Source organism: Monodon monoceros, unplaced genomic scaffold (assembly GCF_005190385.1).
Source record: "Monodon monoceros isolate NGI ecotype Baffin Bay Population unplaced genomic scaffold, NGI_Narwhal_1 Super_Scaffold_16, whole genome shotgun sequence".
NCBI lineage: Eukaryota > Metazoa > Chordata > Mammalia > Artiodactyla > Monodontidae > Monodon > Monodon monoceros.
This window is the reverse complement of record NW_021703772.1, coordinates 53,059,707-53,192,545: the sequence shown is the minus strand read 5'-3', so window position 1 is coordinate 53,192,545 and position 132,839 is coordinate 53,059,707. Positions and strand designations below refer to the sequence as shown.

General features: G+C 37.1%; 1 protein-coding gene across 1 annotated transcript; it reads right to left on the bottom strand.

Annotated features, from left to right (window-relative positions):
* Nucleotides 1-11,296: 11,296 nt before the first annotated feature.
* Nucleotides 11,297-73,801, bottom strand: CWC22 (CWC22 spliceosome associated protein homolog). The gene is made up of 20 exons (XM_029225766.1): nucleotides 73,758-73,801; nucleotides 53,161-53,300; nucleotides 48,222-48,289; nucleotides 46,766-46,876; nucleotides 43,940-44,179; nucleotides 39,833-39,961; nucleotides 38,125-38,293; nucleotides 37,687-37,740; nucleotides 35,346-35,481; nucleotides 35,049-35,255; nucleotides 34,896-34,958; nucleotides 30,617-30,721; nucleotides 29,265-29,346; nucleotides 25,631-25,691; nucleotides 21,815-21,892; nucleotides 21,034-21,186; nucleotides 18,745-18,872; nucleotides 16,706-16,807; nucleotides 16,392-16,612; nucleotides 11,297-12,121 (listed from the first exon to the last, which is right to left on the bottom strand). The coding sequence occupies exons 2-20, from the start codon at nucleotides 53,185-53,187 to the stop codon at nucleotides 11,550-11,552; spliced, it is 2,706 nt and encodes a 901-aa protein (XP_029081599.1). The 5' UTR covers nucleotides 53,188-53,300; nucleotides 73,758-73,801; the 3' UTR covers nucleotides 11,297-11,549.
* Nucleotides 73,802-132,839: the final 59,038 nt, after the last annotated feature.

Sequence of the window (132,839 nt, the reverse complement as noted above, 5' to 3'; positions counted from 1 at the left end):
CTTTCTTTCTTTCTTTCTTTCTTTCTTTCTTTCTTTCTTTCTTTCTTCTACTAATTCTTTCTTTCTACTTTTTCTCCCTCTTATTCTGAGCCGTGTGGATGAAAGGCTCTTGGTGCTGCAGCCAGGAGTCAGTGCTGTGCCTCTGAGGTGGGAGAGCCAACTTCAGGACACTGGTCCACAAGAGACCTCCCAGCTCCACGTAATATCAAACGGCGAAAATCTCCCAGAGATCTCCATCTCAACATCAACACCCAGCTTCACTCAACGACCAGCAAGCTACAGTGCTAGACACCCTATGCCAAACAAATAGCAAGGCAGGAACACAACCCCACCCATTAGAAGAGAGGCTGCCTAAAATCATAATAAGTCCACAGACACCCCAAAACACACCACCAGACGTGGACCTGCCCACCAGAAAGACAAGATCCAGCCTCATCCACCAGAACACAGGCACTAGTCCCCTCCACCAGGAAGCCTACACAACCCACTGAACTAACCTTAGCCACTGGAGACAGACACCAAAAACAACGGGAACTACGAGCCTGCAGCCTGCAAAAAGGAGACCCCAAACACAATAAGAGAAGCAAAATGAGAAGACAGAAAAACACACAGCAGATGAAGGAGCAAGATAAAAACCCACCAGACCTAACAAATGAAGAGGAAGTAGGCAGTCTACCTGAAAAAGAATTCAGAATAATGATAGTAAAGATGATCCAAAATCTTGGAAATAGAATGGACAAAATGCAAGAAACATTTAAAAAGGGCCTAGAAGAACTAAAGATGAAATAAACAACGATGAACAACACAATGAATGAAATGAAAAATACTCTAGAAGGGATCAATAGCTGAATAACTGAGGCAGAAGAACGGATAAGTGACCTGGAAGATAAAATAGTGGAAATAACTACTGCAGAGCAGAATAAAGAAAAAAGAATGAAAATAACTGAGGACAGTCTCAGAGACCTCTGGGACAACATTAAATGCACCAACATTCGAATTATAGGGGTTCCAGAAGAAGAAGAGAAAAAGAAAGGGACTGAGAAGATATTTGAAGAGATTATAGTTGAAAACTTCCCTAATATGGGAAGGGAAATAGTTAATCAAGTCCAGGAAGCACAGAGAGTCCCATACAGGATAAATCCAAGGAGAAATATGCCAAGACACATATTAATCAAACTGTCAAAAATTAAATACAAAGAAAACATGTTAAAAGCAGCAAGGGAATAACAACAAATAACACACAAGGGAATCCCCATAAGGTTAACAGCTGATCTTTCAGCAGAAACTCTGCAAGCCAGAAGGGACTGGCAGGACATATCTAAAGTGATGAAGGAGAAAAACCTACAACCAAGATTACTCTACCCAGCAAGGATCTCATTCAGATTTGATGGAGAAATTAAAACCTTTACAGACAAGCAAAAGCTGAGAGAGTTCAGCACCACCAAACCAGCTTTACAACAAATGCTAAAGGATCTTCTCTAGGCAAGAAACACAAGAGAAGGAAAAGACCTACAATAACAAACACAAAACAATTAAGAAAATGGGAATAGGAACATACATGTTGATAATTACCTTAAATGTAAATGGATTAAGTGCTCCTACCAAAAGACACAGACTGGCTGAATGGATACAAAAACAAGATCCATATATATGCTGTCTACAAGAGACCCACTTCAGACCTAGGGACACATACAGACTGAAAGTGTGGGGATGGAAAAAGATATTCCATGCAAATGGAAACCAAAAGAAAGCTGGAGTAGCAGTTCTCATATCAGACAAAATAGACATTAAAAAAAGACTATTAGAAGAGGCAAAGAAGGACACTACATAATGATCAAGGGATCGATCCAAGAAGAAGATATAACAATTGTAAATATTTATGCACCCAACATAGGAGCACCTCAATACATAAGGCAAATACAGCCATAAAAGGGGAAATCGACAGTAACACAATCATAGTAGGGGACTTTAACACCCCACTTTCACCAATGGACAAATCATCCAAAATGAAAATAAATAAGGAAACACAAGCTTTAAATGATACATTAAACAAGATGGACTTAATTGATATTTATAGGACATTCCATCCAAAAACAACAGAATACACATTTTTCTCAAGTGCTCATGGAACATTCTCCAGGATAGATCATATATTGGGTCACAAATCAAGCCTTGGTAAATTTAAGAAAATTGAAATTGTTTCAAGTATCTTTTCCGACCACAACGCTATGAGACTAGATATCAATTACAGGAAAAGATCTGTAAAAAATACAAACACATGGAGGATAAACAATACACTACTTAATAATGAAGTGATCACTGATGAAATCAAAGAGGAAATCAAAAATATGTAGAAACAAATGACAATGGAGACACGACGACCCAAAATCTATGGGATGCAGCAAAAGCAGTTCTAAGAGGGAAGTTTATAGCAACACAATCCTACCTTAAGAAACAGGAAACATCTCGAGTAAACAACCTAGCCTTGCACCTAAAGCAATTAGAGATAGAAGAACAAAGAAACCCCAAAGTTAGCAGAGGCAAGAAATCATAAAAATCAGATCAGAAATAAATGAAAAAGAAATGAAGGAAACAATAGCAAAGATCAATAAAACTAAAAGCTGGTTCTTTGAAAGGATAAACAAAATTGATAAACCATTAGCCAGACTCATCAAGAAAATAAGGGAGAAGACTCAAATCAATAGAATTAGAAATGAAAACGGAGAAGTAACAACTGACACTGCAGAAATACAAAAGATCATGAGAGATTACTACAAGCAACTCTATGCCAATAAAATGGACAACCTGGAAGAAATGGACAAATTCTTAGAAATGCACAACCTGCCAAGACTGAATCAGGAAGAAATAGAAAATAGGAACAGAGCAATCACAAGCACTGAAAGTGAAACTGTGATTAAAAATCTTCCAACAAACAAAAGCCCAGGACCAGATAGCTTCACAGGCGAATTCTATCAAACATTTAGAGAAGAGCTAACACCTATCCTTCTCAAACTCTTCCAAAATATAGCAGAGGGAGAAACACTCCCAAACTCATTCTACGAGGCCACCATCACCCTGATACCAAAACCAGACAAGGATGTCACAAAGAAAGAAAACTACAGGCCAATATCACTGATGAACATAGATGCAAAAATCCGCAACAAAATACTGGCAAACAGAATCCAACAGCACATTAAAAGGATCATACACCATGATCAAGTGGGGTTTATTCCAGGAATGCAAGGATTCTTCAATATACGCAAAACAATGTGATACACCATATTAACAAATTGAAGGAGAAAAACCATACGATCATCTCAATAGATGCAGAGAAAGCTTTCAACAAAATTCAACACCCATTTATGATAAAAGCCCTTCAGAAAGTAGGCATAGAGGGAACTTTCCTCAACATAATAAAGGCCATATATGACAAACCCACAGCCAACATCGTCCTCAATGGTGAAAAACTGAAAGCATTTCCACTAAGATCAGGAACAAGACAAGGTTGCCCACTCTCACCACTCTTATTCAACATAGTTTTGGAAGTTTTAGCCACAGCAATCAGGGAAGAAAAGGAAATAAAAGGAATCCAAATCGGAAAAGAAGAAGTAAAGCTGTCACTGTTTGCAGATGACATGATAGTATACATAGAGAATCCTAAAGATGATACCAGAAAACTACTAGATCTAATCAATGAATTTGCTAAAGTAGCAGGATACAAAATTAATGCACAGAAATCTCTGGCATTCCTATACACTAATGATGAAAAATCTGAAAATGAAATCAAGAAAACACTCCCATTTACCACTGCAACAAAAAGAATAAAATATCTAGGAATAAACCTACTTATGGAGACAAAAGACCTGTATGCAGAAAATTATAAGACACTGATGAAAGAAATTAAAGATGATACAAATAGATGGAGAGATATACCATCTTCTTGGATTGGAAGAATCAACATTCTGAAAATGACTCTACTACCCAAAGCAATCTACAGATTCAATGCAATCCCTATCAAACTACCACTGGTATTTTTCACAGGACTAGAACAAAAAATTTCACAATTTGTATGGAAACACAAAAGACCCCGAATAGCCAAAGCAATCTCGAGAAAGAAAAACGGAGCTGGAGGAGTCAGGCTTCCTGACTTCAGACTATACCACAAAGCTACAGTAATCAAGACAGTATGGTACTGGCACAAAAACAGAAAGATAGATCAATGGAACAGGATAGAAAGCCCGAGATAAACCCACGCACATATGGTCACCTTATCTTTGATAAAGGAGGCAGGAATGTACAGTGGAGAAAGGACAGCCTCTTCAATAAGTGGTGCTGGGAAAACTGGACAGGTACATGTAAAAGTATGAGATTAGATCACTCCCTGACACCACACACAAAAATAAGCTCAAAATGGATTAAAGACCTAAATGTAAGGCCAGAAACTATCAAACTCTTAGAGGAAAACATAGGCAGAACACTCTAGGACATAAATCACACCAAGATCCTTTTTGACCCACCTCATAGAGAAATGGAAATAAAAACAAACAAATGGGACCTAATGAAACTTCAAAGCTTTTGCACAGCAAAGGAATCCGTAAACAAGACCAAAAGACAACCCTCAGAATGGGAGAAAATATTTGTAAATGAAGCAACTGACAAAGGATTAATCTCCAAAATTTATAAGCAGCTTATGCAGCTCAATAACAAAAAAAACAAACAACCCAATCCAAAAATGGGCAGAAGACCTAAATAGACATTTCTCCAAAGAAGATATACAGACTGCCAACAAACACATGAAAGAATGCTCAACTTCATTAATCATTAGAGAAATGCAAATCAAAACTACAATGAGGTATCATCTCACACCAGTCAGAATGGCCATCATCAAAAAATCTAGAAACAATAAATGCTGGAGAGGGTGTGGAGAAAAGGGAACCCTATTGCACTGTTGGTGGGAATGTAAATTGATACAGCCACTGTGGAGAACAGTATGGAGGTTCCTTAAAAAACTACAAATAGAACTACCATATGACCCAGCAATCCCACTACTGGGCATATACCCTGAGAAAACCATAATTCTAAAAGAGTCATGTACCAAAATATTCATTGCGGCTCTATTTACAATAGCCCGGAGATAGAAACAACCCAAGTGTCCATCATCGGATGAATGGTAAAGAAGATGTGGCACATACATACAATGGAATATTACTCAGCCATAAAAAGAAACGAAATTGAGGTATTTGTAATGAGGTGGATAGACCTAGAGTCTGTCATACAGAGTGAAGTAAGTCAGAAAGAGAAAGACAAATACCGTATGCTAACACATATATATGGAATTTAAGAAAAAACAATGTCATGAAGATCCTAGGGGTAAGAAAGGAATAAAGACACAGACCTACTAGAGAATGGACTTGAGGATATGGGGAGGGGGAAGGGTAAGATGTGACAAAGCGAGAGAGAGGCATGGACATATATACACTACCAAACGCAAGGTAGATAGCTAGTGGGAAGCAGGTGCATAGCACAGGGAGATCAGCTCGGTGCTTTGTGACCGCCTGGAGGGGTGGGATAGGGAGGGTGGGAGGGAGGGAGACGCAAGAGGGAAGAGATATGGGACATATGTATGTGTATAAATGATTCACTTTGTTATAAAGCAGAAACTAACACACCATTGTAAAGCAAGTATACTCCAATAAAGATGTAAAAAAAAAAAAAGCTAGTCACTGGACTTCAGTGGATAAGGACGAAAATAATGCTTTAGATTAACCTGAATCTAGGTAGATGGTATATAGGTGGTCACTGCGCTGATTTTTCTGGATAGCTAACATTTTTCAAAGTATAAGTTTTTATTTTTTAAACTTGATCTTGTTTTCCCACAAAAATTTAGGCTGAAGTGAAAACAGGTCCCCTGTTTGTGTGTCCTCTTTGCTATATTCTCAGAACAGTACCTGGCACACAGTAGATGACCAATAAACTATTGTCCAAGTCCAGCCATATGTAAAAAGGGCCAAGACTATGGTGGTTTCAGAGTGGGAAGATAGGGATATTCGCAGACTTCCAAAAGCAATATTGATAGAATTTGTCAATTTGAGGATAGGGGAACAGCTCTGAACATGCAAAAGTGACAGGAGATTGGTGGAATCATTTCACAGTTAAGTTGGAAAAGATGCAGATCTGAGGAAAAATGAATTGTATTTTGGATCCATGACATTATGGGGAATAGGCCAGTGAAATGCAGAACTGAAACTTGACACAAATTTTGGAGTAATTTAGCTAGAGGGGATTGCTGAGATTAGCAAAGTAAATGAGGTTTCTCAAGAAAGATGAAGGGCCTATTTTCCCACTATTATGAGAGCAGAAACTAAAGCTAAGATCTTCTTTGTATAATAATGAAAGTGTTATTTCAAAATTAAGTGAAAGATCGTTTTTGAGGATTTAGAGTGGAATCACAAACCAGCTACTCGAAAGCTAATTTACCTGTAGAGACTGCTTTCTTTGGACCTTCAATAAACTTTGGGCTGTTTTAAACTTACTCAAAGTCATTGTCAACATTAAACAATCAAAACCTACATACAAATTCTTATTCTTTAATCCTCTTGAAAACCAGGCAGATTTGTCAACCTCAGCCTACGGCACAATTGGGTGGAGCTGGGAACCTACTGCTGCCTTTAAATGACTCCAGTTTACCGCTGCATTTGATTGTTTCAGCTGTTTGATCCACCTGGCCCCTATAGGTGTTTGGGTTTGCAGTTCTTGGTCTAGTGGTACCATGTCAGTACACTGATAGTACAAACTGTAACGATGAGCACTTAGTGCCAGGCAATGTTTTAAGCATGCCACAGAGATCATTTACTATTTGAGGGAGTTACAATTATTAAACCATATTACAGATGAGAAAACTGAGACAGAGGTTATAGGACCTGTCTGAAAAGTTAAAAAAAAAAAGGACTGCCTGAATGAAGGTCAGCAACCAGCAAGTGGTAAAAAGTTAGACTTACATGTGCAGTTAGCCAAATAGTATTCAATTTAAATGGTCATAAATTACTCTATATGAACCTGAGTCTTTTTCTAAAAGAAAGCCTGTGCTCTTCTGTACGTACACACAGACATGCACACCCTATGTGACTTTGGCTAGCTGAGTATCTCCGTTCTTCTTCTACCTGTGCAAATTTGGCCTAAGGTGAACTCAACAGTTTCATCCCTCCCCACAAAGCATGGTCTTGCGCAGTGAGGAGGGTGAGTCATATTGGTAAGATGTCCATACATTTATCTCTAGAAAACATACAATGCATAGATAGGACAAGAAACTTATGTTCTAGCTGGAGATATGTAACGTGCTCAAAAGTTTTTAAGGACATTTAAAAAGAAACATGTGGGTGGGTATAAATAGAAGTTGTGGAACATATCCAAGGCCGAAAGGCTGAGGGGACACAAGAGATCAGAATAAGGAGAGCCGGGAAAACCACGTGGAAGTGTTTCAGTTAGGGTTTGGAAGTGTGCACACGGAGATGTCCACAGGAAGGGAACAGAGGTTTCCTAAAGGTCACACCAGGCACTCTGGGTTCCCTCCTAAAATATCAGCGGGCATTCAAGTTTGCTTGACTGAAGAAACATCCAGTGGAATAAACATGGAACAGAATGAAAGAATGTGAAAGGTCAGAAAGGACATCTGACTACATTGGAAAAAGTGAGAAAAGGATTAGGAAAAAAGGATCAGGGTTCTAAAAGATCTTGATGAATGAAAGCATATAATTATAAAGTAGACATGAATTAGGGGGGAAAAAAACCCACACCAGTAGAGTCAAAATGACAGTGGAATAAACAAAGTATTAAAATCAAGAACAAAAAATTCCCTCATAAAAAAAAATTCACTCATAACTATCAGAGATAACGAAAACTTTTTTTCCCTTTCTGACAACACATTTGGGAAATGTGAAATCAGGGGTATAAGAAGCTGGCCGCTTAAATTAAAAGAATACATGCATCTGGAAAAGAAGCACTATAATAGGAGAGAAATGATAGAGAATTACTCTTTGTCACACACTGACTCTAGAAAAATCCATTAATTTTCTGTGTAGCTATTTTAACACAATCCTTTTTTAACACTCTATCACAGATGACATAGAACAATCATGAGTCAGTCAATGAACCTCAATTTTCTCCTAAGTCTTTGCTAGATGCTGGGGAAAAAGAAAACCGGTATTTGTTAAATGCCCACTTTGTGCTATGTATTACTACAGGACTTTGACTGCTTTATTTCATTTAATCATCACTATAACTGTGTAAGGTGGGCACCATAAACTTAAAAAAAAATTTTTTTGAGGTATAGTTGATTTACAGTGCTGTGTTATCTCTGCTGTACAGCAAAGTGACTCAGTTTTACACATATATACATTCTTTTTTATATTCTTTTTCATTATGGTTTATCCCAGGATATTGAATATAGTTCCCTGTGGGCACAATAAACATTTTAAATTTTAAAAATGAATGTGAAGGTTGGAGAGATGAAATAATTTGCCCAAGTCCACAAAGCTGGTAGGTGGCAGAGCTGGTACTCAAATATTACTCCTCTCAAGCTGGAATAAAGCTTATCTGGGTTAAAATCTGGTCCTGCTACATACCAGTTTTGTGGCCTGACCTAATTAACCTCTGGATTTCACTCTTTTCTTCTGCAATACAGGAAGACAAAACCACTTCTCAAAGGGTTATTTTGTGGAAATTAGTTTATTCATTTGTTCATCTATCAAATGATGGACCACAGAACAAGGAAGTGAAGAAATGAGGGAGGGGGTAACATTAGAACAAAGTCAATAGCTCTAAAGTTGTGATGGAAGTAAAAAAAGGTTGCTAGAATAGCAGCATTAAAGCAGATGAGCTGGATGGGCAGGGGTCAAAGTATAGTGCTTAAAGGAGAGTTTTTAGAGGTGGTATGGATTTTGATGTCAACATGAAGGAGATGACCACAGGAGGGGGTGGCTAAGGATGTGAAAGGTAGGGATGGGGGAAGAGAACCTTGGAGGCAAGGAAGTTGCGAAACTGAAAAACAATGAGCAACGCATGCAAAGTATCTAGAACTCAGGTGATCCTTACAAAATGCTAATCCTGAAAAGTAAAAAAATTAGACATAGCAAACATATTTCTTGTCTGCATATTAAAAAGGATGAAAGTGAGAAACCTGCCTGAGTGGCAGGCAGTGGACGGGAACACATATTTGACGCTATAGAAATGCATCAAGAAGGCAAATAGTGCAATTCCCCACCCAGGCTCTTATGTATTATGTCCTGATATGACTCCCTTACACTTTAAATACTTCTGCTTGAAGGTACTTAAGTGTTCCGTTAACTGCTTTTGTAAGAGTAAATAAAATCGTGAAGAGTAAAAAAAGCTGAATTAAGTACAACAGGAAACAGTTAACAGTATGCAACAATGGTATGTTATTTTAAGAATATTAAACATCCTCCTTACAACTTTATTTATATTATTAATTCACTTAGCAGTTCCTTTCCTGTTTTAAAATACAGGAACATATCCAATCCATGTTGAATGGTATCTATTATCATCTGTTGATAATGATTATCTGTTATCAGGTTATTGGGATTCCAATTAAAGAGACTTAACTATACTTATAGAGAAAAAACATAATTTTAGCAGTTAAAAAATAAAAGTACAACAGGAAATGTTAACAAAACTTTCCAGGCAATATTTATTATAAATAAATATCTATGCCTCAGCAGCTCCTTCTGCCTTGGTTCTTCCCACAGCAAACATCACCTTGTGAGCTATCTTCTCTGTCCTTCCTACGTAAAATCATCCCCCCCCGCCCCCCTCCATTATCACACTCTCTTCTTCACATCATTTATTACCACTGGGCACACTTACATTTCTTGTTCATTGTCTTTCACCATTCTCTCTCCCAACTATAAGAGTTGAGACTTTGTTTCTTTCATTGTTTTACCTCTAATTCCTAGAACAGACTTGGGCACATAGAAGCTCATAAAAGTTACATTAAAAAAAATAATCTACTTTAATAACTCTTTAAGGTCTTAAGTACTCAATAAAAAGAATGGTTTCCCATTTTTACATTTAGAAAAGAAATTATGAACTAAGGTTAAAGTGAAGAAAATAAAATTTCTAGTCCACTGTTTTTTCCTTGATACCACCTCTAAAGATCAATGTTTAGTTAAAAAAAAAATTAATGCTTATTTATTTCCTTTAGGGCTTACAGCCTATGTGTTCCTTAAATCCAATTTGCTGAGCTTCACAGTTCTGTGAAATGTACTATGTCTGTGTCGGTCCATTGTAATCACAACTCACCACCTTCCAACCACCACAGATGGAGAAAGTGTTGAAAAGAATTTTTCCAAGCTGCCATATTCGATTTAATACTTTGGGGGACACAGGGAGAGGAGGAGGAGAGCATAATATTTCTTTACTGACATGGACTTTATTGTTACTTATACTCAAGTTTTTAAATAACAAAAATAGAAGACATTTTGAATCAGAGTACGTCTCAAAGAGAAACATTAAAATGGTGGTCCCATTACTCTTGAACCTGGATACTGGCTAAAATGGATTTTATGTACTTTTAAGGTGAACAAGTACAAGTAGTCTATTTAGTAAATAAGGTTAAATGTCTGTCAGCAGATCTAAAATTTCAGAGGCAATATTTTATTTCAAAAGTAAAAATAATACGGTCACATATTAACTGGTGAGAGTTACAATGATAGAAACCCTTAAAATTCTTATAAAAAAAACTAGAATTATTTCACAGTTAGTCTTGCCCACATTTCTCATGACTGTATGTTTTCTGGTTATCTATTAATCCAAATTAAAAATTAAATACATATTAACTTACCAACAATGATATAACTTCAAGGCTGAGAAAAAGCACTAATCACAAAGAATTTCAATTAAACGTTCATCTAACAGTCCAGAAAGAGATGTTATTGAGAGAAGTCCTAATTATAAATCAGATAGCTGTGTATCTGTTTAAAGACTAACATACACCTAGCTTCACCAAAACACTTCTGAAAAAAACTACACATACCTATTTTGTTCAAGACATAATATGAAAATTAAAATAATTCCTCTACTTTAAAAAAAAGCGTGACTCCTAAGAAAGGTTCATAGCATCTCATTAACAAAGCAAAAATGTTAACCTGAAATGGTTCATCTATTTTGGTTTTCAGTTACAAATAAAAAGTCACTAACAATTTATTATAATAATTCTATAAACAATTGGAAACATTATTATCAGAAAAAAAATTTTGTCAGTGGAAAACAATCACTGATTCAATGAGCATTTGATCATTTTATTAACAAAATATGGGCAAGAATTACATCCCTCTCTGGTGAAACTTTTCAAATAATTTTATGTGGAGGGCCTTGAGACGTATCAATTACAAAACATTTTTTTAAACGAAAACATTTTTTAAATGTACAAATACAAACCAGTACTTTATACAAGCTACAAAGTTTGTCAATCAATGTAAAAAATAATTTGTTTCAACTGAATATAAGGCATGTTCAGTTTCTGTAATTTTGCAGAATTATTTTTTTTGCTTTGTTGGAGACTTTTCTCTTCGCCGGTCCTGATTTTTCTTTGATTCTCTGGATTGTTCAGAGTATCGGCTAGATTTTTCCCATCGTCTCTCAGCACCATTCTGATACCTATCTTCATCACTTCTAGAGGCTGAATGTTTTTTATCCTTTTCTCTTGACTTGGACCTATCCTTTCTTCTAAAATTCTCACTGTCCTTATTTCTGTATTTGTGCTCATTTTCAGAGAAAGAATTTCTTCTCTCTCCTCTTTTCTTTCTGGGGTCCCCAAGATTATGTTCCAAATCCATGTACATTTCTTGGTCTCTGTCCTTCATGGCTCTGCTGTAGCTGTTTCGCTCAGAAGGAAGCCCTCTGTCTGAAGTGTACTTTGTTACGGGATCTTTTGAATCTCTGTCTCTGGGTTTCTCTGCCCTCCTTTCTCTCTCGGTCCTCGTTTCCTGGTGCCGTTGCTCTGGTCTCCTTTCTTCTTGTTTCCTATCATTCATGTGTTGTTTCCTCATCAATTTATTTACTTCTTTCCTTCTGTGTTTCCCTTGCCCCTTCTTTCTTACATCTTTATCTGCATGTGTAAAATGAAATATAGTTAGCTTTCATTTTAGTCTTAATTTCACAACTGAAAAATCACACTTATTGATGCATTATAGGTTTACTAATTCAGACAAACTGGATGCAGAGCCAAATCGATTGAATGCAAAGTCTGATGACAGGACATTATACAAATAGTGTAATTTTTAAGAATATACAATATATTAACTGAAGTACTGCTTTGACCCTTAACTCAAAAGAGTAAACAGGAACTTTAAGTAAACTATAGCAAATGTAAAAGTTTTAATGAAATGACTAAAGTGGTACATTTCCACTCACAAATTTTATCCAAAACATAAATTCTAGCCCACATGCATTATGTCATATGAAATATTATGTCAGATCTCGTACATAATTAAAATGCAATGATCATACATGCCAGCAACATCACTTCCTAAGAGGTGGGCTGAGCGGGATGACTGGGTTTGTGTAATGATATGAATATGTATTTTTCAAATGAAAACCTCTGCCTACAGAAATGATAGTTCTGCTATCAGAGAAGTACTAACTGTACTAGCAAAGAGAAGCTATATTGAGATATAATCACAGGCTTTATGAGAGCCACAAAGGCTTGATTTCTGAGAAAACTCTTCTAAGAAGGCCTTGAAACTTTTAATTTTATTGATATGATCACAAATATAAGTATTAATTACAATGAAATATCTTACCATTTTAAGCTATAAAACACATTCAATCACAATATCTGTGTTATTTAGTTTGGGTACATAATCAAGGGTACTGAGATGACCACAGTTTCTGTCAAGTTCATATGAATACATACAAAAAGAAGGAAATATGGTGGAAAGTTGCCTACCCTTGTCCTACCTCCACCCAAACGTCAGTGTACCAGCCTCTGTTTCTCCTGCCAAATGCCTACGCCGGCACAGTCAGTTGGTTTGCCACTAAGGACCTATTTCTCTGGTTCCTATCAAGCAGCTCAGCTGAGCTGCAGCTACCCAAGCAGAAACCATCTGGCTCCGTGCAGAATCGACGTCTCTCTGACCCTGGCGTATGCCACTCTTGGTGCTTCTTGACACTAAAACCTGAGCCCTATAATAATATGCACTCTTCTCTCTCTTTGGTGTTTGCTTTAAAATTTTCTAATTTGGGGTAAGTTCATATTGCTTTTATGCTATTTAATATTTTACTGATAAAACTGAAAGCTCTCTACTGAAACAGTATGATGAGGCAAATTAATTCTGAATCAGCAAGCTTCCTTATTGCAGCAGTTCATGCTGTGTTATCATCTGTTCTCAAAACAGATACCATGAAATAACAAATTCTTTAGAGGTGAATGGTAAATGAACAATGTTAGTGTATTTCAGTTCAAGAATAAAATTTCCTGTGAGCAAATGGAATCTTGCTCTAATAATATAAAACACTGAAAGTCCCCTAATTCTGCATGCCACTTAGTATGTAAAACACTTTGAAGTGAAACAAGCATGTAAAGACTAGCCTTCCAACCTACTAATAAGGCTGTGGGGAAAAGTGCTGCCTCTCTGAAATACGCATTAAAAGATACAAGAAATGACATGCATTTTGGACAATCAGAGTATCTCTTATTCAAACTAAGATACTATGATGAAAGAAGCAGAATTGGCCCTGGGGAAAACAACATAGACCTTTTCAGAAAATGGCATATTTGAAAAAATCCTTTACTATAGCACTTCCCCTTCCCAAGGAGGACAGAGAAAATTGTGAAAGACTAGTAATGCTGCTGAAAACAACTAGAAATGCCAGATAAAATTTTAACATCTTCTCTTGAAAGGAACTAAAGATCTGGAGCAACTTAAGATGCTATAAGGAAGTGCTCAAAAAAAGGGATGGGAGTATGTCAAAAGAACACTGGAGTCAACTTGAAGGAACTCCTAATTGCCAAAGTTGAAATGATCGGAACAAGAAAATAAATGATAGCATTGGACTTTAACCCATAGAATAAGATAAATATTCATGAGTCCACATTGATATAAATATATAGTTGAATTAATAAATAAATGGAGGAGGGCACAACTCTTTCTTACAGGAGAAATTCAATTACCAAATGTGGAAAAAAAGAGACAAACAAGAAAACCACCATTTGGCAAACACTACAGTAGTAAGTGTTGCAGATAAGATCCACAGATGGATGTGAAAATAGAAGACCGAAAGTTAGAGGAGAAAGAGGAGATTTGCATAGTACTGAATTATCTCCCTACAAGATATTAATTTATAAAGAAAAACAGTTTCCATGAAAAAACCCAATAGATACCACCTTAACCAAGTGGTCAAACTTAATGTCACCAATATCAGTATTATCAACTCCTCAATAAGGCACAGTAAGAACAACATATCGTTTCTATGGTATTCTGGCCAAAAATGAATAACCTCATTCTAATCATGAGAAAACATCAGACAGATCTCCATACTGCGGGACATTCTGCAGAATAAGTGACCAGAGGACTTAAAAAGGGTCAAAGCCATTCAAAACAAGGAAAGCCTGAGAAGAACTACCACAGGTTGTAGAAGATTAAAGAGAAATACAATTAAAGGCAAGGAGGGCCCTGGAAAAAGAAAAAGAACATTAGTGGGAAAACTAGTGAAATTCAAATAAGACCTGTTGTTTGGTGAATAGTATTTTCCTGATGTTAATCTCCTGGTTTTGATAAGTGAACTACAGTTATGGAAGATGCTAACATTAGGGGAAGTTGGGTGAAGACTATATGGAAATTCTCTGTACTATTTTTGCAACTTTCTTATAAGTCAAAAATTAGTTCAAGATAAAAACTAAAAAATAAAGACACCAGAGAGCTGGCAAAAAAAAATGAGGACTAGAAGGGCCAAGACTCAAGAGAAGGCAGAACCACAGAGAGGTAAGGTAATGTCACTTTCTCCCTGCGAGTATCTGCTGATTCAGGGCTGCTGCTGAGGGACATAGACCAGCAGAGCTCTGGCAGCCTTGCAGGGCTCGAGAGATAAGAACAGGACTAGTTACTTGCAATACATACATGTGACAAAAGATACATATCTGAAATACATAAAGGCACTTACAAATCAACAGAAAAGCCAACTTAATGAAAAGGGGGGGAGGAGGCAAAAATTCTGAACAGCCACTTAACAAAAAGAAAATATCCAAATGGCAGATAATACAGAAAACGATGCTCAACTTCACTACTGATCAAGGAAATGAAAATTAAAGCCGCAATGCAGTACCATTACACACCCACCAAAATGGCTAAAATGAAAAAGACAGTCAGTTAAAGCGTTAGTGAAGATGGGAGCTATGGGAACTCTCATACATGGCTGGTGGGAGTGTAAACTAGAATAACCACTTGGAAGGCTGTTTGGGAGTATCTACACACACCCTACAGCCCAGTGATTTCCACCTCTAGGTACATATCCAACAGAAATGTGCATATATATATATATATATATGTATGTCGCCAAAAGATATGTACGAGAGCATTCATGGCAACACTACTTATAAATTTAAATTTCCGCTGAGTAAAAAGGACAAATGTTAAATATACTGTGGAATATCTGCATAGTGAAAAACTATACAGCAATGAGAATGAATGAACTATAATTAAATGCAATAGTATGGACGTACCTCACAAACATAAAGTTGAAAGATAAACCAAACATAAAGAAGTTCATAATATATAATTCTAAAGTTTAAAGCAGGCAAAACTAATTTACAGAATTACAAATCAGAACAGGAGCTGCCATGAGGCAGTGGATGGGAGGAGTGGTAGTAAGTACAAGAGGGAAAAAGGAAGATTTCTGGGGTACTGGTCGTCCTTGTTCTGGGTCCTGGCTACACGGATGTGGTCTGTTTATGAAAATTTATACAGCTGTTCACTTAAAATGTGTGCACTGAATGTGTGGTATGTGTCAATTACTAATATAAAGCTTCACTATTAAAAGTAAAAAATTAAATTTTCTTTAAAATATAACCATCAGGAAAGCTCCTGTAAAGCAGATTACAGACATTATGAATGGCATTTCAGTCAGCACTCAAATAAATATTTGCCAATGGAATATCTTCATTTCGTTGAAGAGGATTCCAAAAGATAATCTTAGCATTATAAATGCTGAATTCAGTATAGACTGCAACAGTGATAGATGATCATTTATATTAACTGTGGTTTTTAAACAACTGAACTCTAAAATAAATAAGCAATCAAATTATTCTCTTCCCTTGTAAACACCACCAGCAATACACTTGTTAGAAAAGAGCACGATCAACTATACATCAGTTTCAGTACCTGAGGCTGAGCTCTGACTACTGGCGGATGAAGAAGCGCTTTCTCCACTAGAAGACTCTGAACTGCTGTCGCTGCTGTCCGAATCAGAGGCAGAGGAGTCAGACTCAGAGGAGGAGGGCTCAGGGGAGGAAGAGGAGGCGGAGGATTTATTTGGCTCAACATCTGGTTTTTGTGCCACGATGACCTTTGGTATATTTTTGAGATGCTCACGCAATTCATCCCTAATAAGAAACATAATCTCTGTTAGATTCTGCCTTGAAGGCAACTGTGAAATAATTCTGTAAATTGAATAAAATTCTGATAATAATTCTTACGTTAAACCTCCAAGACCTATAGAAGTAAAGAAGTTGATGGCAAATCGAGTGTTTCTTGGGTTATCTCGGGGTAATAATCCTTCAAAGAATGGCTGCAGAGTTCTAAAAAGGAAAAAGAAAAATGAACAAAAGAGGACAGATTGCTTAAATATAAAAAGGCAAAATCCTTATATAGTCATTTTTCAGATTTTCTATATATTAAATTAGTAAATGAAATACAAGCAAGTGATTTAAAAATCATTTATCTGGTCAGGCTGCATGCTATCTAAATGAGTAGGGTCAAGTCATAATTTACTAAAATTAATTTCTAGGGATTTCCCTGGCAGTCCAGTGGTTAGCAGTCAGTGCTTTCACTGTCATGGGCCCTGGTTGGGGAACTAAGATCCCACAAGCCATGAGGAGCAGTCAAAAAAAAAAAATTAAATTGATTTCTAGAATTATACAAGAGGAGGTTTTTAAAAAACTTTCTTATACACACACAACACTCAGAATAGATATACGTATATAACACATATAAACCTACATATACATATGTATATTTATTATATGTGAGTGTATGTACAGAAAAGTAAAAAACAAAACCAAACAAGCCTCCTCTGTTGTACATGCAAACACGCCTGTATACACAGCACTGTGGAAGGTGCTGGAGGAGGGGAAGAGCAGTCAACAAAAGAGAAATCAAGGATGAAGACTGTAGGAATCACTGTTTCTAGGCAGGGGGAAAAATAGAGAAACATTAACAATATAATGTGGTTTCGGACATGTGTTTTTTTTTTTTTTTTTTTTTGCGTTACGCGGGCCTCTCACTGTTGTGGCCTCTCCCGTTGCAGGGCACAGGCTCTGGACGCGCAGGCTCAGCGGCCATGGCTCACAGGCCCAGCCACTCCGCGGCATGTGGGATCTTCCCGGACGGGGGAACGAACCCGCGTCCCCTGCATCGGCAGGCAGACTCTCAACCACTGCGCCACCAGGGAAGCCCGGGACATGTGGTTTTGAGTGCTACATTCAATGCACTAAGCTGCAGAGTTAGGAAAAACCATTCTTCATAGGAAAAGGTAACTTAAAGTAAGAGGAACGATTAATACGAGTTTGCTGGATAGAACAAGAGAAGGAATTCCCAGCTCTGGAAACAGAGGTAAGGAGGCATGAATGAGCCGGACTTGCTTAACCAGCTGCGCAGCGTTGGTGCAGTGCAGCCGCAGTGCGGCTTGCTGGGGAGGGAGTACGTGAGCCTGGCAAAGTAGGTAAGGACCAATAAGTAAGTATACGAAGCTAAGAGAAGTGGATGGATCCGCCCAGAGCATGCAGAATCCAGGACAGACCTTTAGTGAAGACCGGAGAGGCAGGCTGAAGAGGAGAGAGAGGTTGGGGGGAGCAAGGCAGAATAAGAAAGTGAGCTCATGAGCAAGTGGTCAACGGTGTAAGTGAGACCACGAGGTCATGAGGCATGAGGACTGAGAAAGACTGCGGGACTCGGCAGGTGGTCACTGAAAAAAATCTGAAAGGATTTCAGGAGTGTGAATGGAGTAGAAGCCAATGTGCATGGCAATGGGCAATCAGAATACTAGGAAGTAAGGAAGCTGGGACAGGGATTCCATAATAGTCCTGGAACAAAGCCCTAGTTCAGTGTAATAATTTCAACAGTTACAGGACTGATATTCACTGGTATATGTTCACAATCATCCACTGATAATAAAAAAATTATCATTCTTTGGCTCAATATTAGGGTAAAAATGAAAATAAAACTACAAATACTCATTACTGGGAAACTCCAGTGAGCATGCAAAAAAAATTTTGTATGTTCTAACTAAACTAAAAGAGGCGTTAATTCTGCATTTTCTCTACCTGAACTAATCGATCGTTAAAAGTTTCACGTTGTCCTGTGCCACACAGAGCATCAGTCAGAACAGTGTAACGGATAGAGAATGTCCTAAGGACTTAACTTGTATTTTTACAACTAAAGGTGAACTTACGGCTGCTAAAGTAGGGGAAAATCTCCGAGGGCAGTAAGAATAAAGAGTGCTTAATAATAAACTTACTCATCCTTTAATCTTCCATTAAGTTTAGGAAGACCCATATATTCACACAGTTCTTGGAAAAATATTTTCACAAAAATTCTACTGGATGATGTAGTGGTTTCTTCACTCAGTTTTATGCATTCAAGAACCTGAAAATTAAAATTAGAAAACGACAATTTTATCTTGGTGTTCAAAAGATGAGACAAAGTGACCAATATCTGTAACTTATAGTGTCCCTTGAAATCAATGATTTGCTCTCATCTGCAGTTAGAATTATCTCTAAATATCTTCCCTTATGCTGATACGCATTATTACTTGGGAAAGTTTAAGACTGCTTCTCTATACAAATTTCCAAAATGTTAAGATGCTACAGAAAGAGAGTTCATTCTCTTTCCTGAGTAATGTGCTTTTTATAGCAGGAAGGAATATTGTCTTGAGCATATAATGCTAAGATTATTAGCTCCTAAAACTCACTCATCAAAATATGGGTGTAGGAGGGTTTGGGGCAAAATGCCACTTAAAGCATCAAGCTACAGTTTTGTCCAGGACTAGAGTACACAAGACGAGTAAAGACGAAGAGTGATGGCTTGTTCTGAATAGTTAAGATTGGGCTTACTGAAGCTCACAGAGAGAAATTTTAGGGTAAATAAAAATAAAAAGCCACCTCCAGTTTTTTAGGGATGTGTTCCAGGAGCTCACTTATTTCAATTGTTTAAAACTTTGATTTCATTTTCCCAGAGAAGGGAGTAAAAACAAAGTAAAAGTTATGATTAGCCTGCTGGGTTAGCTTATAAATGCCTATTAAAGTAGCTGGACACACTTAGTACTTAAAATATTACAAAACTCTATCCAACATTTATAAGCTCAATGATGCTGCTTCATTCCACCACTGGGTTGTGGTATTCTACAATATGATTCTCTTTTTTCTTCCATCTTGGATATAATTTCTTTCCGATTTTTCAGTTCCTTCAGCCTAACCTACTACTTTGTATTTTGCATTATTACCTTGGGCATCTTACCTCTTCTGTTTTATGGTACTAAGCTTCTTGAAAGCAGGGACCATATACAATTCATTTTGGATGCCCAGTGTCTCTTTCTGGGCACAGAGTTGGTGACTAAACAAATGGCTGTTGAATGAACAGTAATTGTACAATTAAGTGCCAGCTTAATGAATGCAGTTCAAATTCCAACCCAGTGTACATTTCCCCATCGAGAGTATCTTTCCTTGTTCTAACTATGACTACAGAACTTCCTCCCTATCACTTACCCAACTTCAATGCCTGCTAAGAAAAATACATCTTGCCAGAACAGTCATTTCTCTTATGTCCTTACCAGAGGAACTATTGACAGTTACTCCGTCAGGAAACAGGCAGTAACTCAGAGGCTCATATGCCACCAGACTATTGGTGTATGTGAATATGAGTGTGCACACACGTGTGTACACAGAGAAGATGAAAATCTACATTTTCTCTGAAAACACTCCTAGCCATCACTATCAGAAAGAACTGTAATGTTTGGACTGTTAATATCATCCAGGATGGTATTTCTTACACTCACACATTATTTACTTAGCTTTTCTTTTTTTAATTAATTAATCAATTGATTTATTTTTGGCTGCATTGGGTCTTCGTTCTTGTGTGCGGGCTTTCTCTAGTTGTGGCGAGCGGGGGCTACTCTTCATTGCGGTGCGCGGGCTTCTCACTGAGGTGGCTTCTTTTGTTGCGGAGCATGGACTCTAGGCGTGCGGGCTTCAGCAGTTGTGGCGTGTGGGCTCAATAGCTGTGGAGCACAGGCTTGATTGCTCAGCAGCATGTGGGACCTTCCTAGACCAGGGATCGAACCTGTGTCCCCTGCATTGGCAGGCGGATTCTTAACCACTGCAACACCAGGGGAGTCCCTATTTAGTTTTTTGATCCCATGTTATATGAACACAACCTCAAAGACTGCCATTATAGTAAAAGTTTGCTCCACATTTCTTTTTTTTTTTTTTTTTGCGGTACGCGGGCCTCTCACTGTTGTGGCCTCTCCCGTTGCGGAGCACAGGCTCCGGACGCGCAGGCTCAGCGGCCATGGCTCATGGGCTTAGCCGCTCTGCGGCATGTGGGATCTTCCTGGACCGGGGCACGAAGAACCCGTGTCCCCTGCATCGGCAGGCGGACTCTCAACCACTGCGCCACCAGGGAAGCCCTCAACATTTCATTTTAAAGTACATTTCCTACATAGGAAAAGTATGGCTATGCTATACTTAATATCTATTTCATAATAACAGGGGATTAGGCAACAAGTACAAATATTGACCTATCTACTTACGCTCCATGGAAGTGAATCGGTGTATAAGAGGTGAGCAAACATCTTAGCAACATTTCTCAATTTGTTTGTTTCCAAGCGATGGATGGTATCATATTGTTCTTTGAATATACTTTCAAAGGATTCCATGTATTCTTTTTTTAGCATGCAAAATCGCTAATAAATTAAAAATAAAAATGTCAATACCATTATGAGCATATTAAATACTAATTTTATTCAATCAAAAGTTAATAAATATTTGTATATCATATCACTCAATCTTCTTGTGCTGTATAATGGGATGCTCAAAAAAGAAGTTAATATATATCACCCCTATCTACCTGGGATTTATATGCTAAAACAAAGTTATACATGTAGCTGACCACAGACACACACATTTGTATAAGATAAATATACTTCTCTGTGGGTTGAGTTTGGACTCAAAAAATTATTTTAGCTCATGCTTTATTTGTGCTGCCTGAGCATGTACTTGACTTCAGAAACTGCTGTGAAATTTTGAAAAGACAGCATTTAACTGTCCTCTTTGGGAAATTTTACAAAGCATGTGGAATTTCTCAAAGTTCTGGAAGAGTAATACGTAATATTAAGGCACTACAAAAATGAAGTGGGAAAGGAGGAAGCTGCAGAGTGGGAAACCTGTGGAAGGGAAGAACAATTTGCTTTCAGCAAAGATATGTTATTAGGCCAGGCAACAAAGCAGACACATTAATTCGCAATACTCATGTTAAGAATTACCCTTGTGATTTCATCAAAATCCAACAAGAAAAATGAGGTTGGAACTCACCCCAGCTAATAAGCCAAAAAATTTCTCATATGTCCTTTGTTGGGCACAGCAGTCAAGTATCATGTTGCACAGTTCTTTCTATTTGGAGAACAATTACATTAATGATTCAAAACACAGTGAATCCATGCTATATGATAATTTATCAATATGATAGAGACAGCCTGAATTTTTAAATAAGGTTTTAAAAACACAAAACTCTGTGAACTTTAGTTGTGAAGACAAAACAAAAAATTCAATCTATTCAAGCCTATAGGTTTTTAAAGTCTTCTGTTTGCCTGACAGAAATTCCATAGTCATTTATGCTAATTAGATTGATTATAAAATTCTAAATTCATATAAGTATGAACCACTTCATGAAAACCTAGTATAGGAAACAGATACATCAAAAAGAGACTGAATATACTGTATTCTAAAAAGATTCTACACAGAAGTCTTTTAAATATAGATCACCAATATGACATATAACAATTCAGTTATACATCTTCCAAAGATTTAAACCCAATTATGAAGGAATATATTTTGTTAGTATGGAGAAGGCAGAACATGGTGAGTCTTTACAGAAGCTACATGGGCACAGCTTCAATGTTAATGTAAATGACCCTCTGGCTGATAAAGAAGAAAATATATTTAAAAGAGCAACAACAAAAAAAGACCTTTGTGGCTAAGTTTTTTAGCCTCAAAATAAATGTTATACATATAGATCTGTCAATAGATGAATCTCTATAAATAGATGGAATCATTTCATAACTGCTATAATAACACACTGTCCAATCAGTTATTTATGGGCCTTGAAAACTCCTTTGTGAAAATTCTGTTGAACTAAGAAATGCAAGAATAAATCCAGGATCAGGAAATACCATCATCACAAATGACTTATAACAAATAAATATTATTTACTAATTCCTGAAATAACCTTAATGAAATATGTGTTGATTATAGAAATTTCATAAGGAAGAAACTCAGGAAATGTGGACAAATCAATGGAGACAAAATGAAAAAAGGCATAACCCTACCCCTAACCCTGAGCACTGCTGTAGAATTAACTAAATATATTTCTCAACAAAACATTTCTTATCAGAAAGTTTAAAATTAGTTTTTTTAAATACAGTAACTGCAATGTGTTTGCTTTCCATAAACAGAAACCAAGCCTATAAAATATAATATATACATTTCAGTTCATTTTTACTTTTATTTAATTTTACCTTTATATCTTCAATTAAGAATTTTGACACTTTTTCACTTGATAACATTTTGTAACATTTTGTCACTTGATATAATAATTACTAAGATACAACCTAAGCAATTATTGTAAATTATTTTAAAAATGAGGTTAATATGCATTTACTGCAAATATCTATGTGCAAGAGGAAGCAAGGGGACCCTGAAGAAGCACAGAACAGACACTCTAAAACTGTGCTGTCCAGTATGGTAGGCCCTAGCAACACATAGCTATTTAAATTTAAATTGCTTAACATTACATCAAATTTTAGTTTCTCAGTCACACTTTAAGTACTCAAAAGCGACACGTGACGAGTATAGTGGCCACTGTACTAAACAGTGCAGAATATGAATATTTTCATCACTGCAGAAAGTTCTATTGGACAGTGCTGTTCTAGAAGCTGATAATTCACTTATAAAACTATCTACTCAAAGGCCTCCCTTCACAATATAAGATTATTTTTAGATGTAATTATATAACTAGATTATTATAATTTTTTAAAAAATTAGTCACGAGTTGCGTCAATTAAAATGTTTATAAATGTCTAAGTTCTGAAGAGATGTACTTGTCAAAATTTAATATAGTACTAAAAACTTAAATGAGGCTTTTCTGAGTTCTGCCATATAATGTTAATTTGATATATTAAAATACATTTTCAACTTCTTCTACCAACACTGTATTTTACAATAACCTAACAGGTAATCAGGTTTTAAACAATATAACATGGTAATATGCTGATAGCATTGCTAATAAAGTCAGCACTACCTGAAAAACAAATTACTTTCTTCCTTAGACTAAGTGCAATTACAACAGTTATTCCCTGTGGCATAAAATAATTAAATATTTTAACATTTTAATTAAATATCATAGTGATTTTAGAAGAGTCTTTTGAGTGCACGAAAATAGATGCACTAAGACACTCTTCCAAATGTTATCAAAATATGTTGAAGTTAAGTTCTAGAACAACTATCCTCTGGATTAATATTAATAAAATTTATAATGACTTAATTGTATTCCTCAAATAATGTGACAAGATCATACTATAACTTCAGTTTCAATTATAATTTTAAAGGTTAATTCACTAATTTATTCCCTTCCAATGACAACACATCAAGTGAACCATAATACAAATAGGTACACTATTATTAATATACCAATAAACTATAAGAGGGAAAAAATAATTTTTTAAATTTGAAAAGAATAATCTCGTTTCAAAATTCCATACCATGGCATTTCAAGAACTAATCTATATTCTTGAACAAAGGCTGGGAAACTTTTTCTGTAAAAAGCCAGACAGTAGGGCTTCTCTGGTGGTGCAGTGGTTGAGAGTCCGCCTGCCGATGCAGGGGACATGGGTTCGTGCCCCGGTCCGGGAAAATCCCACATGCCGCGGAGCGGCTAGGCCCGTGAGCCATGGCCGCTGAGCCTGCATGTCCAGAGCCTGTGCTCTGCAACGGGAGAGGCCACAACAGTGAGAGGACCGCGTACCGCCAAAAAAAAAAAAAGGCCAGACAGTAAATATTTTAGGCTTTAGTGGCCATATAGTCTCTGTTGCAACTAGTCAATTCTGCTGCTATAGGGCAAAAGCAGCCATACACAATACATCAACCAATGGGCACAGCTGCACTCCAATAAAACTTTATTTACAAAAATGGGCAGTGAGCTTGGGCCACAGTGTGCCCATCCCTGTAACAGAACATATTTAAAGCCTTAAGACAAAGGACTTCCACTTAACGTTAACTTAGCTCAGATAGTCAAGAAGATCTTTTAGAAGAACTAGAAACCAAACAGCCTAGTAGAGCTGATACATTCACTCTGCACCTGTCTACTACATGTAAAGGAAGGTGTGAAAAACAAAACCTTGAAAGCCTTGGCTCAGGTTCCAAGGATCTAAAATCCAGATGGACAGGGAATAATATACATAAGAATACAACTAGAAAACAACACCCATCTAGTCTTTATTATCCTTGGTATTAGGGTTCTATGATGCTTTGAATACTGACGTTTACTAACTAGTTATAAGACTAATGGGCTAAGAGGGGGCTAAAATGTACTTTATGGCCAGCTGAATCCCTGACACCTTGCAGAGTGCCTGACATACAATATATGCTGAATACATTTTGTTAAATGAATTAATGCATGAAAAAAATGGTACAGGTTCTTCTGTATGCAATTAAAGTAATGTAACAACATGTATGGTGATCTTCACAACTTCTATGACAAAAGAATGTTTTAGTGCATAAAGTAGACGAACCAGGTAATTCATTAGAGAACAAACTTCCTATTGTATTTAAGCCACCATTTGATTTATAGGCAACCACTCAGAAATTTGTGTAAAGTGTGGTGGTTCAGAGAGACTTCCTCCTTTTCCCAAAGCCAAATCAAACAGCCAATTTAAGTCACTGGAATGAGTAGCATATATGAAGCACCTCGGAACTCCTAAGTTTTGAGTTACTTTAAAATTTTAGAAAACCTACATTTAAAAAAATGAGTATTCAGTACTGAGTTACTGTTTCAATTCATGAAACCTATTAACTGTCTTAACCATTTTTATAACCAGTATATATTTCCTAATAGAAAAAAAAGTATTAACTTACTGTTTGACCCTCAGGAAACTCCATTTTCAGCAATTTGTGAGCACACTCTTCAAAATCTAAACTGTAGAGATAAAATGGTCACAATAATTAGGTTAAAAACCTGCAGCATATTTAAACTGTAGCACTCTTTCATATATAAAAATCTTACTTTAATAATTGTTTTAAATATTTTTTTACTATAATTTCATATTACTGTATTGTATATATAAAAAAGACATAGTTCTTAACTCTGCAAGGAATGAAGCACTGATACATACTACAGTATAAAATGGATGGACTTTGACGTATGCTAAGTGAAAGAAGTCAGACATAAAGACCACGTACAGTATAATTCCATTTATATACAATGTCCAGAATGTGCAAATCCATAGACACAGAAAGCAAGCAAATTTTTATTACACTGCTAAATATTTCCACTTCTCCTGATCCAAGTCAGGAAGAGGTAAAAGATGTTCCAGGAGCCCAGCATGACATCCAGTGCTTAATCACCACCTTTACAAGTTATCTTGATTCATACCCAAACACAGGGCTTCTATTGTACATTATATAAAAACTAAGTATAAAAACAGTATATAGCCAAAATCATTTACAAAGAAAAAACTGTTTTTATACAACACATATAAATTACATGAAAAATATCTTCAATATGCTTCACTTAAGAGAATTATCAAACTCAGTGTGAACTTGATTCAGGAATAATGCTAATATCTTTTGATAACAGCAGTGTAAAATAATCACCCACTGAAATATAATTATGAATTTAGTTTTATACTTCATCTCTATTCCTCAGCTTCTGTTACTGATTGGGTTTCATAACCACAAAAGGGGTAATAATTCAAGATGGTAGAATGGAATTTCAAAAAAACTAAAAAGAAAAAAAGAAAGCTATCAAGAAAGAGCTTTCACAACAGATAATATTAAACAATATCTAGCCCTAAGATTAAAATAGTTGACTGGAGTTGATAAATTTCAATAATATAGCAATACCAAAAAGTATTTTAAAAGATGTGATATTTTCTAGCTTTTATTCAAAAAAAAAAAAAAAAGAATTAGTACTCAGGAAGAAAATCCTGTAATTTCTGAAAAACAAGTCAAGTAGGTCATGGAAATTTTTACAACTTTCCTTTTATCTAGTAAGTGAAGAATAAGGGAGAAGGTATGACAGTCTATTTCCCTTGTTCCTGTTTTACTTTAGAAGTATTTGGTGACTACTTACCATGACTGTTTTGAAGCTGCACTAAATGTAAATATTAAATGAATTAAATTTGCTTGATATTTTAAACCAAATGAATTCCAGGTTTAACACAAATTAATAGTGACTGAGGGAAGGGGAAAGAAAAAAGACTTTACATGATGCCAGTTTTCAAGCCGTGCTTACAAATGGTTTGTTGATGTCTCCAATTTAAGAAACTTCAAATTGTTGAGGACATTAAAGTCCCACCTCCCTCTGATGCTACAGCTTCAACATCACTTAAAAGCAAGAACAACCAGGAAAGTCTAATTTTTAATAGCAAAGCTAGTTGTGTTGTTTTATGTTTCCATAAATAAAAGAAGACTGCTTAAGGAGCCAGAACATTAAGATCAGAGTACTGTTGAGGTCAGTCAACAAGTCTAAAAGGAAAGAAAGTAAAAAAATAAAATCCCCAAAGAGTTCAGTTGCCAGAACTTGGTTTTGTTCAGAAGATTTCCAAAAGTGAACAGTTTATATAAATAATCCAACCTCCTCTCAAGATAACCACTGGTGTTATGTTAATGTATTATTTCTAGAATCTGCCTTCCTATTTGTATACTTAAGATAATGCTACCAGCATGGTATTATATAGTCTATATTATTAGTTTTTATCCCCACCTAACAATAAATCAGACCACTTGCCTACATCAGTACCAATGCTCCATTAACCTAATTTTCAATGGTGGTATAAATTGAACATTTTGATTATTCATACTGGGCAATAAGATTCTCTCTCTCTCTCTCCCCCTCTCTTTTTGCTTTGAACAATTCTGTGTATAATTCTCTATCAATATGTATTTCTTTAAGAAACAATGAAAAAGAAGGGTCAAATGGCAATCAAACTAAGCCACTGATTCATACTGCCAAAAGGCTTTCTATAAAGAATGCACCAATTTAAATTTCCACCAGTAATCTTTCTGTGTATCTAACTGAACTCATCATTACTACTAAGTACTGTTGCTTTAAAAAGATAAAGTAAACCACTTTAGCTGTTTTAATGACCAACATTACTTATTCATCTAGAATAATATTTGTTTCATAACTTTTTTACATTTTATAATCCCATTACATGAGTCTCCCAACCAAGTCCTTTAAACACCTTTTTATCAAAGTTGTGTTTACTTCCTAAAATTATTTTTACTAGGCATTTAGGGGCTGAGACTCTTAACAAATAACACATAAGACAGTACTTATTGTACTGTTACTAGAATTGGTGCCGCTATATAATAGTGGCTGTCACTTGTCTAATGTTTTAGTTTTTCAAATCTTTTTGTGTGGTTCAGAGGTTATCAAGGTTAGATCGCTTAAAAAACAAAGTTTCTTTTAAATAATAATTCAAAGAGCTCCACTGTGACTCTTCAAAGTTAGTGTTAATAGCAATATTAAAGCAGTGAATCTGCTCTTTACAACTGATTACTATTGAATTTCTAAAAAAAAGGACAAACAAATAAAAGGTCAAACTCTAAGAATAGCTACTTAAAACAAAAATTTCTCACTTTTAAGTTTGTATAAAAAAACATTTAATAGGTTTTCCTTTCATGTGAAAGGCAAAGAAACATGTAAGGGTAAAGCAAAAAAATTTCTTAGCAATGTTTTGCTGTTTAACATTTCTCTTTTTGAAGACGAATCTAAGCCAAAAAGTTTTCAGACAGACTGAAAACAAGACGACTCCTACTTATGAATCATTTTTGCTATTACATCATACTAAATGGAAATATACAAAACCTAGTAACAAAACAAAACAGAGAAAATATTCCTTCTCCGCTGTAAAATATACACGGTGCCCACTAAATCAATAGGCTGATTACCATTCGAAACAACAGATGTACTAAGCATTTAATATTTTCATTTATTTCTCTTTAAAACCAAAGTCACTGCCTTCAAAGGGAATAGGTTGTTTTCATGACATCATAGTAGTTCTTGCTTAACATTACTTCAAAGGGTCCTTAAAACCTTCCTAATTCCTACTTCCGTTCATATTCATTTCAATTTGCACAACAAGTGTCCAAACGTCATCATAACAGTGTTTCTCTGCTTAGAGCCAGAGTTAGAAACCAAATAAAAAAAAATAAAACATTAAACTTCCACTACACAATTAAACACTGTGCTAACTCTGTAATGTAGAATTGTTTTCAGGTTATTAGTGATATTTAAACATAAGAAATGACATAGCTTTAAAAAGAAAAACATTTAATTACGCAACAGGTAAGTAAAGGCAATTTGCTCTTGAAGTGAAGAACCAACAGTAGGAATCTATTAACTGGGGCTTGGGATGGGGGTAGAGGCAAGTAGTTTGAGACTCCCTGCAACAGTATCTAGTTTTCTGTTAACAGATTCTATAAATCCCATCTGCTTGCCCATCCCCTGTCAAAAATAAGGATGAACTGATCTACAGTACCTTACCTTGACTGAATAGCAAGATAAATTGTACGACGAAATGAGACTAGATTAATTTCTGTTTTGTCATGAATAGTCACCGTTTGTCCTGAAATTAAACATAACAAAATTATAAAACTACACAAATGTGAACTGAAAATGTATCCCTGTATAATATTTTCATAATCTATTTAGAATCTATGAGTTTAATAATAATAACACTCTCTTCTACAGTATAAGTTAGTATTTACAGAATTCAAAGTAACTATTTCTAGTCTTTTGCCATATCTTAGAGTATTTTAATAAGTTTATTCACCTCAAAGAAGTCCAGAACCAAGCCAGGAAAACTATTTTTGTTTCTGTGTCACCTGCTCATTTAGACATTATAGAGGCTGCACTCATGCTGTTGTTTGGTAAAACATTATTTCCATATTTACAAACCATTACCTTGATAATTTGAAAGAACTGTAACTTATGGGTAGAAATTCAGTTTCAGAGAACACTGGATCATCATGACAGGTTTAATGGGTCCAACAGTAATATGAATATTTGTTAAAATTTTCTCTTACCTAATGCATGAAAACTTTCCTTATAAACATTTAATAGTTTTTATTTGAATAGTATTTTCACATTAAAACAAAGAAATGCTAAAGTTAAATAAATGTAGTACATGGTTAGGAGATGTTTTAAATGAGGAAGACATTGGAAAAAATCAAACTCATTTTTATAAACTATGTTGTAGAAGAGCTACTATACTCTAAGACAGAACATTACGCCCTAAAAGGGAAAGATATACTTTTAATATTTTCAAATATGTAACGTAAGTAAATATTGACCAGTGTATGTTCTGATGTTTTAACTGAGACTTAACCAAAGTAAAGTTCTGAGCTTATTTTCCTGTGAAATAATATAATCAAAGCTGAAGAGGAAGAACATCATGCCTGCTTCTGTTCAAATATAGCTTTGGGCCTCTCCACTCTATTTTTCCAACATAAAGAGCAAATATCTAGTCACTCTCATCTGTTACATTCATGTCAGGGTAACATAAATCACATGCCCTCAACATGAATGTACCCTTTTCAGAGTTTATAATCAAAGTCATAAAATGTCAAGTTAAAATTATGTTGATATTAAAAAATGAATTTCCTTGTTTAATACTTTCCGAGCAGGGTCTTCCAACCTTGCCAATACTGATACTTTGCTGTGGGGGGCAGTCTTATGACTCACAGGATGTTTCACAGCATCTCCACCCTTCACCCATTAGATGCCAGCAGCATCGCTTGCAACCCTCCACAGGTTAAGAGCCACTGTTTTAGAGGAGTACAGCAGATTACCTTGGGAGTATTTTACAGTTTCATTTGAATAAGCTATACTTTTACCTTCTTCATCTTCTTCTCCCTCTTCCTCCTCTTCTTCCTCCTCCTCTTCACTACTCCCAGCATCTTGGTCTGTGTTTGAGTCACTATCTCCTTCATCAAGAATTTCTAAAAGAAAAAAGTAGGTTTAGAAAATATGAATGAGCAAGGGATATAAATGCATCTCATTCCAAGAAGATAATTCTCAGTTCACTGCAACCCACAGTGGTGTAACAGTTTATCAACCAGTGAAAATGATCACACAGGCCGTATGTTATTGCTTGAGTGTTCAGAGAGCATTGTAACTAATTTGACTAGAGAAAGCCATATGTGTAATTCTTCTGCCAGATAGAAAGTGGCCATAAAACAAGCAAGGGATGAGAAGAACAAAGAAAAAGCAGATGAAGGTTTTCCAAAAGAGCAAGAGCACTGGAACAATAAATTAGGAAGAGAAGTTAGCATATCGGAGTCAAAATATTATTAGTTCATCATCAGAAAGAAGATAATTTATCATAAGAAGCTAAGGCTAGCTATAGAAAACAAGAATTTAGGCTAAGAATGTTTTTTGAAAGACAAAGAAGGGAGAAGAAAAAATTGTGTAATTTAGCATTCACTTTACATAAATAGTGGTGAGATTTTTATTAAAATATATACTTATTAAATAGAACATTACAATCCATAGACTTTGCATATGTACAATAGAAATGGAAGTTTAAAGGCCTTTAAGAAAAACTGGTAAGATGAGCACTTCATTGGAATATCATTTCTTAAAATACATGTCACATTAAGAACTGGGCGAAAACAGTGATGTAAATAAGAGACTACATAAGGCCTGTCATCATGTTAATAGTAATAAAATGACAAAAACGAGAATCGTATTTTGCCCAATGGTATGTGCTCTATCTGTCTGACAAAGATTTTACAAACCTAGACAACAATTCACTTTTGCATTTTTATTATAATCAGATAGGACTTAATATAGTTTGGGGGTCAACTAAGTTTTAGGAAAATTCTAATTTCCTTTTATTTAACCAAGTAATATATATCAGGAGCCACGTGTAATACTTAATGTTAGCAGAGAACTTCCTGCTGTGAGAAACAAATCATTTTACAAAAATGGAGAGTTGTCATTCAGCCCTTAGCTGGCACACAAGTCTCCTTGAGAATACTTCTAACAAATTGTGACTTCAAGAAATGATCTTAAGTGTCTAGTTTATTATGACATAATGTGGCTTAGACAGACCTTTAAAAGAGGAAACTGTTTAGTATTCAATAGTAGGAAGACAGGCACTCCTGCTGTTTTCCCAAATGCTGTAAGACCTAAAACACAAGTACACCTGGGTCACTCTAAGGTGCTAATTACTAAAGCTGTGCCCACTTCCTGCTGCAGCCAATTTTTAATGCCAACTCTAGAACATTTTCTGAAAGAATTAAGGTCAAATGGATTGTCTAGTCATTAACATCATCCTCTCCTTATCTCTTCACTTTAAGATCTACTTACTGAAATCACTTAGGCCATGACAACTGGATTTTATTAACTGAATAAAGCAGTGGTTTCCAAGCATGGTCTGTGAGTCCTGGGGGGAATCACTGAGACTTGTCAGGTAGTCTGTGAGGTCAAACTATTTTCATAATAATACCAAGATATTATCTGCCTTTTCACTGTGCTGACATCTGAAATGATGATGCAAAAGCAAGAAGGGTTAAAACTTGCTGCATCTTGAGCAAAATCAAGGTATTGAACTGCACTAGCAGTCATTGTACTCTTTACTGCCACACTATTGAGGTAGGGGGAAAAACACACACACACACACACACAGTTTCATTTAAGAATGCCCTTGAAGAAAAAATATAAAATTATTAATTTTGTTAAATCTTAGCCCTTGAGTCTTGGCATTTATAATAGTCTGAGTAAGAAAATATGGAGTTTATATATAGCACTTCTGTTAAAGACAAATGTACAACGGTGGTGGCTATCTCAAGGAAAAGCACTTGTGTGACTGAGTTGCAAGATGAATTAGCCATATTTTTCATTTTTACTTGAAAGAATGGCAGACAAACTAGAGTTGTTAGGTATTTACCAGACATTTTCTCAAATATAAACAAAGTGAGACTATCATTTCAAGGCAAATGAACACAGGTATTGTCAGGTATCTGCCACCATGATCAAATTAAGAATTTTCAAGAGGAAATTAGAATTTTGGAAAACTTGTATCCATCCCTGTGAGCTTGACAGCTTCCCAATACTTAGACTTTTCTGATAAGATAGGTGGTAATATGAATAAATGTGATTTCTTGACATTGTATTAATGTGTCAATTTAATTTTGAAAATGTTAACAAGTTAATACTTGGAAGATGTGAATAATTCAGTGAATCAGTATTTTCCAAATGACCAATGCAACATGTTATGAAATCACGCATGAGTAAAAGATCCATTCAAAGTGACAGGCCAATGGATTTTAATGTTAACAAAGTATGAAAATTTGTGGATATTGTTTCAGGTTTCACAATGCAATTAAATCATTAAGAAGCTACTAAATATTAATTGGAATAGTATTAAACAGAAATATACACAATTATAATTCTGAAAAGGCTATTAAAATACTCCTCCCTTTCCAACGACGTATCTGTGGTTAGGCTAAATTTCCATCATATATTTCAATCAAAACAACCTACTGCAACAGACTGAAATCAGAAACAATACGAGAATCCAACTGTTTCCTATTAGGCCAAACATTAAACTGCACAAAATATATAAAACATGCTATTCTTTTTCTTAAATTTCTTTTTGTAGTTATTTCCATAAAAACATGTAACATGCAAATATGTACTATGTTTATTATTATTTCGAAATCATCTAATATTTTTTATGTTATCAGTTTTAATTTCTAATAAGTAAATGTCAATAGATACAACTCACATAAACAAAAGCTCTTTGGAGTCCTCAACAATTTTGAAGAGTGTAAAGGGATCTTGAGACCACAGAGTTTAAGAAATGTAATAAAGAAAAGTACAACTTTCTTGGCCAACTGCCAAGAGCCCAAAGAAATGGATGGGGAATTTCCAAGTTCAAAAAAAAAAAAAATAATAAACAAAACCATACCAGGTATAATAAGAATTCCACAAAATCATTTGCCGTCTTTTAGGGAGACAGTAGAAAAAGAAGTTCATAAGAAAAGAAGAAAATGGGTTTAAGGGGTTTCTCCATGTTTGAAAACTAAATTTATTAGAGAAAAAGGAATCTGGCTGTTGCAGTGAAACCCCCCCTATGAAAACAGCAACTAAAGAGAGAAACATATTTGCTGTACCAGATTTTTAGGATAACGTATAAAATTGGAAGCTTCTTACACCTTTACCCTTCATCATTTCACTTCTAAGCATGACTAAAGCATAGAACGCAGCAATGACAAGACTTCTACGTCTCTGCTCTCTCTTCCTAGGAGCTTTCAGAGCTGCAAGTATTTGTCAGGTAAAATCACAACTCAAGGTAAAAAAACCGATGAAATTATTATATAATTATAATATATAAAATAATATATATAATTATGTAACAGAATATAATAGAATGATATAAGTAGCTCTGGATATTAGCTTTAGAAGAAAAATAATGACACACATGAAAAAAAAAACAAAAAAAACCCCCAGTACCAGTGTCTAAATACATGCTCTGTGGCAATATAAAACACTGTGTTTTATTTATCCTTACACAAACAAGTAACATTACATCAAACAAGCAATTTGTTCTAGGTGACTAAGCTAGTAATGGCAAAAACAAAATACAAACCAGTATCTGTACAAAGTTAGTGCTTATAATATACTAATGATGTACAAATGATAAAATAATCAATTTATCCATTTATTAAGTATATTAAATACCAATACCATATCTAGGACTGTGACTGATTTTATCAGAAAAATATCAACCTGCCCTCAACAAATAATGAAGTATAGAACTTTATAATAAAGTACAGCACTGAATTGAATATTAAATTGGGTGGCAATTTAAGTTAAATAAAGGCCATTGGTAATACATGAATATTTCTTAAGAGGGATGAAGCTTAAGAGCTGCATAATTAAATAGAAAGAGGAAAGGGAAAATTAAATAATTTAGAATGAACTAATACCATGGATAAGCACTAGAGAGAAAAATAATGCATGGGCAAACAGTGAAGAGAATGGCTTCACAGAGCAAATATTTCAAAAGGTGGCGGTCAGTGATCTATACCATTCTATCAGTACTATATAATTACATAAATTGCTTCTACTCATCCAAAGGAAATTATTTTGTAAAATTCTACATACCCTTCTTAATAGCTTTGTACTTCTCTTCATTCTCCATAAAATTAGGATCCATCTTGAAAACATCTCAAAAAAAAATTAAAAGTTAAGTTAGTGTTTATTTTCTGTATTTACATTTGTTTGTACTCCACTTCCCAACGCCCACCCCTGACTTACTAAGAACATCTTCTGGATTATAGTCATCTTCCAGAGGGAGCATATGGGTGAACTGATCATCTTCTTCCACTAAGTCAAGTCCTTCTAGAACAACAGGGTGGTCCTTGAATCCATCCTTCCTTACAGCAAACATCACTTCAATCATATACTGAACTCTTTTGTCAATTTCAGACTCATGGAGAATGTTTCGAAGACGTTCAAATATAGCTAAAGTTAAGCCGAAAGAAAATAAACTAAGCAATACATATTACAATACTCAAATAAAAGCTCAATATCAAACCAAGGATATATACTTACCATTGATTCCTCTTGGTGACACTTGTGTTAATTTGAGACCACATTCCTTAAGAAAACCAATAGCTACTTCAACACTATCATCTGTTGGTCTTTCCAGGAGCAAAGTGAGCATTTCTAAGCATAAAACTTCATGAGCCTTGAACAGAATGAAGACACATAGAATAGAGAAAATGCTTTTACATATATTAATCTACTACTGACGGTCATTTTAAAAATTAGTAAATCTAGCTTTTGCAGTGATAATATTGTACAGATGATGAGCAAAGATTTATAATGTACATAAACGTACTCCAAATATGGGATACAATTTTTCTTTCACTTCCATTATGCATCTGTTAAGAATTTTCTGAAGATTTTTCCAAAAGTCTTAATTTACTACACTGAATACAATTATATGATTTATCTCCAGAAGAAATATTCTTCTTATACTCTCTATATAGGAAATATATATTAGCTATAGGAAATGCCATAATTAACCTCAAAATATAAGTTAAAAAGTCATTTACTAATTTTTAATCTGAGATATTTTCATAATTACTATATGAAGAACAGTAACATGATTCTTTTTATATCCTTCTCCATGACCACAACTCTATATCCATTTCCCAATTCATTCTCTCAGCAACTGTTAGCAAATAGTTCTTAAGTTACATGAATACTAATTTTCTCAGAAAATGTCTTTCCAGTAATTTATAGCATACAACAACAGTTTTGAATACTTCTATTTTTAATTAAATCAAACTCTACACTGGCCATGGTCAAAATTTAGAATTTTATAAACAATGCCAGGTAGAGAGGGAATAAAGGTCTACTGACAAGCTTTGTTGTAAAAGAAAATGGACTTAGGAAGCATGTTCAAAAGACCATATATATGCCTTTTTAAAACTAGACACTTATTTGAGATGGAGAGAAATAAAATCCAAATCTCAACACAGGAAAATATCCTCTTACATTTAGCACAACATCAAAATTACATACTGCTTTTATTTTGGAAAGGCAGGCGAGGTTGAAGTCTTACGTTAGGGACAGGAAAACATTGCCCAGTACCACAGTTTGGAAGATTTAAAATATTTATCATTTTAACTGGTTTATGTCAATGCCAAAAATATCTCCAATATAAGTGTAATATACATTCAAAAACTGAAACATAATATCTGTGCTGTTACAGATTATGAAATTAGGTTTACAGACATGTGAAATTAAGTTTCCATGGTCTTAAGTAGAAAATTATCACTGTAATAATATGACTAGGTTAAAATCTAAAAGGTTTCTTAAAGTGAATAGTGGAAAGAATTTCATATAGGAAAAAATTAAAATATTATTAAATGTTAGAGAAATAAGATTAAGTGTGACTTCAAAATTCTTCCTTATGTATAGATATAATTTTAAAAACAACAGTATATATCTGAAGGAAAACTGTGAGTATGAACAAGAGCAATTTTACTACTTTCACGTTTAAAATGGAGCTAAATCAAAACTCTCAAACAGTGAAAGAATACAAAATAAACACAAAAACTAAATAATAAAATGATAAATTTCTGCATTTAAAATAGATTAAAATTATTTAATCTACAATATTTTATAAACTGATTCTAAGAATATATGAATATATGCATATACTATGTAGTTTTATATATGAATATACACATATACTATGCAGTTGTGGGAAACAGCATTCTTTTTAAAGAATATCAGCTATTAGGTTTTCATGAACACTTAGGTACAGGGAAAAGAAGAAATAGCAACTTTTTAAATAAAAACACATTACACAGGCTTCCCTGGTGGCACAGTGGACAAGAATCCGCCTGCCAATGCAGGGGACACAGGTTCAATCCCTGGTCTGGGAAGATCCCACATGCCACGGAGCAACTAAGCCAGTGCACCACAACTACTGAGCCTGCGCTCTAGAGCCCGCGAGCCACAACTACTGAAGCCCGTGCTCCACAACAAGGCACTGCAGTTGAGAAGCCCACGCACCACAACGAAGAGTAGCCTGCACTTGCTGCAACTAGAGAAAGCCCCCATGCAGCAACAAAGACCCAATGCAGCCAAAAATAAATAAGTAAAAAAAAAAAAAAAAGAAAAACCCAACACATTACACTCTTTGAAGGAAAAATATGTAGTAACCATGTACAGTATTAAGAGTTAGATAAATTTGATAAAACACTTGTTCTGGGTTCCTCTTTATATTAAAAAATGCACTTATTATAGTTCTAAAATTAAAATATTCAACATACTTTTCCAAAGGACTATAAATCAAAACAAAGATGTCACTGAAGTGGCATCAAGCCTGTGGTCTAATGCCACTGAATGGAACCAAATTTTGAAATTAATTACGTACCACATTTTGGTTAATAAGATGTGCCACAAATTTTGAAGCTGTCAGACAAAGTGGCTGAAAAGAGAAAGTAGGGACAAAGTTAATCTATAAACTAAAACCAATTTTCATTTGTCTACAGAGTCTACAGTTCACTTACATACTCTCCTTAAAATATGTAACATGCAAGGTAATTTTAACTTGTAAGAAAGTTATAAAATAAAAACCAATACATATGAAAAGGTGCCATTTCTGGATCAACAGTTATAATTCAACAGTTAAAAGCCATCATTTTTGCTGCTCATTATCAGAGGCCAGGAATATTTACTAGAAAAAAGTTCTCATGAAACATGCAATTTTAAAAAGAATTTCTACATAGAAATCAACATTGCTCACTACAGTTGATACTGGTTTATTAGTCTGCCATGTGTAGCAGTCTACTTACAAGTCCATTATATATACCTTATCATTTCTCCGATAGCCTTTTCGAAAATTAAGAATTAACCTTTTGAGGATTAATTCTCCAATTTGTGGAAATTTTGAGTTGATAATTGCCACTAATGCTGCATAAACATGGGTGAAGATTGGAGAAGCACTCTGTGCTTGCAAAACAGATCTGGATAGCAGGCCTCTGATTAAAAGAGAAAAGAAAGGGAGTCAATAATAATCACCAGTTTAATTAGAAGGAAAAAAAACTCAGTTAAAATCCAGCTATACTACTCCTCTGTAAATCATCATAAAAGCTAAATCAGAACTAAATTTTCACCGCTCTTATTTAGGGGAAGAGTTTATCTTACTAATCAATAAAAACTGGTTTTGAGGAAACAATTTTCAATTTGTATATATATAAAATAGACAGATTTAATACAATATTGCTTTCAAAAATTTTTCTAAGTATAATTTCTCTTTTCTAGCTCCTGTTCATTACACCTAATCATGAATTTGAGTTTTTAACTTCTTATATTAATTTGCTTAACTTTATCAAAAAAATAAAGGGAGAAAAACCTGCTTCAAAAGTACTGAACTTAAAGTAAAATTTCCACTATGGGCCCATCATTCGTATAAGTTAATTCTGGGATTAAAGACAAATCTGGGCGGTTTCCATCTTTAAAGATAGGTGTAAGTCTATTGTTCTTGAAAATAAAAGTGGAAATATGGAATTCTCCTAAGAGAGATAAAGACATAATCAAAGCACTGCAAAAATAACACTAAATCAAGGACAGGAAAATAAAAGGTTCTACCTTCTAACTCATTTTGAAATGGGCATGTTTCTACATATATTTGATAAGAGGAGAGATACAAAGTGGGCTAAATGAAGAGTTATTTTTAGAAATGTAATGACAAATAATTATTGGATTGTCAAAAGGCACAAAAACAATGTCTTTATAGTTATCAGGTTTAGGTATGACATCTGAATCACTAGAGTAGAAAATGAGAAAAGAGAATTCAGCTTATAAACTGTAAGATCTTAATCTACCCTTCTCTGAGTCTGTTCTTTCTGAGTAAAATGTGAGAGCTCTTCCCTACCTCGGAGGACAGTGGCTGCCTCCTGGTCACCTTACTAACTCCCACAACCTGCTACACCTTACTTTATATCCCCAATGTTTTGAGATGATGAATCAAGGTCCTATGAAATGACATGGGAAAACAGCCCTCAGATTTTAAAATAATAAATACAGAATATGTCTATTTCCTGACCCTTTAAAATATCACAACTACTTAAAAACCACACAGAAAATGGTTGTTATTCCCTTCTGCTTTTCTAAAATTTATTACTAATCTTTCTCATTTCGTTCACATTCCCACTTTGCTTTCATCAGAAATTAAACCGGTCTGAGGTAGCACTTTACGTATATATAAAAAAATTAAATGTTTATTATTACTCATGAGTTTAAAATTATTGGAAGTATTCAGTAAACAAATATACGTGTAAAAATCATTATGTGACATCAAAGCTTCTTAAAAAGTAAAAATTCCACATAATCTCTAACAGTGGAGTATGTTATCTGTTAGTAGCTTACATTTTTACAGGAACTACATTTTAAATATTCCTTGAAGCTTCCTTTGAAATGAAGTAGCATAAAAAAATCAATGATTATTATTCATGTAGATATTATGTTCCTTTGAAAAAGTGCTATGAAATACTACAAATAAAATAGCTGATGCTTACCTTCCTCTAACTATATTTTCTTGAAGAAGTTCTTGAATAATAATACCAATATTGGAAATGTTGACTTTGTTGATCAGACCATTGATGGACTTCTTTAGGGCTTCCCAGCTCATCCTCTGGTATGCTAAGCTAAAAAGAATTGATTTTAATAAAGAGGAAAACTTACTCAACAATTACAATACCAAGAGGTTATAATAACATAAAAAACTTAGCGTTCCTTTACTTTCAACATTTTCACAAAGTGACCCCAAAGTGCAGTAAAATATATGACCATGTAGATACACAGATTATATCCTAAACCATATTTTACTCTCTGTACATGTGATACTCAGGTACAGACTAATTCCTTTTAATAACATAATAAAGTAATACAAGGATATGTAAGGATAACATTTTGTTCTTATGTCCATGAATATTGTAGTTTATAATACTTATTAGTTAGATTCAGTACATGCTTATTTTACATTATAACAATTTACTTAAACTTGTCTTCAAAGGAAATGTTTTAAAATAAAAGCAACTATTTCTTATTTTAAATTACAATATGAAATACCTAAATATAAGCCATGAAAAAGAAATTATTATTATGTCCCTTATCAAGAGCATGACAAGAAAACAAAATTAAGTGTTGTAAACCATAAAGAAATAGTATTAATTACAGAAAAAGGGAGAGTCATAAGAAAGCATGGGGCTGCAAGACTGTTCAAAGTATCTTAAAGAACATCTCTATATTTAGGCAGTACCCACAGGTTTATCAGCTGAATCTTAGATGGCTACACTGTTTTTTAACTTAGAGCTTAGGTAAATTATTTAGTCTAACTGGATTTCTTTACAATGAACTTGGTAATATCTAAGGTCTTTCAAAGCTCTAAAATTCTATGGTTTTTATAATTATTTCTCTGTGGAATATGATTTGAACTGAAGAAAGTCTTAACTTTTCTTTTTCCTTATACTTCTCTGGCAGTCTGGTGAAGGGAATGAACTTCTTAGAATAATATATATAAATACATAGGATTACAAAGGATACCAATCATATTGAAACAGAGTTTTCAAAGCATGAAAAGAACAGAAGTTTGATATAGTATTCTATGTGCTTCTTAACACATTAATAACAAGAAGTGGTGGTAGGCATGATAACTTCTTTAATTTGCAAGTAGCATAAACAGTATTTTGAGGTATTTGCAACAAATAGTCTATTAATATTATGGTCTGTTGCCTACATTCATGATAGAAAGAAATGCTAAATTAGATCAATTTTAAAAGATGCAATTTTCTTCCCATTCACATTCATGGACTATCTGAATTCTATCCATGGACCTCTTGAAAGTTTGTAGGTTAAGAATCCCTGTTCTGAACCTTCCTACATGCTGATGGGAATGTAAACTGGTACAGCCACTATGGAGAACAGTATGGAGGTTCCTTAAAAAACTAAAAACGGAGTTACCACATGATCCAGCAATCCCACTCCTGGACATATATATAAAAAAGATGAAAACTCTAATTCGAAAAGATACATGCACCCCAATGTTCATAGCAGCACTATTTACAATAGTCAAGACATGGAAGCAACCTAAGTGTCCATCCACAGATTAATGTATAAAAAAGATGTAGTATATCTATACCGTGGAATATTACTCAGCCATAAAAAAGAATGAAACATTGCCATTTGCAGCAACATGGATGGACCTAGAGATTATTATACTAAGTGAAGTAAGTCAGACTGAGGACAAATAAGATATTATTATCATAGTATCATAATATTATGATATCACTTATATGTGGAATCTAAAAAATAATGCAAATAAACTTATCTACAAAACAGAAACAGATTCACAGACATAGAAAACACACTTATGGTTACCAAGGGGAAGGCGGGAAACAGATAAATTAGGATTATGGGATTAACAGATACATACTACTGTATATTAAATAGATAACAAGGATTTACTGTATAGCACAGGGAACTATATTCACTAATTTGTAATATATAATGGAGAAGAATCTGAAAAAGAATATATAACTGAATCACTTTGCTGTATACCTGAAACTAACATAATTTATATTTAATCAACCATACTTCAATGGAAAAAAAGAAAAAAAAGAAAAAAAAGAGAAAAAAGAAAGAATCCCTGTTCTGGCGTGGTATACCAGGTATACCAAGGAGGGGTGGTGAGGAAGAGTATTTTATCACTGACATTGTCCTCAGCAGACACTGAAGATAAAAAGCAGACTGACTTGCATTTAATTTCATTACTGTTGCTAAATTCTCTATAGATTACAGACTCCTTTACTGCCTGCATCCAAGGTGGAAGACTCCTCCGGCCCCCTAACCCCAACCGTTTAGTATGCTGCTGTCTAGAGTAATAAGATCTATGGCTTAACAATTAGCCTGATCAATAAGATATTGCTGATACATAATCACAAACTCTCCTATTAAACTTTGGTCAACAGATGATAATCAAGTACACTTGTATTTCTTAATTAGGAAACCTACACTTAACCTGATTTAGTATCTACTGAAAGCAAAGACTACACTTCTACTTCTCCTGTCCCTTTTATAGCCTATAAGCAGAGTTCAACTGTATATAAAATTATCTTCCAAGAATCTGTTTAAAATTGCATATACTGTGGACTCTTCTCTGCCCACTTTATAAGGAAGCCAGACTTGGGGATTAACAACAATGCACCCGGTCTTTTACAATTAGGATTGCTTTGGACTGGATTTGGACTGGATTTGCACTTCTCACTAATGCCGTCACTACTGCCTCCAGTAAGAGCAGAATTCTGACATGATCATGAAGCTCCCACAAACCACAGAAGGCATTTCCCAATCCCTTCTCAACATACCACTCCAGGCATCACTACCAAGTGCCAGAATATGACGCATAGAGAAAAACTTACTTATTAGTTTTAAATTTAATGTCATTTAAATGTCTCCCTTCTAGCTCATAAATTTTTTAAACTTTATTTCAAATATTTATACTTTATTTTATATAAATGACATTTCTACTTCAAGCTAATTCTTGCAACAAATTTAGATTTCATTTATATAAGGTTCTCAAGTACTTTCAAGTTGCCATGAAAATACCCAAGAAAGATGTGGGAAGATTTTCTTGACTCACCTGGAATCTGTTTTTCTTAAAGCATAGCTATCTTCTATCCCAATCTTTTTCCTGACTACCTGGCAATTGAGTGATCACTTCAATCTTGGACCACAGTTTTCCTGGTTATCTCATTCCACCAGAGAAAAAGACCTTGAAAACTCAGCTGCACTTTCCTACATAGTTCCTCTTCATCCCAATTATTTTGCAAAGGGAAGAAAAGGTACTTAAAGGGTGAATGGTCATATATGAATTTTGATTTTTTGCCTTAGTGTAGCAAAAAACTATAGTCTAAGATGTTATGGTCTAAGAAAAGGAGGGAAAAGAGAAAACTGTCAACTGTTTCAGAGTTTAGTACAGGGGTTGGCAAACTACACCCATGAGCCAAATTTAGCCTACAGCCTGTTTTTTGCAAATAAAGCTTTATTGGAACAAAGCCATTCTCAATTGTTTACATATTTTATCTATGACTGTATTCATTACAATGGTGAAGGGGAGTAGCTATAACAGACAGAATAATGCACAAAGCCTAAAATATTTACTATCTGGCCTTATACACAAAGCCTAAAATACTTATTGATATTATCTGGCCTTTTATGGAAAAGTCTGCTGACTCCTGGTTTGGTACAACTGGAAAGATCCATTTTAGTTCTGAAATATCAATATTACTCTTGATTATCGACGAAGAATGGACATTACTAATAGGCATGCATGCAACTACAAAAGGAATAGCTTGAAACCAGGAAAGAAAAAAAAGATAAGTGATCTTTCCTCAAACTTTTCCATTCATTCATGCAAAAAGTAAAAAGCTTATGAGCTAATGTCAGGGAAAATAGTAAGCAGAGCTCCAGTGGAGCTTCTGAAGGTAGGAAGGAAAGAAGTCTAATTTGAAGTCTCTATCATTGTGGACTCATGCAAATTCTCAGCAGCCAAGGTTAATTAGAGCACGGATGATTTTTTAAAATGAGGGTATCACTTCCTTGTATACTTAGTGATATTGACATGCCTGTTTTTATCTGTAATCTGTTCTTGCATCATCCTGAGCTTTGCAGGAGGAATATATGCTCCACCAGTGCGAGTAAGAAGAGGATCCAGCTCCTCTTTCTTCTTCTTTGCAGTAGGTTCATCCTGAGCAGAGGAACTCTGGGTTACCAATGGTTCTGGGCTTCTTCTCCCAGGAGATGGAGATTTCCGGGACCTTTTCCGATCCACATCTCTTTCTCTGCGTTTTTCTCGGTCTCTACTTCTGTAATATATTTTTTTTAATGGAGAAAAGACAATACAAATTACATTCTTAAATGAACTGCATACCAAATGAGTGAGACTATTTGGGGGCCACAAATTCAGACAAGGAAAAGTGGTTAAGGAAGTGCCTCACAGAGAAAATGTAACAAACTAGGTCATCAAGGCTTAACAGGATTTACATTGGGGGCAAGGTAGGAAGGTGGGAGGGGGAATGGAGGATGGCATTCTGCAACTAGTAGAAGACAGAATAACTACTGAAAAGCTGAGCAAGGGTATTTGGGCCAGAATAAGTAGAAACAATAACGAATCATATATAACAGTAGTTGGAAAGGTAAGTTCAAGTCAGACTATGAAATCTTAAAAGACAAGCAAAGACTTTAGGTTGTTTATCCTGGAACTGATGAGGAGTCTTTAACATTAGTTTCTGAGTGGAAGAGTGACGTGAAAATAGTGTTTTAAGATGACAAATTGGCCTGTGATGTACATGATAAGTTGTATAAAGGAGAAACCAGAGTTTATCTCCAATAATGGCAATTTAGGAGTAAGAATGTTATAATAAACTGTAACATTTGAAATTGTTTCTTGATAGAACTCGTAATTTATTATAAATCTCAAAATATCAGAAGCTTCTGGTTGAGACAATGTGAAAACATAAACCATTTTCTAGCACAATAACTTTTCCCTATTAATGCAGGTGACTATCCCTTTTTAAGTTAGCACTTTTAAAATGATTAGGGTATTTAATGTTCCCAAACTATCAAGAATGAGCAAGAAATAATGCTTTGCCTTGCTTTTTGCTATCTTTCTCCAGAGAAGAGTTTGTCCACTTGGCTGTTTTTTTACTTATACTGCCAGGAAACTCAGATTATTCTGCTCATGCTTTGTGCAACCATGAGTTATATGAATACAATAAATAAAAACAAGTTTCATATTATCACTGCATTACCAGGAAACCACTCAATAGATTTTAGCTAAATCTAGAGGGTATATTTGAGATAATATGTCTTAATAAATGGAGAGACAGAAGCAGTCACCTACCCAGGCAGCTGTGGAGGAACTCTTTAAAACCGAAGTATAAAGAGACCTGAGTGACTGCCCCATGAAGGCAGAGTCTGTACCTACTAAGACAACGTGAACAGTGAGGGAAAAAAGTGGTTCCAAACAGAAACCCCAATTAGTCAAAGGCAGGTCCTCTGAAATCTAGCCAGAGATTTGTAATTGAATTGCTTCTTACTGTAGATGTAAAATGTTCCAAGAGAATAGCAACAGAAGGGATTTACTGACACTGGTTATGATTCTTCTGAGAAACGCCAGGTAAGACTCTCACTGGCTGGTAAAATCATGTCCTTACATGATTATAGTGTTTGTTCCTTTAGAGTGCAGAAGTAATATTCTTCTGAGTCTAAACAGAAGTATTTCTCTTCAAGTGTTTTTGTACTACAGCCTTTATATTCTGCATAATACACAACCTGCTTTCTTCACAGTGTGACTGTGTGGATCAAGTGAGACTTTATATACATACAGTGGACCAAACACAGAGTTAGAGTGAAGTAATACAGTTAGGGCACATGGAAATAAACATGGGTTTTGGAGCCAGAATTGAGCTCAAATCTCAGTTTCATCATCTACTAGATGGGTAATGGCAACCTCAGGTTAGTTAATCAGTTCAGACCCCAATCCCTTACATGTTAAATTGTGAGATACAGTACCTAGTGTGTAAGAGTTTTGACAGTATTTGAGAAGGTATAGGAATGCCTAGCTCACCAATTATGGTGGTAGTAGCTGCTCTTATTAAGGTGTCATTAGGGTAACAGCAGAAGAACCTGGCTTTTGAGGTTAATCTGACATTTAAGGATTGGTTACATATTAGAAAGTAAGTAGTGAGAAGGAAATTTGGCTGCAGATATCAAATAATGTGTTTGATATGTCCAAACTGGAGATATTATTTCTCTACTCCAAACTGCAGAGAAATTTGATCAAAAATTCTAGTGGGTTATAGTCTCAGTAGTCATGGAGTGGATAATGTGAGAGAGACATCAAAAAGGATATAGAACTAGGTGAACAATAAAACATGGTAGGCAAGTTTTTCAAACTGGATGACTAATAAGGTGGGAAATCAAGTTCTTCAAGACTCAAGTAAGAATAATTTACACTTAGATAAAAACTGCAGACTGGTAACTTCATTCTCAATGTCCCTCTGCCATTATGTAGGAAAGTAAATTAAGATCACTCTATGTCATATAATACAAATGGCTTTCATTCAGTAAACAATCTCAAAAACTCACATAAGCCAATTCCTCATGTAGTACAGTATAATGAATAAAAGCTTGGGCTCTAGTCAGACAGACCAGGACTTGCCACTGATACACTTCTAAAACACAAACAAATGACTTAACTTCTCTAAGTCTCATTTTCTTCATCTATAAGAGACATATATTTACTGCAATTAGGGGTTAATTCACATTAAGTCCTTGTTAGAAAGCTTAGCTCCTAAAAACATCCATTTAATACTAGCCGCGATTATTATTAAGCATAAAGAAAATTTAAACAAATATATGTTTCTATAGTTAAAATATCCAATACTAACCGTGACTCCATGCTATCATCATAAGAACGTCCTCTTCTTGAATGCTCGTAGTCTGACCTGCTGTAATCAAAGTAATCTCTATCCCGAGGGGATCTTTCTTGTTCCGTGTATCTAACACATAAAAGAAGAAAACCAAAGTTTTAAGTTGAAAATAATGATGTTATACTTAGGAAAGTCATATATTGGTAATGGCAATATAACTCTATGACTGAACAAAGTCTTATCAAGTGGATTTTAACAAACAGCTTATTTTGTTGACACCTATTCATTTAGTCATGATTATAAAAGCTTTCAAGGTGGTGTGCAACAAAACAACTCCTGGAATTCACTTAACCAAACTTGATACCCTGATTCGTACTGTCCTTAGTAAAAGATATATATCTGCATATCATAAAGTTTAACATGAAAAAGGCTATCCTCCAAATGATTCCTTTTGCTGAGTCAGTTCATTTTACCAAAGTACTGAACAAATGACATTAGTGTCATTGGTTGGCCTCCATAAAGACCAGTTTAACTCTACTCCAAAACACTATTTTTATCAGCTGCTATTCTTGAAATTATATTATTAGATATCTGTGAGAATGGATTGAAATTATTAGCAAACAGGGATAGACAGTATAAATCTGCTATTTGAATCTTAGAAGTAATAAAATCAGAGAACCTTAAGAGAAGTTAAATACATACACACACGATAAATAGACACAGTAACATAATCCATGTTTTATATACATATCTACAATTAGTTTATACATACACACGTACATGTGTGTATGTCTGTAGAGAGATTTAAAAATATATATATATAGGGAGGAGGTGATCGTAGATGCATACCACAGTGATTAACGTGATGCCCGTAAAGCAAAGGTTTTTAGAGACAGCAGAGTGGAATATGAACAAAGTACATAGGGAATAAGAAATTAGACAAATGAAACAAAGGTTAGAGGATGCTTCTCCTTTCACAAGTTATTTTTAATGGTTATAGCTTACTAAGTGAAATAACTAAAGTCCTACTATGAATGCATGATGAACATTAATAGTAATATTTCTGGATCTTTGATCTTAACATAATTATGGTAAGATATATATAAAAACATTTTGAAAACTTACATAAAGAGCTATGTAAATATAAAGGATAGTATTAACAGTAAAAGCACTTCAAAATAATGTGATTTCAACTCACCTTTCCATTTTATAAACTTTCATTCTATTTAGTATCTGAGATATTAAAATTATTCCCTTTCACCTAAAAAATTTCATAAAATCTAGAATTATTTACTAGAAATTCCTAGAACAGCCATTCAAGGATGATCTGTTCTCAAGCTCACTCAATAATATTGCCTGTAAAACCATCAAAAAGAAGTTGCTTACCCTAAAATTAGAAATCTAAGAGCTAGATAATTTCTTAAACTCATTATAAAAAATTTAAATGGTATTTGGAACACATAAAACTGTTTACCTGTCTTCTGGAGAGGAGGTCCTCTGATATGAATTATAGTTTTCCCTTCTGTCATGACTAGAAGAATGCTTTCAAAGGAACAAAAGAGGGGAAGGGGGCATTTAAAAATTCTGTTAAAAAACATATAGACAATGACAAATGTATCTTGGAAAGTTGGAAGCGCTTTAAAAAATTATTTCAAAATATTTTTTTAACCATAAGAATAATTTGTATTACCTAAATAGTATACAAGATAAAACAAAATTTTCAGGTCATCCAAGGTAAATGTTTGTGGTTTTCACTATAGATCAAATACTGTTTTTAACAAAAAAACTCAAGGTAGAAGAAAATTCTCTAATTTTTGATGGCACTTAGTTAATATTTTATTCCTATGTAATAATATATAAATTTACAGAACATAATTTTTTTTTATTAATTTATTTTATTTATTTTTGGCTGCGTTGGGTCTTCGTTGCTATGCATGGGGCTTTTCTCTAGTTGCGGCGAGAGGGGGCTACTCTGTTGCAGTGCGCAGTCTTCTCACTGTGGTGGCTTCTCTTGTTGCGGAGCACAGGCTCTAGGTGCGCGGGCTTCAGTAGCTGTGGCTCACAGGCTCTAGAATGCAGGCTCAGTAGTTGTGGCACACGGGCTTAGTTGCTCCATGGCATGTGGGATCTTCGCGGACCAGGGCTTGAACCCGTGTCCCCTGCATTGGCAGGCGGATTCTTAACCACTGCGCCACCAGGGAAGCCCCTAGAACATCATTTTTATAAAGGCCTTTCCTGGTGAAAACCAAGACCAAAGCTTTCCTTTGGTGAAAAACATGACCAAGGGCCAGAGATTTTCTAGCAAGAGCTCACTTCTGTAGTTATGCCCAAGTCTTTTATAACACTGAACTTACTTTCTTATCTCCATTAGCTTACAGAAACCACAACATTAGTCCAGGTTACTAACTCTGGATAAAATAAATAGCTAGAAGAAACTGACTCCAATGTATTTATGAAAATTCATTTTTGTTTTCAGCAAACAATATTTGAGTATCTGATATGGCATGTATGGTAATATGGTAGGCTGTAAGGATTTAAAAAATATGACTTGTAAAATATAGCTCCTAAGCCAAATCCTTTGAATAATAACAGACATACAAATAAGTAACTTCAGTGTAACATGAGATTGAAGATATGTCACACTGAGACAGAGATATGAACCATCCAGTTTAAGAACATACCCTAATTTAAAAGTCCAAATATAGTTAAGAAGCCAAAATATTTATCTCTATAAATAGGTAAATTTTTTAAACCACTGGTATAAAAACATTCATATTGACAAGCTTATTTTTAAGAATTAAAGTAATTTTAATTAACTGAACTGTAAGAAAGGAAAAACAGTATGTTTTCAAAGTATCTTAATCTTGAAATCTAAGAAAAAATAATTCAAATAATGACTAACTTGTTCCACATACTTACATGCTTCCCTCCTTAATGGCAAAAAAATACATTTAAAAATTGAAAATTATACTGCAAAGAAACGTAAACAAGCTCCAACTACCTCTTATGTTATGACTATCTAATTACCAGCAGTGTGAGTATAACATTATCACAAGTAAATTGCCAATACAATCTTCTTAAGTATTGAATTTTTTGAATAGCATACACTAATTAGACTAATGCATGTTGGTGAATAAACATGTGATCAAATTTATAATTTAAAGAAGCCAGTCTGGCTGTATTTCACACTGAATGCAAACATCTTAAAATCCTGTTTCCAATGTGTATAACTTTTAAAAATTATTTCACTGGGCAGCATTAAATTAAATAGAACTGTTCAATATATATGATATAGGTTTTCATAACACTTGACATCTAGATTCTAAACCAAATATAGAGCACAAGATTCATTCAATTCATGGTAATGCTAAACACAATATTTACTTATTTATTATAAGACACAGCCCTTCCTGTCTAGACACTCTGGGGGATACAAAAGATAGGAAAAACCTTCAAGGAACTTAAGATCTTATGGGAGAGAGATGGTTATAAAGATTTCTACAATTAAACACATCAGAGTATATATGAGAGAGACAGAGAAGTGGGAGGAGAAGGGGAAGGAGGGAAGGGAGGGGAGAGAGAAAGAACAATAAAATTGCACTGTCTACTTTTTCTTTTACAAGGTATGACAATTATTTTGACTACATTAGGGAGCAGGTCTCAATTCTGTGCTAATGATTTTTAACACGTCTACACAATATCTGTTGTGGGTAAGAGGGAGAAACCAAAAATACTGAGATCGTGAATCAGGATTTTGTAAATATGATCAAGTTAACAAATGACTGGCACACTAGTCAGTGCTAACAGGAGATCTTGAGTAGGAACAAGCACTGTGGTACAGAGTACTGAGGGTGACAGTGAGTAAAGGGGAACCTGAACTGGGCTTCGGTAGGTTTTACTAAGTGCAAAACAATTTCAAAGTGTGATCCAAATAATAATAACCTAATTTCCCTATTTCCCTTGTCATAGAGTTTAGATTCTAAGAGCAGTAGTTGAAAGTAACATATTGTTGAAATTACCTTTAAAAATTCTCTAAATTGTTCATTCAGCGAAGCAAATATGGTACACAGTGCAGTCACCTGTAGTCTCTGACGATGTAGAGAGCAACATGAGGAGGTGAGTGGAGCAGACAGCCTGTGTTCAGAGGCTCTGAGCATCCATTAGGCTCAGGGAACAAGTCTTCAAGAGCCAGAGGGAGGAGGGGCTGGAAGAGTTAGGGAGCTTGCTTCCAGCTGGCGAAGGAAGCTACGGGAAGGCTCAATAGAAAAATAAGGGATCCTCAGCTAAAGCCTCCTGAACCTTAGAGATGAGGTCTCAGAATATCAAGAGAGGATCTGAGCTTCACCTGAGGTAAGATTGGGCCCAAACCAGCTAGTGGACCTGCTTATAGCCAACAAGATGGAGAGAAGGAGACAAACTAAACTGAGAACTGGCTGGAGGGCTGAGCCACTAAGTGTGAAGGGCTTGCTGATTGAGGACATCCCTTCCTAAGCTGGGGGAATGCCCCAGAGGACCACAAGAGGGAAACGTGGAGAAGCACAGTCTAAGAGAAACAGGACAAGGATTCTGAGAAAGACCAAACACTTCTCCTTTCGTGTAAATGGTACAGAGTCTAAATCTCTGTGCTCTTACCTAACACGGCTCAGTCAAGAGCCAGTTTCCCACAAGGTCTCCTTTCTCCTTATGTCCCCAGCTCCTAACACAGAGTCTGCCACCTACTCGGCCCACAATTAATTGTTTAATTAACTGTCATTGGACCAATCAGTACAAGTCCCAAAGAGGCAAATTTCAGAACACTATATGAAAGTATCTACTGACAGATGGGGCCAGCTTCAGGGACAGTGAACCCCTGCCAAAGGAGCGATGCAAGCACAGCCTGGATATCTACCTAGGAGGGAGGCTGGAGAGTGTCTTCTCACACTCAAAAGAAGTTCAAAGAGATGGCAGCAGAGCCTGCCTTGGCCTGTAAGCATATCAATTCAGTTTATTAAGCATTTACCACATCCCAGGCCTGGTACCTGGTGCCTGCTGTTAAGGAGCTCCCATCTACTCACACTCTTTAAAGTAGGTTTAGGGGTGCAGAGGTGGTGGAGGAGGGCAAGGGACAAGTGCCGGTCTTTACAATCAAATAAAAATCCACCTTTCCCTTTACTGACTCCAAGATCCAGGAAGTGATGTGCCTGCTTGTATCAACAGATCTGTGGACTACACAGATTGGCTAGCAGATCTGTGCAGCTGAAAAGAAAAGGAAGTAGAGTGGCTTGCTCTCCTGCCAAGTCCGCTCACAGGCAGAGGAACAGTTCTGAAGCAGATGGAGTTACTGGTTCCTGTGACTGCTCTGACCTCCTCTACTACTCTACTTTTCTCAGAGCCTGCTCCAGCCACACTAGACTCTTCACCTTTGCCTCTGTTGTTCCCTCTGCTTGGCACACTCTTCTCCCAGACATCTATGTGGCTCACTCCCTCATCTCCTTCAAGTGTGTGCTCAAAAAGGCCCCTTTTCACTGGGCCCTCCCTATGAAAAATTACATCATTCCAATGCTACTCATCAACCTTACCCTACTTCTTTTCTCCATAGCGCAAGTCTAGCATTTGACACCCTAATATACTATATAATTCACTTATGTATTAAGTTTATGATTTTTCTTTCTCCCCCACTAGAATGCAAACTCTGCAAGACCAAGGATTCCTGTTTTATTCACCATTTTACCCAAAGTACTGGGACATAGTAAGAATTCAGAGAATATCTGCTGAATAAATGAATGTATAATGTCTAAAGTACAACACAGAATAAGGAGCTCATTTATGCATATGCAACAAGAGGTTCACTTGTAGACAGACATGTAGGAACTGTGACCAACTGAGGAAGAAGATACTCATCTTCCATTTCATGCTCACGCAGGTGAGTGGAGCAGACAGCCTATGTTCAGTGGCTCTGAGCATCCATTAGGCTCAGGGAACAAGTCTTCAAGAGCCAGAGGGAGGAGGGGCTGGAAGAGTTAGGGAGCTTGCTTCCAGCTGGCAAAGGAAGCTACAGGAAGGCTCAATAGAAAAATAAGGGATCCTCAGCTAAAGCCTCCTGAACCTTAGAGATGAGGTCTCAGAATATCAAGAGAGGATCTGAGCCTTTGAGAAGAATGGTGGAATTTCTCACTGTTTATTTTTCTTTTGCATGTGTTCACTCACATGCACTTTCTTGATTAACACACACACACACACCCTGTATGTTCTCTCAACTGCCCACCTGCACATCTGGCCAAGTATCTACATTTGAAATTGTGTTAAGTTAAATGTGCGTATGACGCAATTCTACTGTCTGGTTCTAATGTCCTAATTATATAAATGCATTTTGGTTTAAGGGTAGATAATTGACTACAAGTTTATGTTCTTTATTATAAGTTTCAAACACTTACCTTTATTTGTGCCACGCTACTTTTCATTTTCTGTTGCCAGTTGATCTGATAGGTCAAAGACTCCTTAAGCTGGTCCAAATAACAAGTACCGAACGGTATGAATTCCTTGACAGTTTAGTTTTGCTGTCTGCAAATGACACCTATAAAATATGCCAAAGAAACCTTTGTTAACACTTATAAAATGTGTGTAAAATAACAACATATTATTTCCACACAATGGACATTTGACTACCTTATTTTTCTTAATAGGCAAAGATATAATCAATAATTAAATGTAAGTTCAAAAACTCTTTAAATAGTTCCATATAACAATGTATAAGAAACATGTATTAGTAGAAAAGACTCGGAACAAAAGAGCAATAATAACAAAGGCTTATTAAACACCATAAAGTATTCTAATACAAAACATCCAATGTTTCGATTTAAACTAAGAATGAAATAGCCAGTGTTCTTGTAGTAATGATCATTCAGAAATATACACCACATGGAAATATAAGGTGCTAAACCAGAATTAAAGGCACAGGGCCTCAGATACGTGCACATATGAGAACTAATATTTGGTCACAATAAACCTAGTCATCAATGTTAGATGCTAAATAAAATGCCTTTCAGTAGCCATCTATTAAGTAAAATTTAGTAATTTTGAAAAATGCTGAACTGATAGTTATGTTCGCACACAACTGCCATTCAAGTATTTTACTGGAATTGCATATCTAAATAGTTTATAGTTTATGGTATGGTATAAGGTAACGAAATCACAAAAGTAAAATGAAACATAAAAAAATTTAAAAATTAAAAGAAGTAGAGAATATAGAGAAAAAACTGTGCTCAGTACCAAAATAACCAAATACAATTAAGAAAATTTCTAATTTGAATGTGAGAAAGGATGTTACAGATTATCTGGTCCAATTCCTTCTTTTTAAGAACACTGACGGTCAGATAAATCATTTCAATGTCCTAAGCTATAATAATGTCCTAAGCTATAAAACAAGCTAGTGGTGGACTAGAAACCTAGCTTAAGTGACACCCAATTAAGTATTCTTTTCACTGGACCACAAACACAAATAATCTAGATACTATAAAGTGATACAGAGTTGCTATCATTTAATGCAGATGGGGATGTACACAAATCACTAAGTCAAGAAAAATTTCCATTACAATGGTTAGCATGCTATCTAGGTTAGTAAAAATAATATACACCAGATTAATTCGTCAATCTATAAAATATAACTGCAATCTAAAGCACATCATTGCTCAGCGGCTCCCAAAGTGGAGAGAGCCAAAGAAAGGAAGCCCCACGGGCTAGATATACTCTCCCAAATCTCTGACCACCGCTGAACCAATACATGTACTAAACAGTGTCCTACTCAGGATCACAGGACTGAACTGAGATGTGAACAACTGCTTAAGAGACAGAATTTGCAATTTAAGCCTAATCAAATTAATTGCCTGAAGGGTCACTATTCCTCAGAGGAATGCACCAGAATCCAAAGCCTTAACATAATAGTAAAATGTCCAGGATACAATTAAAAAATAACTCAACTTATCAGAAAACTGTGGCCCAATCTTAAGAAAAAAGACAATCAAAGGAAACCAATACTGAGACACCAACCCAAATGCTGAAACTAGTATACGAGGTTTTTAAAGCATACTCAAAAGTGCAAAGGAAAACATGCTTGCAAGGAATAAAAATATAGAAAATTTCAGGAAGAGAAAAAAAACCAAAAACCCAAAACAAAAAATGAACCAAACTGAAATCCTAGAACTAAAAAATATATGAAGCAAAAAATTCAAAATGGAGACAAAGGAAAGCCAGTAAGCTTGATGTAAGATCATTAGAAATTATCCAATCTAAAGAACAGATAAAGAAATTTAATGAACAGCATCAGGGACATATGGGACAATTACCAAAAGGCCTAGTGCATGTGTAATTAAAGTCCAAGAAGGAAAGAGAGAAAGAATGGGATAGAAAAAATATTTCAGGAAATTACAGCCAAAATTTCTCCAAATTTGGTGAAAGGCACAAATTTACAGATTCACAAAGCTTGGAGAATCCCCGGCAGGATACACATAAAGAAAACCACACTTATACACATAGTCATATATAGTAGTCAGTAGTTAACCACAATGCAAATTTGCAACAGGGGAGAAAAAAGAACCAAAACTTCCAAGGCCCTGACTTTTTTCTTAAAGTACTTAAAAAGGAAAATTTGTATTTTTTATTTACATTTTATATTTTTGTACATATTGTTGGGGGTCAGCCATTTTTAATGATCTCAGATGACCAAACCAGCCTTCAGAGCATTCTCTGTCCTACTTCTGACTTTACTTGTGGTGTGATCATGTTCATTATAATCTCAAAGGAGAAAAAAAACCTTGTAAAAAAAACAAAAACCACCACAACAAAAATCTTATTCCGAGCATTCCAGTAACCTTTTTGTGTATGTACTTAGCTGTACTGTAAGAAGTTGGTTTGTATGAGACGGTTAAAAAGGCCAAAGATAAAAGGTTTCTTTTTTTTCCTTTCTTCCCATCTATGAAGTTGCTATTTATTTTTTTTTGGCCTGTTTGATATATGTGTGAAACAATGCTGCTGAAAATCAAAGATAAAGAGAAAATCCTGAAAGCAGCAAGAGGAAAAAAACAACACATTATGTAAAAGGAAATAATTCAAATTACTGATGACTTCTTATCAGGAACTAAGGCGACCAGAAGACAGCAGAATAATTTTTAAAGTGCTGAAAGAGTAAGAAACTGAATTAACCTAGAATTCCAGCAAAAATAATCTTAAGAATGAAGATGAAATAAAAACATTTACTGATTGAACAAAGCAAACAAAAACAACGAAGAGAAACCAAGAGAATGTATCACCAGCAGACCTGCACTATAAGAAATGCTAAAGGAAGTTCCTCAGGCTTATTGGAAATGATAGGAGATGGAAGTCTGGATTTTCAAAAAGGAATGAATAACACTGGAAATGGTAACTTTCTCGAGAAATATAAATGACAACTTTTTCCTTTATCTAAAATACACAGGTTTGTTTTAAAGCAAAAACTACAATGTCTTGAGAGGCATAGTGTATGCAGATGGGATATATATGGACTAAAATGGACCTACATGAGGCAAGGTTTCTGCATTTTTTTCTGAAGCAGAACAATATGAACTCTAAGAGGCCTGTGAAAAGTTAAGGCTATACAGTGTGTTCTCTAGAGCAATGACCAAAAAAATAACATAAATAAATATAGCTAAAAACTCTACAGACAAGTTAAAATGGAATTAAAAAATATTTAACTTATAAAGGCAGGAGAGAAGGAACAGAAGAACAAAAAACAAAGGGGACAAAATGAAATAAAATAAGATGGCAAACCTAAATCTAACTCTATTAATTATATCAAATATTAATGCACAAACATTTTTAATTAAAAAACAGAAGCTACTCCTCCCTCACCTCAGGTGATACAACCCTGAAGGCACCTTGTCTTGGATGGATTTTATGTCCCAGTTGCCTCAAGATGACTTACACAATGTGTATGTGCCATACACAAATCACATGATTCTTTTCAAAGATCCTGTTTTTATGGCTATAAATGTATAGAGCTATAAAACTCAAAATTTTACTCAACTAACTTTTGCTCAAAGGGAATGGTATTTTTGTTTTTTACTTCTACTAGCACAATTGTTATAGTCTAGCATATCCTTATCACCTAGTATTATTTATACATATACTTGTTCAACAACAACAAATATTTATTGCACTTGTATTATTTTGTCAGGCATTTTTCTAGGAACTGGGTAGACAGCAATGAACGACCATAACAAAATCCCCTGCCCACATGGAGCTTATGTTCTGCTTATAAAAAGTAAATCTATAATGATAAGCAAAGCACTAAGCTACTAATAAAGCAAAGTGGCTGGTTGGGCTTTTTTCACACACACCAGTTTCAGATCATTACTTAATATTGTAAAACCAGATCCCTAAGTCACTATGTTAAAAATAATTTGAAGTAAGAAAACTTGCATGATCAGAAAATTACGTATACATCTACTGGGGCCCACCTGACTTACCACAGCAGAAGATACGTATGTGGGGGTGGGGGGAATACCTAGGCACGCTGGTTTTATGAAAGCATCCCCAAGGTAATTCCGACATTCAACTCTTCCTCAGGACTGCTCAGCTTTCCAATTCTGGATGAGAAACTGGTTCTCAATTTGTCTTAAACCATGAGTCACTTAAGGTAAAACAGAGACTCCACAGCTTACCTACTTTATAATGAAGAACTTAGTCATAAATCATTTGGAAAGGGAAACATAAATTCCAAATATTAATCCTTAACTCACTGGTAAGAAGCACATACATGCATGTAAAAAAAAAAATCAGTATCAGCGCTTTTTAAATCTGAGAAATTCTGGGCACAATTTATAGGGAGAAAATTCTCACTCATAATGCACTGACAACCACAGTGCAGGTTTTCTGGAGCTTAAGATATCAGTCATGGGACTTGCCTGGTGGCGCAGTGGTTAAGAATCTGCCTGCCAACGCAGGGGACATGCGTTAGATCCCTGTTCTGGGAAGATCCCACATGCCTCAGAGCTACTAAGCCCGTGTGCCACAACTACTGAGCCTGTGCTCTAGAGCCCATGAGCCACAACTACTGAGCCCACGTGCTGCAACTACTGAGCCTGTGTGCCTAGAGCCCGTGCTCCGCAACAAGAGAAGCCACTGCAATGAGAAGCCTGTGCACCGCAACAAAGAGTAGCCCCCGCTGGCCACAACTAGAGAAAGCTTCGCCACAACTAGAGAAAGCCGGCGCGCAGCAACAAAGACCTAATGCAGCCCTTAAAAAAAAAAAAAATCAGCCATGATAATTAAAGTAACACTATCTACTATAACATGATCACAAACACAAATTTAAGCACTGAAATGCAGTCATCCAGATGATTAAATATGTTCATAAAACACTTTTATTATCCTTAAAATGAAAAGAAAACATGAAAAATTGAGAGAGGAAAAAAACCTGCATTGAGTTCAGTCTTCCTATATATACGAGATATGTATCTGATAACAATAAATGTTTCAATGAACTTCTCAAGTTAAAAAAAATTCATATACATAGACTGAAACAAATTCTATAAATTTTATTTTGCCTGTAGGCTTAAATATGCTTATTAATTGGTGAGATGTGGAACATACTTTATGTAAAAATTAAAAGTCTAGGGAACTCTCAATGTCCTTACTATCCATAATTTGTTCTAACTCCCAGGATGATACTGTATTATACCTCAATAAAGGATTCCACTCTCCTCTAATAATGTTGTTATATAAATTAATAGTTTTTGCTCATTCCTTACATTCACTCCTCTATGAATGAGCCTCAGGAATTGAATCGTCCAGAAGGAACCTCAAAAGAATCCAAGTAAAAGCCTCTACCTAGTACTCTTTACTTTTTTCAGGGAATATGCTGATGGATACTGCTGCCATCATCACCTGTGACTGATTTCCAGGACTTTTCTGATCCTGAAGGAGAAAACACTGAAGACAGAACAAGGGCCTCCTTCCCCTGATGCTAGACAGCAGTGACTGTCATGCACTTCTTTGCATATTTTTGTCCTTGATCCTCTTGGTTATTTTTTTCCCTCTCTGCTGGCTAACACTTCTAAATCAGCACTGTATAACAGAACTTTCTGCACTGATGGAAAGGTTCATATTCTGCCCTGTCAGTAGCCACCATACCAATACAATAGTCACGTGTGGCTACTGAGCACTTCAAATGTACCTAGTGGGACTGAGAAAATTAATTTTATTTGATTTTAATTAAGTTTATATTTAAACATGAATAGCCACATGTGGCTACTGGTTACCATACTGAACAACACAATTCTAAATGATTAGCAGACACTGGGGCCTTTTAGTCATGGTACTCCCAAGATCCTTGTTTTTTGACAATCTCCAGATATGATACTAATTAATTCTTCAGATACTGGCAAAGTTAAAAAAAAAACCTCATATCCAAATTAATGGGAAGAGTTGTTTGGTTATTTTCCATGGCAGATTCAGATTATGGAAAATAAGGGATAATATAATAATGCTCATCTTAGAGTTTGTCTATGTTGCAATCATCAATGTGTGATCTCCAGAGTCTTAAATGCTGCTCTGCAGCTACTATGATGCCAAATGATCATTTTACATAAACAACAAGAAAAACCTGGCACTAGAGATACTACTACCATCACAAACTTGATATACAATCATGACCCACTGAATAACAGTGCAGATAGGGATTGATCACATCTCCAGAAGATAATGGTCTATCCTTCAGCTTAGATTGAGTAACCAGAAGGGGTATTAATAAAATGAAAAAAACAAAACAAAAAAACTGCCTTGATGACAGCCAAGAATTGACAACTGACAACTGACAACAGAAACCACAATTTGTAAAATGGATTTCCACTCATTTGCAAAAGAGAAAAATTAAACCAATCTAAGTCATGATATACAACATGGATTATTTAGGGTCAAATTCTTATTTCTAGTTAGTCCAGACCCATCTAACCCACACAAAATGGTGTCCGCATGGACTCGCGCGTTCTAAAGATACGACCACTTACTGTTCCAGCAACTCTTTAGCTTACAAATTTTCTCTAGTCTACAAATTCCTGCCAAGACCATCTGATGACTACTAGGTACGTTACTGGGGATTTTTCATTGATGGGCTTTAACATACAAGACAACTGAAGCACTTTCTCCAACAATTCAATAGCATGGGGGACAAAAAAAGAAACGAATGGCACAGCTGTTGAAGAATAAAAGAGGCCTAACAGACTTAACATATGTCATATGTAGACCCTGCTTAGATCCGAAGTTGAACAATTTGCCCTACTCTAAAATGGGATTTGTTTATATAGCAGGACTCATGCTAACTTGAATTCAGCACTAACTCCTCTATGGAGCCTTTCTTCTAAAAAAGGAGATGGACTGAAGGTCTTTTCTCTTCATGGGAGACAAAATAATGGAAGAAAACACTTTCTAGTCCACTAAGACTGTGAACTTGCTGACAATTATTATATTCACATCATGGTTTTCTGGGTAGAAGAATGAGAAAAGGGTGGGATCTGGACTCTCAGAATTACTTAAATCCTTAGATACATATTTTCTACCCAAGAGAACTTATCTTAGCATGTACCCGAAATAAGACTCATTTCAAAATCAGCTGTTACCTATATAGTGTGCCCAAATTGATAATAAAGGAGATAGTTTAAGCTTTAGTGCCAATAATATACAAACTTTAAAATAGCATTTTCCTCAACTATATTACAGTTCTCCAATGAGACAAGTCATTTTAAAATAATACGATGATGGGACTGCCCTGGTGGTCCAGCGGTTAAGACTCCGTGTTCCCGATGCAGAGGGCCTGGGTTCAATCCCTGGTTGGGGAACTAGATCCCACATGCCACAACTAAGAGCCTGCATGCCGCAACTGAAAAAAGATCTCGCATGTCGCAATGAAGATCCCGCGTGCTGCAACTAAGACCCGGTGCAGCCAAATAAATAAATAAATATTTAAAATAATACAATGATCAGTGTCCCAAAGCTGATAGGAATAGTGCAATGGTGTACGCAGGCGGCCCAACACCGTTCAAAACCAGCCAATGGAAGAAATGCCAATGTATACAGTAGCTCCCAACAAACTAATTTGCCATCCACACTAACAGACTCTATAGCACATTACAATGATGTTTCTGAGATATCCAGAGATGAACTAATTACATTTCCTGTGTTAGAAGTCAGAAACATGTAATTTAGAGTAAGATAACAATAGCAACAATAATAATAATACATTATTATAGCCACGAAGACACTATGCCAGGCACTTCATTTATATATTCTTAATTCAACCTTCATGATTACCCTGCTTTCGTGATTTTTTAAGTCTTATTTTTCAGTGAGAGAATTGAGGTACAGAGTTGAAGCAATGTGTACAAGTAAATCACAGCTAGTAAACAGCATTAAAATTCAAAAAAGTTTATCTGATGCTAAAACCATCTGATATTGCATCCCAATGAAAATGCCAACATTAATAAATTGATGCCAAATTGGTAAATTATAAAATGTAAACAGATATGATCTCTATTATCCGGAAAATTTTTCTTTTCTAAACTGATCCATTCTTCTTAAGTTCCAGATAGTAAAGGTTTTGATGTTAATATAATGAGGCACTACTTCTTTCTAAACATGAATAATTTTAAGGATTCCCCTTGTTTAATTTGCATACCTAGAATTCACTGTGACCAGGTAGGTACAATATGAAAAAATAAATCACTTGACTCTATTGTGCAAGACCTAGTATTTTCCTTGACTATCCCTCTTGGGTCTTAAACCTGGTTTCTCTCCTCAACCTACCTACACACAGACACAGGGCAATTTTTAATGCCTTTTATTTCAAATTATCTCATCCATTTAAATTTAATGACTTTTCTGATCAGTGTCATCTTTCACCTTTCTTCCATTTAACCATCATCACCAAACATTTTTCTGGCAATCAAGTACAACCTGTTACATTTCTACCTCCCAAAAGGTAAGTGTGAAATTGACAATACTGCAGACTGCTACTGCAGTTCTAACAAAAAATGCATGAAGTACTATCATCATCCACATTTATATAGAATATGCCTGTTGGGAAATAATGAGAGTTCAACATGTGCATGCTTGATACTTAGACTAATTGGAAATTCCTGCAATGAGAGCAATTTATCTAGAGTTTATAGCTCTCACTGCTCTTCTTAGCATCACTGTGTGGATTTTATGATGAATTATTAAATTTCTCTCTCCTTGTCACAAGTAAGCAACTCAGCAAAACCACACCTGCTCTCCTGAGCAAGGAGGATATTTTATAATAAGATGTAGTTTCAGCAAGCATCAGAGAGCAAAATATTCAATAAGATTTGTAAGAAATGCTTTAGACTGTTAACTGGAAACTCTGAAATTATAAATTCCACAGTTATCTCAAATATTCAGAAAATGAGAAAATATTCAAGTAATGGCTGAAATGCAATGCTTTCTCAATCATTTCAGTATAACACATCTATCATTGTCCCTTAGGTGTCCTCAACCTATGTTGGAGGAACTTGTGGAAGCATACTGTCCTAAAATTGTTAAAAGAAGTCAAAGAAGGACTTCCCTGGTGGTGCAGTGGTTAAGAATCTGTCTGCCAGTGCAGGGACACGGGTTTGAGCCCTGGTCCAGGAAGATCCCACATGCCTCGTAGCAACTAAGCCCGTGTGCCACAACTACTAAGCCTGCGCTTTAGAGCCCGTGAGCCACAACTACTGAAGCCTGTGCACCTAGAGCCCGTGTTCCATAACAAGAGAAGCCACTGCAATGAGAAGCCCACGCACCACAACAAAGAGTAGCCCCCACTCGCCACAACTGGAGAAAGCCTGCGCGCAGTAAGGAAGACCTACTGCAGCCAAAAATAAATTAAATTTAAAAAAAAAAACAGTCAAAGAAGTGGATTTCCTTTAGTTTGCTCTTCTGCATTCTAAATAGTAACAGTAGGTGTGGCAAACTCCAAACATTATAACAGAGTTAAAAACAAACTTTAGTTGCCCAGTGGGGAAGATAGAATATTAAATAGTATTCAAAATAAAAGCTAGTTTAAATCTGTTCTTAATAAAAAAAGGCGATGGTATCCTCGGGAAGACCTACTAATAGGACCCAAGCTCCTGACCCTTCCAAATAGTGATTTTCCTGTTCAGGGAACAGATAGGAGTAACAGATGGGCCACAGTTCTTTGTTTTTGTTTTTTTTTGGCCGCACAGCATAGCTTGTGGGATATTAGTTTCCCGACCAGGGATTGAACCCACGCCCTCCACAGTGAAAGTGCAGAGTCCTAACCACTGGACCACCAGGGAATTCCCTGGCCACAGTTCTTAAGCATTAATGACAAAATTGATATGGCTTTTCCCTATCTGTACTGAAGGAAAACTCCATTGTTTAAGAAAAGTGATTCCTTAGTTTTTCTTGCTGTTTCTTTGGATATATACATATTAGTGAGAAATTTGCCCCATGATATGCCACATAAGAAAAAAATGATACTGTAATTTGAATTCAGCACAGGTTCACAATTTCAAGAAAATAAAAGGGCCAAAACTTTTTAGGAAAAGTCACCAGTGTGACAATCCCTTATCTGCAATTCTGAAATCTGAAAAGCCTTGAAATTCAGATTTTTCTTTAGCTTGTGCCAAACTCATTTGGCAGCAAAATTTGACATGCACTAACTTGAGACTTAATGTGATTCTTCACTTGATGCACTGTGGAAATATTACATGTATTTGATTACAGGATGTTGCCCTGGATCCCCAAAGGGGAACTACTTAATAAATATATCTGCACTGTATTTCTTCTCTACAATCTGAACAAAATTCTGAACGTCAAATCAGAATTACAAATAAAGAACTGCAGACCTGTCCTCCCTGTTTGCTTCCTGGTACACCACTGTACATCAGGTATGCGCTCTGATGCATAACCATTTGAATAACTGAAGGTTACCATGTTGAAGTACAGGGTTAAAAACTGTGCAGATAGTATTGGATATTGTTTGGGTTTTTAAGTGATGAGGAATAAACAATATAAAAACCTTTGACTGGTCTCCGACCCTATGTAGGGGAGATAGGACCAACTTGGGGACATCTTAAGACAGTGAGACTCAGATGAGTTAAAAAAATGACAAAAATCTAAAAGTTCTTATCATTTTAAGGAATCAGTAATACCAATATTCATATTGAAAATTACTCATTATAAACTGGGAGGAGGTATTACCCCCCCATTCATTTCCTACACGATGAAACCAGTCCAAATTAGTCTGTGTTTAAGTTACCAAAGAAATTAAAGTGATATGATCATTTGGATATGCTACTTAAACATTTTTTAAGTAGCATTCTTCTGTTGGTACATAGGAAGATCCATCCTGTAATGTGCTGCTTTTCACCAGAATGCAGGCTCTATGACAGCAGGGAAGTTGTCAATTTTTGTTTGTTTCCAAATTTCTATCAGCTATTTCTTGATTTATAGTATTGATTTCCACATGAATTGGTTTTAAAGAAAAATTCTATATGTTGAACTTCTTTACTGATTCATTTAAATATAAATTATGTCATTTATGGGGCAAATGCCCTGGATCCTACCCCCTTTCTACTTCCAGTCTCTTTCTCTACACAACCAGGTTTTTTTTGGTAGATGAGTCCACACTGGCTGCCTCTAATTCTTAATCTCCCGTTAAGCTCTCTTACGCACCACAATCTGGTTTTCCACTCCCACTATTACATAGTACTTGTCAAGGTTACATAATGACCTCCTTGTTGCTAAATCCAGGGGCCACTTCCTTATTTTATGACGTTGTTTCTAGCACTTGGTACTGCTAACCCCCTTCTTGAAGTTCTCACTTCTCAACTTACGGGGGTGCCAAGTTCATCTGGTGTTGCTCTTGTCTCTTCTTCTGTCCACCCCTCTAACATTTTACTATCTCATAGAGTTTAATCTTTGCTCATGGATTTTTATCTGTTTTGTTCATTGCTGTAATCCCAAAATAGAAGTCTCAATATTTGTTAAATGAACAAATGAATAGTGCTTATTTTTTCTTTCTCCATATTCTTTCTGGAAGACCATCTCCACCCTCACATCTTCAACTCATATTCATAAGAATGACTTTATTCCAGCTCAATCTTTTCTACAGTGTTCCAAATCTTTATCGCCAAATGCCTATAGAAACCTCCATGTGGATGTCCCAAAGGCCCTCTGAACTAGGGGAGTCCAAACTGGAACTCATTTCCTCCTCTCCTCAAACCAGCCCTTCCTCTAAGATATTACCTGTAAAGCTAGCCAAGTGACAGTTTCCTTTTCCTCACTACCAGTCAGTCATCAAATCCCACTGATTTTGCTTTCTCAGTTAATAGGAGATAAAATCAAATCTCCCCATTCTCTCTGCCACTGTATACAAGAGAAAGTTAGGGGGAAGGCTCCATTTAGGGAAGATCCCATAATAAGATAATCCTCATTTCATTTTAGAAGGAGGCAAGTCGGTTTTGACCTAACAAGATTTCTCACAAGGTCTTCATCTCTTGGCTATAAGAACTTGCCCAACTTGCCTCTAAAAAATATATGCATACTACTAACCTGTGGGGTTCCACTGCATTCTACCCAAGCAGGGTAAAAAGATCATTTAAATATCTGCAAAGCTACCCACAGAGAAATCAGGCCTTAAATTAAAAGCACATCTCACTATGATAAAAACTGTAAAAAATACAAACACATGAGGGCTAAACAATACACTACTAAATAACCAAGAGCTCACTGAAGAAATCAAAGAGGAAATCAAAATATACCTACAAATGACAATGAAAATATGATGACATAAAACCTATGGGATGTAGCAAAAGCAGTTCTAAGAGGTAAGATTATAGCAATACAATCCTATGTCAAGAAACAAGAAACATCTCAAATAAACAACCTATCCTTACACCTAAAGCAATTAGAGAAAGAAGAACAAAAAAACCCCAAAGTTAGCAGAAGGAAAGAAATCATAAAGATCAGATCAGAAATAGAAAAAGATATGAAAGAAACAATAGCAAGATCAATAAAACTAAAAGCTGGTATTTTGAGAAGATAAACAAAATTGATAAATCATTAGTCAGACTCATCAAGAAAAAAAGGGAGAAGACTCAAATCAATAGAATTAGAAATGAAAAAGGAGAAGTAACAACGGACACTGCAGAAATACAAAGGATCGTGAGAGATTACTACAAGCAACTATATGCCAACAAAATGGACAACCTGGAAGAAATGGACAAATTCTTAGAAAAGCACAATCTTCCCAGACTGAACCAGGAAGAAACAGAAAATATAAATAGACCAATCACAAGCACTGAAATTGAAACTGTGATTAAAAATCTTCCAGCAAACCAAAGCCCAGGACCAGATGGCTTCACAGACAAATACTATCAAACATTTAGAGAAGAGCTAACACCTATCCTTCTCAAACTCTTCCAAAATATAGCAGAAGGAGGAACACTCCCTAACTCATTCTACGAGGCCACCATCACCTCGATACCGAAACGAAACAAAGATGTCACAAAAAAGGAAAACTATAGGCCAATATCTCTGATAAACATAGATGCAAAAATCCTCAACAAAATACTAGTAAACAGAATCCAACAGCACATTAAAAGGATCATACACCATGACGAAGTGGGGTTTATCCCAGGAATGCAAGGATTCTTCAATATACGCAAATCAATCAACGTGATACACCATATTAACAAACTGAAGGAGAAAAACCATATGATAATCTCAACAGATGCAGAAAAAGCTTTTGACAAACTTCAACACCCATTTATGATAAAAACTCTCTCAGAAAGTTGGCATAGAGGGAATCTACCTCAACATAATATGAAAAACCCACAGCCAACATCATTCTCAATGGTGAAAAACTGAAACCATTTCCCCTCAGATCATGAACAAGGTTGCCCACTCTCACCACTCTTATTCAACATAGTTTTGTAAGTTTTAGCCATGGCAATCAGAGAAGAAAAAGAAATAAAAGGAATCTAAATCTGAAAAGAAGAAGTAAAGCTGTCACTGTTTGCAGATGACATGATACCATATATAGAGAATCCTAAAGATGCTACCAGAAAACTACCAGAGCTAATCAATGAATTTGGTAAAGTAGCAGGATACAAAATTAATGCACAGAAATCTCTTGCATTCCTATACTCTAATGATGAAAAATCCGACAGAGAAATTAAGGAAACACTCCCATTTACCACTGCAACAAAAAGAATAAAATACCTAGGAATAAACCTACCTAAGGAGACAAAAGACCTATATGCAGAAAACTATAAGACACTGATGAAAGAAATTAAAGATGATACAAACAGATGGAGAGATATACTATGTTCTTGGACTGGAAGAATCAACTTTGTGAAAGTGACTATACTACCCAAAGCAATCTACAGATTCAGTGCAATCCCTATCAAACTACCAACGGCATTTTTCACAGAACTAGAAAAAAAAAATTGCACAATTTGTATGGAAACACAAAAAAATCCCAAATAGCCAAAGCAATCTCGAGAAAGAAAACCAGAACTGTAGGAATCAGGCTCCCAGACGTCAGACTATACTACAAAGCTACAGTAATCAAGACAGTATGGTACTGGCACAAAAACAGAAATATAGATCAATGGAACAGGACAGAAAGCCCAGAGATAAACCCACGCACATATGGTCACCTTATCTTTGATAAAGGAGGCAAAAGTATACAATGGAGAAAAGACAGCCTCTTCAATAAGTGGTGCTGGGAAAACTGGACAGCTACATGTAAAAGAATGAAATTAGAACACTCCCTAACATAATACACAAAAATAAACTCAAAATGGATTAAAGACCTAAATGTAAGGCCAGACACTATAAGACTCTTAGAAGAAAACACAGGCAGAACACTCTATGACATAAATCACAGCAAGGTCCTTTTTGACCCACCTCCTAGAGAAATGGAAGTAAAAACAAAAATAAACAAATGGGGCCTAATGAAACTTAGAAGTTTTTGCACAGCAAAGGAAACCATAAACAAGTCGAAAGGACAACCCTCAGAATGGGAGAAAATATTTGCAAATGAAGCAATGGACAAGGGATTAATCTCCAAAATATACAAGCAGCTCATACAGCTCAATATCAGAAAAACAAACAGCCCAATCCAAAAATGGGCAGAAGACCTAAACAGATATTTCTCCAAAGAAGATATACAGATTGCCAACAAACACATGAAAAGATGCTCAACATCACCAATCACTAGAGAAATGCAAATCAAAACTACAATGAGGTATCACCTCAAACTGGTCAGAATGGCCATCATCCAAAAATCTACAAACAATAAATGATGGAGAGGGTGTGGAGAAAAGGGAACCCTCTTGCCCTGTTGGTGGGAATGTAAATTGATACAGCCACTATGGAGAACAGTATGGAGGGTCTTTAAAAGACTAAAAATAGAACTACCATATGACCCAGCAATCCCACTACTGGGCATATACCCTAAGAAAACCATAATGCAAAAAGAGTCATGTATCACAATGTTCACTGCAGCTCTCTTTACAACAGCCAGGACATGGAAGCAACCTAAGTTTCCATCGACAGATGAATGGATAAAGAAGATGTGGCACATATATACAATGGAATATTACTCAGCCATCAAAAGAAACGAAATTGAGTTATTTGTAGTGAGGTGGATGGACCTAGAGTCTGTCATACAGAGTGAAGTAAGTCAGAAAGAGAAAAACAAATACTGTAGGGTAACACATATATATGGAATCTAAAAAAAAAAAAGCGTCTGATGAACCTGGGGCAGGACAGGAATAAAGACACAGACGTAGAGAATGGACTTGAGGACACGGGGAGGGGGAAGGGTAAGCTGGGATGAAGTAAGAGAGTAGCACTGACATATATACACTACCAAAGGTCAAATAGATAGCTAGTGGGAAGCAGCTGCATAGCACAGGGAGATCAGTTTGGTGCTTTTTGACCACCTAGCGGGGTGGCATAGGGAGGGTGGGAGGGAGACGCAAGAGGGAGGGGATATGGCGATATACGTATGCATATAGCTGATTCACTTTGTTATACAGCAGAAACTAATACAACACTTTAAAGCAATTATACTCTAATCAAGATGTTAAAAAAAGGGCTTCAGTGGTGCAGTGGTTGAGAGTCTGCCTGCCAATGCAGGGGACACGGGTTCTTCGTGCCCCGGTCCAGGAAGATCCCACATGCCGCGGAGCAGCTAGGCCCGTGAGCCATGGCTGCTGAGCCTGCGCGTCCGGAGCCTGTGCTCCACAACGGGAGAGGCCACAACAGTGAGAGGCCTGCGTACCACAAAAAAAAAAAAGATGTTAAAAAAAAAAAAACTCACTACGATATATTCAATCATTCCACACTTTCTAAATTTCCTTCTAAATTTCAAAAATGAAAATTCTGTCTCAATGTATCAACAATCTATATACTTAAATTACTCTTTGACAGAAAAGAGTTCTTGGGGTAGCAGTCCCTCTAATTGCTGAATAAAATAAACCTTAAGGGACATCGTTACTGCTCCTGTACCCTCAATCACTTGTACTTGACCCCACCTCCCACAAGCCCACCTCGTCTCGCCTCAGTTTCCCCACACTTCACTTGGTTCACAGCTCAACTGGCTGGCAACAGAATTTAACTTTCCTCATTAACCCCAGCACCTCATTCACTGGACAAATATTACCATTATGGGTTTTACTGGTCTGCGATTAAGCTCAATTTATACCCATTTTCAAGATAACAAAGAGACAAAACCTTACATTTCAAACCTATATCACAACCCTCACCACTTTACTTAATATATATCTTATGGCAAAGAAGTAGCTCTAGTGCTTCTAAACACCCACTGAATAGCTCCTTTTTCATTTTGTCTTAAAGTTTGTATTTGTGCAGGGGAGTCTCCTTTGTGAGGTCATAAAAACAGAAAAATTTTGTACAGATGAGAAAACAGAACTAAAAAAATAATAATAATGAGGCTGGTGCCATAATTGATAATTATATTAAAAAGTGGTTCACTCTGTAATGACCTATATGGGAACAGAATCTAAAAAGAGTGGATATATGTACAACTAATTCACTTTGCTGTACAGCAGAAACTAACACAACACTGTAAATCAACTATACTCCAATAAAAGTTAAAAAAGACAAAAAGCTTACAAACTCCTAAAAAAAAAAAAAAGTGGTTCAGAAAAGCACTTGCTGAGAAAATGAGGAAGTATAAGGTTAAGAGAAAAAGCCAGATGGTCTTTTTCTACTTTCTTACCTTACCCCCTATTCTTTGGAAACAAATTAAGAATAGAGGGTTAAAGGCATTGTCTGTTGTATAGTGAGGGGAGATATATGTTAAGCTGCACAGAAGGCATTGAGGTCTGAGAGATGAGAGTTCCTATCATCAAGTAGAGCAGAGAAGTGCTATAGCAAGGTTATAAACTCAATACTACTGGAAAAAAGGAAGTGCAATTAGGTGGATCTGGGGCATATACAAAGAAATGGGTTTAGAAGCTGAATTTTGAAGGACAAGTAGCAAAGGGAGAAAAGGTCATTCCAGCAATGAGACAGCATCAGTAAGGACTCAGAGAGATGAAAGACCTTGTAGAAGAACACTGGATCCTTGAAGTTCTTGGTCACTGTTATATATCCAGAACTTAGGACAGTGCCTGCTACTTAACAGGTTCCAATTCTAATATCAAATATAAAAAGAGGTGTGTGGACTTTTGATTATTGCTCCTGTTTCTTAACTCCCTATAATGATATTTTGACAACTTCTTTACCAAGGAATACCACAGCAGCCTTGTCCCACATATCAACCCCTATTTCTAGGAACAGCCAAGCTATATGTCATCAACTGCATCATGACAGTCCTATCAGGTGCCATTCCTTATCTGTCTTCATCCCACATTAACCTGGAGAGCAGCTTGAATATACCTCCCTATTGCCATGAAAAAAAGAAACAAGAACAAAAAAAAAACAAAACAAAAAAACCCAGTTCCTTTGAAGGCACTGCAAGAGGAAATCTGATCCTGGAGGTGCAGTTACTTCAACTTACCAAAACAAGTCTAATTATTGAGGATGCTGCATGCTTTCAAACATTCATACCACTTTGTCTCCCCTCACCCCAAATCTGTTCATCAGCTTGCCTAACTAAGTATATGGGCCCGATATGTTCACCAACTCTCACTGCACAGCTTTATAAGTGGGCTTGCTGAAGATTTAATGAAAGCGCCATTTAGTAAATCACATTCTAAGTTTTAAAGAAAACTTGGATGCCGTGTCCTCCACAGAGAAGTTTATGAACTATCCCCTAGACACACAGCACTACATTCTACTCCAGAGGCTCCTGTCCCCAGGTTTAGAAGAAAGCTGTCCTGGTAAACTAATTCAGGAAAGGACTCAGAGAGTAGCTTTTGAGATGGAAGTACTGAATTCTAGTCTGATCCATTTATGAGTTAGGATCAAAGTCAAGTTAAACATGAACCTCCACTGGGTCTCTCCCTCCCATTAGCCAAACTATTCGATAATTCCAGGAGCCCTTATGTCCCCAGGCCAAGGCAGCCCACACCATCTTTTTGGTATCTGTTCACTGGGAAAGATTTATTAACTTAACTACAAATAGCAAAGGCTTGCTTTAATCATTGCTTCCTCTCCAGATATATTATTTCTGAAGAAAATGCTATGAAAGTTTGTATTCTGTTGTACGCCTTGAAATGTCTCTTCCAATGTCCACTTGGGAAATGTATATATTGAGATAAAATATTCAGGCTACAGGTTTATTACGTCTGGAAGTTTGCTAAAGCTAATACGCCAGAGGCCTTTTTGTTCCGTTATCCTCCCACGCTAGGATTCTCAGATTTAAACAGAGAAGTAGAGAACTGCAGCAAGGAAGCCCTCCAAGTCATTAGTGGGATCAGCTATATTACCAATAGCCACTTCTTTCTTGAACTAGCTCTAGGCCAGTCATGACTTATATCAAGTTAAGGATATACCAGGTAGTATAAGATTCAGTCCAAATACAAGTGAACCATAAACAGAAAATAATGTTCAAGTTAAGGCATGGGCATTATAAATACACAATGTATCACTCTGTACACTCTTAGGTGGTCTCAGATACAAGGAGCCACTGCAGAACTCTTGGCAATGCACAATCATCAGGGAGGAGACTTAACCTCTAACAATGCAGCAGCTGGGAAAAAGGACAGAGCTAAGAAGACTGGTTTAGGAAAGACAGATGAGCAATCTAGGAAGTGTAAGAACTCCAGAAGTGATTGGAACTAAGCTATGCAACATGAGGAAGGATGTGGCGGCATAATAAGGAAAATACTGGCTGGCCACAGATCAAACACTTTGGAGCAAAGAAGGCAGCAAACCTGATTCTGGGAGTAGGGGTGAACCACAGCCGATACCTAGGAGATGGGCTAGAACAGTGGCTCTCAAACTAACTGGCATGAGAATCTCGGGAATGCTCTGGCAAAAAAGAGAGTGAAGGGTCCCTCATTCCCCAGCTTCTGATTCAACAGGATTGGGGTGAAGCTCAGTAATTTACATTTCTAACAAGTTCCATGGAGATACTGACGCTACTAATTCTCCTGATTCAGGACACCACATTTTCAGAACCACTGGGTCAGGCAGGATATTAAAGGTTCTTGGCCTCTGAAGTCTCAGTGCCTTACATGCATTATTTTTCTTCAACTTCAAAACAACCTGTAATTTTTAGACGAGGAAGCTGAGACTAGAGATGTTAGGTAATTTGCCCCAAGTGACAGGCCTAATAAGTTCTGAAACAAGACTGGAGTCTTTGGTTTACTAGTCTTTCATCCAGTACCAATTCAAGTAGGCCTCCTCCTCCTACAGATACTAGACGCTTCTTGTAATCAAGATCACACTTTTAATGCCAATTCTAAATCCACTTTTCCACAGTAGGATGTTAACTGAGGTGAACTGGCAATCCTAAAACAAGTTTAAATACAGATAAGGAGGAGGCCAGTTAACTGGTTTTCTGAAGCCCAAGTTTGCTTGTTTCTCTATCTGCTATTCCTAGTCTGTGGAAACCTTAAAAAGCAAACTCTTACCACACTTTCAATCACTTAATTCTTGCATCTGGAATAGGCTTTCCCCATTTTTTTCGTTCTCCATTTATCTCAAAGAATTGTTTTAAGAATTAAGCGAAAATCGGTAAACTGATGATTGCAGTTGGAGTCAGTAAAATTAACTATGATATTATATTACCGTTACGTGCAAATGTACTTACTATAGGATTGGAGCTCGACAGAGATGTGGAGACTGGAGACCCAAGTTTGGGAGTTATCACCTTATTGGTGGTAGTTCAGGTTATGGAAGGATAAAGGATGACAGAGGAAGAACACATGTAATGAGGACCGAACAGTCTCCAGTAATAAATACTAGTAAGCGTCAAAAATTACGCGGCAAATGAATGAAAAAGAAACGACTAATGAAATTTTAAACAATCAGTCACATTACGCCGCAAAGAGGAATGAGAGTGAAACTTCCACTGTTCTTTAATTAACTACCATTCATGGATACCACAACCGTGGCCCGAGGCCGTGGCACTAAGAAAAGGGCCTTGGGAAGCCCAAACGACTCGGGAGGCTCTAAGTGATCCGCGCCCAAAACACACGCACACGAAAGGCGAGAGTACCAGCACTGTGCTGGATTCCACAATAAAGCCACTGCGGAGAGACAGGCCCAGGAACCTCTCGAGGAAGCTACTCTGTTCGCGCAGGCGGGGCGGGAGTTCACCGCTGCCCCCTCCCCACCCCACCCGCTGAGACTCCTCGGCCCGACAGACACTCACAGCCCAACCTCACGGGCCAGCGCGCGGCGGGAGACCCAAGCGCACCCCAGAGTCGCCCACGGCCGTACCAGCGAGTCCGCACCCACTCCTGGTTCCCCTTCACTTCCCACCCGGTCTGGCAACCCACCACCCCCACTTCAGTTCGCTGCCTGTAGCTAGTCTACGGAGTTCGGTAATTACCTGGCGCTCCACCGCGCCGCCATTACACCGGACGTACGTCACTTCCCCTTCCCGGCCCGGCGGTAAGACGAAGGCGGAACGTGAAATACATAAAAACCTGACGCTAAACTGACTTTGATACCTTATCCTATTAATTTGTTTAAAGTACCACCTTGTAATACCAGATACAGAGCCGTCGATCCGGCCACATTTTTCCCTTCCCAAGACGCCGAAAAAAGAGAAGTTGACACAAACTACAAAAATCCAGAACCCACCGCCAATGAGGACGGAAATTACGTGTGCAATTGTAGGCTGAGAAGGCAGCAAAGCACGACGGGAATTGTAGTTCTTCCGGAAAAGCGCCAGAGAGCGTGCTGGAGGCCCGCGAGAAACCAGGTTGTGTTTAAGAGTTTTTAAAATTTACTTTAATCTATAATTATTTCTCTGCAGTTGGCAGGAAAGTAGACCTTAGTGTAGTCACTTTTCCGTGAAAATCTTAAGGAGAGCAGACACCTTCTTCAGACTTTTTACAATAGTTAAACCAGGAATCAAAAAAAACAAAAATGTTACCAAATGTTAAGTGCCTACTAAATTCCAAGATTTCCAGCCCAAGTGAATGGGAGAATATTGGACCACAGAGTGAAGTAATGAGGAGAAACTAATTCTGTAGAGAAGATGGTGCCTCTATTTTAGGTTAAGGTACCAGCTGGCGAGATATGCTGAGGAGAAGGAGATTGCCTGACCGACTTGGAAACAGCAGTCTGTACGCAAATCAGAGGTAATCCGTCGAAGTATTTTCTTAAACATTACTTTTCAACAGTAACAAAACCTAAAAGTTAACTGCTTGTTACTGTTTTGGAAACTCTTTTCCTAAAACAGCTGTATTTTTATGTTCCTCAAAACAAGTGTATAAACCAGTCCTGGTTTCTCCAAACACTGATTTATTACAATGTTAGGGTACTGCTAAACCCTTCCTAGAGTCAGAAGAGTAAAGTGATTACGGATAAAGACACTGGAGCACAACTTATGTTTAAATCATGAATCTATTGATATACTCATGGATGATTGACCTTAGGCAGGTTACTTCACACTGTGTGCCCATTTCCTGATTCGTTAGATAGGACTGATAATAGTACCCACCCCACAGAATAGTTTTAAGACTGAATTAGTTTTGATACGCTTGATGCATTTGTGATATATCCTACCATATGATAGTATTATCTATCCTTTTTCATATGTAAGATATTTGGCCATAGCTTAAGGTGCATTTTGGTGTCTTAAAATATTTAAGTGGATAGATTTTAGTTGTAATAATAGGAGATGAATCTGGTAAGCATTTGTATCCACACCTGAAAAAAGCACAATACCACCTCTACAATTGTCAACAGAAATAGGAAAGTTGGAGTTGAACCTAGCGGGGCTGGGTGGAACTGGGAGAGACTAGGTTTGTCTTTTGGGTCCTCAAGGAAGTAAACAGTGATAAAATTAAGAATGTAAAAAAGATGAAAGGAAAAGGGAGAAAACGAGATGGGGTAGGGGTAGCTCCAGAGCAAAGATGAAGTCCCTCCCTGGGATACAATGGCGAGGCCTTTACAACACTGTCTTGCTTGGTCATTAGCCAGAGCCTCCCTGAGAAGCGTGTGACCTCAACTCAAAACCTGAGGTGAACTTGAAAGTGGTAACAGTTAAAGGCTGTCACCTAACCACACTCCTTGTAATCAGGCAAAAAGCCATTTATTGAAGAGGTATCTGAGCAGCACATCTCTGTGTCTGTCACAGTCCACCCATTGCACCATGTAGATTCACTCTCCCTACACATTCAGGGAACTGTTGTCTTCCTGAAGAGAAACTTCAAAGACAGAAGTTAGTGGGACAAACTACAGTCCCCATATTTGCAGTTGGTCTTGAGCCACAACTGAACTCATTGACTCTCTCCTCCACTATTCATCCTAAATTTTCCTCTCTCTCTCAGCTACCACTTCTGCTGGTCTCAGTAATTAAACTTGTGGTGTGAAAACCCTGATTCCTGAGAAATTTGAGCCCCTGGTAACAATCCCCTTCTCAGGCAGGTGTTGCTGCACTTGTCCATTTACAGTCACTATTGGAGAAGGTAGAGGTGTACAAGTGGATCACCTGAGTACCAAGTGTATTCCTACTTGCCTCCGTCGAATAACATCAAGCCTGCCTCCTCCTGGTGATGAGTTAGCTTCCCTGACAGGGTGTTGACTCCTTGCCTACTTGTCCCTGAACTCAAGAATTCCAAAGTTCCTAGGCAGCAGATTAAGCTTAGTTCAGTGGGACCCTTCCTGTGTCCCCTAGCAAGAATATACCACCTTTGGGGACTAGAACCTCTAATTTACAAAGTTCAGAGTTGCAGGAATGGGAAGTACTATGTGCCTTAGTGGGTCATTGGGAATGATGGTAAATGGGGCTATTCCTGTTTGAAGCCATTGTTTATGGCCCCACTTATGTTTCTATCTGGGATCCTGAGCCATATCGAGGTCTACTACATCCTGGGGAACAGTACCTCATTCTTGCAGAGTATTGTCTTTTAGAAAGTACTTGAACTTCACCCTGAGCAGACCATTCCAGTGTTATACTAGGCCACCAGATTCTGGGACGTGCAGCATGTGTTGCAACCAGTGGAACCCATGGCCACAGGCACCTTCCTGCACCTGAAAACTGTAAATCAGTTCCTGTAAACTGATTTCCCTGTTTGGATGCTATATTGTATTGTATTCCGTCCCTGTGGATCAGGCATTGGGTAAGTCCCCAGATGGTTGTGCTTGGTGAAGATTGGTGGGCTGCAAATGCATACCCCAAATAAGTAATCTATTTCTATGCTGCACCTCCCAGGATGGAATGACCTCAATGTAGTCAACTTGCTGCCAAGGGCTACTTGAGTAGGAGTGATGACATATTAGGAGCTCAGCATTGGTCTCCCTGCTGGCAGGTTGAATTTTCAGATGAGGCAGTAGGCAGCTCAGCTCTGGTAAGTGGTCTCCATGCTGATAGGCCCATTTCATAGACTCCATTCTTGTCACCGTGGCCATTTCATTCATGTGTCCATTATGCCAGCACTGGGGTGGCCGCTAACAAAGACAGGCTAACATCAACTAGCTGAGTGATTTTGTCTACTTGGCTGTTTAGTTCTTCTGCTATAATGTATACTTTCTGGTGGACATTGACATGCGACAAAAAGATCTTCACACTTTTTGCCCACACCAGTATTTATATCCATATATCTCTAAGCCTCTAAGACCTCCTTGTCTGCAACCTTCTAAATCTCTTTCTTTTCAGACCTCTGACCAGCCAGCCAGGCTATTTGCCATTGCCTATTAGATAATATTCGAAAGTCAGGCCACTTTTTCCTCCATACCATGTGTACCACCCAAAGATCTGCCCATTAGGAAGATTTTCCCTCTCCTCTGTCTTCAGGGCTCTTCCTGACTAAGGCTTTAATGTAGCTGTTGTCCAGTTTAAGCCTTCATCCACATACTTAGCCAACCCACCTGTGAACTACGTTTGGCCCTTTTTTCTTCCTTCAGCTTGTTGTTCAAGACCCCACCTCCTACCCCACATGGCCATCAATATGAGCTGAGAGAAGAGTATCGATAAAACTGTGATGGGTGATGTCAAGGTCTGCACTATGTCTGGTCTTCTTCATGCTTTATCCCAAATATAATGCTTTCATCTTGTGACTGGGCCCCCAGAATTTATGACATGGTGGGTTCAGTAAGACACGTTTCATTTTGTACCACTAAGTGTCTCGTGATCAATCGTTCCCTTTTTAGCAGTAGCATGCCGAGAGCTATTTTTCAAAAGTTGTACAACCTTGATCCAGAACTCTATGAACCTGAACTGTGATCCTCCTACTAAGATTTCCATAAACTCCATACTGCATCTTTTCCCAAAACTGACAACTCTAACACCATAGGATCTGCCAGATCCTTTAGCCCAAGTATCAAGGCTGCTTGCACTATAGCTCATACCTGGTGCAGAGCCCTTTCTTGTGCCAGGTTGCACCTGGTATTATAGGCCAGATATATTCCTAGGTCTGGAGTACGTTGTTTACAGAACCCAAAGCATCCTCTTGGCCGTGTGCTTTCTTCCTTCTTGTAGGGGATGCAAGAGGCAGCAATTTGTCTTTTACTTTGAAGAGGATGTTCTATCACTTCCCAGAACACTGCACTCTAAAACCTTTAACGAGGGGACAGGTCCCTGATCTTTCATAAGGTTCATTTCCTCCAGCATGCTATCCACCTCTTGCTCAACCTGTTTGATCAGCATGATATCATTGTTATAATGGATCTATATGACCTTCGACAAAATTTCCAGATGAACTAGATCTCTCTGGACTGTATTATGAAAGAGGAGAGTTAACATAGCCCTGGGGCTAGAGTGTCAGTGCATGTTGTTGTCAGTTTATTTCATATGGACATTAACTATTTCTAATTGTCTTTCTTGACTGGGATAGAAAAGAATGCTTACTCCAAATTAATGGCTGCATACCATGTACCTGAGGTCCTATTATCCTGCTTTAGCCATGATACTATGCTTGGCATGGCAGCTGCAACTGGGGCTGCTTCTTGGTTGAACTTGCAGTAGTCTACAGTCATTCTGCTAATTCATCTGGTTTCTGCAGGTGCCAGACTGTCAAATTAAATGGAGATATGCTGGGAACTATTACTCCTGTATCCTTTATCTCCACCATACCCCAGGCATTGCGATTTAATGCTTTAGATTTGCTCTCTTGTCTGGGAGAGACAGGTTCAAAGACTTCTGCTTGACTTTCCCCCACTATGATGCCTCTCACTCCACAGGCCAAGGGCAATATATGGAAATGGCTCCAACTGTGAAGTCTGTCAATCCCAATTATACACTTGAGACTGGGTAAAGGACTACCAAATTAATCTGTGAATCCAGGGGACCATTGTGGGCCAGACTCTGGCCATAACTCCATTTATTATCTGGCCTCCATATACCTCTCTTCTGATAGCAGAGCCATGATATTGCTTCAGATCTTCAGGTATCAATGTCAACTCTGACTTGCATCTAATAGTGCTCAAATATGTGGATACTCCCCTTTCCCTGTGTACAGTCATTCAACTAAGTACAAGTGGGTCCCTTTGGGAAAGGGTCAGGGGAATCTCTACAATATATACTTGATATGGTGTTGCAGGGTGCTTCTTCCTGAGACCCAGCTAAGTCTTCAGCCAATGGTTTGAAAACTGGTCCAGGTTCAGGCACTGGGCAAGAGATGGTGACTTTTTATTGGGGCAACCACCTTCAGCCTCCTGCTTATCCATTCCTTCTTCTTTTAATCATGTATAGTGAGCAACAGTCTCATTGGCTGCCCATATATTTTGCCCCTAGTGACACCCTATTCTGTCAGCCATCTTCACAACTCCCTCTGGGCTGCTGCTCCTATATTCTGGTCACTATAATTATGACCTCCTAGCTTCTGGGGGTTAAGTGTTGCTCATCCTCTATTGCTTCAGGGCCCCATTATCCTCACTGCTACTAATAAACCAAGCTCCATGGCAGGCTCTCCTGTAGGCAGCCCTTGAGGAGTCAGCATCGGATGTCTTTCTTTGTGATGCTGGTGCCCCTCTTACTAGCACATTCCTGTTGGCCTTGAGGAATGATATGTCCTCTGGTCCTCCTGTGCAAAATAAATTTGTGGTAGGTTTTCTGGCCTCACATAATATATTTACTCCAGCATGTCCACTTTCCTGAGCTTTTTGTGTCTTTTCTCCAGGGTCAGCTATGGCAATTCAGGCATTTCATTTCTCTCGCCATGAGCCATTACTTTCTCCAGATGTCTGGGAATCACCCTAGCAGCACATTCGCTCTGCCCACTCAGATTCTTTCCAGAGTGTTTAATTCTATATTCCAAGAGAGTGCCCCAAGGTCAATAAACTCTACCTATCTAGTATTATATGCCAGCGCTCTCTATCAGTGAAAAGTTTTAGCAATCACACTCCCATATTGTGCCACGTACTAATTGTTCCCCATATACCACCTGAGATGGGCTTTTCTTTGCCAGTCAGGAAGTGAGGGATCCAGTTTCACGCTCCCAACTTATCACTTGCTTTATTGGGTCTTTCCTGGAACCACTGTGTCAGTTGGGTCCTCTGAGAAGTGGCCTTTGAGATGGAGACAGGAGAATAAAGGTTTGTTGGGGAGTAACACCTGTGAAAGGAAAGGGCAGGAAAAAAGATTGAGCAGAAAGAGTCAACAGACCATAATGCAGATCTGACAAAGTACCTGAAAGCCCAACAGAGAGGCCCAGAGTGAGGATTAGCTCTTAGAAGAGTCTTGCATTGGATGAAAGTCTAGACCCTTGTAGCACATCTTGCTTGGTCTTTGGCTGAGGCCACCTCAAGAAGAGCATGACCTGGACTCAGAAGCTGAGGCCAGTTGGACCTGAAAGACTTAATAGCTGGAGGCCACAAGTCCTTTCTTGAAGAAGGATCTGAACATCTGAAGGTTGCATTTCTGTATCTGCCACAATAGGTACTAGCACTAGAAATAATTAGGTTTGTTTGGTATGTTCTGTATTTCTTAATTAGCTCACTGCTATTATAAGAATTGCATTGGAGGAACTGACAAATCAGAAGAGATCTCAGCCTTCCCTGAGTTAAGTTCATGTAAGCATTTCAGAGATTGTAGGTTTTAAGGGAAAGACCTGGAAATTTGCCCTCACTGTCCATAGTAGGTTCTTAGTTCATGGGAAACATTGATTAAAACCTTACAAAATAGCTAATAGAGAATTTTACTCTCCTTCATTTTGATATTACTGGTACTGTACTAAATTGACCACAGCAATTCAGTCTCATTATTAAACAGGTTTCTGCTTCTCTCTGAAGCTTGCCTGAGACTCTAGTTCAGGCAACAGGCTAGTGATTGTGTCATTAACAAAAAAAACTGTCTCAGAGCCCTCAAGATTGCACTAGGTACTCTGAACTATGGTTATTCCAAAGAATAGAGTCTTGGGTACAATCTTCCAAGGTAAAATTGCTTAGGAAACTTTTAGACTGTACAGCGTACCAAGTCAGGATTCCCAGGACTCTTTTCTGTCCAAAAGCAGACATACTTCAACAAAACTAACTACTTGATCCAAGGCCCAATGAAATACGAATTAATTTCAGTGGAGTTAAGAAACTATTAAGGGAAATTTTAATGTGGTAGTTTATTCAGAATATTTTTGGTATTATTTTAATGTTCTATTTTTTGTAGATATATGAAAAAGCCTTTTCCTTTTCTTCTGAAGCTATTTCAAATCTTCAATTTAATAAACTCTGCCTTTGGGATTTGATTCTTACTGATACATAAACATTGAGAAACAGATATTTTCACTGAGGCTCCTTACTTTCATAACTTTTTTTCAGTAAGAATATTTTCTCCTTTTTACCAGGGTGTAATTGGACAAATCAGTGGTGCAAAAGTCACACCTGAAGTGTCACATTTGAGAATAAGTCTCATTTAATTGTGTATCAACCAGGTTAATTTTATATGTCAAGATCAGCTCATGAATGGCACCAGCTGTTGACTTTAGCTGTGAAGGCCAGCCAGCTGAGTAATGACCATTGTCTTGGAGACCAGAGAACCTGGGAACATTGCACTAATCTAAGGATCCTCACTAATCCTTTTTCCTATAAAGACCAGATGCCACCTTGGAGAGGAGGTGGGGGAGGGATGGATCTGGCATGCTAAAAGATTTACCTAAATACACGAGCATTACTTAGGTTTCTTTGTTTCTTTTCTTTCTTTTTTTTTCTTTTTAGGGACGTGGGCCATACTTACCTGCAAGGGGCTGTTTGGAAATGTGTAAGGGTGGTGAAGTTTGTCATCGTGCCAGGAAAGGCTGCTTTGGCATTTTGTAGAAGAAGGAAGTAGGGATGAAGAGGGGCAGGGGTGCTAAATGTTTGCAGAGCTCTAGGAAGAACTGTCTCCCCAGCATACCACTTGAGTTATCATGAGAAACACAGAGAGGGGGAGGTTAAATCATACTATCCGTTTGGGTTTAGAGGAGTGGCTTAACAGTTTGGTTTGGTTTGGTTTCTGCACACAATCCAGTGGGGAGAGCTCTTGAGGAAGGTAGGATTAGTTTGAAGCAAATAAAGAATTACTTTTCCTTCCCATATTTATAACGTGATTGGTCCTGTTACAGCTCTACTTAAAACAGAGTTAATCCAAATGCAAAGTAATTATAGCCATATTTTTAAAAGGTGGGAGTATAGATTCGTGGAAGGAACAAAAGATATTCTTTAACTGATTTTCTTTAAGATATGTTTTTGTCCAGAGTGCCTCATTCTCAGATGATCATGTTAGTCACACTAAAAAGCCAAAGCTTTGAACCACTGTTGTGTGACTCAGTTCATATCATATTCTGAAAGTTTTAATAAGCCTCTTGTGCTTATGTAACCCACATGTAATAACTTAAAAGTGCTCTTGGAACTATTTCTGACAGTTTCTACAAAAACACTTTAATTGGGGTGACCAACAGCTTTTAACTGCCACAGGGGATGTTTTGATATGGGAAGTGGGTGGGAACAAAAATCCACTAAAGAAGAGGGTTCCCTTGCCCACACCCCCCCACCTGTGTTTTTCTTTCTGATGATGTTTCCAGAAAGCTGTCCTTTTTAGACAAATGTTAAAGTTTCCAGAAGGCAAATTGTGCCTTTTTCTGTAAGTGAAAGCAGAGGCAGGAGAAAACTGTTTACAGGAGAAAGTGGAGATGCAGAGGAAAATTGGTTCTAAGAGTAAAGAAGAACAAAAAGTAGCATAGAAGCAGTGAAAAAAGAGAAAGTAGAGAAATGCAGAGAAATTCATGAAATGGTAATAAGAGTGGGTATTTTTGAGTCATAATCCAACAGGACTGATCGATAATGACTTTGTGGTGCAAGCGAGAGGACACAGACTCTTCTTTAGTGTAAGAGAAGGAGTTGATTATGGCCTGTGCTTTGTGCTGGAATCTCAGCACTACCTGGGGGCCATTGGGCAGCAGGAAGGAGCACACTGAGCCTGGCTGCAAATGCTGGCCTCTGAGAAGGATGCTGAGAGAACCAATCCCAAATACCAGGGAGCAGTAGAGCATACTGGCTAAAACATGATGTCCAGAGCCAGATCGGCCAAGTTTAAATTTACCAGATGTATTATTTATTGTCACATGACAAATTACTCTAAAGCTTAGTGCTTAAAAAGTACACTTATTATCTCACATTTTCTGGGAGTTAGGAATCAAGGGCAGCTTAGCCTAGTCCTGGGGTTCAGGGTCCCTCACAAGGTTTCAGTCAAGGTGCTGGTCAGGGCTTCAGTCATCTCAGAGGCCAACTGGGAGAGGATCCACTTCCATGCTCACTCACATAGCTGTTGGTGGCCTCATGTCCTTGCTGTCCATTGGCTGGAGACATCAGTTCCTTGCCACTGATGTGGACCTCTCCATAGGGCAGCTCACAATATGGCACCTGGCTTCCATCAGAGCGAACAAGTGAGAAGGCATCAGAGAGGGCACAGTCTAATCTTGAAAGTGACATCTCATCATTTTGTCTATTCCTTTTGTTAGAATCAAGGCACTAGGATCATTCCACACTCAGGGGGAGGGGATGACCCAAGGACATGAAGACCAGGAGGTCACCTGAGAGGCTGGTTTATCATACTGCTAAGTAACCCAACCTACCTTCAGTTTCCTTCACTCTAAAATGAGGATGAATAATAGCATTTACAGCATTAAACAATACAATAAAGAACATATATTTGGCCTACGTTATTTGAGAATGGACTAAGATAATGTACGTAAAATGCCAAAGGTGGTGCCTTACACACTTACTTTTGAAATAGTGACCATCTTTCCTCCTAGGGATTTCCTTTTCCTTTCTCCCATGCAAGTAATTGGTTTCCTTTGCTCATTCCTCCAGAGGGAGATACGGCCACATGGGAAGCTGAGGTCTGCTGGTCTTCCCAATTTGGTTTCCAAAAGCCTAGAACCTTATGGAAACAGAAAGTTTGGGATGGAGACCAAATAACTGGGAAAATCATTAGGGAAAGAGCAGGTCCCGGGAAGGAAGAATGGAGCGAGTGCTGAGCTTTCTCTTTCTTCAATCAGGCATCACATGTTATCGATAGAAAGGTCTTTGTTTTCTAATTCTCTGAATAAGCAATTTGGTGAAAATTATGGACATTTGAATAAGCAATTCAGTGAAGGAAAATGACCAGACTATTTTATGCAGAGGGAAGGTCTCTACAATCTTATTGAATCCTGCAGCATGTGTTCTGTAATCCTTGGATTAAATAAAATGACAGTACCCTGAAAAAGCAATAATGGGGATTTCACTGCCTGGAGTTTAGGTTTAGACTGAGTTAGTATTTAATACCACTTGGCAGTATTTTAAAAGTTGCATATCTGTAGTCAGCAAATTAGTTAACACTATTTTTGAATGCTATAAATATTCTATCATACAATCAAACCTGTGCTAAGGAAAATGCTGACTGGATGGCTGAAAAGTCAGTGTTCAATATATTGAGACATTTAGGGATAAAAAGAAATAAAGGACATTTCTCATATTGGTATGTTTGATCAATAAATAGGAATTATTACCAAGCACAGGTTACAGTAAGAGGTACTGTGAGAAATATGAAGTTTGTGAAATATTTTCTCTACTTTCAAATTTTCTATCTCGTTGAGAGCTTTTGTCAAAGCTGAGTTTTTAAAAGCTAGTTGAGAACCTCTGCAAGAGGCCTGACATACAGTGTCTTTTATCAGGTTTCCCATCTGACTTTCGGAAATCCCCAGAGAATAGGTCCTTGTTCCATAAACCTGTCACAAGGGACAGGATATCATAGTTGTTAAGGTGACTGGCCCTGAAGCAAAGGTGACTGCCAGAATTTGTACCTTGGCTCTGCCACTTGGTAGCTGTTGGATCTCAATCAAGTTACTTAAGCATCTCTGTACCTCAGTTTTCCTACCTATAAAGCAGTAATAATGTGACTCATGTCATATGGTTATCGTGAGAACAAAATGATATAATCTGTGGAAACACTTAGAACGTGTTAGTCCAAGTGTGTCTGGCTCAATAAACATGAGCATGTTCTTACTAGGTGGTGGTTGTTCACTTTTCTCCATGAAATGACTGCTTCAGGCTTTTCTGCTCACTGGCTATTGCCATCTTATAAGCACTTCATCTAGTTGCTATTTTCTTCCCATTCTAGTTATGCCCCAAAGACAGACATGGCTCCTAATCCTTAATTGTTCAAAGCACAGCTGTGGCATTTTGTAAAACTTCACTGACGCATATATGGGTAGATAATACAATTAGAAAAGGAAAGCCTAAGACAAAGCATTGAGTGCCATTTCTCCTGGAATCTGTTAGTCATGCCCTTCCAAAGGGGCTCCTTGGCAAGCTGTCTCTGTCCTTTACTCTGCCTTGCTACCATGATCTGGGGCTAGACTCATTTTCTCCAGGTGGATATCCCCTCAATCTTGCCCTTCTCCTCAGAGTCCGGGGCCTACACCCACTCTATCTCTAACTTTCTCAAGAGAAAGCAAAAACCAGCCAACACATCATAATCTCTGGAGAGAAAACAACATGCCCACAAAGAAAACAGAGCACTTCCTTTCTCGTTGTTTCAAGTATCTCCGTTTCCACTTTCTCCTTTGCTTTGTACAACACAAAGGTCCATAAAAATGTATTTTACCAAAGACCTGCCTTTTCCCAAATATAGATTTTCTGCCACCCCTAGAACAACAGGCACAAATTTCAATCTGATTTTACCTTCACCAAATTCCATCCAAAAAATCCTCTTTAGAATCTCTCTCACAATTCCTAAATTAATGTTTTTAGGATGGAGGAAAGTGAGGAAAATATTGAATCAAAATGATCAGGCTGTTCCTGGGGGCAATTGCAGCTCATTTCTGCTGGAGATCCTTTAATAAACTATATACAATGTTGTCCCACAGAAATGTAATGCAAGCCACATATGTAATTTTAAACTTTCTAATAAGTAAAATTAAGTAAAATTAATTTTGATGTTATATTTTACTTAACAAAATATGTCTAAAATATTATAATTTCAATATATAATCAATAAAAATATCAATGAGATAGTTTATCCTTTTTTTCATACTATGTTTTTGAAGTGCAATGTGTTTCACTTAAGATGCATATCTGTTTGGACCAGCTACTTTCAGGTGCTCAATAGTTACATTTTCTAGTAGCCATATTGGACAGCATGGGGAGCATACCTAGGAATTGCCCCTAATAGGACAGTGGTCCTTCGTTGACTGGGAGCTGCTCCTGGGGAAGTTGACTTCTTCTGGCCAGCCTGGCATTCCAGCCAAGCTTGCTCCTGCAGCCAGAGAAAGTTTTCAGGCAAAGAATCCTTATGCTAGAGAGCCATTAGGGAAAGTGTCCATCAAACTGCAGGTAACCTCTGCAGAGACTAGGGGATATGGTCAAGTTATCAACAGTGTTCACTACAACCACCTAAAACAGTAGCTGGCACTATTCCATTCCAGTGCTAACTAAAAATGGCCAACTAGTTACGAAATTAGGACACTGTATCAGGAAAATTACTAAACAAATATTCCTTTTTTCTCTTCAACAAAAGAGATTCTTCTCTCCTGAATGTGAAATGATGTCTCAAGTTTTTTGGGTTTTTTCCCCCCCATACTTTCTATTTCCTCCAGGAAATATGCTCTGGGTGAGACTCTTGCACATTTGCAGGGCCCTAGGTCCTAGGAAATTTGAATTTTTTTTAATGGATTGGTTTCTTAAAATTGTCTACATTATCTCTAAAAAGCTTTCAGTTGATTTTCTGGAAGTATGGGTGGAATTTTTTAAAACCTCAGATTTCATGAATTAAGCACAAAATTTTCACTTTTCACACTCTAGGACTGTGTCTATGTATCTGTTTTTCTGGCTTCCTGAGAAAAAAAAAGAGCATTTGTATTTTAAATAGTTGATGTTCTTCTTACATGCACATATTTATAAGATATCAAATCATGCATTCCAAAAATAATAATTAAACCTTGAAGCAGTAGCCAAAAAATGACATATGCATTTTAAGCAAATTGAATATTTTAATAGAAACATCTTCATTATTGCTGCTATTTATGGATTCTGAAATTTTATTTTACTTTAATTTTAAGTAAATATACTTTCAGGCTTACAGGAAAATTATAAGAATACACAATGAATTCTTATACCCTTAAGCAAGAGTTCCTGAATTTAACATTTTACCACATCTGCTTTATCATTCTCTTTCTCTTGCTTTCTCTGTCTCTGTCTCTCTTCCTCCCCCTCAATCTCCCTCCACATATCCACTCTCATACATGAGTGTGTGTGTGTGTATATATATATAATATATAATATATATATATATACACGTATACACACATACGAGATTGTAAGGAAGCTGTAAAAATGTCTCCTTACCTTTAAATACTTTAACATTTATTTTCTAAAAGCAAAGACATTCTCTTACATAACCACAGCACAGTTAAAATCAGGAAATTAACACTGACGGAATACTATGACCTAATCTACAGACCTTAGGCAAATTTTGCCAATTTACGAGTCCTCAGTGGCAAAAGGAAATCCTAGATCACACATTGCTTTCAGTTGTCATGTCTCTTTTGTTTCCTTTATATTATATATGTGTGTGTGTGTGTGTGTGTGTGTGTGTGTGTGTGTGTGTGTGTATTTATTTATTTATTTATTCATTCATTTTTGGCTGTGTTGGGTCTTTGTTCTTTAAATATGTGGTAGAATTCACCCAGTGAAGCCACCTGGTGCTGGATTTGTCTTTGTTGGGAGGTTTTTGATTACTGATCCAATCTTTTTCCTGGTAATCAGTTTATTCAGTTTTTCTATTTCTTCATGATTCAGTCTTGGTAGGTTGTAAATTCTGGAGTTAATCCATTTCCAATGTGTTGTCTAATTTGTTGGTGTATAATTTTTCATAGTAGTCTCTTCTGATACTCCTCTGATACTTTGTATTTCTGTGGTTGTTGGTTTTGTCCTCTTTCATTTCTAATTGTATGTATTTGAATCCTCTTTCTTTTTTTCTTGGTAAGTCTACCTTTTAGATAGGCCTAACCTATGATCCATCCTGGGTAATATTCCAAATGTGCTTGAGAGAAGGTATATTGCACTGTTAGTGGTTGGAATGTTCTGTGTATGTGTGTTAGATTCATCTGATCTAATGTGTAGTTTAACTCTAATGTTTAGTTGTTGATTTTTTGTTTGGATGATCTATCCATTTTAGAAAGTGGAGTATTGATGTCCCTTGCTATATTTTATTACTGTCTATTTCTCCCTTAATATCTGTTAATATATGCTTAATATATTTAGATGCTTCTATGTTGGGTACATAAACACTTACTAATGAATTGACCCTTTTATCTGTATATGATGACCTTCTTTGTCTCTTGTTGCAGTCTTTGGCTTAAAGTCTAGTTTGTCTGATATGAGAATAGCTACCCCTGCTTTCTTTTGAAATATCTTTTTCCATCCTTTCAGTTTCAGGCTCTGAATGTCCTTAAACCTGAAGTGAATCTCTTGTAGACAGCGTATAGTTGGATCTTATTTTATTTTTTTTCAATTCATTCAGCCACTCTATATATTTTTCTTGGAGAATATTAGTCCATTTTTATTTAAAGTAATTGTTGACAGGTATGGGCTTACTATTTCCATGTTGTTGTTTTCTGGTTGTTTTGTAAATCCTTTGGTTTTTTCTTCCTCTCTTCCTTTGTGGATTGATGATTTTCTCTAATGGTATGCTTTGATTTCTTTCTCTTTTATCTTTTGTGTATTTACTATGACTTTTGCTTTGTGGTTACCATAAGGCTTACATTAAAATATTATATTTTTAGCAGTCTATTTTAAGCTGATAACAACTTAGCTTCGAATGCATATGAAAGCTCTACATTTTTACACCCACCCATTTTATGTTTTTGATCTTTTTATATTCTGTATCCATTAACAAATTTTTGTAGTTGCAGTCATTTTTAAATACTTTTGTCCTGTAACCTTCATACTAGAGTTATAAATGATTTACCTACCTATTACAATATTAGAATATTGTAATAACTAAATAATATCCTTACCATTGACTTTAATCTTTCATGTCTTCGTGTAACTAATTAGCATCTGTTTGTTTCAGCTTGAGGAAGTCACTTTAGCATTTCTTGTAAGGCTGGTCTAGTGGTGATAAACTCTGTCACCTTTTGTTAGTCTGGGGAACTCATTTATCTCTCCTTCAATTCTACAGGACAACTTTGCCAGGTAGAGTATTCTTGGTTGACAGTTTTTTTTCTTTTCCAGTACTTTGAATATATCATCTCACTCTGTTCTGACCTGTAAAATTTCTGCTGAAAAATCTGCCGATTGTCATATGGTCGGGGGCAGGGGGGTCCCCTGTACATAACAATTTACTTTTGCTGCTTTTAAGATTCTCTCCTTCAGTTTAACTTTTGACATTTTAATTCTAATGTGTCTCAGTGTGGATCTCTTTGGATTCTTCTTATTTTGAACTCTCTGAGCTTCCTGGATCTGAATGTCTGTTTCTTTCCCCAGATTAGGGAAGTTTTTGGCCATTATTTCCTTGAATAAGCTTTCTGCCCCTTTATCTCTCCCTCTTCTCCTTCTGTGACCACTATAATGTGAATGTTGGTCCACTTGATGGTGTCGTATAAGTACCTTAAGCTATTGTCAATTTTTTACATTCTTTTATCTGTTTGCTCCTCTAATTGGATGAATTCCACTGTCCTGTCTTTGACTTTGCTGATCCTTTCTTCTGCTTCATCTAGTCTGCCACTGAACTTCTCTATTGAAATTTTCAATTCAATTATTATATTTTTCAGCTCTGTGATTTCTTATTGGTACTCTATTATATTTTTTAATCTACTTACTGAATTCTCACTGAATTGTTCTTCTGACCTTAGGGAGCAGCTTTATGACCAGTGTTTTGAACTCTTTATCTGGTTAATCACTTACCTCCATTTTATTAAGATCTGTTTCTGGAGTTTTATCATGTTCTTTTGTTTGGAACATATTCCTCTGTTTCTTCATTTTCCTTGACTCTCTGTGTTGGTTTCTGTACACTAGATAAAATAGCTTTTTCTTCCAGTCTTGATGTAGTGGCCTTGTATAGGAGATCAACCTTATTAATCAGTCCAGCCAAGCTTTTGTTTTTCTCTCACACCATTTTGATTATCCAAGCTGCCTTCTTTATTCTTGTTGCCTCCCCATAGTTGAGAATGTGCCAAGACCCATCACTGTCCCAAAGGGGAGGATCACAGTTGGCACCTAGATGTAGGCTGATTAGAACATGGACCCTCAGGCAGCAGCTGGGAAAGTATGTACTTATGTCCCTTCCAGGGAGAAACTGGGAAATAGGTGTTTTTGTCTGCTCTATCTGTGCTGGGCCTGGTTGTATAGTCAAGGAGACGGGGTGGTCCTCTGCCCATTAAGAACTATTTCTTTGTTTGCTACTGTGGGACTAGTGAATGCAAACCCCATTGGCTATCAGAGCCAAACAATCTGGAGGCCCATCTCCCTGGCAGCAGATAAAAAAGCTTGGGTGCCATATGTGTGTATAAGCTCTTTCCAGGGAGATACTAGCAACTTGGTTTTATTGTTGGAGCAGGATGTAGGGAGAAGGCAGGAGATGTCTGCCAGCTTCCCCAGTCTTTGAGGGAAGGCCTAAGATCAGCCAGGCCTAAGATCTATACTAAAGTTAGAAGCCTGACCCTCAGACAACTGCTTTTAAATTAGGTATGTAAATCCCTTTCAGGGAAAAACTGGGAGATTAGATGAGCTCTAGGGGGATAGCTGGTTAAAAACTCTTCTTTGTTTACTACAGTTCTGTGGAACTTGGGAATGGAAGCCCCATTGGCTATGAGTGCCAGGTGATCTGGGAACCCATCCCTCAAGTGGCATCTGTAAAAGCTGGAATGCAGACATATGTACAAGCTTCTTCCAGGGAGATACTGGTGACTTGGAGCAGACTGGAGAGAAAAGGTGGGAGAGCTATCTGCCAGCTTTCCCAGTCTCTGGAGATGATCACAGCCAGCCCCTAGATTCATGATAAATTAGAAGCCTGGCTGTCAGGCAACAGCTCTTTAAATATGCAGATAAACCCCTTCCAGGGAAAGAATGGGAGATGGGCATTTTTTGCCTGCTTCCTCTGTGCTGATTCCTGGGGAATAGCCAGTTATGAACTGCTTTTTTGTTTGCTATAGTCTTGTGGGTCTCATGGATGCAAGCCCTAGTGGCTTTCAGAGCTAGGTGTTTTAGGGGCTTGTCCCTCAGCTGGGAGTTTTAAAAGTTGGAGTGCTAGATGTTACTCAGCATAATGTATTCAAGGTCATCCATATTGTAGCATGTATCTGCAGTTCATCATTTGTTGTGGTTGAATAATATATCAACTGTATGGATATATCAAACTTTGTCTTTCTATATTCATCCATTGATGGCCATGTGGATTATTTCTGCCTTTTGCCTATTGTGAACATTGTTACTTAAATATTTGTGTATAACTATTTATTTGAATACCTATTTTCAATTCTTTTGGGTATATACAAGGAGTGGAATTGCTGGGTCATATGGTAACTCTGTGTTTAAATGTTTGAGGAACTGCTAGACTCTTTTCCAAAGTGGCTGCACCATTTTGCATCCTTACCAGAAGTGTATGAGGGTTCTAATTTCTCCACATCCCTGTCAACACTTGTTATTATCTGACTTTTGATTTTAACCTCTTAGTAGGTATGAAGTGGTATCTCATTGTGGTTTTAATTTACATTTCTCTGATGACTAATGGTGTTGAGCGTCTTTTTATGTGTTTATTGGACATTTGTATATCTTCCTTGGAGAAATATTTATTCAAATCTTTTGCCTATTTAAAAAAATTGGGTACTTTCCTTTTTATTATTGAGTTGTAAAAGTTCTTTTTGTATTTGGGATACAAGTCCCTTATCAGATATATGATTTGCAAATATTTCCCCCCATTTTGTGGCTTGTCTTTTTATTTTCTCAGTGGTATCCTTTGAAGCACAAATTTTCTGATTCTGTTGAATTTCAGTTTATCTATTTTTCCTTTTGCTGCTTGTGCTTTTATTATCATATCTGAGAATTTTTTGTCAAATCCAAGGTCATGAGACTTACTCTTTGGTTTCTTCTAAGAGTTTTATAGTTTTAGCTCTTATAATTATGTCTTTGATTTATTTTGAGTTAATTTTTTAATATGGTGTGGAGAAAGGAAAGAGTTCAGCCTCAATCTTTTGCATTTGTCTACCCAGTAATTTCAGCACCATCTGTTGAAAGACTTCCCATTAAATGGTCTTGGCACCCTTATGCAAAAGCAGTTAGCCATAAACATGTGATTTTATTTCTTGACTGTCAATGCTATTCCCTTCACCTTTATATCTGTCTTTTTGCCAGTACCACACAATCTTGATTACTTCTGCTTTGTAGTAAGTTTCAAAATAGGGAAGTATAAGTCCTCTTACTTTGCTTTTTTTTTCAAGATTGTTTTATCTGTTCTGGGCCCCATGCAATTCCATATAAATATTAGAATCAGTCTGTCAATTTACACAATAAAGTCAGTTGAGATTCTTATAGGCATTGTGTTGAATCTGTAGATCAATTTGGGGAGTATTGCCTCTTAACAATATTAAATCTTCCAATCCATGATCATGGATTTTTTTCCATTTATTTAGATCTTCTTTAATTTCTTTCAATAATGTTTTGTAGCTTTCAAATATGTAAGTTTTGCACTTCTTTTATTAAATTTATTCCTAAGTATTTTATTCTTTTTAATGCTATTGTGAGTGGAGTAGTTTTCTTATTTTTATTTTCAGACTGTTTATTGCTAGTGTATAGAAATACAATTGATTTTAATATATTGACCTTGTATCCTGCAATGTTGCTGAATTTATTCTTCAGTTCTAATAGTTTTTTAGTGGATTCCTTAGGATTTCCTGTATGCAGTATCAAGTCATCTGTGAATAGAGATAGTTTTACTTCTTCCTTTTCAATCTGGATGTCTTTTATTTCTTTTTCTTGCCTAATTGTCCAGGCTTGAACCTCTACTACAATCTCAAATGTACTGAAAGAAGCCATTTTTGTCTAATTCCTGATCTTAGCGGGAAGGGTCTAGTCTTTTACCATTATGTGAAATGGCACAAGCTGAAAGGTCTCCACTGACAAGGTCTGGATGTTTCAACAGTTATAAATTTATTTTGTGAAGATTATTTGGTACTGGAACCTCTGGATTTCCAGTGATCTTATTTCCCGTGGTCAAACAGGTTTGGGGGGCAGAATTCTGGTTGCAAAAAAAGAGAAGTAGAAAGGTTTTTTTAGCTTATCTAAAACTAAAACAAGGAGAAATTCAATTTGTGAACTGGGGTAAAAAGAGAGACTGATTTCTTGCTTAGGTATTGTGTGTGGAAGCAACAAAATAAGAAAGGAGAAAGAAACAGTTACAGAACAATGTAATTTATAGTTAGGGGGGAAAAAAACTGGGTACTTCACTCAAAAACCTTTTTTGCTTCCATCAAACCCACATACCTTCTAGCCACTTTTGCTGTAGTTAGATTCTCAAGAGATACAATAATGAAAACAATCCTGGTTGAATGAACCCTTTATTCCTAGACAAGGCTTCCATCCTGAATCTTTTCCCACTTTTCTCCCCAGATGAATTAGATATAGATATCTCTTTTATAAGAATCCTTTAAAATTGCTATAAGACCCGAGTCTGGGCATCCAGATTAATCTTCTCTGTCTTTAGGGTAGAACTCTGGTCCCCTTAGATAACCATAGTCAGAGGTAGCCTGAAACAAAAGTCTGGATCACCAGAAGTTTTTGGAAAGAGAAGAAAAAAATGCAGAATGTAATTATATTTCTGTGATCATTTAATTCTATCCATAAAATGTTCCATCTGCTTATACTGGGGAAAAAGGGTGAATTCAAGGCATCATTCCATGGTGGCCTTACTGTGTGCCCTTACCAAGGCATTGTGCCATGAAGCCAGAAGCTTTGAGGCATTCGAAGTGGGAATATTGCTGAAGATTGCTTCATCACTAATTCTGGCAAAAGGTTTTGTGGAAAAATTACTGTGGATCTTATGAATTTATTCTTAATATATTAACATTTAATAATGTAACTAGAAGCAATGACTAATAATGCTTAACGGACTTTAACTTCTTGGTAATAAACAGTTTTTAAAGCTAAAAAAGGAAGAGAGTACAGTAAGAGTAGACTATATGACAAGTTAAGTTTTTTTATTTTTATTTTTATTTTTTTTTGCAGTACGCGGGCCTCTCACTGCTGTGGCCTCTCCCGTTGTGGAGCACAGGCGCCAGACGCGCAGGCTCAGCGGCCATGGCTCGTGGGCCTAGCCGCTCCGCGGCATGTGGGATCTTCCCAGACCGGGGCACGAACCCGTGTCCCCTGCATTGGACTCTGAACCACTGCGCCACCAGGGAAGCCCGACAAGTTAAGTTTTGATTAGAAGCTAGTATGAAGTAAGGACCTAGTTAATGAGGTCCTGCTTGGGATGGGCCAGTCAGAGGAGCATACTACATGGGAGTACCCAGCCCACCGGGAGACACTAAGGGGAATTTGAGTGCTGAGGGGGCTTCATAAAGAGACAGAGTGCAGAGTAAATGATATTTGGAGGGTGCCAAAGAAAACTTTCAAAATGTTATGTATTAGCTAATTAATTTTTAAATAACACCATTTATTATTTGGGGATTACTTTCTCAGATTGCATCAACCCATTACAGCAAGTAATGGTGGGCATTTATCACTTTTAATGATCCAAATGAGCACTCCCTGTACCTCCCATACCATTCCAAGAGTTATTCAGAATCACTGCTTGGGAATGCAGAGATTCTATGGAACCCTCACTTTAAGTTGCTCACAGGACTCCTTGGTTTGAGAAATAAGCCTTTAGAAACTTAATAATTTTTTATAAACACTTTTAGTACCCCAACTGAAGCAACAGTTCTAGAAGGGAGTATCCTTTTGGGGACTCTGAGTGCACCAAAGAGGTGGTATTCATCATGGAGGTAAAAATAATCCTTAGAGCTCTGTTCCTAAAGCCCCAAACTCTTGTTAGATCAGGTTGTCCCAAATCTAGAGGCCCCAAGGAATGAAAGACCAGGCTCCTGGGCATTGCCCCCGAAGTCCTAACTTACATTAAGACTGAAGGAGTTCAAGATTATCACAGGAAGTGTATGTGGAAATATAGTATTATGTGTGTGTGTGTTTTGGAAGAAGAAGTGAGGAAGGAAGAGAGAAGGGAGCCAATTCCAGATCTTGCATGACTTCAAAGCTTGAACCTTTTTACTGAGCAAATTAGAGCCAAATCTTCAACCTAAAAATCTCAAATGCCCTTTGAGTCACTTAGGACCATGCTTAGAACATCAAGAACAAGTCGTGGCAAATCTTCAACCCCTGCACCTCCTCATATTTCATTCCTGTTTCCCCATATCCAAGATCTGAGGGCTTATTTTTTTGCTAGATTAAGGTGAAGGATGGATTTAGGCCTGAGCTTTCCTCCATCTCCCACTCCCAAGCTTCCCATTGTCTCTCTTGATTTTGTTCTTTCAGGAGGAGTAAAGAGAGACCTGATTCCTCTGGCTTGATTTGTAATCCCTTTGTTTCTCCTTGTAAAGATCAAATGGAGAGAAAGAACTTTGATCCCCTTTAAAAATCATACCCTTTTCCCTCTCTCAACCCTCTCTTCTCTCCCAGCCCTTCCCCACAATGATGACAATATTGAATACTGGAGGATCTGGTTTTAGCCCTGATCCAGAGAAGGTCTTCCCCTTCTTAGACTTAGAAGACATCAAGGGAGGCCTCTGCAAGGCCATATCTCTATTGCCATAGAAACTGAGAGGAGAAAGTTGTTTCAGAAGTTGAAACAGCAATTTGGGGGTGATATATTTCCCCCATATTATGATTTCAGCAAATCATAGTAGTATTATGTTATATATGAGAAAATTGAGTCTCAGCCAGGTTAAGAGACTTGCCTGAGGTCTCAAAATGGTAGAGTTCAACCTTCCTGACTGGACTAGTTCTCTTTCCACTACACCATGGCGACCACTTAACAGTTTATTATTTTATGCTTTATTTATTCTCTTAAAAGGTTATGGCTAAGGGAATTTCCCCACCATAATTTATGAAGTTAGTCTGATTCAGGTTAAAAGAAAGAAATCTTGGGAACATTTCCCAACAGAAAAAAAATTTTTTTTTCCAAGAAGATATAATTGCTGAGAATATTTTAATCTGTGAGGGTATTGCACAGTTTTAATCAGCACAGAACATTTGTACCAACCAAGTTAAAAATTGCTAAGAGAGGCTTCCAAACAAAATTGTCAATTTGAGATGTTGACTTCTTTTTTCCCCGTTGAAATAATGAAGGTCACAGATTCCAGTTAATATGTTTTGGTTAGTTTTACAGAAATGAATACTAGAGACCAACTTCTGCCCTCCCTTTCTCTTCTTTTTTCTGGATTCATTTGTTCATTGGTTAACAGAATTTTTGCCTTTCAGTTAATTTCATTATTTAATTGTTTTTGTTTTAAAGAATATAGAAAAGTTTTCTTCTTGACTTCAGTAACATAAACCAGCCAGAAATCACACACACACACAGCCTTGTATTTGAAACCAAGTGAATATTTAAAATATTTTTCTCAGTTGTTTGAGTTTAGTATTATATGACACTGAAATTATGCTATTAAGGCAGGAAGTAGGATGAAACTGTCGGTAAAATAGTGGCTAACCGTGGATATTTCTTTGGAAATGCTTAGTTCACATCACTGCCATGATGTTTACAGAGCACCCACCATGAATACAGGTGAGAGACCATGAAAGACTTGCTTGGCTGACATTTGGCCCAAACAGATGATGGATCTCCCATTCATCAGAATGGCCACACAGACATAGTCCCCCGGCCTCAGGCTGCACCCTTCCTTCTATCTACTTCAGCCTAGGATCTTCTCACCCTTGTGTGTTTCCCTTCCTCTTGCTTCCTCAAAACCACCTCATCCACTGCTCATTCTCTCACTATCTTTTAATATAGATTCTACAGAAACAGGAGGGTAAAGGTTGAAGAGAGGTTGGGAGAATAAGGCTATAAGCTACGGAGCAGCTGCTGTTCTCCTTTCTACCCTTCTCTCTCAGCCTCAGGGCTAATCTCAGATTGTTTGAATATTTTCCACCATTTCCCCCAATATACCCCTTTCCCTGTTCAGCTTTCTACTAAGAGACTGTGCCCCATGTACTCTTATGAAATGCTTCAGGATTCTTCTGAACACACAAGGCAAATTTTACTACATAAACCTGCCCTACCATTTATGTCATCTTTATCTTTTCTTTTTAAAATGTATTTTATTGAAGTATAGTTGCTTTACAATGCTGTGTTAATTTTTACTGTACAGCAATGTGATTCAGATATATATATACACACACACACACATTCTTTTTCATATTCTTTTCCATTATGGTTTATCACAGGATACTGAATATAGTTCCCTGTGCTATACAGTAGGATCTTGTTTATCCATTCTATATATAATAGTTTGCATCTGCTAGTCCTAAACTCCCAGTCCATCCCCTGCCTCCCACCCCTTGGCAACAACAAGTCCATTCTCTATGTCTGTGAAACTGTTTCTGTTTTGTAGATAAGTTCATTTGTGTCATATTTTCGATTCCACATATAAGTGACATCATATGGTATTTTCTTTCTCTTTCTGACTTACTTCATTTAGTATGATAATCTCTAACTCTAGGTCCATCCATGTTGCCGCAAATGGCACTATTTCATTCTTTTTTATGGCTGAGTAGTGTTCCATTATATATATATAATATATATACACACATATATATATGGCACATCTTCTTTATCCATTCATCTGTCGAGGGACATCTAGGTTGCTTCCATGTCTTGGCTATTGTAAATAGTGCTGCAGTGAACATAGGGGTGCAGGTATCTTTTCAAATTAGAGTTTTGTCTGGATATATGCCCAGGAGTGGGATTGCTGGATCATGTGGCAACTCTATTTTTATTTTTTTGAGGAACCTCCATACTGTTTTCTGTAGTGGCTGCACCAATTTACATTCCCACCAACAGTGTAGGAGGGTTCCCTTTTCGCCACACCCTCTCCAGCATTTGTTATTTGTAGACTTTTTAATGATGGCCATTCTGACCCGTGAGAGGTGGTACCTATCTTTTCTACCAGAATTGAAGCAGAAGGATGAATTTAAAAACTAGATACATAGTAATCAATCTTCTAAGTCACATATTTATTCATTCATTTTTTTTCAGTTTTATTGATGTATAAATGATAAAATTGTAAGACATTTAAAGTGTACCTCAGGGTGATTTGATATACATATACATTGTGAAAGTCACATTTTATCTTTAAATAACATTTTGTCTTTAACTTTAAAAGTAGAACTGTGAGAAAAACCACAAAAATAGGTCCATACTTGCTTAAGGCCAAGAGAATAGGGTAAATGCTGTAAGATCACTATGTTTCTCATTTGTCCAGAGAAGAGCCCTAGACACACACAAAAGATGTGGTGCTAAAATAGAAGTAGCTTGGCTGATTCTTGAGGCTTTTAGGAGGCAAGGAAGGTGGTGACAGGGCTGTTGACTGAAAAAAAAAAAAAAAAAGCACAACCTAAAAGTTGAGAATTATGTTTCATTTGAGACTTGCTGAGGACTTAGGCCCTGTGCCTCTCAGATAGCTCTGGGGGACTGCTCTGAAGATGTAAGGGAGGAGCCATATATAGGAGTTTTTGCAAAAAAACCCAGTTAGTAGGAAGTCAAAAGATTACTGTTAATTAAAGGAAAAGAGACCTCTCAAGTTAATGAATTTAGTGCTTTTCTATCTATATATGGGAAGATGAAAGAGTCTGGGCTCATTGAATTCATTCCTTTGATATGTACCCTTTGATATCTAGGGCCAGTATCCTGCTTTTCTCCATCCTGAATCCCCTCAGGGTGCATACACAGGCAGGGTGGCTGCAATGACTAATGGCTTGATGGCCGCAACATCCTTTGTTTACTGATATGGCAGGTGATACTCTTTGTTCACTGGGCATTGGCCAAGATGGTGGCCTTATTTATCCTCACTCCCAGGAACCACTGACTCCAGTTCCCCAAATCCCCATCAGGCTATATTCTGTTGGAGCCCCTCCCCAGGCCATGATAACTGCATCAGAAACTGGGATTTGGGAGTGTGAAGAGAAACCTTAGGGAGCCAACTGATGGAACCACAGCTGAGTTTACTCTGTTGATGTATTTTCATTGGCCAACATGGTGTTTCACTTTTTTTCTTTAAATTTGAAGGCTTTCAGGTGTGGAGTCTTTAGTGTGCCACTGTTTCTACCACTCCCTGTTACTAAATACACAACAGCTTCAGTTATTTACGTAGTTGCCCAATCTTGAAGACATTTATGATCCTGATTACAATTCCATAGCTGGAAATGGAGTATGTGGAGGTATGTTCTTACTTCTTCCCAGGACTTATGTAGGGTGAGGTCTTTTATGGCCAGATCTTGGGGAGAAGGGGAAGGGGTTGCTCTGAAGCTCTGTGTTTTATTTGTTTTGTTTTTAATTTTTTTAAAGCTTCATTTCTAAAGCTAGCTCCATAGACTTGCATTCCCCACCACAGTTTACCTTGTTTCACACAGAAGCTTCCATTTTGCTCTGTACTGACAGTGTTCATGCCAAAATGCTGAACAGTTCCCTACAGGAGTATAAATGTATGTGTATATATTTATTATTCTTTTGAAAAATCAATAATAACAAAATAGAGCAAAATTCTGATACACGCAGCCACATACCCCTGACCTTTGTATTTTTCTCCAGCAAAAATTGCTCAATTGAGAAGAAATTCATTTGTTGAAAGTTGTAGTTTTAAATTTAATTTAAATGAAAAGGCAATATTTATTAATTAGGATTTCAAATACATATGCCTTAATGCATTGCCTATAATTTTTGGTGAAACAGAAAAGTATTATTGTAAGGAATTTCAAACCTCAACCTCATTACTAGCAATGCAGTCTGTTTTCTTTTTGCTGCTGGATTTTACTGGTAGATTCTGTGGATAGTTTGACTCTCTGGCTATAAAGAATCAAAAACGGAAATAAAAAAAAGAACTTAGAAGGGGTTAAAAAGATGAATTTTTCTTCTTCCTTGGTAATTTCCCTGCAGAATCAACCAAGCAGGGAGCTGTGTTAACTTCATCTCCAGGGAGGACTGGGGGAGAGCTGGACACAGACTGAAGAAAAATGTCAGATAAAAATAAATCAACAGCTTTATTATTTGAGGTGAAAATGAAATCTAATGAAAAATAGTGTGTTTTTTTTGTACCTGTGAATGATATCCTATAGAAACCAGTAAGAACTGAAAAATGGTCAAGATAGTAAATTTTAGTTATGTGTTTTTTACTGTAATAAAAAACGTGGCAGAAAAAAAAATCAGTAAAAAATGAGACAAGCCATGAATTGTGATTTGATAGGAGAGCTTTTATTTCAGAAGATCACAAACTCGGTATGAGAATGGCTATTCAAATAAAGAAGCTAATTAGCATGCGTTTAAGTTCTTCAGTGTCAGCTGTGATTAAGTCTGGATTTTACCCCTTTAAACTATGATAGCTTAATCAAAACAGTAGGAACAGTAAAGCGAAGGAAAAGAAACATAAAACTTGTGGCAGAGAATATTCTTGGAAACTGATACCCTCCACTGGCATCCCGTGCAATTTGAATGAATGTTTTAATTGGATGAAAATCAATTAAATATCCATTAAGGAGCTGTCTTAGAATATTGTATCATTAAGTAATAGAAGTTGCTAATTTTTCTTAATCACAATTGGGAAATGTGAATAAAAAATTGGAGTAAAGAGGACATTTTGGAATGCTGTAGTTGACCTGTAAAACCTGCTCTGAAGTAGTTATAGTTTTGTCCGGCTCATTCATTGTACTTTTCAGGATTTCAGTGGTGCTTATTGGTAGGGAGAAGCAAGAAACTAAAACTATGAGGGACCAGAACAGGAAGTATGGACCTCTCTTCTGGATGGTGGATCTTAAGCTTCTTCTGGGCTATGGATCCTTGAAACTTGGAAGAAAATTCATTTGCATATATCCAAAACTATCTGTAATAAAATTAATGTTGAGGGTTCATAGATTGTCAGAAACTCATCCATGTGTTATCCAGAGTTCTGTGGACATAGTGATAGGAACCTTTTCTCTAAGGTTTGCCTTCAAGTTGGATAATCAGCAATAATGCCCAGAGTCAACTTTGGCCCGATGGTGGCCCAGTCTGGAAGATGGTAGATAGAAGTAATAGAATTTAGGCAATGCTGACATGCAAAGCTAGGGAGGCATCATAACAAATTCTCCAGATCATCACATTATTCCAAATCAGACTCCAGATTGCAGCTGAGACTACAGGGGACAGGGCTCAATGTCTCCATAAATGAGCAGTTTCAAATAATTAACCAGGATCACAATCCTTATTAAACAAAACAGCCCTAATAACAGAGTAGAGTACTGAGTGAGAAATTGAGGCACATCTTGTAGCTTGGACTAGCTAACCCAGTAGGGATTTGGAGAGTATATGCTACTTGGAGGGTCCACTGGTTTGCCAAACACCATACCTTTAGCATCAAACTAAATTTACAAGCATCAAGGAGATTCTTTTTGTACTTCGTGTCCTGGTTATAATTGTTTTAGTAATTTCTGAACTCAGACTTGTGGGTAAACACTATCAGAGACTGTAGTTGGGTATGGCTAAGAATGTGAAGAGTGAACTGTGCCTGTACATTTTATTCTGGACATGAACTTGGACTGAAGTATGTAGACGGTATGGCAGTAGCATTAACCCTTTACATGCAAGACCACACATAAAGCCCCTTCGTATAGAAATGATATCTTAAGCACTGACATTCTCCTTGGGTGAACAGCAGATTAGATCTCATTATATTATGTTGTTTCCTAGTGGACTTTCTGTATCAACCCAGTTCTTAACCATTACTTTATTTTTTCTCTTCTAAGTCAGTAATTGAGGCTGTGCTTTTAGGAGAACATATCTATTATTTGGTATTTTTTCCTCCCTCTAAATGGTTTGCATCATCAGACTCATCCCTCTGAGCGCAGTCTGACTCAGTGTGTCATCTGGCATATCCACACCTGCCACATTTTAGCCCTGCTCTGTCATGCATAAAAGTACAAGCAACATGCTGTTTAAATGGAGCCACACTGACAATTTCCATTCATTCAAATAACATCTGTGAGGTTTGCATGGATTAACGTTCAGATGACAGAAATCTAGTTCTGATTCAAGTAAAGAGATAAGGATTGGTTCATTTTAACCATGGGCAGGCACTAGAGAAGACTCACATCTCATTGGAATGAATTGGTGACTATTAATTTACCAAAGGTTTTCCATCTAATGTACCATGTGTTTAGGCCAGGGTCCTGGTACCTCTATAAAGAAAACATCACTGGACATGCAAATAATACTATATTTCTTATTACTGGGAAATTGCTCTCAAGGATTAAAAACTTCAGTAAGTGTCTTCTCTGCTCACTGCAAAAGAAGAATATCTTTTTGAAAATTGTTAGGTTTGCCCAAACTCATCCACATAGCTGCTTCATTCTTCAAGAGATGTAAAAGACTGTGTAGGTTAGAATGACAGACATCCTTCAGGGATTGATTTTGGTCAGTCAGATAGCTATTATGTGCTCCGAATGAGACTGAATGAGACTGAGGAGGATTGGTGGAGGGGATAGTAGGGATGTAGAACACAGGGGTGCCTATAGATTCTGTCTTTTGTGGGAGCTGATGGCCTTATCTCCGTGTTGGAGTACAGATGCCTTGCAAAGAGCTGCCCATCAGCAAGTGTAGACCTAAGGACAGCTTACAGAACACCAGTCATAAGGAAAGTGACTTTATGTAAGCTTCTTATTTGTGTATCATAGGCCAGGTTGTGTATCATAGGCCAGAGTGAGGAGTTGCTTTTTTATTGTTACAAATGCTGAATCATAAATATAAGCCTAGACATATCCCTAGAGTCTAGAGTTTCTTGAAATCTTTTCCCCAGGCCATCCCTAGGAAACATTGGAAGGTAGAGTAGATTAATGTCTGATGCCTTGCTGTTCTTGGTTTCCACCAATGCTGTCTTCCCCTCAGACACTCCCTCAGATCGCCTTTGTTTCTTATCCACATCAAAGCTTGGATCTTGTTAAAAAAAAAAAAGAATCATATTCACCTCCACATTAAGCTTAAAAAAAACCTGAGTGCTGACTTTTGCTTTGCTGAAACAAATAAGAAACTGGACAAAATATATAAAACAATGGTTTTCAAGACATCAGATGACAAAGGACACTAATCCCTGAGAAACAGGAATAAATGAGGTGAGCCCTATGTTGGCCCCAACTGACTGCATTGAGAGAGCCCCCAGACCGTGGTGTGCTGGCAGGGGAAACCCAGGTGTAACCTGGTGGACTAAGTTGAGAAAAATGAGTATGTTTTTAGTTGTTTCTATGACTGGACATGCTGTAGATATCTAGTGGACAGCAGTTGATGGGAAGTTCCTGAATAACAAAGAATCTTCCCAGCCAATTTGTACAAGTGCCACTGAGGAGAAATACTGGTGGATGATCTCTGCCAAGAATGCTGAGGAGGTGAGGGAATATCCATGACTCTCTACTGGAAGGACACTGGGATGCTGAGGATAGAACAATTTCTAAAAACACGAGCAGCATACAATTAATTCTTTAAGAGTAATTTGAAGAAGAAAATATTTTGACATTGTATGTATTTCAACCAGTCTGAAGGCTTCAGGGAGAATTTTCTTTGATGTGATATTGTAAAAACCCATGATCCTGAAGCACTGTTTCATTAGCCATACATTCTGATCTCTTCTGAATTTCAATTTTATCATGGCATGGCCTTTGGTGAGCAATTGTCTTTAAATAAAGAGACATATGGTTTTATTGTGGCTTCATGAACTGAGAGTCACATTCCTGCGGATGAAATGGCACTTCAGGCAAAGTGCAGGCTGCCCACCTTAGAGCATCCTGATCATTAATTATAAGTAAACATCTTGCCCTCTTGGTGATAAATGAAAAGAATCAACTCTTCCTATTTAATGACTATATTCATTATGAAAGCAAAACACAATTATGCTGGAAAAATAAATCTTTGGTTTCAAAGGATAAGATTATTTTGTCTTAGAGCTCATTAACGTAGGTAGAAATCACTACTTGTGTGCTAATAGATGATTGATATATTCAACAAAATTACTTTTATAAATACTGTAGCTTGCCTTTGCCAAGGAGAGGTGGAGATAACTGTTGGCTAGTATGCATTTTCCTTTCTTCCCTTGATCAGTGCTCCTTGAGTGTGCTCTGTGGAGAGGGATGGTGCCAGATGCTGAGACACAGGGGAACAAGACAGACACTGCCTTGGCTCTCTTCCTTCTTTGAGTTGCTGTCAGTTCATAAAAGCGAAGGGATTGGAGCTGAAGAGGGTGCTTCTCAAGTGGATCTGGTGTGGAAAGGATACAGGGAAAGAATTACTCTGGAGTAGAGTAGGACTTAGGGTCTGGGAAACAGCTCTGGCACCAGTACATGACCCTGAGCAAATCATATTAGCCACTGGGTGTCAGTTCCTTTATCTGTGAAATGAAGGTATTACTCTTTGATCTCAAAGGTTGTTTTTTTTTTCAGCTTTAATTTGTAAATGAAGGAGATCTGCTCTTTGCCCCAAGTAATGGGTTTTCCTCCCAAAGCAAAGCTTATGTGCTAAGCAGAGACCTTACTTGACCCTCCCCTGATGATTCTTTCCCTGGTACACCCAGTTGTACAGATCAAGACGACAGAGTGCCTGAAATCATGGAGTATACATTCTTTTCTCCTGACCTTTTTCCCTTAGGTGAGAGTCATGGTTGTCTCAGATGCCTTAGGAGAATTTTCAGAAGGCTGAAGGCTTTTCAATTCCAATGATTATGTATTCAATACAATGCATGGACAGGCCCAATGTTTTTATATACGTAATTCATCTTAATGACCTCAGACAGTCTGACCTGGCCTAACTTAATACATGTGGAGCTTTATTGTGTATCTTTCCTATTATTCTGGTTTAACATTACTGCCCTATAAATATTACTATAAAAGCTTAGAAAATTACTTTCAGATTTTCATCTGGAAGCATGAAGTATAATAGCATTATTTATTTGTCATGACAATACTTTGAACAATGCCTAAGACAGTGTAAGCCTTCAGTAAATGATAGCTGCTATTCTTTTCTGATTACTAAAGTTTAGAGATGCTTCAGTGTTTGGTAGGGCAAGTGTTCCCTCATTATTTTAGTTTTTAAAAAATTATTGGGTATTATCACTGAATATTCATAAAGATGACCTTAAGATGCTTTTATTAAGGCCCGAAGGAGGTGAGGAGAAAAGAATAACACTGTCATCTTTGCAGTGTAAGTTTCCCCCTCTGTCTCAGTTACCTATTGCTGTGCAACAAGCCACCATAAAACTTAGTGCTTTGAAACAGGAACAATATTTCTCACAATTTGGTAGGTCGATTAGGTTGAGTTGGGCAGTTCTTCTGTTCCATGTAGTATAGGTTGAGGTTGCTTACGTTGTCCTATTCAACTAGGAGATCTGCTGCAACTGGGCTAGAAAGTCTGAGAAGGTCTCTCACATGTTTGGAAACTTAGTGCTCCCTGTTGCTTGGATGCCTCAGGTCTTCTCCACGTCGCCTTTCACACCAGGTAGATAGCTTGGACTTCCTTCCAGAATGGCAGCATGCTTCTAAGAGTGCAAAGGTGGAAGCCGCAGGTGTCTTAAAACCCGGGCTCAGGGCAGCACAGTTTCACTTCCACTGCATTCTATTAGTCAAGTCAAGTCACAAGTCTAGCCTAGTTTCAAGGGGAGGAGAAACAAATTCCACCTCTTGGTGGAAGGGGCAACATGTACATCCAGGGAGGGGAGAATTTGCTGGTGTCTGGTAATGGGCTGGAACCCATGTTGGTTAGCATGGACAGCAGTCAGGAAGAAGTGCTGGACATGGAACAAAAGAGAGGGAGGACAAGCTGGAACTCAGACCACTGTATCTGTCACTGCAAATAACCATTATTAGCAATAGCTGCTGCTTCACTTCTACCTCCCAATTCCCATTCAGATATTGCCTTTGGCCAATTCTAACTCAGGACCGTACAGAGATGAGGCATCTGGGAACATAGCTCTAGCTTAACCAAGTTGAAAATGTAATGATCTAGTACACTATTTAAGATCATGGTTTATCTCTCCATTCATTTAAGCCCTCTTTTAGTGGTGTTTTATAGTTTTGTTCACATAAGTCTCTTCATATTATTCACATGTGTTTAGGGAGGTTTCATTGTCTTAACAGCTTTTCGTTGTCTTAGCGACATGTATTTTTCTTATTTTTTGTTGATGTTAGTATTTATGTAGTGCTTTTCAAAACGTGTTTATAACTGGACAGGTTATTGATAAAATTAGTTCCCATAGCCTTTTCACCAGTACAATTGTATTTTGTAGACAATCAGGTGAAGACATTCAGAGTTACACTTTCTTCCTTCCAAAATTTATAACTTATATGTTTTTAAGATTGGATACATTGGTTAGCACTGACAAGGAGGCCCTCTGATTGAAATTCATACTTTATAGGGCTCCACATATCTCAGGAAAATACAAAAATAAATTTATTAAAGAGCTTATGAGTGTCACTGCCGTTTGAGATTGTATACTCAATCCTGATATAGTACAGCCTGTAACCTTAAACATCCACTTTTCTGACTAACACTGTTCAGGATCCAAAAGAAATGCTTCTCCCCAGCTCTTGCCCAATGTCCTTGAAACAAAAACCAATAAAATATTTTGGAGATTGTGCCAGTGTGAATGTTTGTGGATTGTGCCTCTGCCGACATTGGTGATGGGCTCTGTTTTGAAATGCAAGGAATCTTTGAACCATGTAAGTGCTTGGGTCATAGGAAAGACATATTCATTAACTCAAAAAAATCCTTTCTGTCATATAGCATGGATAGAATAGGATTTTGTAAGCATCTGTTTTCTTGCTTTTCTTCATGTTCTACTCACAGTTCTGGAGGTGCTTATAGATTAGCACAACCTTTGCCACAGATACACTTGGCAGCTGAGAAATATTTTGCAATATTAAACAATTCTTATTACTCTAAATTTTGTATATATGTAAATATGAATATAATGTATGAAAACTAATACAATTCTTTACATTACTCTGTGGATCTGATGTTGTTTTAATGATGGTGAAAATTGCAATATAAGTATCATAAACTGACATGAAAATAAATATTTTGTAATATTTTCTGTAATGATAATTTATAATATGTAACCCATTATAATATTTGAACATAATATAGGGACTTTATGGACATTTCTGAACCCAAACATTGGTTTAAGATTTTTATTTACATTTCCAGTTGCTACTGTCATGGCAAAATGAAGTTTCTCAAAATTGAAATTGTGAAAAAAATTATCTGAAATTTACAGTGAGTCAAGGAAGGTTGTCCACTTTGTGTTACTATCAATAGAATACAAATTATGTGAAAGTCTTGACCATAGCAATATAATTTGTGATTTCTTTGAAATGAACTAAGAGAATGGATTTATGGAATAAATCTATAATGATTTATAAATTGTGTATATTTTTATTTTCTACTCATATGTCTCCATCCCATCAACAGAATACTAAGATAGGTGCACTAATATAAAAATCTAGCTGTCTTTGATATTTTGATGACTTTTTTTTTTTGCGGTATGCAGGCCTCTCACTGTTGTGGCCTCTCCCGTTGCGGAGCACAGGCTTCGGACGCGCAGGCTCAGCGGCCACGGCTCACGGCCCAGCCGCTCCGGGGCATGTGGTATCTTCCCCGACCGGGGCACGAACCCGCGTCCCCTGCATCGGCAGGCAGACTCTCAACCACTGCGCCATCAGGGAAGCCCTTGATGACTTTTAAGTTATATAAAATCATTGCTTTACATAGTTGAAAAATTTTTTGAAATCAGGGCTGGTAAGTGGATGGGTGGAACCAAGAAACAGATTCTAGATTATGGATGCACCTATGTGTCTCCTTCAATACATGGACTCTAATGCTGTGTGGGAAGTGAAACCGCAGAAATGCATCTCGGAGGGCTCTGAGGAGCTCTGGTTTTTTATGTCTCAGCACAGAAAGAATTCAGTGAGAGGCAGAGTGATAGATAAGAAGTGATTTATTAGAATAGGACGCTTGTGAGGTTTACAAGCGGGAAGGCAAGAGGGTGCTGCCCCAAGAACATAGTGGGCTACAGTTTTATAATCAAAGGAAAAGTGGGGAGTAGGAGAAGATCACCTTCTTCCTCATTCTTGGGTAGATGTCAAGCTTCCATCATCAGTTCCTCCTCCACATTGGGCAGGGGAGGTTTCTTGTCTGTACATGGTCAAACTGGGCCTGTCATGGCACAACGGAAATGAGGAAAAAGGTAGTAACATATACTAAAGTATGGTAAGTCATATTAGGTTTCAGTATAAAGTCACCTTTTCCATATATTTTTGGTTTTAGTGTGCGTAGAGGAGCATGTCCTAGCAATCATTAACTTACTTAGCTCACTGTGCAGGATGTAGGTCTCATTCCACCATTGTTTTATTGTTTTGGCGCATGTCTCTGTTGCATGATTTTATTGCTAAGCAAGCCTTCTTGGTTTTGTGGTTAAGCAAAACTGCTTTCTTGAATGATAATTAACTTACAGGGGTCTCCAATACTTTTTTCTTTACTTATGATCCCTTAGTGGGATTAACTATTTAATCACCTACTTTGTCCCTTTACTCTGTCCCTATCAGAAGCATCCTAAGACAGTGACCTCACACACCTATGTCAAGTTATGGGATGGAACAAATTTTAATTGACAGCTTTTTAGCCTGATTTTTATTTTTTTATTAAAAATGTTTTTTTATTGAGATATCATTGATGTATAACATATTAGTTTCAGATGTATGACATAATGATTTTATATTTTTATACATTGGGAAATGATCACCACGATAGGTCTAGTTATCATTGTCACCATATATAGTGTCGACAGAAAAAAAAATGCACAACCTAAAAGTTGAGAGTTATGTTTGTTATTCAGTGGACAAAACTGAGAAGTTAAGCCCAGGACACAGCATCTCAGATAATTCTGAGAGACTGCTCTGAAGAGGAAGGGGTGGGGGAGAAGCCAGGATATATAAGAGTTTTTACCAAAAAAAACCCCCAGGTAGCTGGAACGTCAAAAGATTACTGTTAATAAAAAGAAAATCTGATATCTCAAGTTAGGGAATTTAGCGCTTTTCTATGTATGGGAAGATGTGAGAGTCTAGGTTCACTGAAATCATTCCTTTGATATGCACCTTAGCTACCTGGGGCCCGTATCCTATGTTTTCTTATCCAGAGTCTCCTCAGGATAAGGGGGGCGGTGGCTGCAGCAGTTGACTGCTAGATGGTGGCATTCTTTGTTTCTGTCCTGAGTTCCCTCAGGGCTCACTGCTGGAGGTGAGGGCAGCTGTAATGTGATGGCTGGATGTCTGCCTTTGTTTACTGATATGGCAGGCAGCATTCTTAGTTCACGATAGTTATAAAAAAATTGTGATAAGTTTTAAGATCTACTCTCTTAGTAACTTTCAAATATGCAATACAGTATTGTTAACTATAGTCACCATGCTGTCCATTACATATCTGTGACTTACTTATTTTATAAATGGAATTTTGTGCCTTTTGACCCTCTTTTCTCATTTGTCCCACCCCCTGCCTCTGGCAACCACCAGTCTGTTCTCTGTATGTATGAGCTTGGGTTTGTTTTGGTTTTTTTTGATTCCATATATAAGTGAGATCATATGGTATTTGTCTTTTTTCTGTCTTATTTCACTTAACATAATGCCCTGAAGGTCTGTCCATGCTGTCACAGATGGCAAGATTTCCTTCTTTTTTAAGGCTGAATGTATATACACCATTGTGATATATATGTGTGTGTATATATATATATATATATATATGTATATATATATATATATATATATATATATATATAAAACGCATTTTCTGTATCCATTCATCCATCTATGGACACTTAAGTTGTTTCCATATCTTGGCTATTGTAAACAATGCTGCAGTGAACATGGAGGTGCATATATCTTTTCAAGTTAGTGTTTTAATTTTCTTCAGATAAATACTCAGAAGTAGAATTGCTGGATCATATGGTAGTTCCATTGTTAATTTTTGGGGAACCTTCATACTGTTTTCCATGGTGGCTACACCAATTTACATTCCCACCAAGAGTGTACAAGTGTGCCTGTATCTCCATATCCTTGCCAACGCTTGTTATTTCTTGTCTGTTTGATAATAGCTATTCTAACAGGTGTGAGGTGCTATATCATTGTGGTTTTGATTTGCATTTCTCTGATGATTAGCGATGCTGAGCATGTTTTCATGTACCTGTTGACCATCTATATGTCTTCTTTGGAAAAATGTTTATTAAGATCTCTCTGCACACTTTTTTTTTTTTTTTTTTTTGCGGTACGCGGGCCTCTCACTGTTGTGGCCTCTCCCATTGCGGAGCACAGGCTCCGGACGCGCAGGCCCAGTGGCCATGGCTCACGGGCCTAGCCGCTCCGCGGCATGTGGGACCTTCCCAGACCGGGGCACGAACCCGTGTCCCCTGCATTGGCAGGCGGACTCTCAACCACTGCACCACCAGGGAAGCCCTCTCTGCCCACTTTTTAATGGCATTGTTTCTTTTTGCTATTCAGTTTTTAGGAATTCTTTATATATTTTAGATATTAACCCCTTATCAGATACATGATTTGCAATTTTTTTCTCCTATTCAGTAGATTACCTTTTCATTGTGTTAATGGTTTCCTTAATGTGAAGAAGGCTTTTTAGTTTGATGTAGTCCCACTTGTTTACATTTTTGCCTTTGCTTTTGGTGTCAAATCCAAAAAAATCATTGCCAAGACTGATGTCAAGGAGCTTACTGCCTATATTTTCTTCTAGGAGTTTATGATTTCAGGTCCTTAACATTCAAGTCTTTAATCCATTTTGAGTTAATTTTTGTGTATGGTATAGGATAGTGGTCCAGTTTCATTCTTTTGCATTTGGCTGTCCAGTTTTTCCAAACACCATTAGTGAAGAGACTGTCCTTTCTCCATTGTGTATGCTTGGCTTCTTTATTGTCATGAATTAGTTGATTATATATGGATGGGTTTATTTCTGGGTTCTCTATTCTGTTCCATTGATCTATGTGTCTGTTTTTATGCTTATACCATGCTGTTTTGATTACTTCAGCTTTCTAATACAGTTTGAAATCAGAGAGTGTGATGCTTTCAGCTTTGTTTCTCTTTCTCAAGATTGCTTTGGCTATTTGGGATCGTGTGTGGTTTCATACAAATTTTAGGATTATTTGTTCTATTTCTGTGAAAAATGCCATTAGAATTTTGATAGGGGTTGCATTGAATCTGTAGATTGCTTTGGGTAGTATGGGCGTCTTAACAATATTCTTGCAATCCATGAGCATGATATGTCTTTCCATTTATTTGTCTCCTTCAGTTTCTTTCAACAATGTCTCATAGTTTTCAGAGTATAGCTCTTTCACCTCCTTGGTTAAATTTATTCCTAGGCATTTAATTCTTTTTGATGCAATTGTAAATGGGATTGTTTTCTTAATTTCTCTTTCTGGTAGTTTGTTATGATTATAGGAAAGCAACGGATTTTTATATACTGACTTTGTGTTCTGATAGCTTGATTTTTTTAAAAAACATCTTTATTGGATTATAAATGCTTTACAATGATGTGTTAGTTTCTGCTTTATAACAAAGTGAATCAGCTATACATAAACATTTATCCCCATATCTCCTCCCTCTTGCGTCTCCCTCCCACCCTCCCTATGCCACCCCTCTAGGTGGACACAAAGCACCAAGCTGATCTCCCTGTGCTATGTGGCTGCTTCCCACTAGCTATCTATTTTGCATTTGGTAGTGTATATATGTCCATTAATAGCTTGATTTTTAACTTCTAATTATTTAAGTCATATGGTACATGGGCCTCATTTTGTTTTCTTGTCGCAGAACCCACAAAGTTAAGGGAAAGCCTGACCAAAGCTCTATTAAATAAAGTTGTGATAGCTAAATCCCTATCTTGATTCTTAATTTAATAGAAAAGCTTATTTTTTAATTTTATGATTTCATATGGTGCTGGTTATTTTGCTGCTTGAATTTGTTATTTGTTTGATTTTAGTCACCAGGATTATTTCCTTGAGTGAATGTTTTAGGAAAAGTTAATATTTGTTATATTTTCTGTATTGAGGGATATCTGGGAATGTCTTTTTGTTGCCCTTAAATATGATCTCTCACTGTCTGTTGAATTATTATGTCACTATCTTTTTCCTAAAATGCTTCAATTATTTTTATATTTGAAAAGGTTATATTGATACCAATATGATTCCTATTTCATTCAATTCATTCAACAATTACTTATTGCAAGCCTCCTGTATGTAGTGTAGGTAACTTGATTTCTCCTCCTTGGGTGTTTGTAATTTTGACTGTTGACATTTAAATTCATTTTCACTTACTATGTTTACCTCCTTATCCTTTTCTTCTGAGTTTGAGGAGAATTTCTTGAGTGTTATTCACATTGTGATATTTCTGCAGTATGCAGTCTGCTGTTTGCTGTCCACATAATGTTTGTAATTCAGCTCCTTCCTTTCATAGAAAAGCAGTTTTTCCTGATAGCAAGCAGAGTGTTCTCTCTTTATAGATGCAATGTTCTCTTAAAGATCTTTGACAATATAAATTGATATTTTAGTTATTTTAAAAATCTGTTTCATAGGACCACATTTGCTTTATCCCTCATTCATTCAACAAGTATTTACTGAATACCCATTATGTGGCAGGCATTGTTCTAGGCACCGGGCATGTATTAGTGCGCTAAAGAGGTCTTATACTGATATACGATATATCAATGAGCTGAAGGGATTTTTAAATCCCGGGCCTTGGGGAGCTTGTATTCTAGTGGGAGAGGAAATATGATCAACAGTGAACATAATGTTTTGAAGGTCACATGATCATTCACATGTTTGGTGACTTGCTGGGAAGACTCACTGGACTCAGAGGTAGTTGTACTCACAACTCTTTCCCCCCTCTGTAGGGGGAAAGACTCATCAGGCAGAGTCTGGAGGGGTCCAGGCACAGCCTTCCAAAGTTCTCTCACCCGGGGGTTGGTATGTCACAGAAAACTTGCTTCTTCCAGCGATCACATGAAACAACACGTGTGCAATGGCATTGTTTCTGCTCAGGGAAGCCCGCTTGAGACTTAGAGTCCAGAGTTTTAATTAGGGGCCAGTCATGTAGGCATTCTCTGTCTATGAAACCAGCTGCATATTGCCAAAATTCCAGACTCCCAGAAGGAAAGAAGGTGTTTCATTGTAAATCATGCTGTTTTCACAAATATAGGCAGACCTTGTTTCATTGTGCTTCACTTTATTGCTCTTTGTCCAGATATTGTGTGTTTTACACATTGAAGGTTTGTGGCAACCTTGTGTGGAACAAGTCTATTAGCCTCATTTTCCCAACAGTATTTGTTCAGTTCATGTCTCTGTGTCGCATTTTGGTAATTATCCACTATTTCAGACTTTTTCATTATTATATTTATTATGGTGATCTGTGGTCAGTAATCTTTGATGCTTTTATTGCAAAAAGATTATAGCTTGCTGAAGGCTTAGATAATGGTTAGCATTTTTAGCAATAAGAAATTTTTAAAGTATGTACTTTTCTTTAGACATAATGCTATTGCACGCTTAATAGACTACAGTATAGTGTAAACATAACTTTTGTATGCACTGGCAAACCAAAATATTCTTGTGACTCACTTTTTTGTGATACTTACTTTATTGCTGTGGTCTGGAACTTAACTCGCAATGTCTCTGAGGTTTGCCTGTAGCCTAGGCAGCCAAACTTATCAGTAAGTAAAATAGGGAACATTCTAAAATCCAACTTCCCAGGCCCAGCCAAAGACCAGCCCCCTAAACAGGCCCTTTTAAAGACCAACATCAGATGTTCTATGTGAACAATTTTCTGCACAATTGTAAACAAATAAATCTTATAGTTTAATATAACATGATAAATACCATGAAAAAATAGAGCAGAGTAGGGGGGAATTGTGGGTGCCAGGTGGGGGTGCAATTGGCAAATAGATTACAATTTTAAAAAGCTTCTTTGAGAAGGTGATATATTTGAGCAAAGGCAGAAAGGAGGTGAAGCAATGGGCCATGTGGATAGCTGGAGAGAGAGCTGGCTTGCAGAGGAACACCCAGAGTGCAAAGCCCCCTAGCAGGAGGGTTTCTTTTCTTTTCTTTTTCTTTTTTTTTTGATACATGTATTTATTTATTTATTTATTTTTGGCTATGTTGGGTCTTTGTTGCTTTGCGCGAGCTTTCTCTAGTTTCAGCAAGCGGGAGCTACTTTCCATTGCAATGTGCGGGCTTCTCATTGCAGTGGCTTCTCTTGTTGCGGAGCATGGGCTCTAGACGCGCGGGCTTCAGTAGTTGTGGCATGCGGGCTCAGTAGTTGTGGCTCACGGGCTCTAGAACGCAGGCTTAGTAGTTGTGGTGCACGGGCTTAGTTGCTCCGCTGCATGTGGGATCTTACCGGACCAGGGCTTGAACCCATGTCCCCTGCACTGGCAGGCGGATTCTTAACCACTGCACCACCAGGGAAGTCCTGTTATTTTCAAAGCACAACAAGGAGTACAATGTTGCTGGAGCAGAGAGTATGGAGGAAAGATTAGGAGAGGTGATCAAAATGGCAAATTTGGATTTTCATTTACTGCAGATTTTCATACGCTATTTTTTTGTTTGCCTTTCCTTATGTGGAGATTTCTATTAGGGGGAATTGCAAGTGGTTCTGCAAAAATCTCATGGCTTTCTAATCAAAATTTTAGTCCTAAACAAAGTAAAGAAGAAATTTTACAATTTTAACATTTTTATATTGATGGATTAGAGGTTTTCTTGCCTCGAGGGTAGGGTGGAATGAGGGTGGGGACTGTTTACAATTCATTGCCTAATTTCTATAGCAAAGGAGATTTCTTTCTTTGCCTTTTACAAGTGGGGTCTGCTGCTCCTTGTGCTGAATTCCATTGTGCTCACTGGAATTTGTTCTCAGGTTGACCTTTGACCCCCACCCCCAGTTGCCCCAGGACCAGTCTTCACATCAAGCTCCTGAATTAGGAGTAAGTTAAATTGGAGTTCTAGATGCCTGAGGAAGGCAGTAGACCTGGTCTGGGAGTGCATTTCAGGTCTCTGCTTATTGTGTGTGCTGGTCCAGGGTCAGCTGGAACAAAGACCTCTTACTCTAATTGGCAACAGAATCTATTGGAATCTACCATGGCAATTCCCTTTTGAATTTAGATATTTGGATTTTAAGAGGGCTTTTTCAGCCAGGACGGCTAGGTAGGTGGCACCTAGAAACAGTCTCTAAAAGAGGGATGTGCCTGTGAGCCTTCTTCGGTAGATGGATCGTAATGCTGTTTTGAGAAGCACCCCAGGGTGCTGAAGAGATGTTGTGATTAATAATTTATGCCTGCTCTTACACAGGGGAAACGAGTAGGAACACATCTTCCATGTATTGGGCATCTCTGTTCTGGATCTGGTGAAAGAATGACTATGACTGCAGTTGCAAGCACTGTTAAAAGCAAATCCAGGAGTTCTTTGGGAACTGGAAAGGGACCTATTCTGGTATCCCTCAAATGGTACCGCAGAGTCATTATTACATGTAATCTCCACATTGTATAGTAGCAGCAGCAGCATAAGCCTTCTTGCAGTTAGTCCAGAAAGGCTAGGCTAGGTTTCATCTAACTGGATCCTGCTATCCTGTAATTGGTGAAGAGGTCCAAGAGCTGCTGCAATCATTAAAGCATAGCACCATGCTCAAAAAGAGGGCCCTTCATATTGGTATGTAAGAGATCTAGTAGATGTCATCAAAGACCAGAAGCACTGCTGGGATTTGTTCTAGTTACCTATATTAACAAGGCACTTGGGAGAAGTTTGGGTTAGAAAGAGAACGAGAGCAGATTTTTATGGAAACATAAATTAGTGCTTAGCTCTTAAGTAACTCTCTATACAAGTCCTAAGTTTTCAGCCCTTTAAAATCAGGGACTCAGTTCCCAGCCAAGGCCTCTGTGAGCCCTCAATACACATTTGTTGAACGGCCAGCTCTTGAGGGCCAATCCTGTGGCTTCTAAAGTCCAAATTAATCACTTAGTTCAACCATTTTTCCACATAAAGAGATTAGAAATATGCTGTGGAAAGATTGTTGCTCCCAGGTCAGTCTTTTTGAGCATATTGATAAATAGCATAGCATCATTATTTTCAAATCTGAAGGTCCTTGGCTGCACTCTCTGGAAAATATTGTATTCTTTCCAGAGAAATTACAAGGGTTAAATAAGATAATTCACAGTTTCTAAAGACACTTTACTGGAACATAATAAATGGTAGTTTCCTCTTCTCCTCTTAAACATGGCAGCTTAAGAAAAAATATAGCAATAATCTACAGATTGAGAATAAGGTAATAAAATTCAAAATGGCTTTTGAAGTTTGTTAAAGTTGAGTACTCTTGACTAGATATAGTTTTGCTTTTTTTGTTTAAATGTAGCTTAAATCAAGAATCAATCCAAACAACTTTTTCAATTAATTCTGGCACAAATAGAGCTGGTTTGCTCATTATGTTATTACTGTCTGAAATCCTGTTTTCTAGTTTAGTTTACGACTCTGGAAGAAGCTTTTTGGTCTGATCTAATGTGCCTTTTGAGAATTATTAGACTTGAGTGGATTTCAAAGAAGAATTCTATGAAAGTTTTGACTATTATTTTTGTTCTCTATTACTCTTAAAAATACATTGATTCATATGTAAGTCTTTAAGATAATTAGAATTATGTTCACTATCCCAAACATTTGTAGGATTATCACAAGATTATAATGGTAATGATATAAAGTTCTTTCAGTTTTTATGTTATAGATACCATGCCAACTTCTTTACTTCCAGATAGGAAAATACAACGTAAGCTGAATGGCAAAATTTCTATCAGCAATGCATAGCCTCTGGAAGAATGTTTTTAGTCCTTAGAACTGTCAGGAACTGAGTTCCTGATTTGTGTGGGTACCAGACAACAAGAAATGAATTTTTTTAAAGAATTAATTAATTTTTGGCTGCGTTGGGTCTTCATTGCTGTGCAGGTTTTCTAATTGTGGTGAGCAGGGGCTACTCTTCGTTGCGGTGGGCAGGCTTCTCATTGTTGTGGCTTCTCTTGTTGCGGAGCACAGGCTCTAGGCACGCAGGCCTCAGTAGTTGTGGCACGTGGGCTCAGTAGTTGTGGCTTGCAGTCTCTAGAGCGTAGGCTCAGTAGTTGTGGCTCGCAGGCTTAGTTGCTCTGCGGCAAGTGGGATCTTCCCGGGCCAGGGCTCGAACCCGTGTCCCCTGCATTAGCAGGCGGATTCTTAACGACTGCACCACCAGGAAAGTCCCAACAAATGAATTATTAAGAAGATAGAAAAGGAGTATTATTCAGCTTTAATGATGCTTATTCCCTCAAATTTATAGTTGTCTCCACAGCACGCACATTATGGGGGAAAAAGACAAAATTAATTCATGAATCAGGAATCATAAAGTCTCCAAGGATGATATTGCTGTTTAATAAATAAAGTACTAAATACTAATGATTTTAAATTTTATTAGAAAGCTACTCTCTGGATCTTTTAGCTTCTGGCATTTTTTTTTCAAATCGGAAAATTTAGCAGTTTTGATATTCACTTGAGCTCTAAATTTTTTATATTTGAAAATAATATTTTTTTTCCAATAAGCCTCTGGCAACATCAGCCTGAACAAGAATATAGCAGAAATAAATTGACTTCATATTTGAAAATCTCAAAGGACTTAAGATACTCACAGTTGAAAAATGCTTTAAAAGACGTATTTCCTTCAATTTATAAAAATGGCCAGTTTGAAATTATGCTTTTAAGAAACAATTTTAATATTTATGATGATTGTGAAGCAGTGTAATTGAATGCTGAATTGATATTCTATTAGAATATCTAGAGACCTCTTAAAATGATTTTAAGGTTACCTAATAGGATCTCCGTGTTTTGCATTACATTTCTGGGAATTTTAATGAAAAGTTCAGCAATTGCAGTCAGTAGATCTTTAAAGCTCATGTGATTTCTGTTATGTTATGCTTAGCTTCTCAAAGCTGTCACATTGTTTAAATCCCAGTGGAAGGACTGGAGCCAGGTAAAGTCAGAGTTGTGAAGTATAGTAGGTGAAGTTCATATTTACTGCCCAGAACTTCTATATTTGGTGCCCTTTTTACATTCTTGATGTGAGTACCCCCCAGTCCTCATTTAATTATAGATATACAGTGTTCACATATAGCCCTCTGTGTCAAAACCTGTTTACAGATAAAGAGTAGATAAGAGATAGCCATAAATTTATTTAAACAAGTAAACTGGTAACATCATTTGCCCTTGACTGAGAAATTAGAAAAACAAATTTTCTTTGCTGCTATCACTGATCCCAGAAGGCAGGCACCAAAAATACAAGATCCTACATTTTGCATCAACTTAATAGCTGCTTTCATAATGTTGTCATGAATTATGAGCCACTAGACACTACCTAGTCTAGTTCCTTTATTTATGGAGGTGACAGGTAGTGGGTGGTTAGTGGTGGTGGGTCGGGGGAGGCCCAGTATCACAGGTGTAGTGTCAGTGGAAGACTGAAATTCAGGCAGCCTGAATGCTAGTTCAGAACTCAGCCTTGTGAAAAGCAGTGTATTATGCAGATTAAGTGCACAGGCTCTGGACTTAGACCTTCTGGGTTTAATTTTGGCTCCAGCCCACCCCTTGCTATTTATTTAACCTAAGTACCTGTACCAGTCTTGATGTGAAGATTAAATGAACTAAATGAAGTTTAAGATAGCCTGGCCTGTGAGTGCTCCACAGATGTTAATAACACCACTGGCCTTGAGGAGGCTGGGCTCCTCTGCCATTTGACCTATATTTAGAATCATTTCAGCCCGTTAGTAGTTTCAGCCCATGCTGTAGTGTTATGTTTTACTTTTTCAGCCCATTAGGAAGGTTATTCCTATTGACCTATGACTTGACCCATGAATAAAAAGCCGTTAGACCCCACCATAAAAAGAAGCCCTGGACTATATATCTTTGCTACTTGTATATATTAAACTGAAGTTCATATAAGTCAATTCTTTAAGCATGGGGTAGAGAATTCTTTGGAATAATTCTTGCTATGTGTTTCCATGGAAAAAGCCATTTAGTTTACTTGATATTTCCCAAATGGACCATATTAGGGTGATAAGGGTGATTTTGTTTCTTTTGCACCTACTAATTGCTGCTGCTGCTAAAACAGCAATGTGCTCTCTAATCTGCTTCTAGAATAAAGGCAGCTTGAGTGGCTGGGACTAGAACTACACATCTGTTCTTTCTACTCTGGTTGGCAGACACTTCATCTCTACATCTGTGTTAACCCACGAACTTTTTGTTTTAGGAATTATTCAAGTATTTCCGGAAATGTAGTACTATGATTTTTTTTTTTTTTTTTGCGGTACTCCAGTTGCGGAGCACAGGCTCCAGACGTGCAGGCTCAGCGGCCATGGCTCACGGGCCTAGCCGCTCCGCGGCATGTGGGATCTTCCCCGACCAGGGCTAAAACCCGTGTCCCCCTGCATTGTCAGGTGGATTCTTAACCACTGCGCCACCAGGGAAGTCCCAGTACTATGATTTTTTTTTCCCAATGGCTATGAGTTACAGTTGACATGGATGCTAAATTGTTTTAATCTTGACATATTATTAAAAGATGTTCCATGGCACCACCTCAGTGAATTACATACATTTATGCATTTGACAAAGGGATTTTTAAAAAGAAATACTGCCCCCTTGTGCTGTGATGTGGTACACTACTGAACGAGGGTAATTTTAAGAATATCTTGTAAATTCTCTGAATTCTCTTTAAGTATAACAGATCTCATTTAGAAAGAACACTAAATAATGCACGTTGTGTATAACACTTTTTTACACATTATCAAGTAGTAATAGAAGCAAAACCAGACAGGATGACTATTTCTTTTATATAGTATTACAAGGAGCAGCACAAATGTTGCATTTTAGAACTATTATAATCTATCTATAGTGAAAGTTCTTTGTGTTTTTGTTTTGGTCTTTGCACACCATTTCATCTGGAAGAAATACTACTATATAGTAATAGATTTGTAGTAGTGCTTTACAGATGACCATGGGGCCTCATTTAGTCCTCAAATCAAGTGTGTTAGGAGAGATATTAGTGTTTTTCTTCCCACTTTATAGAATAAAATGAATGAACATAAGAAATATTGAATAACTTACCCATATTAATACAATTAGGAAGTACAATTGGTAAGAACAGAAAGAAAGCTAATGTACTCAAACTCATACAATTAAGATCTTCTGACCTTAAATGCTGAGCCTTTTCTACTATAAAGTACTGACTACTAAGATGTTCAAAAGTCAGTATAGGGGCTTCCCTGGTGGCGCAGTGGTTAAGAATCTGCCTGCCAATGCAGGGGACACGGGTTCGAGCCCTGGTCCGGGAAGATCCCACATGCCATGGAGCAACCAAGCCCGTGCACCACAACTACTGAGCCTGCGCTCTAGAGCCCACGAGCCATAACTACTGAGCCTGTACCACAAGTACTGAAGCCCACAGGCCTAGAGCCAGTGCTCTGCAACAAGAGGAGCCACCGCAATGAGAAGCCTACACACCGATACTAAGAGTAGCCCCTGCTCACCGCAACTAGGGAAAGCCAGCAACAAAGACCCAACGCAGCGGGGGAAAAAAATAATGAAGTCAGTATAGCAGTCACACTACTGAAATTGTAGAACTAGTATTTTCAAATCTTTAATCAAACTGAGGTTCTGTTGTAATTTAATAGCTCCATATTCTTTACTTATCTCTTTGCTTTATGAAACACAACATTAGATTGATATTCAAGTCAGTTGGTAAATTTAATTTGTGGGTTAGCATTGTGAAAGAATGCCAAAATAAGAAAAAAAATCAAATGGGTTTGCTTGTATTCTTTACTTGGAAGAAGTACTTTTTTTTTTTTTTTTTTTTTTTCTGCGGTACGCGGGCCTCTCACTGTTGTGGCCTCTCCCGTTGCGGAGCATAGGGTCTGGACGCGCAGGCTCAGCGGCCATGGCTCACGGGCCCAGCCGCTCCGCGGCATATGGGATCTTCCCAGACCGGGGCATGAAACCTTGTCCCCTGCATCGGCAGGCGGACTCTCAACCACTGTGCCACCAGGGAAGCCCCGAAGAAGTACATTTTATAGTTAAAAGAAATCATTTGAGCTGAAGAAGTTACTCAAAGGGAAATGTACCAATAAAATATGCTAAATAAGACACAAATCAAGTATTACATAGTTAAAAAGCTTTTTAAAAAAAAACTTGAACAACGAATAAATAAATTCCCATGGTTAAATTTTTCAACAATATGAGAAAAGGAATTAAGGGGTTAAGGATTTTTCCCTCTGCCCAAATCCCATTTTCTTCCCCAGAAGTAACACTGTTAGCAGTGTGGTATACATTTTTCATTCTATTTTCTATTCATTTACACATATTTGCATGCATATGGACAAATATATTGTTTTCGGAGGTCATGTGTAGGATCCATTTGTAAGTATTCTGTTGACTGCTTTTTTCACTTAAAAGTATTTTGAAGATCACACATACAAGTGTGTATAGATCTTCCTTCATTCTTTTTAATTCCTGCGAAGCAATTCATGGTATTACTATGATTTAATTATTGCATTATTGGTGACCCTTTAGGACTTTTCTTGTTTTTCACTGTTACAACTGATACAGGAATAGAGCACATTCATGGCTAGTTTTTCTAGAATAGATGCCTAAAATTGGAATCACTGTATCAAAAGGTATGCATGTATTTAGCATTGATAGATGCAGCTAATATGACCTCCAAAAAGCCATTACATGTTTGTATTTTGACAAAGCATGTCCATTCCCAACACTCTTCTCAAAGCCAAATCATATTAATATTTTATTTTATGCCAATTGGTTGGGTGAAAATTTTTATTTCCTTATAGTTTTAATTTATATTTTTCTGATTACTGGTAAGGTTCAGAAACTTAACTTCTATTTATCTTTTATGTTTTTTCCTCTAAGAATTGCTTGTTCCTCTCTTTGTCCCTTTATATTTTGAGGTTTTTTGTCTTTTACTTATTGAGTTGTAGGAATTCTTTTTATACTTAGATTTTAATTTTTTGCATTTTATATATAGTAAATATTTTCTTTGTCTATGTAAAAAATTTTTGTGTCCTGTTTTGGACAGAAGTTACATATTTTTATATTCAAATATGTTAATCTTTCTCTTTGGGTCAATTGCTATTGTGTCAGTTGTTACATTGATTTGGTGAGACATTACATATTTAAGACATTATGAGTCTTTCCATTTAACAGTTTTGCACATATCAATCCATTTATGTTTTTGATGCAACTGGATATCCAATTGTAAAGAAAAGTTAGATGTTAACTTCATATCATACTAAAAAATAAATTTTAGATGGAATAAAGAGGTAAATATAAAAGTGATGTGATATGTCTTTATATTTCTTATTAGAATCTTTTTAGGTATCTTATTTTGTCTTGTTAGTAGAATCAACTTTTCTGTGTTATTTTATAATTGATCATTGCTGGTATATTAGAGATCTATTATTAGTGTTTGCATTTTGATCTTGTATTGGCCCCCTACAGAACTCTTATTAGTGCTAATTATTTCTCAGTTGACCTTCTGAGAATCAGTTATTTCCTCCATAAATAACGATGTTTGTCTCTTTTTCACAGTGTCTTTTTTTTTAAATTATTGCATTGACAGCTTCCAGTACAGTCTGTAAAGCAAGATTGCTAGATGACATTCATGCTTTATTCTTGACTTTAATTAGAATGCTTGTAATGATTATCATTACATTTCCAGTTTCATATATATGTATATGACATGATTTTCTTGACATGATTACATGATTCATGATTACATTTTGGACCCTATAATATGATAATATAATGAATTACAACAGTAGACTTGTTAAGTTGAACCACCCTAGCATTTCTGGGATAAAACCCAAATGGTCAAGATAGATTTTTTTTTTTAATCTACACTTTTTTTTTTTTTTTTTTGCGGTACGCGGGCCTCTCACTGCTGTGGTCTCTCCCGTTGCGGAGCACAGGCTCCGGACGCGCAGGCTCAGCGGCCATGGCTCACGGGACCAGCCGCTCCGCGGCACGTGGGATCTTCCCGGACCGGGGCACGAGCCCGTGTCCCCTGCATCGGCAGGCGGACTCTCAACCACTGCGCCACCAGGGAAGCCCTAATCTACACTTTTGGATTTAATTTCCTAATAATTTATCACATTGCACCGAGATCCTTAAGTTAGCTTTCCTTTTTTGATCTTGTTCAATCTTAGCGTCACAGTAATGATTCCTTTGTAGAATGTCTCAAAAAGTGCTTTAAAAATCTATTTATTTTATGCTCTGGAAAGGAAAACTTGTATATAGTAATTATTTATTGAAGATTTGGTAAAACTATCTGAATGTTATCCTTCTTAAGTGACAGACATTTGACCACTTTTATAGTTTATTCTAGGATTATTGGCCTATTCAGAATTTCTTTATTGGGTTGGAATAATTTTCACAATGTGTATTCATTCAATTATTCAAGCATAGATGATCAAATTGATTACAATAAAGTGATGGTACAAAGTATTTTATTACTATTTCAAGTATATTTTCTATATCTGTAGTTATATTTCCTTTTGCATTTATTTTGATCCATTATTTTGATCATAACTACAAAGATTTTAAAATTTTATTTTATTCACCTTTTTAAAAAGGTGGCTTTTGGTTATAATGGTGAAAGTATTATTTTTATTTCTATTTTTATATTTATTAATTCATTTTTTACTTTTGTTGGAACTTCTTGTTAGTAGCTATTGGAGTTTTAATATTAATTCACATTTTTCTTTTTTTTTAAACATCTTTATTGGAGTATAATTGCTTTACAATGGTGTGTTAGTTTCTGCTTTATAATAAAGTGAATCAGCTATACATATACATATATCCCCATATCTCTTCACTCTTGCGTCTCCCTCCCATCCTCTCTCTCCCACCCCTCTAGGTGGTCACAGAGCACCGAGCTGATCTCCCAGTGCTATGTGGCTGCTTCCCACTAGCTATCTATTTTACATTTGGTAGTGTATATATGTCCACATTTTCTTGATTTCCAACAAGTACAAGTGAGGCTAAGTATCTTCCTCATATTATTACTTTGGCTTACATCTCACAGATTTTGATATGCAGTGCTCTTATTTTTCATTCACTTCTAAATATGATTTCTGTTTCCTTCCTTGCTTCCTTGCTTCCTCTCTATTTCTTTCTTCCTTCCTCTCTCTCTTGTTTCTTTCTTTCTTTCTTCCTCCCTCCCTCCCACCCTCCCTTTCTTTCTCCCTTCCTTCCTTCCTTCCCCTCCCTCCCTCCCTCCCTCCCTTCCTTCCTTCCTTCCTTCCTTTCTTCCTTCCTTCCTTTCTTTTCCTCTCTTTTTCTCTCTCCCCTTCCCTCCCTTTCTTTCATCCTTCCTTTCCTCCTTCTTCCCTTAGAGTGAAGGGTCCTTATTAGCAAGTGCCCTCAGGATCAACACCTGCAGGAGGGGGAGGGAAAGGAAGCAGAAAGGACAAGAGGGGGCAGTTGAGCCGCAGTGCAGCTCTAATGACAGCCTTGGTTGACCCCACTGGGAGTTAAACAGCCTGCCAGGATTGTCCCAAGTTTGTCCAAAATGGCTAAGCCTCTATATCCCTGCTTTGACCAACCATCAGATGTGGGCTGCCCTTTGTCCTTGAGTAAGGTGCTTCTCTTTGACTGGGACCCTCCCTGGAGGGGCCGATAGATGAAGGATGTCTGCTGACAGCTCTCCAGCTGTTGGAGCAACCAGCCCTTTTCTGGAAGGGACGCTGTATAGTTCTTCACCATGGCCACCACAGTCTTCTACATGCTCAGCACTTTCTCTGTTCACCATTCCTTTCATACCTTCGTCTGGGAACATTTTTCTTCTGGAAGTACATCTTTTAGAATTTTCTTTGGTAAGGGTATACTTAATTTCTCTCTCATTCTTTTTTTTTTAATAAACACAGGGAACCCAAATTTTATTTATTTATTTATTTATGGCTGCGGTGGGTCTTTGTTGCTGCGCGCGGGCTTTCTCTAGTTGCGGTGAGCAGGAGCTACTCTCTGTTGCGGTGCGCAGGCTTCTTCTCATTGCGGTGGCTTCTCTTGTTGAGAGCATGGGCTCTAGGCGCACGGGCTTCCGTAGTTGCAGCACGCGGGCTCAGTAGTTGCTGCACGCGGGCCCTAGAGCATGCAGGCTTCAGTAGTTGTGTGGCGCGGGCTCTGTAGTGTGGCTCACAGGCCCAGTTGCTCCGCGGCATGTGGGATCTTCCCAGACCAGGGCTCGAACCCGTGTCCCCTGCATTGGCAGGCGGATTCTTAACCACCACGCAACCAGGGAAGTTCTCTCCCTCATTCTTAAACTGGGTACAAATGTCTAGCTAAGTGTTTTGTGTTTTTTCCCCCCAACACTTTGAAGATACGATTTCATTATCTCTGACTCCCATTGCTTCTGTTCAGAAACCTCCTGTCAGTTTAATTGTCATTCCTTTCTGTGTAATTGCTTTTCTTTCTGGCTGCTTTTAAGATTTTTTTTGTCTTTAATTCTGCTGTTTCCCTCTAATATGTCAAGCGGATTTCTTTTTATTTACCTTGCCTATGTTGTCCTTCCTGCACCTGTACCTTCTACATTAAAAAAAAATTCCAGACACAAGCTGCATCTTTTCTTTCTATTATCTATACCTTCTATATCTTCTCTGTATGTCTCTCTTATCTCTTTCTCTGTCTCTTTTTCTCTCTCAGTAACTTTAAATTTTGATATAAATTCAGATTTCTAGAAAGTCACAAGAACAGTAAAAATCACTCCCATACACCCTTTACCAGGCTTCATTAATACTTTATATTTGAACCCATTTGCTTTATCATTAGTACTTTCTCTTTATGTATGTGTCTGTGTATTTCATTACTATGGCTACATAATACATTTTTTTCCCCAAAATTTAGTGACATTAAACACCATTTATTATACAAATGGGTCCTCTGGATCAGGAATTTGGATAGGGCACAGTGGACATAGTTATGTCTGCTCATGGTGTCTGGAAGACTCAAAGGCTAGATGCTAGAAACATATGCAGGCTTGTTCACTCACGTGTCTGCCAGTTGATGTTGACTAAAGGCTGGTGGAGACTCAGTTCCAGTGTATGTGGGCTTCCTCATGTGGTCTCTGTCCCTTTATCTAAGGAATTGAGTCCTTTCATCTTGGACTTATTAATGTCATCTTATTTTGTGTTTCTGTTTTCTTTTTTCCTTCTTATTTCTCTGTCTGCCTTTTGTGGATTAATTGCGTTTTATTTACACCTTTTAGAAAAACTTCCTTCGGCTATTTGAAAGTTACATGCTCCATTTGTCTTCTTATGGAAGTTACCCTAAATTTTTTTTCGCACACCTAAGATCAATGTATAAGCTTTGTCTTCTAACAAAGTCTAAAATTAATCTAAAGAAAAACTTAACCACTTTTTCTTTCCTATTTTCTCTCCTACCTGCTATTACTAAGGTTAAGATCATCTGGTATTATAGACCAGATTGTCAATAATTCTATTTGCATTATGCTTAAAGAATTATTTTTGCTAGATTAAGTACATGTGTTCCAAGTAATTTTAGAAGTATAAGTAAAATAGACAAGCAGCCTGAAATCCAAAACAGAATTCTCAGGAGTCATTTCTGAGCTTGAGGCACCCTAGTGAATAGATGTCCTTCATGGTCTAGAGCCTGATAGATCAAGAAGGAGCTTGGACTTTTCCCAGTTATCTAAAATCAGTGCCTCATTGCTCCAGCTTCCTGTTTTCCTCTCAAATATCTCTGGGGAGAATATTCTCTTTAGTAGAACATGCATTCTTCCATTCACATTTGTAAGCGCCAAATGCTCTTATGTTTCTATATCCTCTGATAAGTTGGCTTTATTTCATAGACAGACACAAATTTTAGACAGAAATGTTGTTCTTTATAAACAGTTGATTTAAAGTAGTAAAGTATACCACTAATAGAAACTAAAAGTTATTTTATTAACAATGTGGTAAGAGCTCAATTCATTTATTGAGTCAATTCATTTACTGTGTCCTCAATGGTATCTTAAGAAAACATCTTAAAATCTATCACTCTCAGTTTTCTTATAGGTAAAGTTGGAAAACAAGAAAACCCAAACCCTAGCTCTCAGAGTCATTATAAAGATTAGAAATAATGTTAAGTACAAAGCATAGCACAGAGAAGATATTCAATAAATGGTGGTGGTTTTTATCATATCCCTTATTTTAGCACCATTTTGCCCCCATGAAGTTCTTAGGGTTCTCCGCTGTCCACACTTTGATAACTGAGAGTCCATCTGTTGAGAGAACACTGGCCTATGGTGTGTGTGTGTGTGTGTGTGTGTGTGTGTGTGTGTGTGTGTGTAATTTTTAATCCCTTGGTCTAGAGATGAGCTGCTCTTCTCTAGTCTGATAATTAAAAAATCATAGAATCATAACAGGGACTGTGAATTCAAGAGAATCGCAGCAAAATATCAGAGGTTTATCTTGTCCTCATATTTTTTCATGTTCAGTCATTTTAATGCCATCTTCATGATTTTTGCTTTCTACACCTAACAGTTATAGTATTATTTAGTAATTTTTTAAATTGACCTTAATTCAACTCACTTACTTTATGTTACCTTATCTTAATCAATAATATATATAATAGATTATATAATAATATAATCAATAATATATAAAATACTTTTAATTTTAATGGCTATTATAAATATTATAATTATTAATATAAAGTGATTCCTTTGTATATCACCTAAAGTCATATTACAGCATATTTGATCAGTGCTATACTTATTTGGGGAAGCTCTGTTCTAATGAATGCAGTGCTCACTTTCTCTCCATACTGTGATTTGTTATAGGCCTGAGAATTCAACTAAGCAACTAGCTGACTTCCTGCCTCCTTTCTTTCCCACTTGCTGTTTATCTGACCACCCATTTATTTACAATTTAGTGTACTGTACCATGCTTGGCACATGATAGGCACTCAATGAGTAGTTGTTGAATAATGAAACTGATGTTTTTCAAAAATGATTTGAGGCATCTAATTTTATTAAATTTGTCCTTTCTATTTAAGTTTACATTTTAGCCAGTGTTTAAAAATACGGCAAACAAGTAGAGATCACAGTTGTGCCTTGTGCACAATATACTCAGTTTATCTGAAAATAATAATAAAATTCCTGGATATAACAAAATCCAGCCTTTATTATTTTTTATGGCTGAGAATCTTGAGTCTTAAAGATGTGAAGTTATTTTTCCAGAGACCTCAGAGTAAATTAGTCCTAGAGCTGATTTTGAACCCAGGCTACTTGACCACTGAATCAGTTTCAAAACTCTTGGAGATATTTCCCAACCACAGCTTGGAGATTAGGGAAGCAAAGTTTTATTTTCTTTATTGTCCATTGTCCATTCCCTCTTCCTTTCTCTCCCCAACACAATTCCCCTTCCATGTACCCATACACACACCAATATTATATTTTCTCCATCACTCTTGTGAATTGAGCTAGAAACTATGTTTGTAATTACACTCTGATTTGGAATAGGTAAAAAGTACACTATGGCATATTTTTCCAATTTAGGGTGGAACTACATTAGATTATTTTGCTGTTTAGTAGGAGGGTCATATATTTTGTACTTGTGTCATTTGTATTACAGAAACACGGCATACACTTGTCCATGCAGACTACAGTGAGCAAGTCTGGGTTTCATAATCAAATAAGGATTGCATTACCTCCAGAAAAAAAAAATCTCATTGACTTTGTATTCAAAAGCTCTTTTATATAAGATAATTTATATCTGGCAAAAGATGCGAGGTTCTGATTGAAAAGCAATCAGATGAGAGCAGAGTGCAGTTTGTAATACTGTATAATCTGATAAGCTGTTGCCAGTTTACCCCTGCTGAGCACAGTGGACAGGAATACAGTTCTCCTAGGAAGAGATGAGCTGTAATGTATTCTAATGCCAAGGACAAATTCATGCTGCAGCTTCTAGTACAGAAAATTTAACAAGAGGAACCATCTTTTAAAAAAATATGTAAAACTCCTTATTCTTTTCATTGATTAACCTGATGCTCTTTTAGTTTTCACCAAGATCTCCCACCGTTGGAATATTACTCTGTGAAAATTATGGCTTAGGGCTTTTTTCCGGAATATTTGTGACAGATGCACATAATAAATTATTTCTGAAAGCAAGAATCAGGGCTACCCCTCTGCAAAACAGACATTTGTCCTTCACATTCAGCTCCTCATTTTATGTTCACTGTCTCTATTGTAGGCACAGACATGGATATCCCCCCTCTGTCTCTCCATGCCTCACACACATGTGTATGCTTATGTGCACACACACCCTCCTTCTCTACCCCTTTCCCCCTTCTTCTTTTTGGTTTATTGGTTCTTAATCTTTTTTTTTTAGGTACTTTCTGGACTGGGACCTGCCACTAACAACCCATACAGGTCAGTGATAACCTTCTGACAGTTCAAGCCTTATGTGTATCAGCTCCCTTTCTCTGTAGCTCTGTGTTTTGGTTAACACATACTTTAATAAGAGATCTACTTTGGGCTTCCCTGGTGGCGCAGTGGTTGAGAATCTGCCTGCTAATGCAGGGGACACGGGTTCGAGCCCTGGTCTGGGAAGATCCCACATGCCGCAGAGCAACTAGGCCCGTGAGCCACAACTACTGAGCCTGCGCGTCTGGAGCCTGTGCTCCGCAACAAGAGAGGCCGCGATAGCGAGAGGCCCGTGCACCGCGATGAAGAGTGGCCCCCGCTTGCCACAACTAGAGAAAGCCCTCGCACAGAAACGAAGACCCAACACAGCCAAAAATAAAATAAATAAAAAAAATAAAATAAAAAATAAAAAAAATAATAGATCTATTTTGTAGCTTGGATGTCAGAGTAAGTGCTCTCACCTTGTCCAATGGCAATTAGTTGATCTCCTAAATGCACTATTAATTGACATGCTAAGGCTAAAAAGCTAGAAGAGTACATATTATTTTTTGAAGCATGTGAACTTTCATGTGTGAATTTATAATCTAACTTCTAGAAACGGGACATGTTAAGCAGGAAGACAAAGGCTAGAGGAAGAGCTGACTTTGGACATTTGCATGGTCTGATAATACCCCTCAAGGCAGTTGGTATATATATAGCCTCTGGTAACTGTGGGGTATGTTGCACTGACTACATTAAAATTTCCCCAAGAAATTGGGTCAGACATTCATAGGGAAAGTCTCCTCTCCTCTTCCTTTTCCTCTCCTTTCCTTCCTTCCATCCCAATCTCATTCATGTGCATATTGGCAGTTTTTCTTCTGTATCATTGTTTTTAAGGAAAATTTTGTGTTTGTGAATATAAAGAATGTGGCGGCCTCAATTTTCTTTCTTTTCACTAATATTTTGGCTTCTTGCCATCCTCAGCCGACTGTGCATTAGAGTGATGCTGCCAAAAAAGAAGTAAAAAAGGAAGTTTTATGCTGATGTAGAATTAATTCATAAAGACTGGGGTAGAGAAGTTAACTTCTGTGCACAAGACTCCTTTCTGATGAGCAGATGGCTGTGGATCCTACATCCCCAGAAGATTGGATCCTATTATAGCAGGTGTAAAACCATCACTGCTCTGGGTGCATCTCTATGGAGTTCAGGTCTTAAGTCTGCTCTTCCCTTAAATTCTGTGGGTGCTTAGATTTTTAACATGAAATTATGGAATGAGCTCTTATTACAAAGAATGTTTTGAATTATTTTAAAAATATAGTTTCTTTGAACAGTATGCTTGTTCCCTGTGAGATTTTTATTGGGAGATGTTAGATACATTTTGAAAGGTTTACAAGGTGCTGCTGTAACAGTGTAAATTAGAACTTGTGAGGTGAATTTTCTGTTTTCACAAGGTTAGTTCTCTTCAAGTAACATTAAGCACCAATATATTCTTTTCATAATCTTTCCTATGACCTTTCCTATGACCAGGGAATGTTTTGAAACACTATAGTATAGAAATACATAGTGTCGTAGTCAGCTCTGGCTGCCATACAAAACACAAACACAAAAGACATAAAAATATAATTCTATGAAATTTTAAGCTCTCCAATAGAGATATTTTCTAGATATATTTATTCTCTCTCTCTCATATTTATTCTATGTAAAATTCCTGTGACAATAAAATTCTTGTATGGAATATTTATCTGATAGGGTTTCTCAGCTGAGACAGAGCTGGGTCTCTCCTAGAGCCTTATGAGGAATCTACCCCAGAGGTTTTCAGGATTGTCTGGACAAACAGTCTTAAATATCAGGACGTTTGAAGACCCTGAAATAGATACCCAGTCTTATCCCTGATTTTCATGGGGGTTCAGGAGCTTTATGTGAACAAACTTGTATCCTGGCCATGAAAGAGATCCAACTGTCTACAGACATGTCCAGTGAAAGAGGCTGAGTAGACAGAAAACCGATTGCAGGGGAGGGTAAAGGACACTCTGAAAGAAGAATCTTACACCTGGGTCTAAGGAGCCTGATCAAGCTTTACAGGTTCTGAGGGTTAAGAAGCAGCTGTAATTCAGGATAAATTGTGAAGCTGCTCTTTGTGACGTCTCTGACTCCAATCCCCTGTGACTGCCTATTGAAAGCCTCTATGTATCCTATGGAGTGTGCTAGGTGTTGAAAAGAGGGAATTGTGTTCTTAGAGGCCCTCTGCAAGAGCTGGGCATTAGGAACGGAGGGTTGGAGAGAGATCAGATAGTGTGCTGCAGAAGGTGGGAGTTTAGATCAGCAAAAGTGGAGAAGGAAAAGTGCAGAAAAACACTTGAGACCAAGCTTGGGTCAGGACCACACTGAGGGTGACCATGTTAGTCTGCTAGGACTGCCATAACAATAGCAACAAAAAAAACACAGACTGGTTGGCTTAAACAACCAAAGTTTATTTCTCATGGATGTCCGTGATCAAGGTGTGGGTAGGTTTGTTTTCTCCTTGGCTTGCGGATGACCATCTTCTCCCTGTGTCTTTTCATGGTCTTTCCTCTATGTGTATGCAGTGTCTGTGTCCTACTCTCTACTTCTTATAAGGACACCAGTCATATTGGATTAGGGCCCACCCATATGACCTCATTTTAGCTTAATTAGCTCTTTAAAGGCCCTGTCTTCAGTCACATTCTGAGGTACCAAGGGTTAGGACTTCAACATGAATTTGGGAGGAACACAATTCAGCACATGACAGTGACCTTGGTATGACATCCACAACCGTATTACATTGCCAGAGGTTTAGACAGGCAGTACAGACAGAGTACAACCGTGGCAGGAAGAGTTGATAAGGACTCCCTTTTAGCTCTCCTAGAAAGATGCAGGAGGGAGAGCTATGGTCCTGCCACATAGGACCTGTGTTCTATCCTATGCAGATAGAACAAATGGTCCAACAACTTGGAGGTAAACTGTGAAAGCGATCCTTCTCAGGATCTGCGATGGATGTACTATAGGGTTATTCAGATTACGTATAAAATACCAATTGAAAATTATATAAATACATAATATCTTACAGTAAATGCTACAAATGTCAATGAAATTTTAAAAATTAAATTATTTTAACATTATTCCTATTTGCATTAGTTCTGAGTTGGAAATAGCTTTAGAAAACATTTTATTCAGTTTTCATAAGCATTTTGTTATACTTCATTTCATTCTGAAAAGTCTGTGGGGAAGGCAGAACAAACATTCTCAGTGTTAAACAGATAAAAAAATTGAATCTAAAGGA

Bases quoted from the DNA above. Each gene is read 5' to 3' on its own strand.
- CWC22 (XM_029225766.1), bottom strand. From the start codon at position 53,187: ATGAAAAGTAGCGTGGCACAAATAAAG. The intron at 21,187-21,814 runs GTGAGTTCCAAC...TTAATTTATTAG, and splicing joins TTTTTGGCTTATTAGCTGGG to CGATTTTGCATGCTAAAAAA. The intron at 12,122-16,391 runs GTACTGAAACTG...TTACACATGCAG, and splicing joins TAGTCAGAGCTCAGCCTCAG to ATAAAGATGTAAGAAAGAAG.